At 38.8% G+C, this 144,179-nt stretch overlaps 5 protein-coding genes across 11 annotated transcripts; 3 read left to right on the top strand and 2 right to left on the bottom strand.

Annotated features, from left to right (window-relative positions):
* The first annotated feature begins 4,049 nt into the window (after positions 1–4,049).
* Positions 4,050–6,890, top strand: LOC122662137 (protein FAR1-RELATED SEQUENCE 5-like). Its single transcript, XM_043857703.1, has 3 exons — positions 4,050–4,135; positions 4,363–6,632; positions 6,725–6,890. Exon 2 carries the CDS (start codon positions 4,378–4,380, stop codon positions 6,583–6,585), a length of 2,208 nt encoding a protein of 735 aa, XP_043713638.1. The 5' UTR covers positions 4,050–4,135; positions 4,363–4,377; the 3' UTR covers positions 6,586–6,632; positions 6,725–6,890.
* Positions 6,891–53,848: 46,958 nt separating this feature from the next.
* LOC122661947 (filament-like plant protein 7) lies at positions 53,849–60,810 on the top strand. Of its 2 annotated transcripts, none has more exons than XM_043857465.1 (6): positions 53,849–54,083; positions 55,026–55,141; positions 55,784–55,925; positions 56,075–58,592; positions 58,687–58,747; positions 60,066–60,810. In XM_043857465.1, exons 2-6 carry the CDS (start codon positions 55,043–55,045, stop codon positions 60,576–60,578), a joined length of 3,333 nt encoding a protein of 1,110 aa, XP_043713400.1. In that variant the 5' UTR covers positions 53,849–54,083; positions 55,026–55,042; the 3' UTR covers positions 60,579–60,810. The 2 variants fall into 2 exon arrangements, with proteins under 2 accessions (XP_043713400.1, XP_043713399.1); XM_043857464.1 differs by having other exon boundaries at positions 55,781–55,925.
* A 5,498-nt stretch (positions 60,811–66,308) lies between these two features.
* On the bottom strand, positions 66,309–69,719 carry LOC122662614 (disease resistance RPP13-like protein 4). Of its 2 annotated transcripts, XM_043858295.1 has the most exons (3): positions 69,638–69,719; positions 69,297–69,336; positions 66,309–68,983 (listed from the first exon to the last, which is right to left on the bottom strand). In XM_043858295.1, the coding sequence occupies exon 3, from the start codon at positions 68,972–68,974 to the stop codon at positions 66,443–66,445; it is 2,532 nt and encodes an 843-aa protein (XP_043714230.1). In that variant the 5' UTR covers positions 68,975–68,983; positions 69,297–69,336; positions 69,638–69,719; the 3' UTR covers positions 66,309–66,442. The 2 variants fall into 2 exon arrangements, with proteins under 2 accessions (XP_043714230.1, XP_043714231.1); XM_043858296.1 differs by lacking the exons at positions 69,297–69,336; positions 69,638–69,719 and adding an exon at positions 69,535–69,553.
* A 7,007-nt stretch (positions 69,720–76,726) lies between these two features.
* Positions 76,727–132,426, top strand: LOC122662457 (histone-lysine N-methyltransferase CLF-like). 3 transcript variants are annotated; one of them, XM_043858093.1, is made up of 18 exons: positions 76,727–76,775; positions 77,876–77,977; positions 78,073–78,211; positions 78,302–78,395; positions 79,498–79,659; positions 90,350–90,434; positions 90,661–90,816; positions 90,931–90,978; positions 91,055–91,126; positions 91,240–91,973; positions 104,846–105,002; positions 105,089–105,306; positions 105,705–105,836; positions 129,708–129,798; positions 131,321–131,368; positions 131,453–131,581; positions 131,661–131,738; positions 131,953–132,426. In XM_043858093.1, exons 1-18 carry the CDS (start codon positions 76,737–76,739, stop codon positions 132,142–132,144), a joined length of 2,676 nt encoding a protein of 891 aa, XP_043714028.1. In that variant the 5' UTR covers positions 76,727–76,736; the 3' UTR covers positions 132,145–132,426. The 3 variants fall into 3 exon arrangements, with proteins under 3 accessions (XP_043714028.1, XP_043714027.1, XP_043714026.1); XM_043858092.1 differs by having other exon boundaries at positions 78,073–78,395; positions 104,846–104,981; XM_043858091.1 differs by having other exon boundaries at positions 78,073–78,395.
* A 2,697-nt stretch (positions 132,427–135,123) lies between these two features.
* Positions 135,124–140,340, bottom strand: LOC122662724 (wax ester synthase/diacylglycerol acyltransferase 5-like). 3 transcript variants are annotated; one of them, XM_043858440.1, is made up of 6 exons: positions 139,522–140,340; positions 136,354–136,426; positions 136,197–136,267; positions 135,860–136,078; positions 135,572–135,709; positions 135,124–135,379 (listed from the first exon to the last, which is right to left on the bottom strand). In XM_043858440.1, the coding sequence occupies exons 1-6, from the start codon at positions 140,308–140,310 to the stop codon at positions 135,224–135,226; spliced, it is 1,446 nt and encodes a 481-aa protein (XP_043714375.1). In that variant the 5' UTR covers positions 140,311–140,340; the 3' UTR covers positions 135,124–135,223. The 3 variants fall into 3 exon arrangements, with proteins under 3 accessions (XP_043714375.1, XP_043714377.1, XP_043714378.1); XM_043858442.1 differs by having other exon boundaries at positions 136,197–136,264; XM_043858443.1 differs by having other exon boundaries at positions 135,221–135,379; positions 135,572–135,639.
* Positions 140,341–144,179: the final 3,839 nt, after the last annotated feature.

Below are 144,179 nucleotides of genomic sequence, written 5' to 3'. Positions count from 1 at the left end.
GGAACAGTAGTCACTAACCCCAGATGGCTAGCCACGAGAAGGGCTCATCATAACACAGAGCGTAGCAGAAGCAGAGAGACGTCACAGATAGTGACGAAGCCACAAAAATTAGAATGGAAGCAATGCAGAGAAACCACAGTAACATAAGAGTAAAGGAAAAGGGGAGGGTTTAGAGGAAAGAAGAAAGTGGAAAGGACAAGGAGGGAGAGATAGGAAGTAATTTAAATGGAAGACCACACTGTCACCACCAGCGTACTTCATTGATCGAGGTAAGTGAGGGGAGAGGGTAAGAAACGAGGAGGGAATAGTTGATGAGAGGAAAGGGGAAGGAAGGGGATTGGACCTAAAAGGAAACAGAAAGGACAGAACTTAGGGAAACGAACCGAGCGTTCATCTGACTTCTCTCAAAATGGACTTTTGAGAGAAGGGTATGAATGAAAGGAGAGGAAGTCCCATTGAGTTCTTGGGAGAATAACGTGAGACTGCCATTCTCGGACAGAGTTTTCCCAAGAATCGGTCGACCAGTTGTTCCAAGATGATTGGGGGTCAACCGACACTACGTTCAGATGACCCAATAAGGGGTATTTTTGGGAATTGGTCGATGGAAGTTGTAGGGTTATGCCTAATAGGCTAAGATCGCTCGATAAGAACCCTAATGAATGTGAATTACCCCTATGTAGGAATCCATTTTGATAAGGGACTTTTGAGATATAGAAATTGTATTTCCCGAGAACAATAAGACAAGGTGAGTGTAATTCGATTATATTATCGTTGTTTTTACGGTATTCCACATGGTAGCATGCTTCATGTATTCATGACTTAATTTTTAAATGAAATGCATTTCTAGTATGGTATGATTTTAAAGAACAATACTAACCTCATGAGTATGAAAGAATGATAAGAATGAAAAGAATCTGAATGACCATTAATGTTCACCCCATACAAGGCTTGGGAGGGATATGGGCTGGAAAGTAAAGGAAAATAAGGAATGAAATGTACTTGAAAGTTCATGGATGCCTGCTCTATCAATGGGCTTAGGGTTCCCATTAAAGGGCTTGGAAGGGATGACATGAACCGGAAAAAAAAAGTAAGAAGAGTAAAGAAAATGTATTGTTTCTGGGCTTGTGGACACTTTACTTTATGCTTTCTTAAATATGATTGTTTTCTTTGGAGTTCTATTGTGACTTGTGAGGTAAAGAATATAGGGCTCAATGATGAGTCCTTATCTTAGTGGGGACTTTGAGCTGTGGACTTCCCTCACCAAGAGATTATGCTTTTTATTTGGTGTTTGGAATGGCTTGTGGGTATCCTATTTATTTCATTAGATATTGTAGCTGCTTATAACTTTGGATGCAAACATTTAAGTATAATTCTTCAATTTATGGGTATATATCCATATTTTTAGTTATGTATTTTTCAAATCTAAACATTTAAAATCCATTTTTATTTGTTTCTAAATTGTTGTCGTTCTCGAAATATTTGATTGGATTTTAACAGTCTCATTCAATTTTTTTGTCGTTTTAAGACATCCATACCAAATAGCTTTTTTTTCCAGTACCCATTTTAATTAACTATGTGCAGTGACTTGGATTGACAAAAATCCTTTTTCCATTTGATGAATAGATTTTTTGTAATTTTTATATGGAATTGAGATCCATGTCCAACTGCATAGCATGCGTTAGTGCCTCTCTATGTCTATCTCTCTCCTAATAGACACAAGGAGGTACTAAAGTACACTATGCAACCTGGCAACGTTCTTTTTCTCTTTTTATATTTATGTCTTGAATCTTGATTAACGAAAGGCCAAGGCCCAAGTTAGGTTCATATTCCGAGGTTAAGGAATCCTCTCTATGTTTGTTGTCTTGTTGGTTGTTGCCATGTATCCTACCACTAATGAAGGGCATCTCCATTATTTTATTTTATTTTTCCATATTTTTCTTTATGTTAAAAGAACACAAATTGAAATAGAAAAAGGTTGGACCATAGTTAACAAAAATGGGAGCGACAAAATAAAAATAAAAGAGGAGACTTACAATACATGTTTTAAATGGAGCAAAACGCTGAAAGGTACAGTAAAAAAAATGGTAAAAAAAGCAGAGAACAACAAATGAACGAAAGCGGACAGTATGGGTCTTAAACGCTTAGTTTTAAAAAAATTGGGAAAAAAAACCCGATAGTATACTTATATAAATTGAGAGATTTAATGTTCAAAATAATTATAACAGCCAACATTAATGCTTATATATTCCACAACCCATTATAAATTTCAAGAAAAGAAAAATAATAAGGGATAAGCATGAAATGAAATGGATTGGAGTTTTTGCATAGGGAATTGTTTCAGCATAAGAATTTGATTCGTTATGATTATATTTTAATTAAAACACTGGTCGGATGAAACGGTGAAAGTAGTAGGCTCATGCTCTCTCATGCTCCCTTATCGGTTTATACTCTATACATGTGAACTACTTTAAGAATTTTTTTTGTTCTTCTTGTTAGTTTACTTCTTAAATGAAAAATTTATTAATATAATGTTATTTACAGTTGTAGACCGTTTTTGAATTGGGAACATTACTTAGGATTCCCGGGAACCGATGTTGGCATGGAGTCCGTTGTAAATTGGAAACCTAACCTCACTTCTTAATGAAACAATTTTTGCCCAGCCCATATGTAGGATACATGTGATATTTTTTTAGTTTTACACAAACCTAAACATGTCTAAAACGTGGAAGACAAAAATATGTGTTTCTTTCCATTTGTTTGAGAGGCATATGGCAAAATATATTTAAAACGTAAAAAAAATGAGAAACAAAGTTTTAAATGTGTTTTTCCTTATAGTGAGCTGGACACACTACCTATATATCGTAAGCTAGCACCCACTATGTCTATCTTGTTTCCCCTATTTGAAATGACCTTGTGCCTCCTGGATGATGCCCCGCCCCACATCTCTATTGATGCCATAGTCCATTCTATATGATGCCAGTATTCGTACCTCTATTGGTGCCATTCGGTAACTTATCGCATGTAAGCGGTTTACCTACCCTTCTCCAATTTAAAAAATGGGAAAAAGATCTTTGTCCAGGAGTGTGGCCTACGCCAGTATTTCCGTGAGTCTATTTCTCTCTTGCCAATGTGAGAAGACACCTCTACTCCATATTTTGAAGAGGAGAGAGATAAACACATAGAAGTGCTGCTGGTATAAAAACTGCTTCCCTAAATTGAACTTCTTCTCTCGTAGCTTCAACTATAAATGCCATGAACCATGACCGGTCACAGTCAAGAAAAGGCGATTGTTTTGTGGCTGTGGGCAGCGGGGCCTGGCCGGACGATTTTTTGTTTTTAATTTTTTAATTGTATAAAATAATATTGTTTCTAATATTTTCTATTGGGTTATCTACAAATTATAGTGCAGGTGAGGAGCATGGAATCACTTTGTTAAGGGAAATGAGAAAAACGAAAGAAAATTGAAAAGAAGAAGAGACTGTCGATTTCTTTTCATTGAATCTCCACTATTGCTTCTGAGTAATTACCGAAACCCTACCTCTGTGCCTCTTGTTCCGACGCAACCTCTTGGCCTCGTCTCCCTCCGACGGCAACTTCTCCCTCCGGTGGCACTTTATTTCTGGTAAGTTCTGTTTTATTTTTTTTTCTTTTTCTTCTTCTTCTCCGGTTCTTCCTACTCTTCTTATTCTCCGGTCCCCCCCCCCCACCTTTTTCTTCTGCTGTTTTTTCCCCTCTTTTTGTTTCTACTGCTTCTTCTTTGGTGGTTCGGTTCCTCCTCCTCTTCCTCTTTTTCTACATTTATTATAAAAGCTCAATTTTCGACACTTATTGTAAATTTTCCAATGTCATGTTCAACTAATTACAATGGTGTAGTTGTTACGAAGATTTAGGTCGAATTATGAAATTCTTCTGTATTTTTACTGCTTGACATGTGAAACAGAATTTTTTTTAGAGTTATGAATTCCTTTCTGAGAATTTCCTGCTGTATAGGAACAAACCTAGGCCACAGCCAAAGTGTTTTCAAACTTTATTTGCTGTTTTGCATTCTCTCTAGATGATCTAAGCCATGTCTTGATTCACAGGTCTAGCTTGATCTTCTTTCTGAACTACGTCAATCCTCCTCATACTATTAAAGGTAAGGTCTTTATCTTTTTTCATACTGTATTGGCGACAACCATTCAGAGGTTGCATTTCCTTATCCTCCAAAGTATCCAATTTGTGGGTTTTAAGTCGTGGCATGGCATTGATATTTTGAAAAATTTTAATTAGACTTTTTGAAGAATATATTATTTAAATTGTTAGTATGTTTCGTGTTCTTTTAATTTCATCCACTAATGTATTTTTATATTGCATGCTTTGCAGTGACATTTGATAGTTATGGATATTGCAATGGAGACTAGTAGTGAAAGTAGCTCAACTAGTAAATATTCAGGAGATAAAGAAGGCAATATACCTGATTCTACATCTTTAAATGGGCAAGGACTACTAGTTCCTGAGGTGAGCCTTGAAGAGGCAACAAACATCCAAGAAAGCCTTGAACAAATTGCAAAAAGGAAAGAGAGGATGAATGATGTCAATGATGCAGTTGTTTCAGAAGAAGCTCAAGAGTTAGAATTGGATGTTCCTTCAATTGGCAAGGTGTTTGACTCTGCTGAACAAGCATATGATTTTTATAATTGGTATGCTGGAAAAATTGGTTTTAGGGTTCGAAAAGGCCGTTCAGAAAAAACACGAAAGGGCATTGTACGGCAAAGAACATTTGAATGCTCAAAAGAAGGTCACCGAAAAGTGGATCATCGGACCCGTAATGTGAGGAAGAGTCGTCCAAATACAAGAACTGGTTGTAAAGCTCGAATGGTGGTAAAACTCACAAAGGATGGGATATGGATGGTTACTGAAATTGTGCGTGAGCATAATCATCCCCTTGTTGCAGAATCAAATCCATTTTTGCCTACGCCGCAGAGGGTTGTGAAACCTGTACAGGCTGTTAAAGTTGCAAGAATCGATAATTCATGGATCTCACCTACAGAAAGATGTAACACTTTATGTGAGGAAGTTGGAGGGCATGAAAATCATTTGCGTATCAAGCGTATGAAGGACCTTAAAGATGGAGATATTCAAGTTTTATTGGAGTATTTGGAAAATAAGAAATTAGAAGATCCAATGTTCTTTCACAGTGTGCAAGTTGACCACGAAGATAAAATGACAAATTTTTTTTGGGTGGATGCAAGGTCGGTCCAAAACTACTTTTGCTTTGGTGACGTTGTTTACTTTAATGCAACAAATAATTTACATAAGTATGGTCGGCCATTTGCACCGTTTGTTGGCGTAAATCACCACAGGCAAACTGTCTTTTTTGGTGCTGCATTGCTTTTGGATGAAACAACCGAATCTTTTATTTGGTTGTTTCACACATTTTTAAAAGCTGTGTCTGGGCGAGCACCAAAGACAATTGTTACAGGTCAGCATGCTGCTATTGCTAAAGCTATTGCCATTGTAATGCCAAAGACATGTCATCGCTTTTGTTTGTGGCATATTTATCTTGATGCTGCAAGAAACCTCTCTGTTGCTTATACAGATTGTTTCAGTAAAAGGTTCAAGAATATCGTATATGGTCCTGAAACTGAAGAGGAATTTTTTCCGGCTTGGGATGGGTTGTTAAAGGAGTTCAATCTTGAGGGAGACCAATGGTTAAAATACTTATTTGAAATTCGAGAGAAATGGGCTCTAGTGTATGGAAGAGAATCCTTTTGTGCAGACATGACAACAACTCAACAAAGTGAGAGTACTGATAGTTTCTTAAAGAGGTACTTGAAAAGAAAATACAATCTTTGGCGATTTCTTAAGCGATATGAGAAAGCAATGGAACGGCAACGCTTAGATGAGTTAACTGAAGATTTTAACTCCAATCAAACTGTCCCTAGATTATGGGCTGATGTGGCGATGTTGAAGGAAGCAGCCAAAGAATACACAAAGAGCATGTATTCCATGTTCGAAGAAGAATATAAAAGGTGGATTGCCTGTGATTGTGACATTTTTGAGGAGGTAGGACCTGCTTGCGTGTATAAAGTAACTGAAGAAAGCAAAAGTGGTGAAAGATTGGTCTTATTCGACTCCTCTAACAACACAGTTGTATGCAGTTGTAAAAAATTTGAGTTCATGGGCATTCAATGCAGACATGTGGTAAAAGTACTTAATGAGAGAAAGATCCGTACACTTCCACCCCAATATATATTGAAGAGATGGTCAAAATCTGCTAAGTTTGGGATTGTAAACAACAGTGATGGAGTTGTTGTTAAAGATTATTGTAAGGCAATCCCAGGTTCTCGGTATAGTGATTTGTGCCGCCAAAGTGTTTGCCTTGCAATAAAGGCTGCCAATAGTGAGAAGGCTACCTTAATGGTGATGGAAACTTTGAGAGAGTTACATGAAAAAGTAGAAGAAATTTTGAGAGAAGAAGCAAGACCAAAACCTAAAACAAGTGCCTTATTCCATGGCGATACAATATCTCCAAGAGTAAGTGGAATTCAAGAAAAGGATGATGGTGGGCCAAGTGGCAGAATAGTAAGCTTTTGTGGAGAATGAAAGGTGAAAGATGTCCTAGAGTTCGCATAACACTTGAGCTAAAAGAGGTAAATATACCATAACTTGAATTTGTAAAGTTTATTTTATTTTTTATGATTACAGTTTAATTAATTATTTGCACAACACTACTTGATCACAGGATAAAATAGTCAAAATTTGGAAGGGAGCAAACATGCATCTGTTCATAAACAAGCAACAAGTCAATCCAATTTGATGTCATGCCAATTGCCTTCTAGTGGGCTTATACAATTTGGCATTCCCTCACACCTCTTGGTTCCCATTATGGCACTCATTTTGAATTTAAATGGGTAAGACCTGATATAATTTATGATATTTAGTATATAAGTACTTATTCATGACATTAATCATTACCTGTTTTTCTAAGAATTACTGAGTATTTACTATTTTTTATTATGGTTAGATCACATCTTCAAGTTTCCCATGTCGTACTGTTAAGCAATAATTAGCATCTCTGATATTAAGTATTGCAATGGTAAATTATTCAAATACTATATAGAATGTCTCTCTACCCATATGAGTGGAGATATAGATAACCAGAACCCCAGCCACCTTCTTGTAATGAGAATTACTTCACCAGCTTAGATGTTGATGACAAGATTCACTGGAGAATAACAAAGATCAACAATATCCTATTCCACCAGCTGAGGTGGTTTTTTGTAGGCTATAAGAATTACAGACAAATTGTTCATCTCACGAAAACGATAAGTTGATGCCAAAGTCCTTGAATTTCACTATCACATGAATTGCATTTAAGCTTGCTAATTTGCTTTCCAAACAAAAACCTGTAGTTGGAGATTATTTGTTCAGAAAAGCTGAAACAAAGAATAAATGCTAAACATTACGAGAAGAGATCCAGTAAGATGAAGAAGGAAATCTATTTTTACAGAATAACTCAACTCCACTCAACTCAACTGATTTGAGATAGAGGATCCATGTGATTAGAGAGCAGCAACAAATGTTTGAAGATATATTTACAAACAAAAAGGCTGGTAGATGTTGATTTGATTTGTTCATATCGGCTCATAGATCATCCATGTCCTCTATGATGTGCTTCTATGAGGTGGATCTGCGATCCCCTTTGGATATATCTAAAAATATTCCAGATTCCAGCCCACAGTCAGAATTGGAAAGCTCAAAGTCAGCATACAAACACCACCATGGCTGAGTGAGTCAGTTCCTGTGAGAGGCAGTGTACGGTGAGAGACCGTGGGTGAAAGACCCCAAAATCAGATCACAGATAGACAACTAGTAGTACACTAGTACTTCAATTCCCCAAAACAGTTAAACAATCCAATGGTTGGATCTCATATTATTAACACAACACTAAATTAGAAATTAGCGGCCAGAATTAGAAACAGTGCTATAAAGCTTCATCCAACCATCAGAATAACATGAAATTGTGGATGCAAACAGTACGCCATACTCACTCTTATCATATCCAAAAAGCACACTCATCTATCAACCCATTACCACAGTTCAGCAACTCACAGATTTAGTAACTAGTCGAAGGAACCACTGGTGAAGCCCAAACTAGGTCCAAGGTACTCTTTAACACTTTAAAAGGTCAGCCTCAATGGATGGTTGAATTGAGGGTAATGAACCTTGGTCAAAAATAGAAAGTTAAGCACCGTTTTAGTAGCTTACAGACTTGGGATTTCCAGCCAATGGGTAGGCCTGAAATCACTGTTGAAGGTAGGCTGGAAAATGGGCAACAGAATACCAGAAGATGGCCTGAAATCAATGGCCAGATTGTGAGATATCGTGGCCTGAAGAATAGTGCCACAGTACTCCAAAACCAGTGTGCCACAGGGAGTATTGGAGGCCTTCTAATCACCAGTTTCTTGGAAAAATCGATGGAACAGACTTTAGAGGATTACCAACTCCTCAAATATCACACAGTGATATCTCAGTATCTCTCACAGCAATACAGTTTGCAGGTTTATAAAATAGAAACTGTAGAGAAGAGAAAATAGAGAAGCAGGGGAAGAAAAAGCGAAGAAGAAGAAGGCATAGGAAGGGTCTCTCACCGTACACTGCCTCTCACAGGAACTGACTCACTCAGCCATGGTTCCAAGTCTTTTTCTTTATTCATCAAATCGTGGGGTGTGTAAATACAGCCCCTGTATTAATTGAAAACTGAAACATGGTTACCTCCTTGCAAGGAAAGGAGATCCCCTTTACAATATGGTAATTATCCAGTTTAGAAACGAAATATAAAGTGAATCCAATTGTTTAACAAAATATAAAGTGCCCTAAAATTAGTAACTACCATTACATGAAAGAAATTTATATTATAATAGAAAGTATAACTGAACTTATCACCAACTCAAGTGCTAAGACTACTCCAAGATGCATCACCACACAAGCCCAGGATGGGTCCCACAAATCTGGAAAATCCTTCTGCAGTTCTCTTCCATGCAAGCTGTCTATGGGGCCCTCTAAATCTGAAGAAAATCTCTCCTTTAAATCCTGCTGTTCGATGGCTACAAAATGGGCAGAATCTGGACTAGAATATGGACTTGATATATGGTCTAAATAAATCAATATATGGGCCTGATGCAGGTGCACTGCTTTGGACCAACCCAAACCCATTTGGGTATCCATGTGAAGATGAACTGGGTCCAATTGGGTCGTTGGGTTCAGTAGGATATTTAATTTATTTATTTATTAGGGTTTTTATTAGTTGAGTTTATCATGTAATTTTTTGTTATAGTTTTAATAGTCTATTTAGTGGTAGAGTCTATTTAGGATTTTATTTAAGTTATGAGTATTTGTGTTTAATTTCAGTTTAGATTACAATTAGGAGTCTCTATTTTCTCTTTAAACACAACTTTGTAACTGTCGTTTTACTCTGATTTTGGAATGAAAGTTTGAATGGTTTTGTTACCACAATGGTACGAATCAGGTTGTGAGACCTCTCTCTCTCTCGGTTCTGATCCTCTCTCTAAATCTCTCTCATCTCTCTCTCTCTCTCTCTCTACTTCTCAATCTTCATTATATTCTTCTCTCTCCTCTTCACTTCCCAGCAATCATTCTCTACTCTTCTTTTATTTTTGTTTTTTAAATACCATACCTATACTGTTACTCTGTTTCTGGTGGTAGAATCAGACCCATATTATTGGGTTGAACCCCTTCGTGTGTTGTCTTCTCCCACCTGAACTTTGATTCCCTGATATTTATCCCTGGAGTGATTCTGCAGTTGATCTTTGCTAGTGAATATTTTATTATCTGTATGAATCAAAACCTGCAAACCAGTTTGTTCCCAAACCACCACCAGATCTGATTTCAAGGGGTTGAAGTCCTCTCTTCACGTGCTGATTGGGTTGAACCTTAGTTGCATTCAAGAAGTCTATCTATCATCTACCTCCCCTTAAAATCCTAGGTCAAACTGAGAAGCACTGAAGGAGTGCTATCCTTCAAAAGCCTGCTGGTTTGTCCGCCTCTTGCCTGGCTGGAGGTTGAAGACAACCCCAAACCGAAATCGTGGGTTTTGTTTTTAAGGCCTTATTTCTTAGTTTCCAAAATTACCCCCCTTCTTATTCCTTTAATCCACTTATTCCATATTTTACATACCCTTCCAATTTTGTCCCTAGATAGTAAATAACAATTCCTATCATATCCCTTTCTCTCTACTTACCTAGTTAACCCTTAAAAATTCTGGTTATTTACAATTGTGCCATTGCGACTTAGATTCGAGTTACCTATTATTCGATTGGGCCTACAAGCAATCCGATTCTTGTTTTGGAACCCCGGATCTGCATTAGGGCCCACAAGTACTGGCTAGATGACAGCATATTCTGGACAGTATCGATGGGAGTTCAACCCTCCATTTGAATGAAACAGTGAATGTTAAGAACCCCTACATGCTTAGGTTGGAGAGTTCTCCTCAGTTGGAAAATAAAAAATAAGAAATCACCATCACCCCCCCCCCCCCCAAAAAAAAAGCCTCAACCCCACCATAATTTTACTGGAAAATGCACCATATTTAACACCCTTCCACCCAAAAAAACTTTACTTGCATGATCCATAAAGACCACTGATTCCTCCCATTCAATAAGGTAGAGGCCCAGCCGTTCCAGCCAAACTCACTAGTCTACTATGGTTGGTAGCATTGAAAATGTAAAGCAGAAAGGGAAAAAATGTTTAGGAATTTAGACATATGTACAAAAAAATATGCATGATGGCTTTGTGACCCTCTTGAGGTGGTTAAGGTGTGAAAACTTTCCTTGTTTAAGGGTACTTTTGAAACCCCTCCCCCCCTTCTTAAGCCTTTTCTTTCATATTCCCTCCCTTTTGGTGTCAAGAAAGAGCTTGAAAATGTTTAGGAATATAGACTTTCAGAATAATAAATAAGCGAAATATATGATCTGATTCCATCTCGTTCTAAGGGTAATTTTGAAACCCCTCCTTCCCCTTCTTAAGCCTTTTTTTTTGCATATTCCCTCCCTTTTGCTGTCAAGAAAGAGCTTGAAGAAGCATAGGAATAGACTTTCAGAATAATAAATAAGCGGAATATATTATCTAATTCCATCTCATTCCCGCTCACACGGTGGGAAACGGTTTATTTTTGGCGGAAAGCATCTGTAAAAAAAGGCCCCGCTCCCCTTCAAAATCCTAAAAAAAAGAGTGTCCCAGTGCATGATGAGGCTCCCGCTATTGCAGGGTTTGGGAGGGGCAAATGTACGTAGCCTTACCATTGCTTCGCGGAGAGTCTGTTTCCATGTTTCTGACCCGCAACCTGATGGTTGCAATAGTGCAACTCAGCCGTGTGCCAAGGCTCACCAACTAAGAAAAGAGAATTTAATCCAAAACAAATACAAAAAAAAAAAAGAAAAAGAAATCACAGCATGTTCTTGTGCTTGTGCTTTTGTTATGGTCTCCTCTTCCATGGCAGTGCTGTTGCAGAAATTCATGCATGAAGAAGAAGAGACTGACAACAAAACTCCGATAAGGTGCTTACCCCTCTGTGACGTTTACTTTTGTGGTAGCACTAGTGGATCCTTTAATGTTATGTCAAAAAAGGTGAAAACTCAAAAGATCATCGAAGAACCCCTAGATTCAGCCATTCAGGTAAAAAGAGGTAGTAGTCGCAGAAGCCCCCTTTCATTCATGTCTACACTACAAGGCGAAGTGATGCCGAACCTGACGTTCAGAAACCCTTTTGGGCCCACCCAAGTTTGTGATAGCCAAATATTTAAGAATGATGGTAATTCTGTGACTTCCGTCAAAAACTGAAGTTGCAAAGGGAATATGACAATCTGGTAAATAATCAGATGTGCTACTGCGCTAATTGGTAGATGAGATATAGACGGAATTAGTGTTTAGTTGGCAGGGATAAAATTGGAAACAAAATAAAAGTATAGGCATGAGAGGATTAGAGGTAAAGAGAAGGGCATTATTGAGAACTAAAAGAGTGAAGTAAAGGGCTAATAAAATTGTGGGAAGGGGAAAAATACTGGATCGTCTTCAACCTTAAACCCGAACCAGTCACGATAGAAATAAAATAGAGAATGCTTTCAGCCTGAAAGAACGCAGTCGATATAGCATCAATCGATTAGCAATTTCAAGATTAGGTTGCTAATTCCTTGGACTCTGAGAACTATTAATCACCTAAATGAACAACCAGGATATTAAGATTAATTTACTTAAGTTGTACCTGGTGGTAGACACCATTCCAGTTCTGAAACTGCCTATGGAACTCATATATCAGATCATAGTTGTCATGGCGCTGGAGAGGGCTGCATGGCGACCTACGCCATGGCGACCCTCTTTGATTTCTTCTTCCTGACTCTCTTTCCCTCTTCGATTTCTTCTTCCTGTCTTCGATTTCTTCTTCCCTCTTCGATTTCTTCTTTCCCTCTTCAATTTCTTTCGATTTCTTCTTCGATTTCTTCTTCCTGTCTTCTTTCCCTCTTCGATTTCTTCTTCCTATCTTCTTTCCCTCTTCGATTTCTTTCGATTTCTTCTTTCCCTCTTCGATTTCTTCTTCGATTTCTGAATTTTCTTCTTAAAACTTGAGAAACAATAGAGAAAAAATAAAACATGGCTTGAGTATACATCTATTAACACATTAAAAATAGATGACACCCCTCCACCGACTTGGATCGCCGTGACGCCGTGACAACTATGTATCAGATAGTCTTTCAGTTTCAGATTCAGCAGTCTGAGTCACCCTAGGATTTATGACTACTACACCTAATCTCAAGTCGAAAGATTTAGTTATGAGGGAGATCGAACCAAACTTAAGGACAGCTGCAATTGTCCATGAACAGGGCATAAATGATACTGATATAGAAAGGAATAACAGGGAGAAGAAAGGAGCAGAAGAGAGAGACCCATCTTTCAAATTCAATTCAATCCAAATCTGTCTTTGGATTAAATTGAAAAATAAAAAGAAGCGAAACTCCTATTCAAACTCTAAAACCAAAATAGAATCCAAACCAACTAGCCTATCTCCTACGACTTTGACTCTGGCTCTGGCTCTGGCTCTGGCTCTAACTACTACTCCAATAAAAAGGTATAATCATAAATTACAAAGAATTCCAAAAATGAGGGTGGACCTCGCCGCAGTGGTAAGGTTGCTCCGTTGGTTCGAGTCATGAAACAGCCTCTTCGCGAAGCGGAGGTTAAGGTTGCGTACATTACGATCCTCCCCAGACCCCATAGTGGCGGGAGCCTTGTGCACTGGGTACGCCCTTTTAAAGAATTCTAAAAATAAAAATCCTAAAATATCCTACTGGATCAAAGACCCAACTTTGGATCTGGTTCATCCCCATCTGGGCTCCCCAACGGGTTTGGCTGGTCTAGGGAAGTGTTCCTGCATCACGAAGAGGTTATGATATTGCGCGGATAAGATCTCATTCTTTGATTTTTAGCTGAAATGTGTCAAATCAGAATCAAAGAGCTCTAATGGAATTGACCCAAGTGAAGATTTTGGAGGAAATTAGTTTTAGGGTAGCAAAGTTGATGACGTTGGAGATGGTGATATGGGAAGAACAGAGCTGATGAATTGGATGTTGGGTTCGATTCGGTTAAGACCAAAAGAATAATTAAGAATAGTAAGTGGGCAAGTATGACTGCTAAAATTGGGTGTATAATCGAGTGTTTTTCACAGCCTTGATGTGCCTTGGTCTTGTGAGAGAAGCGATTCTGATGGTACAATTAGACTCAGATTATCTAAGGGTAGGCCCCATGAGCTCTTCTGGTTCATTTCACATAAAGAATGTGTTAAGTTTGCCTGATGTTGGTCTCTGATCTCATACATTTACAGCCCCCGTGTATTTCGGATGCTTGAAGGCTGTATTGACCTAAAGTGATTTAGAAAGATTATTCTTTCTCGATGGTGATCGGTTATGGTATCCATTGTGGAAATAATAATTTCTTAAAATCTTTACACTAGATGGATATATATATATATATATACACACACACATATATATACACATATATATATATATATATGAGAGAGAGAGAGAGTTCCTTGGACCGGCCCAAACCCGTTGGGTAACCCAAATTAATATGGATCGGGTCCAATTGGGTTTTCTAACCCAAATTAATTTGGATCGGGTTCAATTGGGTTTTGTGTTCAGTAGGATATTTAATTTATTTATTAGTAATAGTGTTTGTTTCATAGTTGGAAAACCAGGTTTTGACTGGGGCGAGTCACCCGAGTTAAGTCAAAAAACCATAAAACCTGGTCAAGAGTCGGGAAGACTTGCCCAGGCTTAGAAATGACCGGACTTGGCCCTGGTCAGTCTGGTTTTCATTGGACTTGGGATTTTTGACTGAGTCACTGAACAGCCACCGAGTTGCGTCATTCAAGTTGATCAGCATCAAACACTCTATATACAGAGAGAGAGAGAGGGAAGATGCATGCTCAATTTAATTTGATCTCCATATTGGAGAGCAGTAAACCAGAAACGCAGCAAATGTGAAGTGAAAAACTGATGCTATCACCATGAAACCTGAGATCAAATAGTACTTGAACCATGGCAGAGTAGAATGCCAGAGATCGAAGATTTGAAACTCAAATCCATGGTGAAGATCGAAAAAAACTAAGAACTACTGCAACTCAGATTACATGTTCCATAAAATCCATGCTGGAATCTAAGAGAAGTCTAACCAAGAAGAGGGCTCTGGTTATACCGCTGCTGTTTCCGTCACCAACCAAGAAGAGTGCTGTGGTTCTGATAAGGCGGTGATCATTGCCTTCGTTTTTAGGTGTGTTCCGATAGTCTCGACTCAACTCTCAAGATATTTGATATTTAGGGCATTGTTTCCAAGTAGTAAACAGCTCATTGCCTCTTATCAAAACAAAACAACTCATTACCCACGTTTGAGAAATAATATATTTAATGCTTCTTCACTGACTTTTTTAATGTGTAAAAATTCAAACGTCCTCTTGGACTCTTGGCTTTATTATATTAAATACTAAATTGTTTTACAAATTAAACGAAAAACATGACTCGTTTTCACCAGGTTTGACTTGTTTGAGTCACCAGGTTTTGAGAAAAACGAGCTGAGTCAAAAAACCTGGTTTTTCAACTATGGTTTATTTAGGAGGTTATGAGTTCCATTTGCAGTGAAGTTTAATTTCAGTTTCAGATTATAATTAGGAGTCTTTTATTTTCTTCTTTAAATACTAGTTTGTAACCACGCAAGATTCAGGTTGGAATGAACTCTCTGACCTCTCTTCTTCTTCTCTCCCCTGTTCACTCCCCAGTGACTATTCTGTTTTCTTCTCTCTAAATCTTTCTCGTCTCTCTCTTTATTTCTCCTTTGTTGTTAACTGATTGCTGCCATCAAGGGCATCTCTGTTTTCCCGCCGGCGAATATCTTACCAAAGTTTACTTTGCTGATTGAAATCTGGAGTAGGATTGTTGTTACTGAGATTTAGCAGGCCTGGGTTGTGATTTGAACCCTATAATCTCAGTTCCTAAGGGATTTCCTGCTTTGAACACCGAACTGATGCAGATTCATCACCAAATAGGGATTGTTTGCTTAGGAATAAGTCTAGGGTTAGGTTATATACATGTTGGGCCTTTAATCCCATGGGTTTTCTATGTAATAAGCCACTTTTATGGGCCTAAAATATGGGTAATTAGGTTGCATATGGGATTCCTTAGTTTTATTTTTATGTAATTAGTGGTCATGTGATCACTTAAGTGATCATGTGACTTGGTTAAGTGGTCATGTGACTATTTAAGTTGGCCTGGATTAGGACTCTAAGTGTCCGGCCATGTTTTGATACTACTTCCTTTGTTATTTCACTTTCCTAGTCAGTTTAGGTTACCTAATAGGTTAAGGATTGGGTTAGGCCTTTCCTTTTTAGAGTAGGAGTCTATTTTTGAGTCTTTTATATAAGGTTGTAAGAGGGGCAAGTACTGAACACGAATTTTGATATTAATGAAAAACTTTTGCTCCGTTGAAGATTTTGTCTTGTGTTTGATCAAGGCTGGTGGGATTGGTGTTTGATTCGATTGACACCTTGCGTTGGAAGCCCGGGTGGTTTGTTGGTGGGATTGGTGTTTGATCAATCGACACCTTGCGTTGTGAAGCCTGGGTGGATCTATTGAAGCTTCTTTGAAGTTCTAGTTAAAGATCCAATTTTTATTCTAGTTTCATCCGCAAACAAGCTGTTGCTAAGAGTAATCTTCAACTACAGTAAGTTTGAGGCATCCCCATCCCCATCCTTCTTCTTCTAATCCTTTACAACCCCAACCCTAGTTTTCCCCTTTGTTATTTTCAAATTTCCCAAACCCTTAAACTCCCACAGCCCAAACCAACTGTCTTCAACTACAGTAAGTTTGAGGCATCCCCATCCCCATCCTTCTTCTTCTAATCCTTTACAACCCCAACCCTAGTTTTCCCCTTTGTTATTTTCAAATTTCCCAAACCCTTAAACTCCCACAGCCCAAACCAACTGTCAGAACAGTCTACAAATCTGAGCGATTATCCCTCATACCCTCCTAAGAAAACCATTTAAGTTTGGTTAACTCCTGCCCAGCCAAACCCTAGAAATCCATCTTTTTCTCTTTTCCAAAATTCGAAACCCTAAACCTAAGTTGCTGCCTATTCTAGTTTACACCCCTCCATCCATCAAAATATCTCAGGACCTTCACTGACAGACTCCCCATACATCAACTTGACATAATCCACACATCAAACCCTAACCCTAATTTCACCAAAAACACCTATTTTTGACCTAACCGAACTACCTGTTCAGATGAGATCCTGGTTTACTGGCTTCTAGTTGGTCTCCCACCAATATAGGATTACATTATGAACCCAACTCAGACCTGGATTTGTACTTACCGATAGGGTCAGTAGCAGGCCTAGAATCTCTTTCCTTCATGAGCCGTTGGGTCTATTGGTACCTGATTCAAAGAGGGCACTGTGTTGCAGATCAAACCTGAAGTCTTTCGTCAATTGAAGCTCTCTAGATGGAGATCTCTTTTCCGCAAGAAGATAGGAATCCATCTGGTTTCTGGTTCGTATATGGGCAAGGTTGAAGACAATGTATCTTTCCCTCTCACACAATAGTTTGGGTCTCTTTGGTATGTCCTTTAGTCATCTTTAACTTTCTCTTTCTTGTTGCTTATCTACCCCTATCTTACCTCTTATTCACTTGTATCCTTTAATTAGTTTTGCTTCCAAGTTTATTCTCATACAATAAATCTAATCCCTATTAAGGTACTATCTTCTTTACCTACGAATTTAACCCTTAGAAAATCATGATTATTACAAGATTGTCATTGCCCTTCTATTATTTGGACTTAGTTATTCGGGTGGGCCCATAAGCAATCCAATTAGGGTTTTGGAACCCTGGATCCGCATCACAGAGAGAGAGTTATGGGCATGGGATAAGTTTCATGGTAAGAGAAGTACTATTTTTGTAATTTGCTTTCCTTAAATTAAGGGAGAAAAAAGTAACAAAGAAAAGGAGATAACAGAGAGAAGTTCTCTTTCAATGTTAGAACACATGGCAGCAAGACAGCCTATGTGAAGAGTTGTTATCTCCATGTACAGAGAGAGGATCGTCCCTTAAGAAATGGCAATGAGAGTGGGACGTCTAGGTTGGATTCGGATTTCATTACCTATCTCAATCTGGAAATGGATTGCTCATGCAGTCACGCCAAAGGCTCAAATCAGTGGGCCGTTTACAATGCATACGTTAATCTAGAATGGTTGTGTGTGACTGTTTGACAATGCTCACCCTAGTTGATCTATTGCAACTTTATTTGGTTGGGCCACATTGGCGCCTGTGGATATGATAAGGTCAAAGTGCCATGAGACCATCACTAATTTTGGATTCAAGGGCAACTGAAAGAAGCTCAAGGATCTATCCCTCTCCTCACATGAACTGACCTCACTACTCTCCCATGTACGAAACCGTTCCATTGCACCTCATTGGTGTGCTTCTCTTTGGAGCATGCTCAGTACACCCTCTCCCATAAATTTAAAATTGGATATTTCAGATGGCTATGAGGAGACCGGAATATCTCTATCCTTGCTATGTTAGCTAGGTAATGTGCTATCCATAGTTGTCACGGCGGTTAGGCGACTTAAGGCGTTGGAGAGGGTAAAAAGTAAAGGCGGCACCAAGTAGGCGAACAAGGCGTCCAAGGCGCCCGCCTAGGCGACCAAGGTGCCAAGTCGACCAAAGCGCCTGGACGCTGCCTAGGCGACGCCTTGACAACTATGATATATGATCGACTTCTGCGAGTTCGAGTTCGGTCATACAGCATTCATGCACTTCCCTTTACTCCATAGGGCTCTCTCCAACAAGAAGTGTATGAAAAAGCAAGGACTTTTAGTACGCTTACCGAACAAAAAAGAACTTCAAAAAGAGATTTGGGGTACAGTCAAGTGTCAAGTGCGCTACCGGTTGGTTTGCCGTCAAAAGAACTAAACTTGAAAAACATTTTTGATCAATAGGAAGAGGGGGAGTTAATTCGGACGGAATCGAATGATTACGAGATACAAAATGAGACAAAGCCTACAGGGTAGAGTACTTAGCAGATGGTTTCTTTCGGTAGTATGCTTCTCTTTTTTGCTATTCACTTTACTTCTTGTTTCAGTGGCCGCAGTAAGAGAAGTTCAAGCTAGTCAATCAGTAAGTGTACTTTAAGGGGCTTATCCTGTGGGAGGTGGGCTTCTTCTTCACTTGAAAGAAGAAGTCTCCCTCCCTAGCTTTGTAGCGAGGCTTCGCCGATTGAGAATATAGCCTCCCCAGCGATTGAGGGGGCAGTTTATAGTCCCCGTTAATAGTCCTTCCTCTCTTTAGGACGTGCTTATTGGTCTGGAAGTCTTCCTACGGGTTCTTTCAGGTCTTCTAAGCCAGTGGGGTTAGCAAGGTATGCCAGAGCAGTATGTTGTGAGAGCCCTGCTTTCTTTAGGGGTAGGTAGTGAGGCGAGCGGAGTGAGCGGGTCATGATCTGCTATCCCAATAGATTTTCTATTCTGCTTAATAACTTTATCAGACTTGGAAGTGTTCCAAATAGGTATATATATATATATATATATATATATATATATATATATATATATCTAATCATGTGAAAATCTCCCATGGCCATTGAGATCTGTTGTTCACTGTGATCCTTCACCACTTTCTGCAAGTCAGTCCATATCTGTATGGTATGTGCTCCCATCTACATTGCTTGATGGATTTCTTGTTTGATCCCTACATTCGGCTTCTTGTGCAGACCCTGCATATCCATATTCTGTAAATAATGATATAATAGTTCCATGCTCAAACATAATCGAGGCCCATCCAGTTTTGTTACCACTGAAGCTACCATAAGTAATAATGTTTCGATAATCATATTTAGACATCACTGAATTCAGAGAGAGTAATCTTTCTCGAGGGTGAACATCTGTGTTGAACCAAGTGATCTTCTGGTTTAGGTTTGAAAACCTTTAGGTGGTGAGACCTAAATTTCCTGTAGAACAATTCTTACAGAAAAGGGGGGAATAGAACAGGAAATAAATAAATTTCACTATTTCAGTAACTTCAGGTAAACAGACCAGAATGGCATGAAACTTCAGTTGATGGGTAAGTTATGTTGATAAGATAGGTCTGCAAAAGTATGGTCAGATTCTGATAACAGAATAGAAAGTTACTAATGTGTCCTACTGCTATAAGGATTATTGCTGAGAAGGCTTCATTCAGAAGTGCAGTGAATGAATAGAACCAGAATGTAATCTCAGACAATCAAATTAGTAATTACTGAAGCAATCTATGACTGTAAATTAACAGAATATAGCAGAACTCAAACACAGTAACAGAAAAGTGAGAATTTGCAGAGAACAGAATAATCCATACGGTAAATAGTTGTTAGATTTGAGCTTAATTTCTGATATAAGGATAGACAAAATAATAGATAGAAAGATAGAATGATTACAGGTTAGGAATCCACCTAAATCTCACCCAGAATCCACTAAGTGTACCACTGAATCCTCAGCAGCATAACTCAGAAAATTCTGAACTTGTAAATTACTCTACCCCATTGGGGGACCATTGGGGGACCATAGGCCTTTACATATATTTATAGTGTAGCTAACCCAAGTAGCATAACATAAGAACTGTTTACAAATAACCTTATCCCAAAATAAATAGTAAAAAATTAGCAATAGATAGGATAAGACATCACATTGACCAGCCATTAGAGAAGTCTTGACTCTCTGAAAGATTGACTCTAGAGACAGAGATAACTGGATTTCAATTTTTAACATCAGGCCTAATCCAGAAAAAGATTAAATCAATATAAATAACAGAAGTGGAATAGAAAACAACTTGGTCCTATGATAAATCATGTATTCTTAATTGTTAATTCCTACCCATATTTTAGGCCTATTAAAGTGGGTTATTACAATGAAAACCAATTGGACCAATGGTCCAACATATAAGTAACCCACCCAAGGCTTATCTCCATTCTCCACTAAATAAGCCCACTTCTGTGATGTATTAGTAATGTGGTATTCTAATCATGTCAGGGATTAGGATTAGAAAACCTCATGTAAATCCAGGATGGCAGAGATTAGGCACTAAAATAGAAACCAGAATTTAGTGACTACCAGAAATAGGAACTCCCAAAATTGTAACTCAGATTTAGCAATTGCTTGAATTAGAAACCATATTTGGAAATTTCCAGAAATAGAAAGCGATGGAGTACTGGACATAGAAACTGGAATCAGGAATCAGAAATTAATGAAAAAGGTTCAAAATTAGTAACTCAAAAGTTAAATCAGAATAGAGATTAGGCCCAAAAACAGAAACAGATTTGAAATTAGAAACTGAAACCAGAACATAGTTTAAGATCTCGTCTCGTCTCGCCATTTTGGGCAGGTCGAGATTTCCGAAATATCCGAAATTTTGCCGAAATATGGTATTTTTTCTGCCATATTTCGGCAGTACATCTCGGTGGATTTTTGGCCATATTAAGGTTTGATACTTCATGTACACCCTTATTTAAGCTAAATAAACACATTCAAACGTTCATATTGCAAAAAAATGAACTCAAAGTGGTGTTTTGGGTTTGCACCCTTGATTGGCAGTATATGGTCGGACCCTGATGTATAAATAGTTAAATACACATTGTTTAAGTAATATACCGAAATTTCACAAATATACCGAAATTTCTCGGCAGGGTCGAGATATCCAAAATATACCGAAATATCGCGAGATTTTGAACTAATAACCAGAATAGAAAGTAACAACTGATCAGATTTAAAAACTGAAGTTAGAACCTGCAGTAACAATAGATGGAATTAGAAACTCTGCAGATCTGGAAATAGAAACTTCAGGAATTTAGAAACTGTCATTGAATCCTGTTTAATAACTGCAGTAGTATAACTTCTGCTTTGCAGAACTTCAGAAACAGCACACGCAGTGGTGGAGGGCTGGTGGAGGAGAGGGGATAATCTGAGAATAGGTCCTCTGAATTGCAAGGGGAAAGAAGAAGTAACATAAGAAGATGGGGGGGGGGGGGAGGGGGAGAAGTTCGCACATACAACTAGCCACACAGGATCTTCGCAAACACAAACTCAATTCATTCTCAAATCTGCCCAATGAATTGGGTTACAAGCTTATTTATAAAAACGAAATTAAAGTTTCCTAATTGAAGTCTAAAACTGAAATAGAAATAAAAAATCTCCAAATTATTTAACCCAACCTATATGGAATCAAACTCTAAAATAAAAAACTGAAGGAAACTCTAACCTAAGGTAAATATAAATAAGGAAATAAATAAACTACTACTATCCTACTAGACTAAAGACCCAAATTGGACCCAGTTCATCTCCGTCTAGCTTCCCAAACGGGTTTGGGTCGGTCCAAGGTAGTGCAGTTGCATCACGCAGGCCTCTAGAACCAATGGTTGCTGTTCAGCAAGGATCTCAGAACCAACTGTATGATGTTGAGTTCAAAAACTGATCTTAATAGCTGAAGAAAAATAAAACAAGGGAAGAAAAGAAGAAAGTATATGTTAGGCTTCTCACCAACTGTAGAGAAGAAATCCCACCAACTCCAGCCTTGGCATCCTACAAAGGTTTCCCTACTGCATCCCACAGAGGGCTGCAACAGGGTTGGGTTGGGCCGGGCTGTTCAAAATCCTAACCAAACCCTGGGTCCCCTTAGTTGAGCCCAGGCCTAGCTCAACCCTGACGCAGGGTCTAAAAACCTCAGCCCAAGCCCAACCCTGCGTGGCTCAACCAAGCCCAATCCCGCCCTGATTAGGCCGGCTGGGCCAGGTTGACCCTGACGCTGTTTTGCCATTCCGGGTCGGATTGACCCTGATTGACCCTGACGCTGTTTTGGCATCCAACCCTGATTGACCCTGACCCTGATGCTGACCCTAATTGGCCCTTCCCCCGGCCCTGGCCCTGACCCTGTTTTGCCATTTACCTCATGTAAAACATACTCAACAGCCATTGGCTGTCAGCCAACACCTATTTCTCATTTTCCATTTGGTTTCACTCAAATTTCTTGAAAATGCAGTGCACAAAGGCACTAAAATGTATTGGCTGATCACATCATTGATGAAGCACATCAAAATGGTACAACATATAAAAGTGGAAGTCCAGTTTGGATAGAAACAATGAACATTAAGGGAAAAGGGCTCAAGTCATTCCACTCGACATCTATGAGATGCCAAACAAAGTACCATATCCACCATAAACATTCCAAGCACTTAAAAGTATATAATCATGCCACCCAATTAATATTCCATCAACATCTATCCAAAATCGACAATAAACGTTTCACACAATTCCTGCATGAGGTATATGGTGCAGGAGAATCTTGGACCGGACCGACCCAACTGGTGTACTACCTTGGACCGACCCAAACCCATGTATCCTGATTGAAATGAACAGGATCCAAATATGGTTTTATTCTGGTAGATATTTAAGATTTTGTTATTTATTTTATTGGGATAATTATATAAGGAGATCTTTTAATTTGGGTCAAATTCATAGGATGAGTTTTAGTAAGTTTTAAATTGTCTTTGTTTTTTTGTTAAGAGTCCTAGAATAGTTGTTTCCTTGTTCAAGTCTTTTATTTTCTTATTTATATGCTTGTAACCAACGTATTGAGCAGAGAATAGAATGAACTGAGTTTGTGACTGTGTGCGTGTGCACTCTCCTCGTCTCCCCCCCTCTTCTTCTTCTCACGGTTTCTTCTTATCTGATTTCTTCCAGGATTCCCTTTTCTCCTAACCCCATTATTTGGTATCAGAGCTCAAACCTGGGTGAATCTCTCTTTCTCGAATTCTTCACCTTCTCAGTCTCTCTTCTCTGCTATTTCATCTCTTTTCCCCTGCAACTCTGATTCTTCTTAGTGATCTTTCTCCCCATTCAGCTCTTTTTCCTTCTTTTCCTTTTCACTGTGGTTGTGATCGAACACCAGCAGTAACCCCTTTCCCTTTCCCTATTCTCTATCTCTACCACTGTTCTGCCGATATCAGTAGTGAAAACACAAAAAAAACGATTCTGTTGAACACAGTATTCGACTGAAACCCCAACCCTACCTTTCCCCTCCACATCTACCTTGTAACAGCGGTAAAAAAAAAAAAAAGGGAAACCTCTCACCACTGAAACCTCATCCCATTTCAGCAGAAACCCTCTCCCTCCCATCTCTCGCTGAAACCCAAACCCCAACCCACCGCCCACTGAAACCCAGCCCCATCCCTCCCGATTTTCCTTAGCAGAACCCCTATCGCCTTCCTTTTCCCCTTGTGAACTGATCAAATTTTCCCACCCTTTGGTTCCACTGATTGGAAAAAAAAAATAAGAGAGAGAGCGAGAGAGAGTACAGAAACCAGAAAGAAAAAAAAGGGGGTACATACCTGGTTCAAGACTTCGCCGCAGGTCGACTCCTGACATCGACGGCATCCTTCGAGCTGATCTTCTGGTTCGATTCCATGCTTCTCCTCTTTCGCATCACAGTTTTTCCAGTTGGTTTCGAACACTGCAGCCACAATACCCGCCAGATTCTCCGCTGGTAGAAGCCAAGTGAAACACCCCTCCTCTATCGTTTTTCCTCTGGAGTACATGACTCCAAGCTAGAGACGATAACCCACTCTTTTTGTGTTACTTTATTTTTTTTTCCAAAACTGCCCCTCCAGTTTACCCCTATTCTGTTATTATCGTTTTAATTTTCATTTAGGCCATATCCCCATATTACCCCACATAACTCATTTGGTTCCTTTTAAGTTTTATTCTATCTTATTTTCCAGAATTATCCCTCTTAAGTCATCACACAATCTTTAAACCCAAAACAAAATTGTTTTCCTTTTATACCCCTTTAGTACCTTATTCCCCCCCCCCTTGTCCTTGTTTCCAAGTTTACCTCTCCCTACCCATCGTCACACCACACTTCTTTTCTTCTCTTTACATCCACTACCCGTATGAGTCCTGAACATTGGGCCAGAATACTTCAACAAAATGACGAAACCATAAGATCCCTTAAAGCAAACCATGAATTGTTGAAGGCTGAGTTAAAGCTCCAACAAAATGAAGAAGGCATAAGAGCCCTTCAAGCAAACCATGAATTGCTTAAACCTGACTTAGAGCTCCATGATCAGATTTAGACCCAGGCAGTTGAAGATCATAATGAAATCAACGGTCCAATCGAAGAATTGAAATCCCATGATCAGATTTCAATCCAGGCAATGCTGTTGACCGATGAACATCAAGAAATCGTGACGGATCAAATTTCAATCCAGGCGATGCCGTTGGCTGATTAACATCAAGAAATTGTGGTGGTTGATCGCTTAGTTGATCCATTTGAATATGTGCTTTCCCATGGTTACTTCAATCAAGAATTTCGGCTCCTGGATTTTATACAAGTTGGACGTGGACTGATAATTGAGGTCGATCACACGATTTTGATTCTCTCGTTCTAAAAATTCATGGATGAGTTTTTTCTGAACTCTGGGAGAATTGATGCAAGAGAATCTTGGACTGGGCCGACCCAACTGGTGCACTACATTGGACCGACCCAAACCCAGTTGCGTATCCAGATGGAGATGAACTGGATCCAGATATGATTTTATTTTGGTATATATAAATAATTTAAAATTTTATTAATTATTTTATTGGGATAATTATGTAAGGAAATCTTTTAATTTGGGTAGGATTCATAGGATGAGTTTCAGTAAGTTTTAAATTGTCTTTTTTTGTTAAGAGTCCTAAAATAGTTGTTTCATTGTGAAAGTCTTTTATTTTCTTATTTATATGCTTTTAACCAACGTATTGATCAGAGAATAGAATGAATTGAGTTTGTGGCTGTGCACTCTCCTTGTCCACCCCCTCTTCTTCTCACGGTTTCTTCTCTTTTACAGTTTTACCCCCTCTCCATGCTTATAACCAACGTATTGAGCAGAGAATAGAATGAATTGAGCTTGTGGCTGTGTTCGTGTGCACTCTCCTCGTCTACCCCCTCTTCTTCTTCTCAAGGTTTCTTCTCTTTCTCCCCTGCTAATCTGATTTCTTCCAGGATTCCCTCTTCTAACCGGCCCCGCACTAGTATATCACCATCACCAAAATAAATATTCCATCAACATCTATCCAAAATAGACAATAAACATTCCACAATATTCCTGCATAAGGTATATCACTGTCACCACCAATCCCACTAGCATGGACGAATCTTGAATTCCAAAAATGATCAACCAAAATAAAGAAAAATATCAATCAATAACAAACAAAAGTTAAAGAAAATAATAATTAATAACAAGACAATACAATAGTAGTTAACCATTTGAGGATGTTTGCTCTTGCCTAAAAATGCAAAATAGGAAAGCATAAAATACCATGCTTCAGGTCAAACTTCTAACATCACCATCCTTAGTAATATCTAAAAATATAATTAATGCGATAAAAAAATCAATAAAGATAATCCAATTCATAATGCATGTAATTAGTAATAGTAATGTCATTAGATGATATCCAACAACTTAAAAGTTTGTTACTCGATAAAATCTGCTCAATGTCATCTAAGCTTTCTTCAACATCAATAGGGGTTGGTGCCTGTTGTAGCCAATCTTGTGTACCTTCCAAGGACTTTACCATCTGTGGTGCCAATGAGCTACGAAATTGGTCCAGAATTCGACCACTAGTGCTAAAAGCAGACTTTGAAGCAATGGTTGAGATAGGAATCGGTAAAATATCTTACTAAGAATGACAAATCTTGAGCTATTCACCTTCGACCAATTCAAGATGTTGAAATCATCTCCATCATCCTTTACTACACCTTCCAACAAATAACTATCCATTTCCGTTCCAACAACTAAAAACTCATCTTCCAATTTTTGACGAAATTTCATTGTAATATCTTTAAAGACATCTTTTGTTGCAACATCAATAGATTGGGGAGTTGAAACATTTACCATTGCACTAGGGGATGACTCATGCGTGGTAATACTTTAAGAGGTGGTCCATGACATTCCTAATATTTCCAACCTTTATATCAACCTCTTCAGGATAAAATTCCGAATAACAAAACTTTACATGTCTTATCTTCCAACGGGGATTAAGAACAATATCAATAACTAAGAAAATGTTAACTTTATTTGTACTATCCCAGTTCTTTTTAAAAAATTTCTATCATGGCCAATGCCATATCATGACACATTAGAACTTCACTTTTTGAACATTCCAACAATAGTACTTCAATTCCATAACTTTGCGGAAAGTAAACATGTGATGAAAATGTAAGGAGTAAGGACTCAGTGGGAAGGCCCCCCGTCTATTACCCCTCAATGAGTCGATTGAGTCAAAACTACTGCCATGCAGTTTGATTGAATATGAACATGTTGAATTTAGAATATTCAGTAAATCACACCATTGATCACTAAAGTCCAGGAATTCAAAGACTGCTTTGATGAAACCCCATTCCAATTTATCATAGGCTTTTGACATATCTAGCTTTAAGGCATGTAACCCCCCTCTATTTTTTTTGTTGTATTTACGTAATGGAAAATTTTATAGGCTATAATTATGTTGTTTGTGATGTGCCATCCTTTGACAAAAGCAGCCTAGTAAGGTGAGATAAATGTCTAAATAGTTTTCTAATTTGTTAAGTAATTTTGCGAGAATTTATAAGAGGCATTGCAGAGACTAATTGATTTGTAGTCCTCAACTCTCTCTGGATTGTCTTTTTTTGGGGCTTAGTGCCAGAGTACAGTATTGTGTGATTAATACCAAATGCTAGTGTTTGTGACTCAAAAAATTGACCATAAAAGAAAATAAGGAAAAAACATCTTTTTCGATAGATGCCCTACATCTCTGATAAAAGAAAATTACAAGTCCATCAATTCCTGGTGCTCTAAGGGCACCCTCCCAAAAACCACACCCTTCACTTTCTCCATAGTTGGGGTACTCGTTAAGGCCCCATTTTCAGTGATCATGATTATTGGTGCAAAAAGGCATTCAGTTAACTGTGGTCCAGTGGATTAGAGGTGGTACAAGTATTTCTAATATGATTTGCAAACAACCGGGCTATTATTAGGGTCTCTGAGACTAATTTACCTTCTGTATCTCAAAACCCAACTATTCTGTTTTTCCTAAAATTATTTTTTGTCAGAGGTGTGATAGTACTTGGTAATCGTTCCACCCTCCTGAATGTAGGCTTCTCTGGATTTTTGTACCCAAGAAAGATCCCCAGCCTCAAGCATCCATCTGAGTTGTTGTTCAGCATCCTTTATCTATTTTGAAGAAGTGGGATATGTTTGCTAGGATTTTAAATCACGAAGCTGTTTGGAGGTTTCAGTTTCTTGACCAAGTGAACCAGGATCCTGTGGGCTTGATTTCCTCTAGCGAAAACTGTATTAGTAAAGGTCTCAAGGCATTAGCAGATGAGATGTCTAGCTTTGTCTTCCTTCCCCTAGGTTGCCCTTTTCATCTAGTATTTCTTCGAAATTCCCTATTATTGTGACCCAAGGATCGAGATCTTGGTTTCGGACCTGGTTTCGGTCAGACCTGAAACCGAGACATGCCAGATCTCTTTTTTGAGGTTTCGATATTGGGCTTCCCTGGGTTGAAAGTTGAAACCCAGGGTTTCGTTTTGGCTAGGCCCGAAACTGGGACTACTTGGAGATTTCGGTCTGTTTCGACCAAGATTTAGTTCCGTGATCGTGACTGGCTATGAATGAACTCAAATCCCCAGCAACGACGCCAAAATTTGATCGTGTCGTTAACCGGTCAAAAATAAAACCCTAAATGAATCTAGCAAGGAGCAAGTAAGGGGTCGATCTACGGAGAACTGAAAGGCTAAATTACTAAAATGATAAGTTGGAAGTGATGAAAATTAAATTGCAATAAATCTGATTTTTAAACTAAGAATAAAAGAAACAAATCTGAACCAACAACGATGGAAGTTATGAGCTGGAGGCTATCTTTAGGGTTCGAATCCCCAATGGAATTGTTATTCAATTCGGCTGCATGCTTCGGTTTATTATAACCACAAGCCTAATAATACCACAGAATGTAGGGTTCCTCCTAGGTATGGACTATCTTGACGAGTACTATCGTCCTTCACTTGTAGGGCTTGGCACGCTTAGTTCGTTCATCTATAATCCATCATCGGTACAACCACATAAGAACAAAATACTATTGCTTGAATGAAAAATAATGAATCACAGAAACAAAATTCCTCAACTAAATATATTAATTAAAATCATCCAAATAGGGATGTGGTCTCAACATCAAGCAATTAAGAATGCAAATCAGAATTTTAAATACCAAATACCATTAGTTCATCTACACTTAAAGATAGAAAGAACTTAGCCGAATATGGTGCTAAGAGACAAAGTGTTGATTAAAATCTTCATAGCTTGAACTTGCAGGGGAGGATGAAGGTTGGAGAGCAATGGTGATGGAGATCGAATTGCAGCCAGCCACTTTAAAGTTCTTCAACCCTTGCAAAGCACAACCGATCACTAAGAACAAAGAGAGAGAGAGAGAGCACGGTTAGAGAGGATGTAGAGAATCCCCCTTTTTCGTTTTTTTCAAGGATATATATGGGAGAGGCTAAATTCCTTTTAGAGGGGAAAGAGGCCAAGAGAGTTTTAAAAAAAAAAAGAAAGAAAGAAAGGTAGAGAGAGACTTGGAGAGATTTTAGGAGTAGGGATTAGAGAGGATTGTGTGGAAGAGAGAGTTAGAGATGAGATGGGATTTAAAAATTAGGGAGAGAGAAATAGTAGAAGGTTTTGGGAAAAACAAAATAATAAAAAAGAGAAAAGTGGATGGGAGATGTCTCGTCCCTAAAATAATAACAAAAAAAAAAAAGAATAAAATAAAAAAAGAGATCGTGTAGATAAATTAGAGAGGAGTTAGGAGAGATGTGAGTGGGATGAGAGATGTGGGAAAAAAGGGAGAGAAAATAGGAAGGATTTTGGAAAAAGGGGAGAGAGAAGAAAGAGAAGGAAAAAAATAAAGGAAAGAGAGGAAGAGAAGAGAAGGGAGGAGAATTAACCTAAATTCTAATTTGATCAAAACCATTTTTTTGAAAATATCTCTCCATCCTGACCTCGGATGGACCCAATCCGAGAATTAAAGTTGCTCCAATTAATATTCCAGATGATATGAGCCCAATATCGGATATCTTCTGAATATTTCCCAATTTTCTGAAATTATGGTTATGCTCTTGGGTCTTCAGTGAAACTTCTTCCCATCTCGCCCTTGATCACATGTGAGTCGATCCATGGGTAGACTGGTGCCTAGATTGCATCAAATCCTTCCTTGGTTTTGGGCTCGGGCTTGCATTTCAACTCATTTTTTGGCCCAAAAAGAATAAACACATGTATGGGCTTCAAAACTGATGCGTACTTTTAATGCAACACGTCCATCTTGCTCAAAATTCAGCCCTCTTCACAACCATGAAAAGAAACTGGACCACTTTCCGTGTAAATCTGAAGATACGATGCTTGATAGTCCAGAATAGCATGAAATCGCATAAAATGACCTAAACCTGAAAATAATAGAAAATACTCAAGGTAGCTCCATTCTGAGCAGATAAAAATGCAGAATTAAATGGAATAATTTCACACATAAATGTACTCATCAAATACCCCCACACTTAGATTTTTCTAGTCCTCGAGCAAAAAGAAAATAAAGAAAACAAAAACCCTAACTCACCTTCGTAGGAATCACGGTTGCAATTAGCATGTGCAACAAGCCTTTAAACCCCTAGTAGACGAGTTTTGTCTCGTGAGTGTTTGCAGGGAATATACACACAAAATTAATGATTGCAAGTTTAAATTTTGACAATGGGTAAGAAGCACACACCAAACCCGAAACTAAGATGTTCTACTTAAGATCAAGAAGACAAAGGTACCCCTACACTTAAGCTCTTAATACCCAATATTGATTCTAGCAACAGGTACACATCCTAATTAGGGAATCTCCCCATATCTTCCAAACACCACCTTACTTAAGGTAAGACCACTCATGACGTTAAGGGCACTAAGGACTTTAGGCTTCGGAACATTTTTTACCATACAATTGTATCAAGGCAATGACATTTCTTCCTTCTCTTCTTTTTTGTTTTTTCACAATGAACTCCTGTTTTTTCACAATGAACTCCATTTGTTACTCTACTGCTGTTCCTCAAATGCCATGCAGGGTCACTACAAAAGACACCTGAGCTACTTGGTGGCTTTGCTTCTTACATATATCCACAAGGATAGTGATGTTAGAGTTCTTTTTCAGAATTTTCATCCCAAGGAGTGTCGATCAAGTCATCTCGCTTCCTGAGGCGGAGTGCCCTGTCTAGCTCCAAGGAATTCAACTCTTACTTTTCTTTATTTCATTTTCTTTGTGTCTCTTTCTTTTTTTGAAATTTTTATGTCATGCCAAAACTAAACTTGATCTCAGCTCCTAACCAAAAGCTCAAAGAAACACGAGACAGCCAGGTGGTCTGTCCCTTCAAACAAGATGGGGCTCTTATTGTCTGAGTCAAAACTCACCTTAGGACACATACTAACTACTGTTCTCTCAATAGGGTTTTCATTACTTCAGATTAGGGTTCCTAAGTCTCTCTCTCCCGCGTTTCGCATCAAAGTAACAGAGAGATATGTAAAACTTACCAAAAGCCAAAAAATAAAAATCTGCCTATCGGTCTCACCCCCCCCCCCACACACACTTAAAGTATGCAGTGTCCTCAATGCATGCAGAAGAATAAAAACAGGGATCAGGGAAAGAGTGTACCAGAAATCAGCAATATACGACAGAACAGTGCATCCAACAATCAGTAGCAGCTACCTAAAGTAAAACAAAAACAAAAAAACAAAAAAAAAAAAGTACTAAAGAAAAATAGTGGGCTACCTCCCATAGAGCACTAAGTTTAGAGTCTTCAGCCAGACTCAGACTGACTCACGGAGGGTTAAGGATCAAATCATACCAAGGAGCCGATTTAGAAGAAGGTTGGGGAGATATAACCAAAGGGGGGAGCGGCTCAAACCTAACTGTCCAAGGTGGCCTTTCTAAAGAGGGTGAGGAATCTAGCAAAGTATGCACCTCTTCAATGTATGCCTCAGACTCATCTCCAAGCATCACATAGTGCTGCAAAGGGTCATCAATAAGCACGTGAGAAGTGTGATCAGCCATAACTTCGTCTAATAAATCCAATGCAAAGCACTCTTTTTCCCTAAAGGAACCTAAGGATGCATTGAAGAGGTTGAGTGCTTCTTATTCCCAAAAGAGATGTCCATGGCACCCGATCTACAATATATGCAAGCATTTGCAGTAGTTAAGAACGGGAGCCCTAAAATGATAGGGGGACGCTTGGCTGTGGTGGCTGTATCCATATCCAGGAAAAGGAAATCCAAAGGAAAGTACAATTCTTTCACCTTCACTAAAACATCTTCTAACAACCCACGAGGTGTTTTGATTGAACGATCAGCCAACTAGAGGATAACCTCAGTGGGTTTCAAATCTCCTAAACCAAATCTGTCATAGATTAGGCAAAATATTCACATTAGCCCCTAAATCAAGTAATGCCCTACTTATGGAGAGATCTCCAATGACGCAAGAAATAAGAGGCGCACCTGGGTCCTTAAGCTTAGGGGGTAGGTGGCTAGAAATTACCGAACTAACCTGTTCAGTCAAATGGACGGTCTTAGGGATTTGAGTTCTCAACTTATGCTTTTGGGTGCAGAGGTCTTTCAAAATCTTAGCGTAAGCAGGAATTTGCTTGATAGCATCCAAGAGGGGGAGATTGATGCAAACATATTGGAACAAGTCGATCATCTCTTGCATCTTTTCACCCTGTTTACCCTGAAGGGGGTAAGATGGTGTTCGAAGGGCTTGGGGAAAAGGGACCTTTGGAATGTAAGAATCAGGTGATGGTCCCTCCATAATAGAAATGTGCAACCCCATTCTTGGGAACTGATGAGTGGGTTTCACAGGTGGTGTTTCAGTAATGGAATCATGTTTGTCTACATCACCACCGGATTTCTCTCGGGTTGACTCAGCCTCTCCCTGACCTTGAGAACTAGTGGGCAGCGTCCCATTAGTGGCTAAGGGTGCATCAGGTTTTTCCACCCTTTTACCAGTCCTTAGGACTGTGACTAATTGGACCTGTTCTTTCCCTGGATCCATTTGACTGTTTGGGTTACCTATTGGCAATTGGCCAGCCTCCCTCCTGCTTATAGCATCAGCTAGTTGACCAAATTGGTTCTCTAGCTTATTAATGGACTAAGTATGTAAGTGTAGCAGCTGTGTGTTCTGCTTAAGTCCACTTAATGCTTTAAGCACCTTTTCCTCAAAGGATCGATTCTGTTGTGGTTGAGGATATGGTGGCTGTCCACCCATATAGGCATTGGTTTGAACATTAAATGGTGGCCTATATAGTGGGTTTGGAGGGTTATTATGTACTGAGTTTCTCTATGAAAAGTTTAGGTGGTTTTGCCATCCCGGGTTATAAGTATTGGAAAAGGGATTATTACCCGGTGTAGGGAAACTTTGAGCCATTTGCACCTGTTCATGAACAAACTCAGGGTATTGTGCAGCCAAAGGGCAGTTCGTCACATAGTGACTAGGGCTAGCACATAGGGCACAGGCTTCAGTCTGATTGGGTGGAGGGAAACTCATTGGGAAATGGGACATAGGATGCTGCTCTACAGACATCAGATAGTCCAATTTCTTGGACAGCATATCAACCTTAGCAGTCATCTCTACAGTTGGATTGATCTCATAGAGACCACCCTTCTTTGGTTACCCTGTGTGTGGAATCTCAGTCCGAGAGGCCGAAGCATGATGTTGGGAATTCTCGCTAAAGGTTTCAAAAAGATCCCACGCTTCCGTCTCATTCTTGTGCCTAAATGTTCCACCACAAGAGGAGTCCACCATCTGCCTATATCGGTCACGGAGACCATCATAAAAACACTGGGCTAACTTCCATTTCGGGACAACGTGGTGGGGGCACTTCCGAAGTAATTCCTTAAGTCTTTCCCACTTCATGAAATTGTTGGCCCTCTAATTGGGAGAAACTAGTAATGGCTCGCCTAAGGTTATTTGTCCGACCAATGGGAAAGAATTTTTTCAGAAATTCTTGTTGCATTCCCGCCCATATAGAAATCCTAACAGAATCTAGGGAATGAAGCCAGTGTTTGGCTTTGTCCTTTAAGGAAAATGGGAACAGAAGCAACTTTAAGTTCCAGTCACGATCAGTAATTTAGCCTTCCATCTCGGTTTTTCCTTAAAGGACAAAACCAAAAACTGGCTTCATTCCCTAGGTTCGGTTAGGATTTCTACATGGGCGGGAATGCAGTAGGAATTTCTGAAAAGATTCTTCCTTATTGGCCGGCTAATAGCCTTAGGCGAGCCATTACTAGTTTCCCCCAATTAAAGGGCGAACAATTTCATGAAGCGTGGGAAAGACTTAAGGAATTACTTCGGAAGTGCCCCCACCACGCTGTCCCGAAATGGCAGTTAGCCAAGTGTTTTTATGATGGTCTCCGTGACCGATATAGGCAGATGGTGGACTCCTCTTGTGGTGGAACATTTAGGCACAAGAATGAGACGGAAGCGTGGGATCTTTTTGAAACCCTTAGCGAGAATTCCCAACATCATGCTTCGGCCTCTCAGATTGAGATTACACACACAGGGCAACCAACGAAGGGTGGTCTCTATGAGATCAATCCAACTGTAGAGATGACTGCTAAGGTTGATATGTTGTCCAAGAAATTGGACTATCTGATGTCTGTAGGGCAGCATCCTATGTCCCCTTTCCTAATGAGTTTCCCTCCACCCAATCTGACTGAAGCCTGTGCCCTATGTGCTAGCCCTAGTCACTATGTGACGAACTGCCCTTCGGTTGCACAATACCCTGAGTTTGTTCATGAAGAGGTGCAAATGGCTCAAAGTTTCCCTACACCGGGTAATGATCCCTTTTCCAATACTTATAACCTGAGATGGCAAAATCACCCAAACTTTTCATGGAGAAACTCAGTACCTAATAAACCTCCAAACCAACTATATAGACCACCATTTAATGTTCAAACCAATGCTTATATGGGTGGACAGCCACCATATCCTCAACCCCAACAGAATCGATCCTGAGGAAAAGGTGCTTAAAGCATTAAGTGGACTTAAGCAAAACACACAGCTGCTACACTTACATACTCAGTCCATTAATAAGCTAGAGAACCAACTTGGTCAACTAGCTGATGCTATAAGTAGGAGGGACGCTGGCCAATTGCCAAGTCAGCCAATAGGTAACCCAGACAGTCAAATGGGTCCAGGGAAAGAACAGGTCCAATCGGTCACAGTCCTGAAGAGTTGTAAAAGGGTAGAAAAACCTGATGCACCCTTAGCCACTAATGGGACGCTGCCAACTAGTTCTCAAGGTCAGGGAGAGGCTGAGTCAACCTGAGAGAAATTCGGTAGTGATGTAGACACACATGATTCCATTACTGAAACACCACCTGTGAAACCCACTCATCAGTTCCCAAGAAAGGGGTTGCACATTCCTATTGTGGAAGGACTATCACCTGATTCTTACATTCCAAAGGTCCCTTTTCCCCAAGCCCTTCGGACACCATCTTACCCCCTTCAGGGTGAAAAGATGCAAGAGATGATCGACTTGTTCCAACATATTCGCATCAATCTCCCCCTCTTGGATGCTATCAAGCAAGTTCCTGCTTACGCTAAGATTTTGAAAAACCTCTGCACCCAAAAGCGTCAGTTGAGAACTCAAATCCCTAAGACCGTCTATTTGACTGAATAGGTTAGTTCGGTAATTTCTAGCCACCTACCCCCTAAGCTTAAGGACCCAGGTGCGCCTCTTATTTCTTGCATCATTGGAGATCTCTCCATAAATAGGATACTACTTGATTTAGGGGCTAGTGTGAATATTTTGCCTAGTTCAGTCTATGACAGATTTGGTTTAGGAGATTTGAAACCCACTGAGGTTATCCTCCAGTTGCCTGATTGTTCAATCAAAACACCTTGTGGGTTGTTAGAAGATGTTTTAGTAAAGGTGGAAGAATTGTACTTTCCTTTGGACTTCCTTATCCTGGATATGGATACAGTAACCACAACCAAGCTTCCCCCTATCATTTTAGGGCGCCCCTTCTTAGCTACTGCGAATGCTTGCATAAATTGTAGATCGGGTGCCATGGACATCTCTTTTGGGAATAAGAAGCTTAGGCTCAACATCTTCAATGCATCCTTAGGTTCCTTTAGGGAAGAAGAGTGTTTTGCATTGGATTTATTAGACGAAGTTGTGGCTGATCACACTTCTCACGTGCTTATTGATAACCCTTTGCAGCATTATGTGATGCTTGGAGATGAGTCCGAGGCATACACTGAAGAGGTGCATATTTTGCTAGATTCCTCACCCTCTTTAGAAAGGCCACCTTGGATAGTTAGGTTTGAGCTGCTCCCCCCTTTGGTTATATCTCCCCAACCTTCTTCTAAACCGGCTCCTTGGTATGATTTGATCCTTGACCCTCCGTGAGCCGGTCTGAGTCTGGCTAAAGACTCTAAACTTAACGCTCTATGGGAGGTAGCCCACTATTTTTCTTTAGTACTTTTGTTTTTTGTTTTTTTTTTTGTTTTACTTAAGGTAGCTGCTACTGATTGTTGGATGCACTGTGTTGTCGTATATTGCTGATTTCTGGTACACTCCTTCCCTGATCCCTGTTTTTATTCTTCTGCATGCATTGAGGACACTGCATACTTTAAGTGTGGGGGGGGTGTGAGACCGATAGGCAGATTTTTATTTTTTGGCTTTTGGTAAGTTTTACATATCTCTCTGTTACTTTGATGCGAAACGCGGGACAAAGAGACTTAGGAACCCTAATCTGAAGTAATGAAAACCCTATTGAGAGGACAGTAGCTAGTATGTGGCCTAAGGTGAGTTTTGACTCAGACAATAAGAGCCCCATCTTGTTTGAAGGGACAGATCACCTGGCTGTCTTGTGTTTCTTTGAGCTTTTGGTTGGGTGCTGAGACCAAGTTTAGTTTTGGCATGACATAAAAAAAAAATAAAAATAATAAGAGACAAAGAAAATGAAATAAATAAAAGTAAGAGTTGAATTCCTTGGAGCTAGACAGGGCACTCCGCCTCAGGAAGCGAGATGACTTGATTGACACTCCTTGGAGTGAAAATTCCAAAAAGAACTCTAGCATCACTATCCTTGTGGATATATGTAAGAAGCAAAGCTACCAAGTAGCTCAGGTGTCTTTTGTAGTGATCCTGCATGGCATTTGAAGAACAGTAGTGGAGTAACAAATGGAGTTCATTGTGAAAAAAAAAAAGAAAAAAAAAAAAAGAAGAGAACGAAGAAATGTCATTGCCCTTGTGCCCAGAACCAAGGAAAGATTTGATGCAATCTAGCACCAGTCTACCCATGGATCGACTCACATGTGATCAAGGGCGAGATGGGAAGAAGTTTCACTGAAGACCCAAGAGCATAACTGTAATTTCAGAAAATTGGGAAATATTAAGAAGATATCCGATATTGGGCTCATATCGTCCGGAATATTAATTGGAGCAACTTTAATTCTTGGATTGGGTCCATCCGAGGTCTGGATGGAGAGATATTTTCAAAAAGATGGTTTTGATCAAATTAGAATTTAGGTTAATTCTCCTCTCTTCTCTTCTCTCCCTCTCTTTCCTTTATTTTTTTCCTTCTCTTTCTTCTCTCTCCCCTTTTTCCAAAATCCTTCCTATTTTCTCTCCCTTTTCTCCCAAATCTCTCATCCCACTCACATCTCTCCTAACTCCTCTCTAATTTATCTCCACGATCTCTTTTTTTTATTTTATTATTATTTTAGGGATGAGACATCTCCCATCCACTTTTCTTTTTTTTATTATTTTGTTTTTCCCAAAACCTTCCACTGTTTCTCTCTCCCCAATTTTTAAATCCCATCTCATCCCTAACTCTCTCTTCCACACGATCCTCTCTAATCCCAACTCCTAAAATCTCTCCAAGTCTTTCTCTACCTTTCTTTCTTTTTTTTTTTTTTTTTTTAAAACTCTCTCGGCCTCTTTCCCCTCTAAAAGGAATTTAGCCTCTCCCATATATATCTTTGTAAAAAATGAAAAAGGGGGATTCTCTACATCCTCTCTAACCGTGCTCCCTCTCTCTCTCTTTGGTCTTAGTGATCGGTTGTGCTTTGCAAGGGTTGAAGAACTTTAAAGTGGCTGGCTGCAGTTCGATCTCCATCACCATTGCTCTCCAACCTTCATCCTCACCTACGAGTTCAAGCTATGAAGATTTTAATCAGCACTTTATCTCTTAGCACCATGTTCGGCTAAGTTCTTTCTATCTTTAGGTGTAGATGAACTGATGGTATTTGTTATTTAAAATTCTGGTTTGCATTCTTAATTGCTTGATGTTGAGACCACATCCTTATTTGGATGATTTTAATTGATATATTTAGTTGAGGAATTTTGTTTATGTGATTCATTATTTTTCATTCAAGCAATAGTATTTTGTTCTTATGTGGTTGTACCGATGATGGATTATAGCTGAATGAACTAAGCGTGCCAAGCCCTACAAGTGAAGGACGATAGTACTCGTCAAGATAGTCCATACCTAGGAGGAATCCTACATTCTGTGGTATTATTAGGCCTGTGGTTATAATAAACCGAAGCATGCAACCGAATTGAATAACAATTCCATCGGGGATTTGAACCCTAAAGATAGCCTCCATCTCATAACTTCACATCGTTGTTAGTTCAGATTTGTTTCTTTTGTTCTTAGTTTAAAAATCAGATTTATTGTAATTTAATTTTCATCACTACTAACTTATCATTTTAGTAATTTAGCCTTAGTCCCCGTAGATCGACCCCTTGCTTGTTACTTGTTAGATTAATTTAGGGTTCTATTTTTGACCGGTTAGCGACACGATCAAATTTTGGCCTGAAACCGAGACATGCCAGATCTCTTTTTTGAGGTTTCGATATTGGGCCTCCCTGGGTTGAAAATTGAAACCCAGGGTTGAAAGTTGAAACCCAGGGTTTCGTTTTGGCCAGGGCCGAAACTGGGACAACTTGGAGATTTCGGTCTGTTTTGACCGAGATTTAGTTCCATGATCGTGACTGGCTATGAATGAACTCAAATCCTGCCTAAACTGTACGCTCGGTTTTGTTAGGTGGTGCATAAATGCAAAAATTAGAAGCCATTGACAATCTAAAATAGAATCACCCAAATAGGTAGCAATGAACCTATTCCCCTTGACAACACCCTTCATAGGCTGCTTAGTACACTCCAAAAGCCATAATCCTCACCCCCAAACCTTTCTCTCCATATTCATCAATGAAGACGAAGGATTTCATTTTTCTGAGTGACCATGGCTGACTCTCAATGTTGGGAGATTTGCATTTTATTTCTCATAGAAACAAGATGTCAGGTGAAAAAGAGCTCACGCGAGACTTTAGGGCTTATTTGGCGCTTTTATAATTTCTTCGCAAATTCCAGCTTAGGCTTTTCATGTCTAGGCTGGATTTTCTTCTCTATATCTATGTATTTGTTACCACTTAGCAAGGGAAATTAATTGATAGTACATAGCTAAAAATACAGTAAGAAAAACAAGGAAATTTTTTTGAATGGAAGGTACCTGAGTTGAGAGGCCAGTAGGCTTCCACTGCTCCATGCCCATGCAATTGCCTTTATACACGAACAGCACGTCACTGTAGTGAAGAGCAATGGAGTTCTTGCTCCGTCTGCATCTTGCACACCCAGAACTTTTATGCAGTGCTAATCTGGAACCAATGAAACTCAGTGGGAGATCAGCTTATGACATGATTGTAGGAAAAAGGTCAACACCAGATTTAAAAAGAAAACTAATTACAGAATAACAGGTCTGATTTGGCTAATAATCAAGTCGAATGGTCTGATTTTAGTGTAGAATAGTTCTGCAAAGTGTAAGAGTTCAAAATCTAATGGATAGAATACACTTATTGAGCAGTCCTAGTTGGGGAATTACAGCTCAACAACAGCAGAATCGATGGTGTTTTTTCTTTGGTACTTTACTTTTTCACCAAGTACCAATGGTGTTTTGGTCTGTGATAATATCCTTGAGCCTACACAGCACCTCGATCTATAGTGGCTCTTCCCCCATCCTCTTCTTCCCCTCCCTTTTGCTTGACTGAGGCCCTTGGTTTTGTGGGATATCATTTAATGTATTCTATCATTCTATCTATAGAATGGTTAATGGTTCGTGAATGACGAATCAGTGGGTGTCAGCGAATGTGTATTGCTGGCATATTGGCCAGCCTTTTGTCATCCTTGTTTCCTCTAAATCTACCTTTCCGATCATCATGGCCGCTCCTTATTTCTCGGAATGCCAAACCCTCAACATAGAGTTTTCTTCTGTGCTTGTTGAACCATAATGGTTATGGATGGGTACTGTTTTTGGGCAATATATATAGATCCCCAGTTGGTCCTTGAAGGTCAGTACATTTGTCTAGGTCAGCTGGTTTTTCTTTTTGGTCATTTGCTGGTTCAGTCTGAGCTTGTAGGGGGTCAATATTTCTGAATTTTTATCTCTGATGGTATGGTTTGGATACTGTTCATGGGATCAGTTCAGGAAACAAATGGTTCTGGGTGTAGTAGCAACAGTATTTTCTCTTGTTCTTCAGAGGGTATTATCGGCAGGAAGATGGTGACTCTGTCAAGTGTCATCGGGTGGCAACAGCATATTGGTCTGCTGTCCTTCCTCATCCGGTTGTGGTAGCTGGATCAAAGGTTCCAGATGCAGTAGCATCAAGTTTAGCTCCTGATCTTCCTTGTAACTATTATCCTTTGTCACGATGATTTGTTGGTGTTACTTACCTTCTTCCTTGTAATTATTTTATTTTAATTTTATTGGGCCAGAGGAACCCTTGGCATCCCTTGAAAGGTGTTGGTACTCTGCGTATGCTCACTCAGTGGGTGTGTGAGGATCCCCTCATTTTCTGCATAGTGGTTTATTTGACATAATCTTGCACCCTAAAATCGTCTGTTGTTTTCGGGTGTTTTCTTGCCGCCTGCTGTCCACACATTTCTCAACCCAGTGAAGGATCTTGTCAACCTTGTACATACAAAATGTAAATCATAATTGATTAGCAAAGTGAAGCCTCTCCTTCATTGTTTTTTATTTATTTTTGTAATTGGAGTGATGGGCTTTTGTCTTGGATGCAGGATTTTAACTCTGGCTGAGTTTGATGGGAGCCCTCTCCAGGTCGAGCTCAATCTTCATGGGTTTACCTATTGTATATGCCGCCCTCCAAATACTTTCTTCCTTGTGACATTCCTCTGGAATTGTATGGAATTGAATCCAGTATAGTATGGTTTCAGCTTCTTTGATTTGGTGGTTGTAACCAAGGGGGCTGGTGAGAAGGTGTAAGATTTGGTCTTGGAACCACCATGGTGAATCATTCAATGTGGCATCTCTCTCACTTTCACTGTACAAATATATTGTGAAGTTTCCACCAGCAAGGATGGTGATTTGGCATGATCCTAGGGTCTCCATTGTTATGCCAGATTCTCTTATGTGCCTCTTATTTGCTCTTGAATTGCCAATCGCGTAGCCATGGATTTTGGCATTTTTGGTCTACTTAACACACTTGATCTCTTGCTTATCTTCTTCAGGAGCGTGCTATTTTTTCAATTCTTGATGCCCCTGCTGCATATTGTTTGGACTTGTGCACATTCTTGCTGTTCATACCACTGATGCCTTGTAATTTTTTGGTTGCCAAACTCTGCTTCGCAACCGCTGCTGGTAGTGCCCCATCGAAGTTCTTGTTCAGTCAGTACATTGTTGAAACTGTCTGTGGAGGATTTTGAGTCTAAGTCGGCAGAGATGAGGTATGTATCTAGAGTAGACTGGATACTTCTGTTCTTTATGATCTCTGCTTTCATTGAATGGAAGGCTGTTGACTGTGTTCTTAGTTCATTTATATACTAGGACTGAGTTTTCCTTCAGCCACGGTGGATGCAAATCTATTCATGGCCTTTAGATTGGCACTGGAGAGTATTCTGGGGAATATACCAATATCCTATAGGGGTTTGTGAATCCTAGGCTGGTGTGGTGAAAGAAAATTTTGTCATATTTACCAAACCTTCCTTGTCTGATGGAAGGGAGACTAAAGTTCCTATCCATGGGTATGGCCTATGTATCCAAGTAGGGAGCAGGAGGGGGTTCTCAGTTTGTCTATAGATTTGGCGCTATTTTCTCACAACCAAGAGTGTGCTTCTCTTTTAACCCCCCCCGGCTCCCACCCCGAATCGTTATCCCCTCCAATTCGTTGCCCCCTCCAATTCATCACATGGGGCCAGAAATGACCACCCTACCCCTTACATGAAAACACTGTTCAAGGTGGGGTCCACTCCCCCTATTAGAGGAATTGGAGAAATTGGAGGTGTCCGTAAATTGGAGGTGATAATTATTCTCCCACCCCACCCCCAAAAAAAAAGTGTGCGCTTCCCGGAAGGATTAAGTCCTGGGGATGAGATTGAGAGGAGCTAGGGCATGGGTCAGCAGAGCCTTTACTGTGTCTCTCAACTCATATAGGGTGGGAACAAGGTTTGATAAAAGAAATGAATGATTCTTCTCATTGGTTTCATGTTCTTGGATCTCAAGGTTTTAAGTTCTCACTTGTTTTCCCTGCTAGTTTATTTCAACTTTTTTTCACACCAAAAAAGTCAAAATTCCTAACGAATCAGGGTTCTACTCTGCCGATGGTTGCCGTCGATACAATACAGACCTGATAGGATCAGGTGAAAATTAAGTGTGTTTTTTGTAGGTGTGTCAACTAGTCAGGTTTTGGGCTATCGGTCCGGTTCTCTAGTGGTTCCGACTCTAAGGTGTCAAGATCAGATCCGGACCAATAAGCTCACCGGTTCCAAATTTGAGATCCAGGACCATTAACTAATGGGTGGTCTGGTTCCGGTTCCTAATCGGATCCAAACATGCCCTTGTTGAGTAGCCACATGTAAAGCATTTTTCCCATTGGAACTAGAAATCTCAAGCAAGCTAGAATCTTTCAAAAGCAATTCATTAACTATGGGTGTATGTCCTCTATGTGCAATAGATATGAGAGGGCTAGAATACTAGAATTTGATGGGGCCAAGTGTCTTGCTTAGTCTTGGATCATGTTCTAATAGCAACTGGACAAGAAGTATAATAAAAGTCATTTTAACTGTATATTAAAATAGCAAAGATCATCTTTTAATATTTTAAAACAGAAAAAATGGTGCAAGACAAGTTCAAGTGTATTCATTTCTTCCGGTTCCAACGGTTCCTTAACAGTTTCAAGGGCCAGACCAGATCCGGACTAATAACCTATCACTAAGATTAGATCCAGACCAATAAACTATTGGGTGGGTTGGATTTGGTTCCTAGCAGGACGGTTTCGGTCTGGTTATTGGTTCCGGTCCAAAATTGACACCCCTAGTTTTTTTATCGATAAAGATCAAGGTTTGTAATTCAGGTATCGGACTCGGGATCGGTCAAAATTGGTTTGGATCGGTCTAAAATATGATTAAAACAAAACCCAAAAATCAGTCAAAATCTCCAAAATATCAATCAAAATATTTTTTAAAATACTAGTATTGAATTGGCTCCGCCTATCAAAGATTGATTCAGTAATACCTTGCCAGATCGTTCTAATTTTGGGATCGACCGATCCTGATCTGATCCGAGATTACAAACAATGCCCCTACAGAATTACAGATACCCAAAACCGTAGACCAAATCCATCAGTGATTTGGAAACTTTGGAATTTACAACAAATTTATTGGCACATTAGCACCCTTGGAAGATGATAGAAAATCCAAAGAAACCGCTAAATCTGGTTTGGGGGGGGGGGAGTGTTGTGTTGTTGAACGACTTACATCAGAACAAAGGAAAAGGAAGAATACGAAGCAAACCCTATCTATGGGCCACAGCCTGCAAAGTGAAACATATGAAACCTCCACAGGACCTAATTAGGTGTGTGGCACCCTAGACGCGGGGCAGGCACTCTTGGCAAAGGCAAGAAGGGATCCTTCATTTTTTCTCTTCATATCGGTGAGTCCTCTCTCGTCACAACTATAAGTAAACTAAGGCAGTGTTTGGTATGCATTCTAGGTCAATTTCACATTCTTGAATGATAAATAGTCGTTTTCATTGTTCAAGAATGTGAAATCAACCTATAATGCATTCCAAAAATGCATACCAAAAATGCATACTAGACATAGCCTAAGTTAACTTTCCCTTAGCTCTCTTATCAAACCTAGTAGCCAGTAGGAATCTCCTTCCTACTGGTGGAATGACCAGCAGCGATGCTGGTGTAGACATTATTATATTCCCTCTTTCTCCACTGGTGGATTCCACCTGAGCAATGTGTTTGGGCAGGGGTAGGGTGATCATTTTCACCCCCTCTATTAGAGGAACTTGGGAAAATGGACCTGCCCAGAAAAAGAAGCAGATAAAGGTCATATTGGGGCCCTACATGGGAAAATAGCTTCTTCCTTCCCTCTTTTTCCATTGTCTGTTTCCAATTTGAATTGGTTCAGTGGTTCCATAAACCCTTGTTTGGGGATTATGCAAGTAACAGTAACATGATTTTTTATTCTACAAAGCTTAGATTTTCTATTATATCCACATCCAACCAAAAAAAAACGGAGACGAACCACAGAGTTTTTTTTATTCTATTTAATAATACTTATTTCGCTGCACTTGAATCCCAGTTTTTCTTCACAACTCTAGCTATACTCCACAGAGTTTTAGTGAGGAGAAGAAATTAACCCCAGAACAAAATAATTAAGACTAAGTTTACCTCCACCACCTAGTAAATGGATTCCTACCATCCTAGGGTTGGCAAACCCCTCCTAGCTTTAGTATTTCTTCAAAATACCTTCCGATACCTTTTGCGCGCATCTGAACCCACCTCGATGAATGGATTCCCATTCACCATGCCCGAAGGGAAACTCGGTCCTAATTAGGACTAAGTTTACCTTCACCATCCGGTAAATGGATTCCCACCATCCTAGGGTTGGCAAACCCCTCCTAGGTTTAGTATGGTTGTTAGAAAGTCAAATTTTCTACAAATGCAATTGAAGTAGATATGATAAAGTTTTTACGATAATTTGACATATACTATTGGGAAAAGGCTGGCAACACCCCAGGTTGCCCAACATGTGTAATCCTCTCCTCTTCCTTTGGAAAAAACCCCTTGCCCTACTGTGTCCAACCATGTGATTGGTGTATGCTGCTAGTTTACCGAAAAATGGTGATATACCCAACCCTCTCCCTTAACTATTATCAAAAGAGAAATATCTTTACATAGACTATCAATTTAATGGGTCGGTGTATACCACTAGTTTACCGAAAAGTGATGATATACCCAACCCTCTCCCTTAACTATTATCAAAAGAGAAATATCTTTACATAGACTATCAATTTAATGGGTCATTTGGCTAGGCTTATTTTAAGAATCAATGCGTATTGAATAAGAATTTATTTAAATCATTAATTTTTAGCCTTTATTTAGATTGAAATACATTGTTCGAAAACATGTCAAAATAAGCGTTTTTTTTCCATTTGCAATATAATTTTTAAGTTCCATTTAAAGAACATGACTTGTTAAAAGATAAATTGAAATTTAGTTTATTGTTTAAGAAAATAAGTACCTATTCATTGAGCCAAACAACTCAAATAAGTGGTTTTCCTCATTTTATAGCTATAAGCACAATACGCTGATCTGGCTCCTCTGCAAGGAGGTCAGCGCCTAGGGCACGCCCAGGGGATCTAAGGGTGGGGTTATGCTGCACACATCTTGGTACACGTTTAAGGATGTGTGCGGCACATCCCAACGATTGGATGCTCCCTAGGCGTGCTGGGCTCCTTGGAGACGAGCTCAATTGACAATACGCACTTGTCTTAAGCCCTACCACTAAGCTTATCTACATGGTCCACTATTTTTAAGTCATGTGAAGGGTTGTTTGGTATTACACCCAATGGATTGGCCATGTAGCAAATCTTGTCCCATTTAAAAAATAAGAGCCACCATGTATTCAATTTTTACTTTTGTAATTTCATTATTTGAATCAAAGTTACCAAAGTTGAATTTTCATTTAGCAAAAGGTTTTGTGCACAACCATACATAGTGCACCATCACACACAATGCCTTTGGATGGGAATAATGAAGGTTGAATGTATTAGAATATTTTTAGGATCAATATGATGGATCAAAGAACACAAGTAACGATATAACCATAATACGATAATCAAATCAGAACCATACTCGGATTCATATCGTTTGATGAAGAACTCTTTGAATGCTTTTCTCTCTTTCTTGTTAGTCTTATCTACTCCTTTTTCTATGTAGTTTGTCAATGATTGCAATTAATGGGTATTGCTACCTTTATATAGACGGGAGCTAGAACTAACCTTAAAACATAGTACAATTCGGATTCTCCTATAATAAGACTCAATTGTAAATAGGTCAACTCTACATTTTACACTTTAAGGTGATTAACTGATTAACTGATGAAACTCATCAACCCATTATGGAGATCACTCCCAATAGAGTTTCATCCAACCAACTCTGCCAATCAACACCCATCTACTAATCCTATCCTTACAATGATTGGATGCTAGCCCATATATGACGAAAACATTAAAAATAATGACCAAACCTCCCTATTTTATGAATCATCGTGTGTCATTTTATACGGTTGTGTACGAAAACATCCCCCTTCTTCTTTTTATTAGAACTTTTTTCAACTAATTTTCTAAAACCTGCATTTGGATTGGAACCTGCTAGATGGAAAGAAGATGACATTTATGTAGAAAAAAATGTAAGTGCAAAATAAGCTACGACATGGAAGATATTTAGAGTTGTCTAAACAACCTTCTATTGATCATTGCAAGGAAATACTCACCTAATTGAGAAATACTGAATTCTTAGAATTTGAGTAAATGTTAGGTGGGTTTAAGCATAGAGTCATGTTAGCATAGAGTGAAAACAATCCTATTTTGATTGAATTGGTCTGTTCTGAGATGGAGCTCTTTTAGTATCTAAATCAAAAGAAAAAAAGAACAATGTCTAGTCGTGTGTGCCTACACCAGTGCAGGGCCAATGAAGAGATGTGCCGAGGCATCTACCACGGGATCGAGGTTTTTCATTTTGTATGGGTGCATGATGGTCATTTGGGGGTATAATGTTTGGGCACAGGCTGCACACGACCAGGCAGTTTTTTTTTCTTCTTCTGCTTCTTCTTCTTCTTCTTCTTCTAATAATAATAATAAGGGTAAATTACACAGCACCCCCTAGTTTTCAAACGAAACTCAGATTACCCCTTGATTTTTGAAAAAAAACTCAAAGCATCCCTTCTACAGTAACAGTGTTAGTCTGCTGTTAGTTAATGGTGTGAAAGAACTATTTTACCCTTATATTAAAACATTAGAATTAAATTTATAATACTACCCTTCCTTCATCTTCGACATTGGTCAAGGGCAATTTAGGGATTTAAATTTATTTAATTGGCTGACATCATCAGTTAACAACACAAAATTAACGATAGGGACTAATTTGTCATATTGGGGTCTAAACTGGGGGTGATTTGAGTTTTTTAAAAAACCAAGGGGTGATCTGAGTTTCGTTTGAAAACCAAGGGATGATGTGTAATTTATCCTAATAATAATAATAATAATAATACTAATAAGGGCGGAAGTTCTCTATGCAGCAGCGCATGCTGCACCTAGACATATGGGTTGTCCATTCAGGGGGGATAGGATAATAATAATAATACTAATAAGGGCGGAAGTTCTCTAGACATATGGGTTGTCCATTCAGGGGGGATAGGGTGGTCATTTCGCCCACCCTCATGTGTCTGGGTGCACACATAGAACATTTGGCCTAATAATAATATACACATATAAATCATTAATGCGCTAGGCCTTCATAAAACCTATGTTACCCCTCAACCTAGAGGACATAGGACAATGTAAGTCATAAATGCACTAGACCTTCATAAAACCATGTTTCCTCACAACATGAAGGACATAGGACATTGTAACTTGTAAGGCCATTCCGAATTCAAGAACAAGGGTAAAGCAGGGTGAATTACTCATTAACCTCATTAAACCTTGCATGCAGAGCTTATGCCGTAGAGGACATTTCTGGACCAGCATTAGTTAATTTTGAGGACAGGTAAACAGTAAAGTACTTATTTCCTCTTGGGGTCACCTGCATTAAAATGACTCTATGATTCTCATGGATCTTGGTGTTTCTTGATTTATATGGGTTACACTTTATTTATTGCTTCAATTCAAATTGATGATTTTTAATATAAAACCAAAATCGAATTGAACCGAATGAAATTTCATTATCAAAACCAATTAAAATCGAATTGAGCTTTTTCAGTTTGATTAAATATTTACACGTCTGATTTCAATTTCTATTTTTAAGTTTTGTGAAGGGTTATTTTCTCCAATTTGGATCCTCTACTACCGCTTGGTCGTCCTGTCTGTGTGCTTCCTCACACAGGCAAGGGAGCGCAATGATCTCTTTTAGTATCTTATTCAGAACGAAAGAAGTAATATTTTACAAAAATTAAATAATAATCATAATAATAATATATATTCTATACAAATAAATCATAAATGCACTAGGCCTTCAAAAAAACCATGCTTCTTCACCACAACCTGAAGGACATTGTAAGTCATAAATGCACTAGGCCTTCATAAAAACCATGTTCCCCACAAAGTGAAGGATAGGACATTTTAAGGCCATTCCAAATTCAAAACTTTAAGGGTGGGGTAAGGTGGGTTATTCATTTAACATTTTCTTATTAAACCTTGCTTGCTCTAAATTTAGAGGACAGGTAAACAATAAAATACTTTTTCATCTGTCAAGTTTGAGAATGTATAAAATTGACTAAAATGCAAAGCAGTAAAGCGTTGAAACTCCATTTGGATCTATCCAAACATGTTGCAAGTGTATACCATCCAAATACAAAAAAGTAGTAGGACCCCATTGTAAAGTAATATCAATGGTTGGTGTTAGGGTTGGTTGATTCTAGGGTTTGTGAAAATTAAACCCCAGATATCAGAAACCCCAAGAGTTAATGAAGGAGTACTTGGATAGGTGTATGGCCAACCGGCTATACCCTGCTTAGGGTTTCTCTATATTAAATACTTTTTGAACAAAAGATTTGCACGTCGTCTATGTGAGGATTTTTTTGCATGTCCTCTCACAAAAAGTGAGGGCTTCACACCTTCCTCAAAAACACCCTATTTACTATTCGTTATGAGGGGCTCTAGGCTCCTTTGTAGCGCGACATACAGTGTAGTGCACATCCAACAGCTTGTAGTGCTTGGGCACATAGCCCAACACCCCAACTGTGTGTTGAGCTGCATGCCCAAGCACTACAGGCCGTTGGATGGTGCGCTACATTTCCTGTTGCGCTACAGAGGACTCAAATTCGGGGCTCCCATACCCTAAATTAATACTCAGCGTTGTGCAAAACCCTCTCTCATACTTTTTAGGATCGTATTTCTCTCCACCCTTGGTGAATGCATTGAATGAGATCCTATTCACCGAGGGGCAGGACAATAATGGATATCGGGAGGGTATTTTGGAACATATAAAAATTGTAGGAGGGATGTGTGAACCTTAGGATGGTGGGCGAACCATCCTCTATGGGTGGAGGAAAATTTTTGTCCTACTTTCTATATAAACTTCTTTTAAAAATCTTTTTCATTCCCAAGCGACTTGGTTAAAATATCCTGATTTTTGTTTTCTTTTTACAAAACGAAATATTAATGGTTGATGGTTGAGGAATGAGAGACGAATTAATGGTTTTTTTTTTTTTTTTTTGGATGAGAACAAAAAGAGAAAAACAAACTAACAAGAGGAAAATACAATAGAGTTAGAGTTCAGGGCTTTTATGGCCAGATTAGAAGCAATTGCATAACAGAAAGGGTTCCCTAACTTTTTAAACTTTAAGTCCAAGTCCTGGTCTACAGAGCTGATATACAGAAGGTCCTGAAGAAGATGCCACAGCCAAGGATTAGTAGTTGGTGATGGAAGAAAATCAGGGATCTGTTGACTCGCACACCATACTTCTTTCATCGTCAGTCCTAAACTGGAAGCATGATCGAGCCCGTGCGAATGCCAAAAAGCTCGGGTTCCAACTGGTGAGTAGAATTGATCGAACCTGCAGAAAAGAATTAATGGTTGATATTAGCGGAATAAAGAAAAGAAGAGGTGCTCGATTCATCACCACCAGGGATTTATAGTTCAAGGTTTTGCCAATATTGATACGGATGGGCCGTATCAGGCTGGGTAAGACAATTTGGACCCAAAGATTTCGATAGCTTTTTTTTTCAATACTATACTCTTAATATCTTTTGGGTAAAAGGAACACTAATCGGTAGTGCAGTGTTGTGTGTACCCGTGCCCAGATACAATCGTGGACTAAGTGATCGGCGCACCCCCTGAAAAGGTGAAAAGGACCAGGGGTGTACCGATCATTTCGCGTGCGGCTGTTTCTGGGTTCAGGTACACGCCGTGTTGTGCGACCAGTTAGCGTTCTTTATCTCCCCTATCTTTTGTAAATCAATCTGGTATCGGCTATAGCTTATCTGATGTTGATTGCTAAATTGTCTAAAAAAATATTGGGAAAAGGAATGCTAACCAATCGCATAGTGCGGCTTGTACTTGCGCCCAGACACAGCCACATGCAAAATGACCGGCGTACCCCTGGTCCTTTCCACTTTTTCGGGAGGTGCGTCGGTCATTTGCTTGTGGCTATGTCTGGGTGCAGGTATACGCCATGCTACATGACAGGTTAGCGTTCTTTATCCCAAAATTATTTTAGGGAAAGAGAACGCCACCCGGTTGCGCAACGCACGCCACCCCTGCGCCCTAACACAGGGGCATGCAAAATGACTGCCACACTCCCTGGAGCCCCAGAAATGACCAAGGGTGCGACAGTCATTTTGCGTGCACCTGTGTCAAGGTGCAAGGGTGGCGTGTCTAGCGAGACTGGCTAGCATTCTTTCTCTCATTATTTTACTACTTACTCCAAAGTGTGGTACAGTGGACAAGACCATGCCTAAGAAAGAAAAGGTCATAATTTCAAGGCTGTGTTTGGTATGGATTCTTACAATGCATTCTAGGTCGATTTTGCATTCTCGGACAATAAAAACAACTAGTTTTACTATCCAATAATGCAAAATCAACTTAGAATGCATTCCAAGAATACATGCTAAATACAGCACAACTCTCCTACACCCCTTGGTGTCATTCACATTAAAACAGTTTTATGGTTTTCATGGGCCTCAATCTTTCATGAAAAAAGAATGCTGTCTGGTTGCATGGCTTTGCACCCAGACACTGGAGCACACCAAAATTCTTACCTTGTACCCGTAAAATTAAAAATTCCATCCATGTTGATGCTCTGTGTTGGTGCAGAGGCCACGCGACTAGACAACGATCTCTTGCCCTAAAAAAATACTATATTATTATGTAAAGTAGGGATAATATTGATTGATCCAAGATTATATTATCCAAGATTTTGGCTCATGATATCAATGTTGGTGTCCGTTGTTGGGAAAAAAAAATTCTCCGCAATGCCCTAATATTGTGGTGCACTAGAGTGTGGGTTTGAGAGCTCAACACGTGGAAGTTGAGACATCCAATGGTGCCAAGCCCGAGAATAAAAAAAAAAAGAACTTTCTTACAAGTTTGCACCGTTGAATGAAGCGTCTTCCATGTATCGAGCTCTTATGCCCGCACTGGAGAGCACTCCAATATGCCTGCACTGCAGAGAATATAGATACCTAAATCCATGGATTGGTCACATCAAAGGAACTAAGGAAGGGGGAAAAAAGAGGCAAAAGACGAAAGCTTAAAAGAAAGGGCGTCTCTTTAGTTGGCAGCGAACCCAAGGGACGATTAAAAGAAACAATTAAAAGAAACATAAGAAGGGAACATCAGTCAACCTCATCATATCCCATCATTCCACAATCCCCACATTCTTCTGATATGTTTTCTTACTTGAAAAAGTGGGGAAAGAGACATGAAATGGAAGAGAAAAGTACACCTTACTCTATTATCCAACTTAGAGTTTAAGTAGATAACATCCAGAAAGTATAAGTGAACAATTTTTTTTTATTATAAAGAACATACGGCCAAAAAAAAAAAAAAAAAAAAAAAAAAATTTATAAAACATACAAAAAACTAACATTCCAACACTACCCCGCATGTTTCAATTATTTTGATGGGAGAGTATTCTCTCTAGGGGAGTGCAGGGGCCACACGTGCATTACATTTTGGGTTAAATTTCTGCTTTTATGAGAGACGGGACGGTCACTTTGCCCTCACTGTTGTATGGGCGTGGCCTTCCCTCACATAAATTTTTTTTCTTATTTTGATATAAATAAACACAAGATAAGATTCCAACCAATTAAAAAATAATAATAATAATAATTCAAAATTTTTGAATTTGAAGAGAATAAATTAATCATTGCATTATAATAATTTTTCTCTCATTATATGTTTTTTTTCTTTTCTTTTTTCCTTTTCTTAGCATCCAACATCGTCTTAGATTTCTTACCATTCGTTTGAGAAGCTTCCAAGCGGGTCAAATTCAAATCGGAACAAGTATTGGAAATAGAAAAAATAAGTTCATAAGTCATAACTGATGCAATCACAACATATTGGTATAACTAATTTTTTCTTTTCTTTTTTACCCTTGCTTATATTTTGAAACTTTGGCCTTTCTAGTAGGGTTTTTTTCTTTTTTGGTAATTTCCCCCTATCTTTGTTTTTTCTCCATCTCTGTCTCTGACTCCCTTCCTCCTGCCCTTTGCATCTCACTGTCAGCACCTGCCCCTGCAACTCCTACTAGTAGAAAAGGAAACATATATTGGTGTCCAACAAGTCTATATCTTCACAAATTAAAGAAAGCCTAGGCCCAGGCCCAAGCCCAAGCCACGTCATTATTACTAAACTTGTGATAGCATTTAAAAATCCGAGAATTAAACGAGAGAGGTGATTTACAAGGCAAGCGGTGGATAGTCAGGCTCCAAGTAGACAATAACCTTTGTCTATATATGCTCTAACAGTCTCACTGTGCCTGTGACACTGGCCGGTGGGCCTTATTGTGTTCACTCCTGAATTAAATATCCCAAAAGGGTAACACAGAGGAAGGGGAAGTAAAATTTTATTTTATTTTTTAATTTGAGAAAATTGAACAGTGAACCTTCTTATCAATGATTAACATAAGGGAAGCTCTTCTCTACCCGGTAGCGCATCTCTGCTGTGCCCAGACACATGGGGCAAGACAGGGTCAGGATTTTGATCATTCATGGGGGTGGACCTGTCAATTTTGCCCACCCTCATGTGTCTAGGCATATCTTGCACCCCCAGTGCAGATAACATTTCCTCTTAACATAATTAAGGGCATACCCACTACACAAGGCTCCCGCCACTAGTGGGGGGGGGGGGAATCGAGATCCTCTGTTGCTGCCTGCCCATGCGGCCGACGTGCATCCTCACACAAGCAAGGCATGGACCCCACTGGAGCAAGGTGCTCGGGTAGTTGGTGGGGCAGTTATTTTGCCCTTGCCTATGGTGAGGCCGCATCTGGGGGTTCTAGGGAGTGTCATAATGTACACAGCCTTACCCTTGCTTTCGTAAAAAAGTTGTTTTCAGATTTAAACCCGTGACCACTTAATCACAATGGAGCAACCTTACGGTGAACCTTCTAATCAATGATTAACATGTCTTATTATTATGGAATCTTTGCTTAGAAATTAACTTTTTTTTTTTTTTAAACCAACCATTTTGGATTTAAAATTACGGTAGCCATTCCTTTAATTTAACGAGAAGAACAGAAAATCCAAATCTGATAGTTATTGAAAGGAAATCGACAAGACCATTATAGCCTTAATTTTCTCTAATCTACAATTTTGCATGATAACGACAACGAGGCTACTCTTCTTCTTCTTCAAAAGCTTCCTTTAATAAAAATTCTCAAAAGCAACACCTCAACCCACTGAAAATCTCACTCCCACCTACGCACTTACGCTTCCCTCGTGTCATCTGTCTCTCTCTCTCTGTACTGAGTTCATACTTCACATTTGCAGAATCATCACTCAGGAGTATGTGATCAACTTCTTATTTCTTCCATTAAAGAACCCTTAAGTTTATGCTTTCATTATAGTCCAGTTTGTAAGAAATTGAAAGTGTTCCTACAAAATGGGTCAAACCAAGCTTTACCAACTTTATCATTTTCTCTCTGAATTCCCTATTGAGGTGGGTTGTCGGTGGTGTTCATGCTTTTTGCTTCTAAATATTTCTATAATACTATTATGCTTGTCTCTTGCACTTTTTTCTACCTTAGTTTCTGATTCTGCTTTACTTTTTCTGGAGAATTTAATCGGATCTTTGGATTACCAGAGCTTGCATTTCTTCCTTTCTCAGGTTTCATGTCATTTGTGGTAGTCGATGATCGATGAACAGTGAATAACATACAGTCCTGGTAAGAGCTGTAACACCTTCAAACCCTCTTTTCTCTGATGCATGTCTTTAATTTCATTTCTTCTTGTGTGCTCTGTTTTCGTTCTTTACTGATGTTCTGAGTTGCTTCTCTTCCCCCCACGTTTTATTTTCTCATCACAATCTGGCTTGTTTGTTATCATGCATTCATTTTCCCGTCTCTCTATGCCACCCCCTTCGTATCTCCATTAGATTAATCTGGGCTAACAATGACTAAAAGTTGAAGATCTTCCATAGAAAACAGAAGATGAACATCTCTCTCTTGAACATCACTTACTGCTCTGTTTTATTATCTTCAACTAAACTTTCTGCCCCTTCTTTCATGAGATCAAGTTGCTATAGGTGCAATTGCAGTCACTGGTAGTAAATCAAAACATGTGCAACGGCTGCATCCCATCATGTAAAAATTGATCTTAGGAATCAATAAAACCTCATCTTCTGGACATTTTTGAACTTGTAATTTTAAATTTTCTTACATTTTCTAGTCAACTTTGATGCTGGATTTAGTGACAACAGTAACAATTTTCTTTTTCATTGGTAACCCGATTACCTGAAAAATATGAATTGTCACAAGTGGAAGAGGTGTTTGTTTCTGAAGTTTAGTTTGCAGAAGTCTAACACTGCTATTAGATGCATAAAAAGCTTCCCCCTGCACATCATGATTCAGTTGAATGTACCAGAGGTCCAGAACAGGAAATGCAGTATCTCTATGATCTTTCTATTAGTATCGATTTTTTGTTAAATTTTATCCATTTATTTTCTTTGAAAGGCAGTAGTTTGAATTTCAGTTTAATTTATGACAGAATGTATGATTCTCTTCCATGAACTGACATATGTAAACCATTACAACACTGAGTTAGAATCCAAAATGAAGCTTTCTCATATTGATCTTGTTTCAGAAAATTTTGCTATTTTGTTTGGATAGCTATACTCAGTGACGTCATGGACCAAAAGACATGGCTTTGGAGGAAAAAGCCCACGGAGAAGACAATCGTTGTAAGTGATAAAGCCAACCTCTTGTTGAAAGAAAATGGAGAAGAGGTAACTGAACTTTTCTCATCTTCAGAATTCATTCATTGAAGAATCAACTTCTATTTTCATTTATTTTATGTTGCTGCAATTCAAGATCTTTCTCTTTTGGTTAGCAGTAAACGATTATCATACACTTAAGTTAGGTTTTCTACCTCTTTATACGATCATTACTAAAAGCTCATTATGTGCCTGAGCAAGTATCTAAAATTAGGCTCACATTCTCCATCCTTCATTTCAAAGCTTAAGATTAACATGTCAATCACACAGCTTCTACTTTGAGCTTGACCCGATCATTGCAGAAAATTCCTTCAGGCAAGAAATCAACAAGTGGTTATGAAGTCTCTGGTCAGAGGACTATCTGGCTTCTTTATTCTCATGATCAGGAGAACTCTATCTCCCACATCGTGATGAGTGCAGTCCAGAAACCTTTGAATCTAGTTTTCTCAGGAACTCACAATCCAAAAACCTTCTTTTTTGGTTGTATAGAATGTGTCTTCAAGTGAAGAGAATATGATGTGCGTTATGATACTGGATATTTTCAAATATGAACTTCATATTTACTGTGGCGATTTGTGTTTTTTAATTAACTGAATCTACTTTGAGTACATTGCTGAGTTTCTTTTTATTATTATTAATTTTATTTTCTAGAAGAAACTTGCAACGGACAAATCAGTAGAATTGGAGAAATCAATGAAAAATCTGAATGAGAAGCTATCCTCGGCCCTCTCTGAGTGTGATGCAAAAGATGATCTTGTGACCGAACATGCTAAGGTGGCTGAAGAAGCAATTGCAGGTTCTTATACTACCCTCTGTTTTTCCTTCATACCTTCTTAGCATGAATTTCTTGTTTGAATGTGTGCACGGATGCAATGAACATATCTGTTGATAGTTTCTTTATGGCCTGATATCTAGCTGATCTTGTTTATAAATGATTTTATGTAGGTTGGGAGAAAGCAGAAGCAGAGGCATTGTCTCTCAGGCAGGAATTAGATGAAGCTTTACAGCAAAGAGTGGCTGCAGAAGAAAGGATATCTCACTTGGATGCGGCTTTAAAGGAATGCATGCAGCAGTTACGTTTTGTGAGGGAAGATCAGGAGCAGAGAATACATGATGCGGTTTTGAAGGCATCAAAAGAATTTGATAGAGCACGAATTGTTTTTGAAGAGAAGCTAGCAGAAGGAAGCAAGACGCTTAGCAAGTTGGGCATCGAGAACACTCATCTGACCAAGGCCCTTCAGGTGAAGGACAATTTGATTGATGACTTAAGTCAATACCAGTCCCAGGCAGAAGCTGATTTTAAAGCATTGACGGCTAGATTAGACTCTTTGGAGAAGGAAAATGCTTCTTTGAAATATGAAGTTTGCATGCTTGAGAAGGAGCTTGAGATTCGGAATGAGGAGAGAGATTTCAACCGTCAATCAGCTGATGCATTACACAAGCAACACTTGGAAAGTGTGAAGAAGATTGCAAAGTTAGAAGCAGAATGTCAGAGATTACGTCTACTGGTTCGAAAACGGTTGCCAGGTCCAGCTGCTTTGGCAAAAATGAAGAGTGAAGTTGAAATGCTGGGAAAATTTCCTGCTGCTGATATGAGGAGAAAGAAGTCGAATCCTCCAATGGCAGGTTTGATGGTGAAGGACTTTGATGCAGATAACTCTCCAGAAAGTCCCAGTAGGAGGATCAATTTTTTAACTGAGCAATTATTTGCTATGGAGGAAGAAAATAAAATTCTCAAGGAAGCCCTATCCAAGAAAAACAATGAACTGCAATCTTCAAGGACAATGTGTGCCCACATAGCTTCCAAATTGTCACAGTTTCAGACTCAGCTTGGAGTACTAACAAAAGATCAAACAAATATGGAACTGATAAGGAGTTTTCCCTCGTCACACGAACTTTCCCTTGATTCAATATCTGGCGTCGGAAATGAAGATGATGCCAGCTCTATATCGTGGGCTTCTGCTTTAATATCAGAACTGGAGCATTTCCGAAATGGGAAACCGAGGGGGCAATCAGGCAGTACTGTTGGAATTCCAGACATAAGTCTAATGGATGACTTTGTTGAGATGGAAAAATTAGCCATAGTGTCTGTTGACAAACCTTTTGGAAGTTCCTATTATTCAGATGAAAGCAATTCATTTATGGTCTCCAAAGCTGAGTCAGGTGTCAATCCCACAAATGCAACTGGAAGGGAAATAGTTCCTGTCACAGATCGTCACTCTGGCTCTGTTCACAAAAATCAAGAAATACAATCAAAAGATGGATCAATTGGGAAATATCCTAGTTGGATTCAAGATATTTTGAGGATAATTTTGGAGCAAAATCGTGTAACACAAAAAAATCCTGAAGAAATTCTTGAGGAGATTAGAACCGCATTGGTATATATGAACCCTGGTAAATTTTCCAATTACAAGGAAGTCTCGAGGCATTCTGAAGCATCAGAACACACACATATTAGCGGCTATATCTCATGGAGACCTCCAAATACATCTCCATTTGCAGATTCATTTGATGGAGCATCGGAAATTAACATCTCATCCAAGGAAATGGGCAACCAGCAGCGCCAGTCAGATCTCAACAAATCAATCTGTAAAATAATTGAGCTTATTGAAGGTATTAACCAACCATCTGTAACGGAGTATAATACGCCAGAAATCCTGTCAGAAGAAAATGGGACTTCTTTACCATATAAAAATCCAGCAAAACCTTCAGGATACACAGTTCATGTTTTCCGATGGAAAAGTTCTGAACTCAGTGCAGTTCTACTGCAATTTGTCCAAACATGTAATGATCTGTTGAGTGGGAAAGCTGACCTTGAAAATTTTGCTAGAGAATTAACTTCAGCTTTGGACTGGATTGTAAACCACTGTTTTCCCATTCAAGATGTTTCGAGCATGAGGGATGTGATCAAGAAGAATTTTGATTGGGATGATTCACGAAGTGAAAGTGAAATTGAAATAGGGATGAACATTCCACTTCCAGAAAGAGAGAAAGTACATGTATCCAGAGAACAGTTATGTTTTTCCTTAACTGCAGCTCCAGGTGAACACAGTAATTTATCCCATACGAAGGAATTTCTGTCTATTCTTAAGGAAGAAAATAGGAGATTAAAGGATGAATTGACAATCATGCAATCTTCAAAGAAAGATTTGGAAGGCAGGCTCCAGTCAGCAACTCATAAGAGCGAAAGCTTGATGATTCAACTTCAGGAATCAGAACAAAACATAGCGAATTTACAGACAGAACTTGAAAAATTAAAAGAATCAAAGGGGATTATTGAAGATCAAATTGAAAACCACATATTGCTCAATGAAGATCTTGATACCCACCTTACGGCCACCATGGTTGAATTAAATGAGGCTCGCCAAAAGTTCTCATCACTTGAAGCAGAACTGGAGGAAAGAAGCAACTGCTGTGAAGAACTAGAGGCGGCATGTCTTGAACTACAGCTCCAGCTAGAGAGGTACAAAACAATTTGTTCCTTTAATTTTCATGAAATAAAAGTAATTTTCTTTGTTTCTGAGATATCTAAACTTGCTGCAATATTTGACCTGCAGTTTGACCAAGAATGAAATTCCAAAGTACAATCCGAATCAAGAAGAAAAACAACTCCGAACTGTAAGATATCTCTTTACTTTCCAAAAATAAATTTCTTTCCTAGACTCCTAGTATTGCTGAACCATTTAACCTTTAACTGAGTGCACTACTGTATTGACTCCGATGAGCAGTAAACTAGAAGCTTATTATCATGTTCCTCAAAGTTGTCCATAAGTATTTATAAATAGGAAAAGGTTTCCTTCAACCTTACCTGCTATCTACTTCTGCCATTTGGCCTTTGGAGGGGCTAATTCAGTCATTCTGAGCATTAGATGGATAGTGTATCCTTTTGCTCGGCCAAATGTCGATTTCAGTGGCCCATCTGCACTGTATGGCCTACCATAGACGAGAGTTTCCCTAGTACTTTTGGGGGTTTAAAAAAAATGTTGTTCTATTATCACTATCTAAACATTTATTGATTTATTCTGACATGAAGCAAAGTTTGGTTGGGCTTGACATATAAGTTGAAGGTGACATGGATGACGTGTTTGCAAAGTTGAGTGCCAACCAAGCTCCCACATGGTAGATATGGTAGCATTGTAGGAATGATTTTCTACAGGAAAAATGAATTAAACCAAATGCAATCATGTCCTAAAAGCTTACAATTGTATTCTATGGATCTGTATTTTATGATACTAAAATATGCAACTATGCAATTTTTTGAACTTTGTTGAATATTTTGTAGATTGGGAACACATTAACAGCTTACTGTTATCTCTGGACATTTCAGGTTTTTATTTATGTAATTGGTATGACCAAACTGGTAACGTTGTTCCATTGCGACCAAGTGGTCGCGGGTTCAAGTCAGGAAACAGCCTCTCCGTGAAGCGGGGGTAAGGCTGTGTACATTTATGACCCTTCCTAGACCCTGCAGTGGCGGGAGCCTCGTGCACTGGGTACATCCTAATTTATGTAAATGGTATTAAATCAACAAGTTAAGGAATCAGATTTGGGATTTAGATCAGACGTACTCTTGAATTAAGAAATGTATTTCCCTCCAATGAAAGAATCGCACCATCAAATAGGTACATGATGATGGATAAATTACCTCGTCCCCATGGTATCTGGACCTCATGATTTTCCCTTTACTTGAGGGAGGTTCAGCTGGAGTTCCAGTTTGTCAGTAAAATAACCATTAGAGAACATATCAGAGGCAAAGTAAGGAGAACAAAATGTCAAGGAAATGCCCGTTGAGTCTTTTCATTTTACAGGAGAAGTTCTGGGTGACCATGGAACTCAGAGTACAGAATTCTCAGATCGATTCTTTGTAAAGTACTCTAATTACAAATTATTCACTTAACCTCAATAGACTCAGAAGAGTTTTGAATCAACTTTGCAGGACTGGGAGATCACAGCAGCATCAAAAAAGTTGGCAGAGTGCCAGGAAACCATCCTAAACCTGGGGAAACAGTTAAAGGCATTGGCTTCTCCAAGGGAAGATTCTTTTGTTGATAAAATTATCCCCAAAACCCCTGCCACCACCGCAAATAACAAAACCAAGAACATAAAGCATCGATCCTCCCTACTTGATCAGATGCTAGCAGAGGATGGTGCTGAGGGTGAGGATCTCAACTCTCCAAAGACAAAAGAAATTATATGCAGTGTTGAACCTCAAAAGCTTCTCACCCTTCCAGCTAATGGTTCCAACTCCCTCTGTGGTCCTCTTGTTCCGGTAGAGACAGTAGAGGCTCTCAGTTCAAATCAGAAAAAGGACAAAACTAAGATCACTACAGCTGATTCTCTTGCTATTGTTCCTGTTAAGAAACGTGGTGGAGGTGCAGGTTTGCTGAAGAAGCTACTATCAAGGAAGAGAGGGAAAAGCAAGAAGGCTTCTCTCCTCACTGTTGCATAATACTTGGAATGAAGTGGTAACAATAAGGGCAGTGTTCTTGATTTGGTTTTGACTACTGTTTTATATTGCACCATAGAATGGGAAATAATGGAGGCTAGTCTTTGTTCGTTTATAAAGCACTGGATGTAGAGAGGATTAGAAAGAGATGTTGGTTTGGTCTTGTGACACTTTTATGTATTGTTGCCCTGCTTGTGTATATTTTTTTGGGCTGAAAAAATAACTTACTATGGTCACTAATAGTATAGAATTCCAGCAGACTATAAATACTGGTGAACTGAGATCCAGTATTGTTCTATCTGATTAGGTACAGAACCCGAAAACTATAAGCTCTAAAATTAACCTGCTATATCATCAACTTGTTATATGCATGCATATTCATCATAATAGGGAGAAAGAAAAAAGAAAAAAAAAGGCTGCCAGGCTGCATGGCACCTGCACGTATTCTCATTGGCCCTGTGCTGGTGCAGGGGCCATGCAGCCTGGTAGCGGATCCTGATTCCTCTCCCTATTATCATTCACCTCAAGCTGGTAACTAGATCTGCCTACAAGCAACAGTTACTGCCGTGGGGTCATCTCGATTTCAATTTCTCGTGTTTAACCGGTATTCTTTCTTGCTTAAGATTATTAAGAGGTTGTTTTCATGTTTCGAACCTACAACCTGATGGTTGCAATGTACAACTTAACCGTTGCACTAAAGCTCATCCACTAAGCATCATTACTAAATATTGTAAGAAATTTAAGTAGTTTCTATAATCATGTTGGATAAGATTCTGAAAGTTCCTTTTTTAAGGTTTGAAAATTCTCACTTTCCATCCCTTTAATTTCCCTCACAACCAAACGGAGCCTTTTTATGATTTAACTCCAAATTTCGCAAAACAGAATAGCTGCATACAGTTCCCTATAGCCAAGAGGGCAATCTAGCATAGCCTTGCAAGGTCTGAAATTGATTTTTTTTGGAGGGGTGTAACTTATATTTGCTTATCTCCTTCATTTGATCCATGGCAAAAAGAAAATTTACTAAAACAAAAGGAATGCTAGCACTATGAACGGGTCCGTCGATGCCTGTACAAACCAACCTGTACACCTTCAAATGGACTTTGAAAGTGTGAACTGAAAAGAAATTTTAGAACCATGTGTGCAAACAAAGGTGAGTTCATAGAGTTTCATAAGAAACCAATTATTTCTAATTCTAATTCTCATTGATATGCCAAAGACCAAAAGCTGAAATCAAGTGCAGAACAGGGCCAAAAGGAAGTTCGCTAAAACAGTCCAACCAATGTCAACAGCAATTGACAAATCGATCCAAAAATTATAAATAAAAACAGGTTGATTCTGATTCAACATATTCAAACTGATTTGACAGACCAAACACTGGTTGATGATTGAAAGGTCACTTGACTATATGATTGAATTTTGATAGACTGAATATCGGCTTTATGGATAGAGACCTCATGGTTGCGTGTTTGAATCATGGAAACAGCCTCTCTGCGAAGGTGGGGAAGGCTATGTACATCTGCCCCTCCCCAGACCCTGCAGTAGCAGGAGCCTTGTGCACTGGGTATGCCCCTTTTTGAGTATAGAATTGGTGGATGGAATGAAGAACTTGGATGTGAAAGCAAAATAATACTAAGGAGTTCTATAGACACTGTTTAATTTTGATCCATTGATTTGGGGGGTTTTTTATTAGAAGAGTAGAATCAACCATTAGATGAGTGAGCCAAAAAGCTCTCATGGCTGAAGAGAGAACAGATAGACTGCTGCTATAATGGAAGTGCCTCCAACTAATCCATTTTGAATCAGACATTCCAATTCAATAAGGCTGTCTGGTTGGAATGCAAAATGATGAGAATTAATATAAAATATTTAAGAATAAAAAATAGCAAAATAGAAAAAATAACTACATTTATATAAAAGAAGTACAATTTTTCTAAACTGTCATGCTTTTGTACTAAAATCTAAGTAACTCGGTTGAGAAGTAACTCTCCAGAAGAGATGATTCTTTCACCTCTTACCATCCAGATAGACCATGACAAAACTGAGCTGTAGACTAGTGTAGAGAAGAAAAGTTCTTGCCAAACAAGACAGACAGTGGGGAGGAAAAGAAAAACAAAGAATAGATTTTACTTTTTCAAGACACACACAAATCATGAACTTTATATTATTTGACAGATGAGATTCTTCTATGCTAACTGAAAATGACATAAGGTTCTATGTGTTCATGTGTTCCTATAAGCTACTTATGAACTTGATATTATTTGACAGATGAGATTCTTCTATGAAAATTGAAAAAGACATTAAGGTTCTATGTGTTCATGCGTTCCTATCAAGGTTCTAAATCTCGGTGCTGAGGCCAGTTTTGACCAGCCAGGTAACCGAGATTTCCCAGGTTTCGACCGAAACTAGGTTGAAACCTGTTATTTTCTGAGCAAAACTCGACATGTCATGTGCTGTTAAAACTGGTCGAAACTTGTTGAAACTACCGAAACTAGTTGAAACTAGGCTGGTCAAAATTGGTCGAAACTTGGTATTTTTAGATCGAAACTACCGAACTGTGCGAAATATGGTTGAAACCTGACTTGTACCAAGTTTCGTCTCGGTTTCTTGGGAAAGCGAGATTTCTCGGTCAAAACCTTCTTGAACCATGGTTCCTATAAGCTACTTTCATGATAGATCTGTTAGGATCTCACATTGGTTGAAGTGGGATTTCCGTGTTTTCATATACCTGTGAATCCCTCCACCTAATGGACTAGTCTTTTGGATTGGAATCTGACAAGGTATAAGAGCAGATTTCTGCTTCTGCTGCAGGTTCTGATCTTGCCTTCGTGATCCTTCCACGTGCCTGATCCGTCTACGTCTACACGTGAAGGGGAGGCTTTTGGGTTGGAATCTGACAAGATCAACCTATGTAACAAAGGCTTAAGATTTTATTAGACATCAGAAAGTAAATATGCTGAAATAATGCAACATAAGGAAGCAACAAGCAAATACACCATGAACTTTGAATATTCTAGCAATACATGGCAGAACCATCAATAACCAACGCCACACTGGTACAATAGGTTGTGCAACATCTACCTCTTGTTAAAGCACTTTCAATAAATAATGCAGATGCTCAGGAGGTTGAATTGCAGCTATATCTGATGAATGATACAATGACATATGGTCAGCATATCGTTCAGAGTTTGTTAAAAGTAAACCATACATTATAAACCAGGTTTCATAACAGATTCAGCTATGCTCAGAAAATAATCCAATTCCAGTGGCATTAACACGCCCACAAAAAAATAAATAAATAAAAAATATCGGTTAAATCCAAGCATAGATTGAACAAAAATCACAATGGGATTCAGTAAAGTGATAATTCAAAGTGATTATACTGGAAAAAAAAAGTTTCACTTACGATTTCATGGATCATGGTGAAAAACAAGTGGCTATAACCTGTAAATACACTAGAATCTGTCCTTGCAGGTAAATTTTATGATCCTTCAAGAAACAAAACATTTATCTTCCGAATATATAAGTATAGAACTGATCCAGGTTTTGGTATCAGGGAAGATACTGAAATCTCAACCATCATCAGAAACTAAAGCAAAAAGATCAGTGGATCTATGAGCATAAGAACTCTTTGTTATGTATATATAGACCAAAAAAAAAGGAGGAATAAGTCTTCTAAAACATGAGATAATGTGTACCTTAGGGACTTGGAACTGGAGCATTTGACAACTTCCATAGCCAGAGGGAAGTCTGAGAAGCATAGTTAAAATAATTTACTATCTGAAAACTTCTAAGGAACAAAATTGGTAGAGATATTTTTCCCTCTTTTCAAGCCATATCATTCAGCCCAGGAAATTTGAAGAAGGAAAATACAAATTAGATATAACAATATTATTTTTAACCATGTTCATCAACGTAAAATATCTAATTTATGAAAATTTCCAAACTAGAAATTCATCGAAAAGATTTTTTCAAATTTATCTTTTATCTTTTATTTTTTTAATGTCACAAAAAAGATGAATTTCAAAACAGTGAAGATATATCTGATTCATGATGGAAATAGGGAGGTTCAGGCAACATTGCAACAAGGCAGACATGGCATGGTAGTAAAAATCTGGGCCATTTCTCAGGCAACTAACGTGTAACAGTAGGACGATCCACAGGACTACATGATGGGCTGTTAAATGGAGAGCAGCGACCAGAAATGTTCTCTAGGATGTAGCCATCTGATGCAACTGAGAAAATCCTTTTAGCCTTTGCATTTTAATGCAGGAATGATCAGCTGCATTCATTCAACTCATGCAGGGCTGCATATACTACAACAGACAAGTGAAATGACCTCTCATCACATGTTTACTGGACCATGTAGCTATAGGCATGGGAGAATGCCTCAATTCATCAGTGCACCAACATCTGAGGCTGCACGCGTGTGATTTAATATGAAAAAAGTGTTTGACATATTTTAGAGTGGTTGCTCTTAGATGTCAGCATCTAAAGGGACAGTGCAGATTGAAATACGAACAAAGTTGGCTGTCAAATTTTTCTCCATGAGAAAATCAAGTTCCATTAGACCATGTCAATAGTAATGCTACATATATGAAGACTTGGTTACAACACCAGGTATGCTTTTGACTGGTCAGAAAAGTAGAACCTTGGTTATACTGTAGTTAGTTTGGAACAGAAAGATTTGAGACTTGGTTGAGCTCTTTTGAGTAGATTTTCTACCTCAATAATGCGAGGGAGTTGAAATAATTTTTGTTCACAGATTCCCTCAAGATAACCCAATACAGAACTGAGAACCGTGCCTAAAAGAGTAAGTACAAGGCTTCTATTCTCTAATTCTGTCGAGGTAATGAGACATGTTCGTGTTATCCATTAAAACTTGAGAAGAAGATAAAGAGTCTGAATACATGAGCTCTGATCATGTCAAGCCACATGGGACCAGTTGAAGTTCCATTCATCTGAATAGCGTGTTAATCACAACATCTACTACATGAGATGTTCTACTGTTAATCCAATCGCATGTCTACCACACTTCTCTAGACTTTCCTCTTCATAGTATTTACATGCAATTTAATTTCTTGTTTGTTTTCGGGTAGCTTAACTCAAGTTAGTACAAGTGCATGATCATGTAATACCTAATACCAGAGCTACTCACAGCATACTTTACTTTATGAAGTTAAAAGGTAACTTGTACTACTTTTTAGCCAGCTGTGTTGGGAGAATAGTTCCACATCAGTTACCCCTAAGCCTCCGGTCTCCTCATATAACTCGTACTATTTATTACCCAGTTTAACCTCCTATTGAAAAAAGAAACTTCTCATGAGCTCTGTTCCTATGAGTTGGTTCCCCAGACATTTCATTAGGTAATCAATGTTAACCCTGTCTCTGAGCTAGGAGAGCAGTTTCCTGTATTTCTTTTCTTATTGCGGAAGACAAAAATCCTCCATTAGTCTACCTTCAAGTTTTTTTCCTTCTGAAAATAAATTCCAAAAAGGAGCTCTAGGATTACACCATATGAAGTTGTGGATCAAGAAAATATAAATTGCAAATTTTAAAAAAAAATGCAAATTACACAGTATTTATCACAAGATCCTTAGGTAAGGTGGCATTGACTTTTTGACATTTTTTTTATAATTTGTCATGGAGTACTTCTTCCCCCATTTGTTCTCCACACCCAAATAATCACACCAGAAACATCTTAAGATTGCATGGGAAAGACAGCATTCATATTGCTCTCCTAGTTTTGGAAGCTTTCAGTCCAAATTCTGAAATAGATTAAACATATAAATTATGAATAACAATAACACTACAATGCAAAGAAAAATGATAAATTGCAATGACACTTTCAACCCTAAACCATGTATTTTCTATATCCTCTGTTCTTCCTTCTTCCACACCCCTCCTCTAAATACAACATCTTCAATTGGGAAAGATTCCAACTTCGGACACCAAGAAACGGTCACAATTCTAAGGGAAGGCATCGCTTGATGAACTGCTGACCACTTCCCTTCTAAATCTGATAAGGACTCTAACATTAAGCCCTCTATCTTCCAGACAGAAGCTGCTGTACCCCAAAATCTCTGATTCATTTTTGCCATATTTCCTGAACAGATAGAGAGATACCGTAGCATTGGAAGTGAAATAGGGTTGAGCCAAGTCGGACTCATCTCCCCTGGAAAGAACTTGAGACGAAGCTCATGAAGTTGTTGAGGAGGAGAGAGTTTATCCATCTTTGCCACAAGATCACAACCATGACTGTCAAAACAACTTATGGTTAGAAATTGCAATTGTTGAAGATGTAACAGAACATTCACCTCATCATCTCCAATCTCATCGCCCCTTGTTAATCGTAATTCTAGCTTTCTGAGTCGGATCAAGCTCTTCAACTCTGCAAGACAACACCCTTCTAATTGGTTTGATCTGGCAGGTCTAAACCCCAGCAACTCTTGAAGATTTGAAAGCCTTCCCAACCCTTTGGGCAAGTATTCAAGTGACCCACAATAACTTACATCTAAGATGGTGAGCTTCTCCAAAGTTGTGATGAATGATGGAAGTATTTTCAGATTATGGCAATAACTTACATCCAGTATTTCAAGGTTACTGAGCTTCTCCAGAGAATGAGGAAGTTGAACCAATGGGTGGGTGTTGCTTAAACTGAGGTAAGTTAAATGTTGAAGCAACCCAATTTGATCCAGTAGACTTGGTAGATGTGTTTCAAAGATTGATTTTGAAAGATCCAATACCCTTAAGTATCGGCACTCAGAGAACTTCTTTGCCACAGCTGAAGTGAACTTGTTGACTTCACCAGTCTTAGTTGTGGACAGCAATGCCCGCAGCTTCGAATTGGTATAAAGGCGCCCACTTCGAAGACCCAAATGATGGCTACTAGCTCCATTTGACTCATCATCCTTCATCATTTTGATCAATAAATCACGAACCATATCATGAATCTTGCATGTGTATGCAATCCCATTGTAAGTCTTATCAACTACTTCTACCAAACATCGATTTGTAAGCCCTGAAAAACAATCTTCTGCTGCCACTGTTGTTAATCGACCATTCCTCACAAGAACAAAACCCTCACCAATCCACCAATGGACTAGCTGTTCTTTGGTAATGACACAATCCTCAGGATAGAGAGAAAAACAGAGGAAGCACGATTTTAGATAAGAGGGGAGCTCATCATAGCTTAATTGCAATGAAGCCATAACCGAGTCATCGTTCTCTGCCAACTCTTCACGGAAATTTTCCGCAATTCTCCTCCATTCATCATAGTAAGGCAACTTACAGAGCATGATTCCTCCCACTGCCTTGATGGCTAGAGGAAGTCCCTTGCATTTCTCCACAATCTCCTTACCGACACTCTCCAATTCAGGGTAACCACACTCACCCCCACTTGCTGCAAAGGCTACCTTACGAAACAACAACCAACTATCATTTTCACTCAGAAATTTCGGACAATGGATTCTCGCTTCTGTCACTCCCATCTTTCGAGCAACTTTCTCTATTCTAGTAGTGATAATGACACTGCCACCATTTCCCTTTGGCAACCCATGACAAATTCGTTGCCACCAGTCACTATCTTCTCTCCAGACATCATCCATCACAATCAAATACCTCTGGCCTTGAAGATACTGGTTTATTTTCCTCAACAGTTCGCCTCGATCATCTCCAACACTAGCATCTCCCAAGTGCTTTAGCATACTTCTCAATATTTGTTCTTCAGTGAATGTCTGAGAGACAGAAACCCACATCCTCCTGTCAAAGTGGTTTTCCACTTCCCTGTCGTTGAAAACCTTCTGAGCCGTAGTGGTTTTACCCAATCCACCCATGCCAACAATCCCGATGGCAAGAAGGCCACTATTTGCTTCAAATAGCCACTCTTTTAGCTTCTGTGTGTCAGCTTCCAATCCCACCACCTGGGTATGGTCGTAGACAGGAGAGCTCCATCTAGACATTTCATGGCTATACGCTTCCGCACTACCTGTTGGAGGTAAGATGGTTACGCCAAGGTAAGAAGAGATGTTCTGTTTGATAACAGTTATTTCCTCATTGATTTCCCTGAGGCGCTTTCCGGTTTGGTAATGGAAAGGCAGATCCAAAGGGGAGAAGCACTTCAAACACGTAGTGGAAACTTCTTCGTCTTCATTGGATCTCACCCGGCAATCTGCAAGTATGTCTTCAGCTTCATAAACCAACTCTCGCAGACGAACTGTAATCGTGCGGACACTCTGATGTTTTCTCTTCAGCCTGTCTACATCTCTGAGGAAGCTTTGCATGAGCTGCAGCTCACCCTTGAGCCTATCAAACTGGTCTCTAAATTCAGTAACAATGCGGCTATGCTCCTGAAGAGCAATAAATAGTTTATCCAAGAAGACAGAAACGACTGCATCCACCATCCCTTTTCTCTGCAAAAGCAAAGGGAAATGTATAAACAGAACAAAAATTCAACATTGTCTACAACATCAATAGCCATAAGCCTTCAAAGCCAGTCATGCTTCTAAACCCATACCCTACAGGCCTAAATCAGGGAAAACAAAACAAAAGGCAAGAATTCATAATCTTCAAGAATTTTAAACTCCAAACATTAAAAGGGAGAAACCATAAGAGATCAGCTAGTGTTACTACTACATCACATGGCAAAAGTTACAAAGCTTTCAAATGGGAGCTTATAATAAAGGATAATCAAACAAAAGGCAAAAAATTAAGTTTCGGACTTACACTTGGTTGTTAACTCTCAAGGGTTTCGATCTGTCGTGAAGGTGTAGCAGGAGATTTAAACTACAAGAAAAACTAATCATATCAGAAGAGTTCAATCAGTAACAAAGAGAAACCATTAGAGAGGTCAATAATTAATACCACCAAGTAACATGACAGAAGAAACTACCATTTCCAATTTAGAGCTTCAAAAGATAACGTATAATTAAAGAGAAGGGGAAAATGGAAGTTTAGCACTTACACTTGATTGTAAACTCTCAAGGGTCATGCTCTGCCATGACAGTGTATCAGAGAATTTACACAATAAAAGAGAAGCTAAAATTAAAAAAGTAAAGCGGCGTGAATTGAACACAAGAGAAATGGAAACTGGAAATCCTGGAAAATTATCAATAAATTAACGATTCAGAGTTGCAGACGAATTATTCGTTAAAAATAATTGGTTAAAAGAAGAAAGCTTCGACTTTGAAAGAAAGAAGAACAGTGGAATGGAGAAGAATCAAGGAGGAAAGCTTTGACTTTGAATTCTACCATTTACTACAACAGTAAAGTAAAGCCTTCCCAGAGAGATTCCAGAAACTTAATTACTTCAAAAGTCAATGAGTTCCATACGCGTGGATCAATCTACCATTCCATACCAGATTTTGCTAAAATCTAAATTGAGGAAAATGGGCTACGCGGTAAGACAAACGTCTTTGTTTCTTCCCGGCAGGTGCAGAAAATCCATCTAATTTCCTGCTAAGTCCTTGTGAACTTCTGTTTTCTTTTCCGTTAAGGTGAAGCTGTCTGGTTTAGGTGCATTCTCTTGATGTTGCATTATTGGTGTAAAAATACTATTTTACCCTTGTACTAAATCATTAGAATTAAATTTACAATACTGCCCTTTCCTTCATCTTCAACCTAAGATACCCCACCCCTTCCCTGCAACTCCGCTAGCAGCATCGCCACCACCACTGCCGCCGCTGCTTCTCTTTATTTAGGGTTTCAATAACCCCGCGACTTAGGGTTTCAATAACCCCGGGGAAGAGAAGCTGAAAAGAAACCTTCAATTGGCTAACCTCATACTTTTTCTTCTTTCTTTTGATGTTCTAATATTTTTTTTTTCTTTCAACACAGATCTCCTCTTCTTCCTCTCTACGTTTCTTCTTCTTCTAGGGCTAAAAGACAGGAAAGGTAAAGGGTAGGAGAGTCACTGTTCATCTCCACCCCAAGTCGCTTGGTTAGATTTTTTCAGGAATTTGGGTGACAGAGAGAGCAAAGGAGGGAGAGAGACAAGTAAGCACTCACCCACCTCTTCCTTGTACGAGCGCCTTGTCCACTGCATCTTCTTCGATGTCACTAAGAACCTAAGACGAGCCCTAACGTTGGTCTGCAAGTGCAAGCACAGTGGCCTCCTTCGCTGCATCATCACAATCACCAAGCCCTTCAACCTGCGTTGTCCTTGGAATTTTGGCAGAACCCATTTGATTTTGGAGTTCATTTCTTCGTTCTTTTTTATTGAACAAATCAAACACCAACATGCACTTGTGCTTGGAAAGATGAACAATAAAGCCTGGTTTTTCTACTTTCGTTTTTGTACTTCAAGATTCCATATTATGAGTAATCTAGAATGGGTTTTGTTGGTTCGATTGTTTTTTCACTTTTGGATTCTTTGACTGGCAATTAAATTCATGGCTCTTGTTCCTATTGCAAACTCTGTATGCATCTCATCGTTATGGTTTCCATCAATTATGAAAATGATTTTGTGGGTTATTTTTACATTTATCAGAGAAACTAGTGGTAATTAGGTTTCAGTTTCAGATGGGTTTGAGGGATTTCGTTTCTGCTTCGCCACAGATTTACAATGCACATGGGATGCACAGGGATGGGATAGAGCTGGGCTTGTTGCGGTGGTGTACAGCGGTGAGATGTTTGGCGGTGGGTGATTGAGGTGGATGATGGCGGGACTGTGGTGATGTACAGTAGCTGGGGTGAGGGGTTGGATGGCAAATCAAAAAAAGCTCTTATGTTGCTGCTGCGAAGAGGGTTTAATTGGTGGCAGCCATGGCAGTGGAAGAGGATCGACGGCTGCAGTGGTGGCGATGATGGTGGTGTTGGCGGAAGAAGAAGAAGAAGAAAAGCAAATAGGAAGAAGAGGAAATTCATTGTCTTTCTTCAGTCCGACGAAGTTCACTTTTGGAGTTGCAGGTTTTTTGGGAAGAGAGTGAAGAACAAAGAAGATAACATTAGACTTTGGGGGGTTTTTCTCAGTAAGGGTAATATTGTAACTTTACATTGCACAAAGGTAGTTTAGGGTTTTAAAAATTATTTAAATGGTTGACTTCATCGTTTAACAGTGGACCACTAACGTTAGGGTTGAATCTGAGTATTGGGCTCTATTCCAGGGGGTGATCTGAGTATTTTCAAATTTCAGGGGGTGATCCGAGTTTCGACCCATTTTCAGGGGGTGTTTCATAAATTTCCCAAAAGTTTACTATTGCACAACCATATGTCCCTAATATGAATTGTTTTTTGCCGTGAATTCTCCCAGCCTTTCCACAACCCAAAAAGCTTCGCTTCCATATCATCCTATGTAGTCACCCAACCTGCATCTGTTAGGACACTCTCACCATTTATCAAAATATAATAAGCCCACCTTGCTAAATTAAGATCTGGTTCATAAATTCCTGCAACCAACAAACCAGACATATTTAAATTAAACTTATTCATGGAAATGGGAGATATAACTAAAGGGGGAGATTCGGGGTTATTCAAATGCCGATTAGGGGGGGTGATGTCCATATCCGCTAACTACCGAGATACATTGTTGAGAACCGTAATAGGGTCAGCCGGAGTATTACACATAATAACTTTGTTTCTTACAAAGCATATAAAATAAAATGTGAGAATAAAAACAGAAAAAAACCAGGTTAATGAAGTCTTGTCCAAGAGTGGGGAACCACTCAAAGAGATAACGAGATCAATGAGAGATGGAGCAGATAAATACTCGGTTCTCAATCCAAGAGGACCAGAAGCCCACACATGCTTAGTCCAATCACAAGACAAAAAGAGGTGCCAGATGGACTCAACACTAGAGCCACAGAGAGCACATTGAGGCTCGACAACCATCCATTTGGAAATGGTGCCTCGTATAGGGATCCTTGCATGTAAAACACGCCAAAAAAAGATTTTAAACCGTGGGTGAATTCGTAACCAACAAAATTTCCGCCATTGGGATAATGAACGATTGGGGGGAGTGGAGGTGTTGATGAATAGAGCAGCTTTCTTGGTTGAGAAGCTTCCATTCTTAGATAGAGTGCACCTCCACGAGTCTTCAGATTGTGAAATATTAATTCTATGAATTGCATGCAGAGATGGGGGTTGAAAACAAGCAATCAACTTAGAATTATCCTAGACATCATTATAAATGGAATCACTTACATATCCAAAGTTAGGGGAGGGAAGAATTACCTGGGGTGTGGACTTACCTGCCCCAAATGGAATCCATGGATCATGCCAGCAGGAGGTAGCCTTTCTGTTTCCAATCTAACGGAAAGAAATGGTCTTCAAGTCCAGCAATATCTTAGCAATACTGTTCCAGGTCCAGGACCATCTCTTGCAGCCAGTTTTAGGATAAAAAATGGAAGAGTTGGGGAAATGCTTAGCCTTGAGGACTCTGGCCCAGACAGACGAAGGTTCAGTTAACAGTCTCCACCCCAGTTTGAGAATAGGGTTTTGTTGTGGACCCTAGATTTGCGCAGGCCTAGTCCTCCTAGGGCAGTGGGCCTACAAATTGTGTCCCAACCAATTAAGTGGCTACGATTCCTATCTCCTTGGTCATTATTCCAAAACCGGAGGTAGATTCTATCCAACTCCTAGCATGCCCTTTGAGGTAGAAGGAAGTGGGACATGTAATATGCCGGAGTAGAGGCCAAAACAGATTGAATCAAAACCCTTCTCCCAACGTAGGAGAGAAGATTCGCCTTCCAAGTAGAGAGCTTAGAGCGCACTCTGTCTACCAAGGGTATAAGGTCTTTATGCTTAGATCTAGAATGGCATAGCTTAGTTCCTAAGTAGATAGATTTTGTGGTCATTTCCTTCATCCCAAGTAAATAGCATAGCTGTTTTTTTTGGTCCAAATCTACACCCTTACTAAAGAAGATATCACTTTTATTGAAGTTAATTTCTTGCCTTGTAATATCCGAAAAGAGACCAAGGACCGATTTAATTGTTAAGAAATCATCCTCAGAAGCTTGACAAAGAGAGACTGTTGTAGTTGTAGATCTATTATGTGTGTCGCGAATTCTTGTAACCGTTTCGAAGATTGACCTGCTCGCGATGGGAATGAGTTTTTTTTTTCTAAGATTTGTGATGGTAGCGGAGGGATTGTGGGACAACCCGACGTGGTGGATCAACCTGCTTGAAAGAATATTTATGTTTTTGGTGTTCTATTGTATAAGCAAGTGAAACAAGTGAGATTTGAGATTTTTGAGTTGGGGTTTCTGGGTGAGAGTTCTTACTGCCGTTTTGGTGTTCTTGAGAGATCTCCACTAAAATCTTCTTTCATTACAGAGTGACTCATCTTTAGCTTCGCCCGTAGATGCAACACATCACATTGATGTGTGAACCACGTTAACTCTCTTTGTCGTCTTTGCTCTGTTTTATTTTTTGTTTGTTTTTCTTTGGTGTTTGTTTTTAACAAGATCTTTCGGGTGTGGTAGCATGTGCTTTTCCGATGACTTCCCAAGAAGAATCTTGCCAGGATTTGGTAAGTACACCCTGAGGACTTGTAGAGAGAGGCCAAACTCGACTGCTGACGAGACTCTGTATATAAAGGAGAGGGTCAAATCTTGCAGCATTTGCCAAATTTTAGTCAAATGTAAACAAGAAATGTTGTTCTAACCCTGATTCAAAGTTTTGGTAAAATTAAGATTGTAGCTACATTGAAGAAGGTTGTGCTTTTATCTCCTCCTGTTATTTTGAAGCCAAGAATCCTTCTCAACTCCAAAACATTTCAAATGTAATTTCTAAATTAGGATTCAGAATTTATAATCATATACATATTATTTTTTTTTAAAGTTTTCTTCTCGTCACTATGCCTAGTGAAGTATAACCACATGGCAGTACACGGGTTACTTGATCCATGTCATAGAAGATCAGACAAGCATATCATTTGATACAATTTCAGATTAAAATGAGTAGAGAAAATACTTAAAGATAAAAAAAGATACCATTTTATATTTTATATTCTATCTCATGATGGAATTTTGATCATTGTTCGAACAACCTTTTTCTGTTTTTTTTTATTTCCAACATTTGTGGGTGAATGCCTGGCTTTAAGCCTTGGCTAGAAGTATTTATGCAAGAGAAGCTAGTATTAGAAAGGTAGATCTTCATTTGAACTGTCAAGACCTCATTCCTGGCTCTTCAAGGTGTAAAGTTACCGCCAAAGGATGCGCTTACAGCGATGATTTGGGGTGTAAAGGTATTGGGGCGGTATTTTGAATCTTGTGTTTATTCTTGGGGTGCTGTTCTCTGTGCCGTAGCGTAGCCTACGCCCAGGCATATGGGGGTGGGCGCAATGACCACCCTGCCCCCCTACACAGGCTACCCATATGCCTAGGCGTAGGCTGCGCTGCGGCACAAAGAACATTCTCCCTTATTTCTATTGTGTATAGATATGAGAATTGATGTGCTCACAGTATTGCTAAGTGTGCGCTTTCTTATCCCCTACAGAGTTTTTGGGTCTCTTTCTTTCTGGATGACCTTTTAGTCATTGTATCTTATTTTTTCCTTCCATTTCAGTAATGGTTCTTGCCCTAGATATTTGCATTAAAAAAAAACACACAAGTTAAATTTACGGATCCTTCTAGGCGTTACTGTGCCTAGTGAAGTATAATGCTTCATTATTTGCCACTTGACAGTACATGAGTTAGTCCACGTGATAGAGAAATAGTTAAGTAAGGCTTCCCTTCATTGCACTAGTACTACTTGCCACTTGACAGTACATGGGTTGTAAAAGAACTCTATTGAAAGACGCAATGGTGAGAGGAGTATTGAGAGAATGATGCCCCAATTGTCCAAAGGTCCAAATGATCATTTGAAGCCTCTGGTTCATGGTCATGCATCTCCTCCTATTGTTCCTATTCCTTGACAACAGAAGGAAAGACGTGGTGTGACAAAGTTGTTGTGTAGGATCGAAGAAAAGCTAGGCAAGGACGACAGACAAGGATTCGCTGGAGAACCAGAGGAGCCACATTGAGAAGCAAAATTTTTCTATAAAGTTAAGACAGATGTTGACAAATCAACTTTTAACAATTTGATATTTAATTGCTTAAGGGGAAAAAAAAAAGGGGAATCGATGGAGAACCAGAGGAGCCACATTGAGAAGCAAAATTTTTCTATGAAGTTGAGACAGATGTTGACAAATCAACTTTTAACAATTTGATATTTAATTGCTTTAGAAAAAGAAGAAAAAAAAAGTTGAGTGATGATGATGGCAGGCGTAGATATTTCAGGAGCTTTGTATTTATTGGTCAGATGGATAAGTCTACGCCACCACGTCTCATCTCTTATTAAAAAAAAAGGAACGCTACTTGAACGCATGGATGTGCCCCAAAATATAGGAGCACACAAAATTATCATCTCCTCGATGAAATAAAAAACCCTCAGCCATATTATGCCCTTTCACATGCTATCATTGGCCTAGGTTCGTATAGGGACCATGCGATCAGACAACGATCTCTTGTTCAAGAATATTTTGAAAGAAAATAGTTTAGCGAGGAAATGATTTCTATGAGTGTGTTGGTAGAAAATTATCCTCTCCAATTTCTTAGTGTGATAGTGCAACAGTGTTAGGTGGAGATGTTGTTGATACTTGGTAGTTGTCGCATCCAATTATCTATATCAATGAGTTAATTGTTGGATGCGACAGCTGTCAGGTGTCAACATTTTCACTTAGCATTATCGCATTACCACACTATAAGGAATTGAAGAGGATAATAATCCGTGCAAGAAATGACTACCCCGCCCGCCCCAATGAAAAGGCAGAAGCGCTCGCCTTCTTGATGCTTCCTCGCGCGCAAGACTTTTTTCTTTGGTGGAATTTGCGCGCAAGGCCACACTCCCCACAGATAACTTTTCACATGGTCATATGAGTGAAAAGTTGTCACAGCCAGTCCAGGGAATAATCTACATAAATATTTCAAAACAAGAGTACTTGTCACTCTTTCCCCCCAAATTTTATCAGATCAGATTCAGGCCGCATTCCATATACGGATGCGTTCTTACCAATAAATTTTTATTTTTGGGACGGCGGAGCTCGCCTTGGTGCGTCTGCTCTGTCCGTTTCCCTTCCCCAATCTCCTCGACATCCCTCCAAGTCCAATTTTAGGTTAGGGTTTTTTTGACCTTTTTCAAGGTCGACCTGCCAAATCCTTATCCCCATTAAGCCTCGCCTCGGATTCAATGGCGTCTAGGGACTCTGATCCATCCAAGGATCTTCAGGTATTGCGCATTTTCCTACTCTCTCGGTCTAATCTGTATCTATTCCAGGTAAACTAGATCTGCATGCTACTTCTTCTGTCGTCTTTTTTGTCCTGCATTGTTATATGCAAAATTCCAACTTCCCCAATTTTTTTAGCTGAAAAAAGTTAAGCCGCAGTGTAGATGATGGATGGAAAAGGAATATTTTTTCCTTGTTTTAAAAGTTAAATAAAAAAAAGTCTGGAGATTACTAAATGGACGTTGTTAATGATAGCCATTTCAAATTACCCCATTAATTAAAATAATTGAGGTTGTATTTGATCCAATTTATTCCTTGCAAAATTGCAATTATTTCATTCATATGTGAATTTTCACTCTAATAATTGAAGTCGTATTTACCAAACAAAAAAAATTACCTGGGTGGCATTGAATTTTTTTTTTTTTATGGGGAGCGGAGGGGGGGGGGGTGTTCATATGTTTTGTCCATTTCTTTCTGCAGGTAATGCATCACCATATACTATACTTGGACGCTCCTATGTAAGAACTTTTACTTAGATAAAGAGGCCAAGAAACAATAATTATGAAGGACAAATAAAATTAAGAATATTCAGCAAGAAGTAGATTTAAAAGAAGATGCTCAATAGAAGGGAAAGACAAAAGAATCATCTTGGATTTCAACTAGAATGTTGAATTTATAGTAGAAAAGGTTCCTAGACATGTCTGAACCTAGTTCTGCAATCAAAATTTAGAGCTTTGATTATATTGGCTAGGTAAAGTAGGCCTTCATATTACTATGACACAGTTTTGAGGTTTGCACATGCCAACCTTCAAGTTAATGGCTCATGCATACAGCTGCATAGTAGTGATTTAAAGTTGACATGCGGAAAGCAAGTGTGGACTTCTTTTAACTGGAGCCTTCAGCTGATGCCGGAGGACTTTTTTTAAGTTTTAACTGGAGGTTACTATTTTTGTTGTGCATGATCAATGTCCCAAATTATACCAAACTATCACGTTTTAGGTTCTAATACATTTGTTCTCCTCTCCTTATTGATTTCATGTTCTATATCGTAGTCGCTGTTATTGTTGGGTTGGTCACTTGGTCTATTTTTGGCTTGCTGTAGATGGTGGAAGTGCAAGATGGAAGTCAAAGTTCTAGGGATATTATCTCTGTTATTGATTCCTCAAAGAAACAAGTTGCGGCTCATCGATGCGTTTCTATAAAGGTGCATTCTTATGGTAACTGGCTTTATCATTCTTCAGCTTATATCTTTGTGGATTTGGCCCTTAAACGTATATCTATTCACTTTATCTTTCTCAGAAAAGAATGGAAGAAAACAGGCAAAAGCTGATTGGTATCACAAACCATTTTTATAATTTGTCAAAGGCAAGGAGAAACAATTTGATGACTGATACTGATAATATAGATTTATTGACAAAAAGGCAAGCTGATGCACTTGGTATGTTAAATGGTCTTGATGTAAATAATGGTGAAAAGGATAACGATTGCTTCCAAGAAGATAGCCCTGCCTCATCTTCAGTTCTTTTAGGGACTGTTTTGGTATTAAAGAGTGCTCTTCGTCCTATCAAACTCCCGGAAGTCAAGAAATTGCCTCCTTATACTACATGGATTTTTTTGGATAGGTATGCCAATTGCCAAGAGTATCATGTCTTTTGTTCATATGGTGTTTATCCATTATTTCTTTTCCCTCATAGTTGTTTATCCATTGTTTGTTGGTGGATTTTGTTATACATATTCAATTTAAATTAGCATATGTAGCTTATAATTGTTGTAACTTTTTGTTTGCTTGATTTTATAGTTTAGTTGTCTTGAAAGTTCATCAATTGAATGCTATTTATGTGCATGGTTATATTTTCAATTATTCCATTTACAGTGAGTGCAGTGAGTTCAGGCTTTGTCAGCGTTTCACTCTCAAAATTTATTATCATTATCTTTCCAAAGAATTAGACATGGACTTATCAATTTCTCATAGGTCTTCAATATATTAGTTGAGCCCATTGCTAGTGCTCTCTGGGCATGGACAAGGATACAAGCATCCCAAATCAGGATAGAGCTTGTCACTTGCTGACCAATTTATTGGTCCTGGTTAAAATTATATAATTTACAATAGTTGGAACTGCGCTCAAAATATTTTTGTATTTGGCTAGTGAAAGAAGCACAGTTCTTTCATTGCCTAATAGGTGTTGCTCTTGCCTGGGTTATGAAGTTCGGCTGGATGTCACCATTAACATTGTCCTATCTATCCCTACTGGTGAACCAGTACTTAGTTGCAATCTTCTCTCTATGATGCAATGATCCACAACTAGTCAGCTACCCTTGTAAGATATGATTCTTTTGTTGAGTCTGTTAAATAATAGAAGAAATTTTCCCATAAATTATTGTAGAAGTAATGCGGGATTTGGGAAAAATTGTTGCTAGAAGATTATCCTTTTGAAGGGACTGCCATCTTAAAGTGTTATTCTTTCAAGTGTTCAAAATGAAGCATGACACTTCTTGTGAATTGCCAGGATCACAATGTTGCCAGATTTGTTCTTTTTTGTTATTGATAAGTTCATATATCTGTTTATGTTTGCATTTGTTATTAACATTTCCAATCTTTAATGGCGTGTAAGAATCCTGCCCCCAACTTGTATTGATATTGTGTCTTTATATTACTCATAAAATTTGTTTTGAACTTTTAAGCTTTTGCTAGATATTAGTGGGTGTGTATTATATTTAATGCAGAAACCAGAGAATGACAGAAGATCAATCGGTGCTTGGCCGAAGGAGAATTTACTATGATCAAAGTGGTGGAGAAGCTCTAATCTGCAGCGACAGTGAGGAGGAGTTAGTCGAGGAGGAAGAAGAAAAGAAAGAATTTGGGGATGGAGAAGACTATATCCTTCGGTTGGTATACCCAGAAAACCTTTTGAGTTTGACAAATTTGTGCTTTTGTTTCTTTCTTTGCTCTTTGACTCATCCTTGAAGACTTCTATTTTACAATCTTTGTGGCAGCCCATTATTGTCTCTACAACATCTGCAGAATTAATTTTGCTACTTGTTATTTCCTGTTGAGGTTATTATTTCTCGTATAAAATGACAATCTGACATGGTTCCTTTAGCTTTTCCCTGTTATGTTACTTAAAATTATGGTGTCCTTTCGTTATAATGGTTCAGAGAATTTATATTGCAAACTGTTCAGTGTATGCATGTCCCACTTTAGGACTTGACAATTCACTCTGATTTGGTTTATGAGGTGATGCAGATCCTAGCCTCCTCGAATTGAAGAAGCCACCCTAAACCTAGGGTTTCAGTAGGAGCCTTAGTTTAGTTTAGTTTATTTCCATACTTAGTTTTTATTTTGTGTTTTTAATTGAACTGGGTTAAATTGGTTGCATCCAATTGGTTCAATTGGTCTAATTTAAGTGAAGTGATCCTATTGGCTAAGAGGTTCTTATATCCTATTGGCTACTAGGGAATCTTCTTTATTTTAAGTAGTTTAAGTTGTTTTAAGTCATTAGGGGTAGATGAGTCTTTTCTTTTAAGTTTTTAAATTGTTTTAAAATTGGTCCACCTCTCCACGATTTAAGTGAGAGAGTTGATTTGTAATAGACTTAGGAATAGGCCTTTGGCCTCCTTATTTAATAGAATCGTGGGAGAGGCTCCACCCACAAGTTTTATGATTTTAAAATTTCGTTCCTGCTGTTAGCTTTTGGCTGCTGCTGCTGTTCTTCTCAGAGAACTGCCTTGTGTGTAATATCGAGGCTGCCTTGTGAGTAATATCAAGGTGAGGGCTGGTGGACTCCGGCGACTCCTTGCATCTTGTAGATCGGGAGGTCCCTTTTCTTCTACAAGCTGTTTCAACTTGCTGTTTTCAGATCCCCTGCAAAACAAGTAAGTTATATAAATTTCCTGCAATTACCTTGCTGTTTCTTACCTTCTAACCTAGACCTACACTCTCCCAATCGATTCCCATAAACCCTAACTTCCATAAGCCTGTTCAGCCCTCATCCTCCATCAGTTTTCATCGAAAATCTGTTCACAGATCCATCACAGCAGACCCTCCACTCGACTGCCATCTCAGCCCCAACTTACAACTCTAAACCCTAACTCCCTCATCCCTCTAAAACCCCAAAACCCTAGGATTCCCAGATCAACCACTTCTGCCCATCAATTCCCCTCCATATTCTGATAGAGTGTTCTTCCCCCTCATTGGAACACTCGACCAGAAACCTGAGTCCATTCTCCCATTAAAAACCCTAGATCTTTATCATCCATTAATTCATTAAAACCCTAAATTCCAGAACCTTTACTTTTAGCCCTCCAATACTCATCAAACCTTGGCCGAATCCTCTCCTCTACCATTGGAAACCTCGACCTTAAGATCCTGCCCAAATTCCAGCCCTAAACCCTAAATCTCATATTCCCCTTCATTCCCAAAACCCGAAACCCTAAACCTAAATTTCTGAAATTCTAAAAACTTCTTCAAACCTAACTAAACCTAGTTTATTAAGACCCTTAAAACCTGCATATTAATACCCTATAAACACTACTACCATTAGTTAACCCTAACCTTAATTTCTGCCCTATTCAATCTAAGCTGTCCCAAACCAGCAGCCATGTTAGGTGAATCATTCTCCTGGCTCCTAGTAGGACTTCTCCTACCTAGGACTACATTATGAGGAGGAATCTGAAAGGGGACAGATCGACCAGGTAGGCTTGTGCGGAGAAAGCTCAAAAGCTACTAAATGGGGACTTAAAATCATTGGGTTTGAACTGTGATTCCTGTATGGGAATTGGTGGTGTTGACCCAGTCTTGGTAACACCTAGGCATGGCCTAGAGAATCAGGCGGTCTGTTAGAAGAGGGCTAGGTTTCATATGGCATATGCCCAGGGAAGGTCTGTGCATGCCTAGGTACCTTGACATGTTCCCGGGCAGCCAAATTGGCTGGGTTACTGCCTGGTCATTTAGGATTATCCTTTTATTTATTCAACCGTAAACTATTTTTGACGTGGATTACATCCTACATTTTTAATTCGTAGTGTGAGAAAGAGGAAATCAGTACCTATAAATATGTTTCACTCGTTTTATTTGTACTGTATACATGTGTGAGCTATGTCAAATATTTTAAACGAATCAAAGTTTTTATAACCCCGTTTTGCCTGTTAACCTGGGAGACCTCAGTTTGAGTACCCCAAAACAAAAGCTATATGGGTAATGCCTGATGACTGCTACTATTCATTGGTGTTTTGACATCATTTCCTGTCAACTGAACCACTAATGCATCCATTATCGTATTTATGCTCTAGAGAAATGCTCTAAGTCCTGACTGATACTCATCATGGTTCAAGAAGTAGACCGAATTATTTATGGTTTCGACCGAAATCTTGTTGAAATCATGCAGGAGTCGGTGGTTGGTTTTGTTTGACCATTTCAGTTGTCAAATGGCCATATCTTGTGCTGGAACTTGGCAATGCTAATTAAGCATCCTTAAACACAATGGAACCTTTAGATTGGTGAAAAACACACTCAAATTCTTAGTTTGGTTTCGTACCCTAGGTTGGCAGTGTACACCGTACCTTGCCTGTATATTTCTCAAAGATAGCTTATGTTACACATGATTTAGTACTATAACATACAAAATATAATGAAACCAATTATAATATGCAATTGCAAGTGATAAATGGAGAAAAATCATTTAATTTATTAAATATCAAAATATCACATCATAAGTGTACAATCACTGACTTTACATCAACTATGCAAATAAACACAAGTTCCCTGCCCTTCCTTCTAGTCTCTTACTCTATGTCAGTACCACATAAAGTTCCGGGCGGGCTCGAAAGATGAGGAAGACTGCTGCTGCTGATGATAGTTGCATTGAGATTCCTTCTTGTCACTCCCAATAGGTATACCACTTGTAATCATGGTACTAAATCTCGTTTCGTTTCGGTGTTTTGGTCTGACCGAAATTTCTGAGATACCGAAATTTCGTCAAAATATGGTATTTTTCTGTGGGTGTAAAATGCCAAAATGACCGAGATTTCCGAAATTTTCGAAACGAGATTACCGAAATTACCGAGATTTCCGAAACGAGATGACTGAAATTTCCGAAATATTCGAAATATTGCACGTGACTTTTTCAATATCTCGCAATATATCGTGAGTCCACGATATTTCGTCGATATCTCATGAGATATCGTCGAAATATGGTATTTTTCCAATTCGGATTGGTATCGTATCTCGGACAGCTCGAGATATACGAAATTTGGCGAAATATCGCGAGATTTTGAACTATGCTTGTAATACCCTGAAGTTTTAGAAAACCCTAGTGGTTCAGATGTAGGCATGGTTTTAGTGCATGGTATCGGAATCGATACGGTATTAGCACGGATCGGCCATATTGGACACCTTTACCCCTGATTTTCCTTAAAAAATGAGTTTTTTTTAAATATTATACCCCTTCTCCGTACCATTCCACCAATACGGTATCGGTCAGGTATCAGTATCGGGCGATCTGATACCAATACCTCAAACTGTGGATGTGGGGGGTCATGAACCAGCAAGTTTGTTGAATGGCTCAGGTTAGATGGACCTAGTCAATTTTGATTTAAGTATAATGGGTGGATTGTGGCCTTTTAAGTTGGACCATGTGAAGATTTGGTCAGTAGTTAGAAGATGACTAATGTAGAAGGGGTTCAACTAAGAACAACTCTACAGTAGGATCGATGATAGGTTGGAGCAGAACATCAAAATAGAAACAAAACCAGAATTAGTAACTTAGGAGGTAGAGATCAAACCAGCCAGCAGGTTGGGATCAAACTTGGAAGTTGGATTGAGTGGAGTAGGGGCTGGGTAGGTCTTGTGCTCCAAATTTCAGCCTGTTGTGATGGCTGGTTGCTGAGATTTGGACTGGAGTTAAAATTAGAAGGTTATGACAGATCTTCCAAACCAGTGGATTTTAGGACACCAAACCAGGGATTGAGTGGGCCTCTTGTAGGTCTGATTCGGTCCTCCAAACCTCAACTAATTCCAGTGGTTGATGGTGAAGTTATTCAAGCCTGAAATCTGCAGCAACCCTGGGCAGAACTGGAATCGCAGGGATTCTTAATGTCTCCTTTGTGTGCAGCAGCAACAGCAAAACTTGTAGATGTTTGGAATGATTTCTGAGCCTCACAGAAGTAGCAGCAGCAATAGTTTGCAGTCTCACAGCAATAACAGCAACAGTACAAAGGGGAGATTGAGTAGATAGGAGAAGAGGATATAAGAAGAAGATAAAGGGAATAGGGGCATTCGGCTCTCTCAGCCCTTCATCCTCACAATAGGATAATAAAACTTTGCACAAAAGCAATTCTCAACTTCATTAAATCATGGGGTGCCTCTATGGGCAAATTACAATATATAAGCCCAAGTATTGAGCCCAAAAATAGAAACAATAAAATAGCAAGTCCCTTATAAGGCTGAGATTTGGATTACAAGCAAGAAACTAAAATAGAAACTCTAAGTTTGCAAGGTATCTAAAATAGAAACTCAAAAATAGAAACAAGCAACTTAGGCTCTCTTTGGTATAGTTTTTATTTTTGATTTTTACCTATTTAACTAAAATCATTTGTGAAAACCATTTTTGGTCAAAACATAAAAATCGTTTGGTAACCATTAGACATAATAGATTGTGTACTCAAAAATAGGTTTGGTATACCTATGTGCATAATAGTTTTTTGAAGTGGGTGGGTGGCGAGATGCCACCTTTACCCATCTTCTTCCCAAAGTATAAACTCAGAACCGAGTTGTTGGGTATCAATCTCTTTGGATTTTCCTTATTTCATTTTGGGATTTTGGGTTTAGATCACCCATCCATATGCGATTTAATCCCCTAAGATCCAGATCCGAATTTTTTTTGTCTGAGAATCTCCCTTTACTTTCACTGATCCGCGAAGAACAGATAAAGAAGAATTGTGTGAAAGGATTTGTCTTGAGCCTGCCATCCCAACTGCCAACTGCTTGGATTTGGTTGATCTATATTTGTGTGATATCCCATCATCAATTATATCGTTCAGATTGCTCTCATAACGACAAGGACTGGACGTCGGTTCCGGAAACGAAAATTCTCATAACTGTTTCTCCACGCCTTCCCTACTAGATGAGGGAGTCAAATTGTTATCCTCATTCAACAACTCACGGGACTGATAAGCCATACGAGGCCCATGCTCAATAAGATGACCATTGGCAAGAGGGGAACTTCTACTGGGAGCATTATTTACAGTGGAACTCCTTGAGCAAATCCCTCCCATGGCGTTGATGACTACAAAAAAATAGCTCACTTCTTCAAGCTTCCCATACAAGAGAACAAATAGGATTAGTAATAGTAACTAAAAAAAGACCCCTAGCAGCTTGCACTGAGTGATTAGCAGCAAATGAAAGCCTAGCCTTCCTCCAGTCTCGCACAAGGCTGTGCCACTACAGACTCTAGGTGTCTAATAATACCCATCCAGTTCCACAAGTCTGCCCGATCTACACCAAAAAGTTGCACAACTTTTATTCCGTTCACTGTCCAGACTCTAGTTCATCAAAATTAAACTGTAAAATCACAGGAACACGATCAGGAGCTCGTGGATGAGGCTGGAAGAAGAAGATGAGGGGGCGGGTGGAGTTGCAGGAAAAATTAAGGAGGAGGGGTGGGGGGCTTGATTTTCTAAAACCCAAAGGAAATGACTATTTTACCCTTCCATTTTGGGACTAATTAGCATGTGTTCATTAAAGTGTCGCACAAATAGCGAAAAACAATTTTAAACGAAAAATCATAAATGACTTTCAACCCCTTTTTGGTTTTTGTATTTTTTCAATCCTTTTTAAATAGAAATATACTCCATAAATGATACCAAACGCAACCAAAAACATTTTTTGGCCAAAAATAAAAAATAAAAACTATACCAAAGACGCCCTTAATAAAAATAGAAACTAAGCCTATGACAAAAATAGAAACTAATTAAACTTCTATATCCCCGCTTATAGTCAAAAGTCTCAAAATTTAGTCTTCTAATAAGTCTTCATGCAATCTGGTCTTGGGCCCCACAAGATCTTCTAGTAATATTCTCACCAAGGCAAATATGGGGTTTTGACACTGTTCACGCGAACAGTAACGCGAACAGTGTTTTAGTATTTTCTTCATATTTTGACCTACATCAATGACGTGGTTAGAAATCTAAGAAGACTTGGATGAGGGTTCGGATGGTGAGTCAGCATTTTAAAAAAAAAATATGGTTTGGCCTGCTAAGATGATGATTCAGCAGCTGAGTTGAAGTTTCAGCCAACCTTGAAAAATTATCTCAGCATTAGAGTGGGATAAGAATTTAACCAGTGTGGTTAGATATGCAGCTCTTTATTTAATTTTTTTTTTAGAATTGTGAATCTCCCCAAGAAGTCAATCGTGTGAGTAAAAATAGGGGATTCCTCATATACGTAGGAAAACTCAAGGAAGTGACTCCAAGTCTAGAAAGTTTCAATTACATTGTTTATTAAATCTTAGATGGATTGGGTTTCTTGAGAAATTTGATCTCTAATCTTCTACATAAGATAAATCTATCCTTGGAATCAAGTTTTAAAAAGAGATAAAGGGGGAGATTGTGTAACCTCTCTTGTAAAGCTGGTTTGGTGAGACAAAATAGGAGGTGAGAGAGATGAATCCGATTTGAATTGTCCCTTAAAAAAGAAGGAATCTAGATGAGGGGGAAACCCCATATGCGTGTAAGCTTGGTGGATAAGTAATAAAAAAATTAGTTAATTAGAGAGCTAAACCCCTCAATTGGGTTAAGGATAAGAGATAAAAAAAAAAAAAGAGAGTAAAAATAGGAGAAGAGAAAAAGAGAAGGGGCTGGACTGTTAGGAAAAGTAGGAAGGAGAGAGAGAGAGCTTGGCTGTTTCATTATCACATGCATGAATGGGTACTGACTGAGATTTAATGAGAGTCCAAGAAGTATTCCAGATTGATAGGACTCTCCATCTCTTGCATGAACAACCAATGGTTAAAGTATATGAAGAATCTGAGATAAAAGAAGTGAGAGAGTCAGCATGCGATCAAAGGAATAGAATCAACCTTGCGGAAATAAAAGGAAAAGATTAAGAAGTATTCCAGATTGATAGGACTCTCCATCTCTTGCATGAACAGCCAATGGTTGAAGTATATGAAGAATCTGAGATAAAAGAAGTGAGAAAGTCAGCATGCGCTTGCATGAACAGCCAATGGTTAAAGTATATGAAGAATCTGAGATAAAAGAAGTGAGAGAGTCAGCATGCGATCAAAGGAATAGAATCAACCTTGTTTATTTCACTCATGATATATATGAAAAAAAAGAGAATATATAAAAAGGATGCCCCACGTTTGATGCTGTCCTAATTGAAGAGAACAAAGGGAAAATAACGATTAGGAAATGTCCAAAGGAAAGAAGAGGAAGAGAGAGAAAAATATAAGAGGGGAGACCTTGGTGCCTTGGCTTCTTCTCTTGAATATACTCACTGTGCTTCATTAATGATCTGAAGAAGAAGGAAAGATTTCTGCTGCTACATTGATTTTAAAAGTTCTTCTTGGCGAAATTATAGAAAAGAGAAAGAGTTCAGCATATCGGGTTGGATATTTTCAGATTTGATTTCTGGCTGATCAATTGCGGGTTTCATATCTGCCTAGCTTTCTCTTGTTGATCGTGAAAGAAAGAGTATGCCAGTTAAACAGATTCAAACAAATTAAATCAGAGAAGTTGCTGTTGCAAGGATTTGACTTCTAAATTTCTGGGTTTAGTTCAAAGTCTTCCTTATTTGAGATTCGATTTCCAGAAGCCAAGGAGAAATTGATTGGTGTTGATGTTGACAAGATTGTTCTAAGCAACATTGAGGTGAGTGGAATTTGGCATATCCCGATTATGTATATTTGACCATTTTGCATGATTTCAATGATGTTTCTTTAAAGGTTGATTACGTATGCTATGTACTATTTTGATGAATAGTACTGTTAAAGATTTTCCAGCATGTTTTGACGGATGATTTATGATGAGGATTTATACAGTTTGATCGTAGACTCTGATGAGTATAAAACTATGGATTTTGCTATGCATCTGCTTATGAGATGATTTTATTTTTTGACTCGACTGTAACCCTTTCCATCAGGGGGTTAGGTGTTGGATGAGGTATATGTTTTCCCCATTTGATGACGGGATGAGTTGTTTAATGATGATGTATGTTTTACCCGCTTAGCTAACGAAAACTTCGTTTGATGACGGAGGACTCCATTTGATGATGGGGCTACGTCGTCGGCATAGTTGTCAAGGCGTCGCCTAGGCATCAAGTCGCCTTTCTCTCGCCTTGATTTTTGGTATCGCCTTGGTTTGCTTAGGCGCCTTGACAACTATGGTCGTCGGTAGGCTACAGTTGACAGGATACCTCACTCACTTATGTGCACAGTAAGAGTCAGTCTACCTTGTTAAAGCAAGGGATTTCACATGTTTTCAGTGACGTTTTATGCTATGTGGATTTGCATGTGTTTTGGTTGATGCCAGATGTTTCACTTACGTTTTAAATGAATGATACTATATATTTACCTATCTAGTGTGGTCGTGCCTTGTTCCTATCTCACTGGGCTTTGTTGCTCACTCTACTATTTGTCACAGATCGGTAAACAAAGAATTGGTAGAAGTTGAGATGAATTTGAGGAGAAGATAAATCTCATGTTCTGTTTGAAGTTTTGTTTTATTCCATTTCAGTAGATGGTTTTGAGACGGTTGTAATAGAGTCAATTAGAATTTATTTGTAGCCACCAGATATGATTTGGACCAATGACAAACATACTTTGGACATTTAATGGATTATGGACTTTGATTTAGATTTCCCATTTTGAAAGTTTTTATCTGTGTTTCGTTAATTTGGGGATTGTACGGAATTTATTTTCATGGAAATTGGTGAGATATTGGTTTAGGGTATGAGATCACTAATCTTCCCTTATGGGTTTGGGTTGTGTTACCTCACCTCCATGCTATGTCAGCCCCATCTCCTCCCTGAGAAGCCATGATGTGCTCTTCTTACAACTATTGCAACAAAAAGTGTCACATCATTAAATTTTCTACATCAATTAAAAATCCTATGACAATGAGAAAGCTATTTCCTAATTTCTACCAAAGTCTTATATTTTTTCCTTGCTTGATTTTTTTTTTAAATAATAGAACTTAATTAACCAATATGTAAGTATGAAACAATACATAAAACATCATTTTGAGTTTGACAAGACAACCACAATATTTTAAAAATTTGTCACTATTTTTCAAACAAAAGCAGAATATTTTCCCATATATATTTTTTGAAATTTAAAGATATTTTTCTAGTTTTAAAAAAATTTAAATATTTTTAGTAGAAAAAAGGAGACACCGTGATGCCGTAGATCGGCTAACAGTGACTAACATATAAAATTGAACTTCAACCACTAAGCATTAACCCTATTATAAAAAAAAAAAATTTGCAAGAAAATCAAAATTTAAACCACAAAAGTTAAAAAATAAAAACATAAAATTAAATCTGACTCTGTGAAGTCGTAGATTGGCTAATATTATCTAACATATAAAGAATTGAAGCCTCGCTACTACCATACTTGTCAAGGCATCGCCTGCTCGCCTAGGCGTCCAGGCTCCTTTTGTTGGAAGGGTGGGCGCCTTGGTTTTTGTCCTCCACAATTGTCTTGGATCGCCTTGTTGCCGTGACAACTTTGACCACTACATATTTACCTTATTTTTTTGCCAAAAAATTACTTTCGTAAAAAAAGGTATTACCTCAAATTGGTGAATCTTCAAGCAATCTCCCTCAAATCCACCAAATGTTAGCTATGTATGACTTGTTCAAGCTTCTAACAACTTGTTCCACCAAGAGTTGGAAATTGAATGACCAAAATCAAGGTAATAATGAATTTTTGTAGGCTAACAACAGGTTTCGGTCAAGACCACAAGTTGAAATTGAAACAGTACCCATTTCGATGACTTAGTGTTTTTATCTTAGGTGGTTGTATCGTTCTGGCAAAATGAAACGGCACGATCCAAACTTAATAAAAAGATTTCAAGTTTCGGTTGAAACTTGGAATGCCTAGTATTTTGCACATGGTTTCGTCTCGGGCCAGGTTGAAACCAAAATTTTGCAGTAAATTTTGATCAATTCCACCGACTTCTTGAACCATGATACTTGTCCAGATTGGACAATCCAATCATAAGATGGGCAGATCCATTGAGCAAAAGCTTAAAAAGAGTGCTGGATCAGCCAATCCATTGGTTATGTATTGATGGATTGGATTGTTCTATCCAACACTGCTATTGTCAGGTGATCTGATTGATCCAATTCCAATCTTTAAAAACATTGTATTTGGTCTGCACTTTTTCCCTGCTGATAACAACATAATTTGAAACCATTGTAGGTTCTCTGCTTCTCATTCTGAAATTTCTAGGGTCTCTCTCTTTTAACTATATTTGATTTATCTAGAAATTGTTATGGTGTTATCTGAAACATTTGCATTCATATCCTTTGTCCAAGATATAACATTATGAGGTCTTTTTTCATTTTTTTTAATGCCAGAACGACAATCCAAGAAGTTGGTTTATCTGATGCTGTGCTGGATTCACTGTCTGAATGCCTTTCTAGAAAGCCTAGTGATATCAGGGTATGATTCTTACAATGGGATCCATGATACTAGTTTGCAAAGTGTTGTGATAAGTCACGGTCATGAAGGACATTGTCTTTGTTCTTCTTTATTTCTATTTGATTTTACTTTCTCTACTATCTGTCTAATAAGAACTGGTCAAAGTGTGAACTCTGGTCCAGCTGTTTCCCAATCATTTTGTGCTGGCTTTACAGAGGTATGAAACAACATCGCACATCTTATACAGGCAAGATATGAAATTCTTTTGAAGAGAGAAAAAGATGTGCAGTGTTCTAAGGAGAGGGACTGTGAAGATCATCCAAACACAGATGATTCTTTTCTCAATAAAGATCTAGATGCAGCTTTGGATTCTTTTGACAACCTATTTTGTCGACGATGTCTCGTAAGAACTTTTCTCATTGTTCTTTTTGTTGCATGTTCCTTTATCAATGTGGTGTGTACCTATGTTATTTTAGTAGTAACTTTCTGAATGCACTCCATAAATGAACTCTGGCAGGTGTTCGATTGTAGATTACATGGATGTTCTCAGGATCTTGTTTTCCCCGTAAGTTGATCTTCTATAGAGCATTGGTGTCTTAATGTTTCCAATACTTACGTGTTTTGTTTGTTCCCATTATTAGGCTGAAAAGCAACCTGCATGGAGCTGTTCAGATGAGGAAAATGTTCCATGTGGCATTAATTGTTATCGACTAGTATGTATATAAATATGCTGGTCCTGATAGCTCCAGTTTACCTTTTATTTTACTGCTCCTAAAAGGTTTCCTTTAAACATGAATTCTTATTTCATTTCGAATTGATGTCTCAGGCCTTGAAGCATCCAAATACTGCTCCTGCTAGCTCTCCTATCCATAATGGTTTTGAAGAAAAACCTATTGATTCTTCTGTTAGTGCTGAGACTTGTATATCACCAAGGAAGAAAATCTGTGGTTCATCTGTTGGTAAGAGGCAGAAGTCTGACCAGAGTGAAAGTGCTTCATCCAATGGAAGAAATATGTTGGAAAGCAGTGAGTCAGAGATAATACCTAGGGGGGACAACCCTTCTGTCAACCACTCTCCAACACCCCCTAAGATAAAGCTTGTGGGGAAATGTGGAGTTCGTAAGAGGAATAGCAAGAGAGTTGCTGAGCGTGTTCTTATTTGCATGCGCAAGAGGCAGAAGAAAATGGTTGCTTCTCATTCTGATTCTGATGTGGTGGCATGTCTTAGGGCAAGAGACATGAAACTTAGATCTAATTCTTGTAAAGAAAATGAAGATGCTAGTTCTTTTTCACAACAAAAAGTAAACTCTCTAGTTACAAGAAAGTCTAGAAGGAAGGGATCACCAGTAAAGGCCAGTCAAGAGTTATCGTCAGCTAAAGCTCATGATGGACCATCCAAAGATAGTAAGGATTCACTTATGATTATTAGTGAGGATGTCTTGAGGAAAGGGGAGTTTGTTGATAAAAACATCTATAAACAAGAACTAGTGAGTGATAAATCTTGGAAAACTATTGAGAAAAGCCTCTTTGCGAAAGGTGTAGAGATATTCGGAAGGAATAGGTAAGTGCATTTCATCCATGTTTTAGTTGGGTTAGAAATATTTTTGTGATGCATTTTAGTTTTGATCCTTTTATATTCAGATTGATGTTATTCCCCATAATGTGATTGGCTGAAATGAAAACATGTTTAATCTTCAAGACTTCTCAAATGTGCTGATGAGAGGAGGAGAGGTGTCTGATACTTTATGTTCTGTATGTTAATCTGTCCTATTCCTGATAGTATATTTATTATGTGTCCATTGTCATAGCTAATCTATCAGCATCAAGTTCATGCTGATGCTGGTCCTTGCAGAATTCAGATTGGTTATTATTCTTTGTTACTTCTTCTATTGATGATAATTTTTTAATGCTAGGAACAGATAAAGTGATGGAATACATTGGTTGTTGACTTTTATTGTTTCCATGATATCAAAAGTTTGGTGAAAGAGCAGAGAATAGAAAGGATTCATGATATATGTAGCTAAGTTGTTTTTTCCCCTGTCAAAATGCGCAATAAATGTCAAGACATTGACTGGGCTGGATCCCAAAGCAGCAAGAGTATTTCGTAGTATTCACTGGAAACACTAGTCTCAATTTATGTATTCAGGAAGTTCTAGAAAGTCTATGTTTTCATCTTAAATAAATTGGACCTTTTAGAATAGGAGAATAAGGTGAATAATTTTGATGAAAAATAATTTGTGTGCTTAGCAATAGCATAGTTATCAAGGCAGGAAGGCGACCATGACGTTGGAGAGGGTCTAAAATCAAGGCGACACCTTGATAACTATGGTGCTTAGCTTTTCAATTGCAGAGGCCTGGGATTGCAGTCAACTTAAGAGCACATTATTTTACATCCTACATCTGTGCATGTACTATATGGCACATGCCCATGCAAAATGTGCAAACTGACAGTACTCCCTTAAAACCTGTAAACAAGTACCTCAAAACCAGAGTCTTTCTGCAAGTTGTATAATGAATTTCAAAAGCTAGAACAATGTTTTTTGTAGCTATTTCAAAAGCTAGCATTGGGTGTAGCAATCAAAAGGGGTCCAAGACAAAACTGCTTCTCTGGATGGGCGTATTTAACTTAATTGTTCAATTTTGCTGTTTTTTAATTAATTAAAGATCTTTGCCGAGTGAAAATGACTTGGTGGGAGTTTAAGGAGTCACTGAAGTAAAACACTTGGCTTGAATGAGTCATCCACTACATGGATTCATCACCATGACTCAGATTCCCGAATATTGGGATTGTAAGTCAATGTGTGAGCTTGCTGGCAATGCAAGGAATTGGGTTTGATTACAATGGCAAAGTAGTTGGTTATGGTAGAATTGTGCCTTGTGGTAAGAGATTGCAGAAGAGACAATATATGATTATAAGAAAGGAAACAAGGGAAAAACCATTGCCCCTGCTGTTGTTTTTATATTTGTAACGGAGGGACCATCTTGTTTTGAAATGTAGATGCAATTATTTGTAGCATCTATCTATGCTGAATGTAGGTGATTGGTTCAAGCATGTGTCTTTATGCATTTAATGCTGCTAAGCATTTGTATGTATGAATGTTAGATGCTTTGTGTTAAATACGATACATTAGATTCATCACTGCCAAATATTCTTATATTTTCTTAATAGATCCTTGGACTTTGGATTGATGACCTAGGGGTGTAAGTTTGGCCCTGTCAGCCCGAGTCCATCCTGGCCCGCCCTGAGCCCGAACAGGAACTGGGCTGGATTTTTCAACCCTGAGGGCAGGTTAGGGTTGAAATTTCTAGGCCTTGGGTAAGGGTTGGGCCAGGCCGGGGTTGAGGTCTCCAAGGTTCGAGAACTCGCAAGATCTCGCCGAGTTTCTCGGTTTTGGGCAATACCGAGTCGAGTTACTAATCGGTTCCTAAAAGTGCAATTTCTCGGCCGAGATCTCGGCGATATCTCGGTGATATCTTGAAGGTTAAAATCAAGATATTTTCAATACAAAAAAAACAATATCTCGGCGATAGCTCGGTTGGGCCCAAAGGTGCTATTTACTTGTATTCAGCCCAATTTTCACCCAAAAACCCATTTCCAACATAAGAGAGAGCAGGAACAGAACTCGATAGGCTCAAAACCAAGGGGAAAAACACCTCTCCTTCAAATTTCTTCTTCTTTCTTTCGATTGTTGGATGGAATGCACTGTTTGGAGTTAGATTGAAGTGCCAAAGTGAAGATTCAAGTGCCAATTTAGAGCATCATCACCTATTTGCAAGATTTCAAAGGTGTTTTCTATTTCTTCCCCAAATCTATTTTTTCCAAAATTTTTTTTTGTAATCCTTGTTAGATTCATGTGGTTTTAATATATGTTGAACATCTTTGCCCGATCTATCACTTCATGGAGTTGGATTTTTTTTTCAGTTAATAAATTATTTATTATAATTTCTGAAAAAATAAATGATTTATTTGAAAAAAGAAAATGAAAAAAAGGGATGAATAGTGATTGTTTGAAAATGATTTTGATATATGTTAAACTACTTGGGATGCTCTACAACCCCATGGCTTAATTTTTTATTTTCACCCATTAAAAAAATTATTTTATTTTTCAGATTTAATAAATATCTTATAAAAATTAAAAATATATATATAATATTAAGGAAAAATACTTATTGCTTATGGAAAATTATGTACAACATATGTACATAATATTCAACTTCAGATGGTGTCAAATTCATCATTACATTATATTTTTCTTATACTTTAAGGAATAAATAGTTTTAAAAAAAATTCAAAATATTATTTTTAATTAACAAATAAATACTAGGGTTAGGGGATAAATAAGAGATAGTTATTTCATAGTTCTAGTAACTTGACATTACGTTTAAGAGTTATGAATTGCATACTTTAAGTCTTGAATACCTTACTTTAAGTGATCCATGGTTATTAATACATGCTTTTTTATGTAACAGTGTAAAACATAAGACATTTTGTATACAATGTTTGATATAGCATGGCAACATGGGGTTCCCATGTCCGCAGACAAAAAGAAGTCCAAATGCAATTATTGTGGGAAGTTGCTAGCTGGAGGAGCCACTAGGTTAAAGCAACACTTGTCTGGTACAGGCAAGGATGTTTCATCATGCCCAAATGTTCCTATCCAAGTGAAAGTGGCAATGACACAACATTTGAAAGGAGGAAGATTAAAAAAATATGAGAGGGAAAGAATGCAACAAGAGTTTAATGAGGCAATACTAGAGAGGGCTGGTGCAGAGGTCCGTGGCGGAGATGATACTGACATTGGGCCTCCACCTGGTGAGTTTCAATCAAAGGCTGAATGGAGAATTTACCAGCAGACTTTGGTGAGAGTAGACAAAGTTTTCATTTTGATAATATAAGAGCATATGAGCAAGCAAGAGGAGCTGGTGGATCTGCTCATTGCACTGATGCAAGAAGATAAGAGGAGGAGAAGCACTGGGACAAGAAATATACCACGACCCCAAACCCGACCACGAGTACAAGGTCTAGAACCCATTTTTGAGTAGGATCCCACCACTTTTAGGCAACAAGATGCCTACCAGCCAACCATCCCACAAGTATTTGGTGGTAAACAAGAGAAAGCACGAAAAGCCTTCAGAAGTTCATGCTTTACCATGGCATTCCAGCCAATGTAGCACAAGGAACATACTATAATGCATTCCTTGATGTGCAGAGAGGGCATGCAGATGGAAGGACCTTCACCATTTGAATTATACAATGTATATTTGCCTTAGGAGGTAGAGGAGCTAAAAGAATACATTGATGGTTTGAAGCCAATGTGGGAGACATATGGGGTTACTCTTATGGTGATGGTTGGACTGGACCTACTAGGCTGTCCATCATAAATTTCATGGTGAGTTGCAATGGAATGACTATATTCTTGAAGTCTATCGATGCATCAAAGCATATAAAGGATGCATCATACTTGTATAAGGAGTTGAAGCAAGTGGGGAGGAGGTAGGACCAAGGAACGTTATCCAAATTGTGACGGATAACGGTTCCAACTATAAAAAGGCCGGAGAGAAGTTGATGAATAAGAAGAGTAAGAGGATCCGGCTCTTTTGGACCCCATGTGCAGCCCATTCTATTGATTTAATGTTGAAGGACATGGGGAAAAAGACTTTGGTGGCGGGTGTGGTAAATAGGGCAAGACAAGTGACAACTTTTGTGTACAACCATTCTTATGCTTTAGCCTTGATGAGGGAGAAATGCAATGGAGATTTAGTGAGGCCTGGTGTCGCTCGATTTGCCACCAATTACATTGCATTGAAGAGCTTTCGAGTAAGGCGATAGGCCAAGGTGTATGTTTGCAAGTCGCGAATGGTTTGGTTGGCAGGTTCTAAGTCGGAAGAAGCAAAGGTAGACAAATGCAGACCATTGCAAATGATGGATTTTGGAAGGACTTGGGAAAGTGGTTGGCATATTAGAGCCGGTGGTGGCGATGATCGAGGATGGTTGATACAGAGAAGAAGCCTACTTTGGGCCACATTTATCCGCCATCCAAAAATGAAGGAAATGGTTAGAGTCGCTATACCTCGAAGTGCAAAGTCCTACACTAACATCATTGATGAGCGGTGGAGAAGCACTTGAGTCATCCATCGCATAAGGTCAGGTGAGTTCAACATACTTTATACTTTAAATGTTATAACTTTTTTACATTTACATATTCAAAACCCTAAAGGCATTAAAGCGATTAAGTCACTAACAAATCATATTTGTGGTGTTTACTTTACCAAAGATACTATTTGAATCCAAAGTATCACTACTCCAATGATCTTAGGCTAGACATAGAATTGTTAGAGGCGCTCAAGTCGTTACTCGTAAGTTGGAGCCCCATCCAAAGACACAAGCCTTGAATGATGAGGTGAGAGTATGGGACTTTGGCACTATGGTAGTTAGTTTATGAATGTAATTACTAAATAGGAAATACTAATGCCTCAAATTGAAAATAGATCAAATACTTCAGAGAGGCCTCAACAAGTTTCGGTCGACTAGCTGCAGTGGAGGGTAGACAAAAGTCAGACCCTGGTAAGTGGCATGATATTACGTTTTATGAATTATAATTTTATCTCTTTAGAATGTACATATTCTTACTATTCTATATTTGTAATGCAAGTGTGGTGGCTTTATGGTACAAGTTCACCCAACCTGAGGAAGGTAGCAGTGAGAGTGTTCTCACAAACTTGTTCATCCTCCGGATGTGAGCGCAACTGGAGTACATTCTCATTGATACATTCAAAGAGGCGGAACAAGTTGGGTAGCGAACGACTAGAGCAGCTTGTGTATGTGCACTACAATATGAGATTAAGGATGAGGCACATACGTGAAGGAATTGAGGCCAATGATAAAGAACCCATTGAACTGTCCAACATTTTTCAAGAGGACTCGATGGATGAGGATCCCTTATTCCAGGTGGGTGAGGGATCGTGGTACACCTGATATGGATCAATCTGGGGTAGGCCTGACCCCACCATTGCGTCCTGAACCGTGCGATGTTGATGAATATATGTCGATGCAAGAGGGGCGTGCACATGCGAGTCACCGAAACCTTTTGAGCTCTTGTAGGAAGTCCTGGCGATGATGATGATGGTGGTGGTGGTGATGACACCGATGATGCTAGTGATGGTGATGTTGATGGTGATCTTGGTGGTGGTGGTGGTGGTAAGGCTGCTGCGCTAGTGGCATGCGGAGGTGGCGGTTATTATGATGATCGTCATGAGGGGATGCGCGAGCGATCGAGCAAGAAGTTGGAACGCAGGAGGACCCTTGCGTTTCACCGGTGAGTCTCGGTTACGCATGCCACTCAAGATCAAGACCATGGTGGCCACCCTAAAACATACAACGAAAAGAAGGGTCGCAAACACTCACATCGACCTATGCTCGAGGAGGAGAACAACGGCATATGAACACCATGCTTACAAGTTTCGAAGCATGAGTATAGATACTACTAGTGAGCATCGATCATGGCAATCATCTCAAGATCATCATGGCTATGACTATGGCCAGCAGAGCACCGGTTCGATTATAGTGCCTATGGTCGAGATGGGCGATCGAGTCGAGTATGACACAAAGCTCGGGTCGGTGTTGGGTATACATTCCTAGTCCCAAACCAGTTATACATGCCTCAAACTCAATATGACAAGAGCAGGATCTTACACCTCATACCAATAGCCTCCCATGTACCCTAAGATAGGGAGATTGGTATATGTTGATCGAAGACTTATATGGAAGTCGTGTCACACTATCTCGCAACACTATAGCAATTCCATGACATGGGAATTCTATGTGGATCGATATAGGGATGAATTTCTTGTTCAATCTCATTTTATGTAACAAATTAAGTGAACATTGATGTAATGTACATTTTATTTGAATGTTTTGATTGATGTGTGCTAATTAGAATGTTTTGATTGCTAATTTGCTATGTTTTACTAAATTATATATAGATTATGTTGTTTTAGTACGACTCGTCGCCTACCAACCTATGGTCCAAAGTGAAACTCATATTTGGACTTGTTTTTTGGCAAATCTGGGCATGCCATTGTGTTTAAATGGCCTGAAATAGGCTGGATACCAAGTTTCAGACCCAAAATATGTGTACAACCCACCGAGTTGGGGGTCCGAGTCCAAAAAAAAAAAAAATGCAGCAACTCGCCGAGATCTCGGCGAGATCTCGGCTCGACTCGGTTTCTGGCCTGGCCGAGATGCCACCGAGACCCGAATTTTCGAACCTTGGAGGCCTCAGATTGAGCCCAGTCCGGCCCGATCCTATGTTAGATTATGCTTTACCTTAATTATTTTTGTTTAGATTGTAATTTGAATGAAAGTTTGACAAAAGTGTTTAACATCTCACCAGAGGCTTTCATTTTTTGTAGAATTGTGACGCAAATCTGTATGTGTTCAAGATGTGATGCCAATCATGTGTCTCTCTTTTTTTAATGCATAGAATTAGGGTCAATCAAGGCCAACTTGGTCCTGACAAAAATCAGGGTCAATCAGGGCCGACCTGGCCCGATCAGGGTCAATTAGGGTCTGGCTGGGTTGGGCTGGGCTGAGCCCGGTAGGGTTGGGCCTGGGCTGAGATATCTCAGCCCGACCTCAGTGCTGGGTTGGGGTTTGGGTTGGACTGAGCTAAGAGGACTTAGGGTTGGGTTGGGGTTTTAAAAAACCCTCCCCAACCCGGCCCTGTTTCACCCTTAAATTGATGTTGATTGGGAATAGCACCACTGGGATTAGTATGGAAGAGAGGAAATATTCTATTACTTGTTAATACTTTTGGTCTTGTGGCAAAGTTTTCCTTCACATTTTTTAGGAATGTCATTCTAGAGTTTTTGGATCCTGTGATGGAGAAATTTGCCAAACGGCTACAGCTTTGGAAGTAGAAATATATATTGTTACTTTTTTTTTTTTGGGGGGGGGGGGGGGTCAGTCTTGTCGGATCGTCCTTTTCCTATCATGATATGTACTACACCTCAGTTCTCAAAGCCACTTGATGTGTTCTAAGGTAGGAAAGATAAGGTTAATAGAACACAAACCCACAAGGACAGAATCACAATGATCCAAAGCAAAGACCATCTGGCAGAATATGGAAATTATTAAAACAGAATCTAACGGTTAGATGGATCTGAAATTTGTTGATAACCCTGTACCAAGGTGTTCAGTCCCTCCGAAATTCAAACAGATCCAAGGGTGGGATCTGCTGTAATGGCACTCAACAGAATTAGAAAGTAATTAAAGAAACTGGCATGACTTCCTTATCTGATGGATATCAAATTTTAAGCACTATTAAGTGCTAACATTGAAGAACAACATACTAGAAGATGGTGTCCATCCAAGGGCTGGATTACTCAAATTACCAAGTTACTTGTTACAGCTAGAATTTGAAAGTAGCAGAATACAGTCAACAGAACTGCAACACAGTGAATACTATTACTTGGAATCTACACCAACACTACCACTCCCATCTTCAGCTCACACCCTTCATTCTGATAGCGCATTGACAAAGCTTCATCACTGGCACCACTGTTTGGGACACCCTTCTTTTCATATTTTATGTTCTGTGTTTCCGGACTTAGTTAAAATTTGTGGTTTGGAACAACTTCATTGTGATGTGTGTGAATTTGCTAGACAAACTAGAAATTCTTATCCTATTAGTGATGATAAAAATGATGTTCCCTTTTCTATTATTCACTTTGGTATATGGGGTCCCTCTCGGAATGTTGATCGTATTGGTTTTCGTTGGTTCATTACATTTATTGACAATTGCACACGTCTCTGTTAGAGTTTATATTAATAGGGGTACTTTAGTCACTAGTTTATTGTATTGTCAGCTTAAGTTGTAATTGTTCTCTTTTTTACCTTTTTTATCTTTTACCTCCCTAGGGAGGTGTATGTAATTCTTAAGGAGTATGTTAGTAATGTATATAGGGGAGAAAATTCAATTCTCTCTTCCAGGGTTGCACATCTTTTCCTTTTTTGCTTCTTTCTCTTCTCTTCTCAGCCCTTACTTTCTTGTTTGTTCACTTAAATCGATCCTTGCTTGATTTCCAACTTGGTATCAGAGCAGTTCTTTGGTTTGAGAGATGTCCTACTGGTACTCCGCTTCCATTTTTTCTCTTTGGAACCCTAGGTTACAAAGTGGTTCAGAAGGAAGAGACCATTATGTGAAAAACTCAAAGGAACCATGAGATAAGCTTGGAAGAGGGTCATAGGAACATTAAAAGGAGGTATGTGAAGAAATAGGAGCCCAAAATACTGTTCATGACACTGTTCACATGAACAGTGATTTCGGTGTTGGAATCTCTCTCTCTCTCTCTCTCTCACACACACATCTGGCTGTTGATGAAGCTGGGGTAGGGCTCATTTGAATCGGCCTAGGCCCCTCTGTCACTTCCACAAGCCCTCGGTTCTTAAAGAGAAGGGCTGTGGAGTCACAACTCAGTTCTCTACTGTTGTAAAGGTACCGCCAGCTTTCTGGTTCTTTTTTTTTTGCTTTCGAATTTCAAAAGGTTGTTTATGATGGGTCTCAGCTGCCTTGTGTTGTGAACTCTATTTTTTTGTACCTCTTGAGTTACCATGAGATGTTGCACCTTGAAGAGTGCATTTGAGCTGGATTTTTTGTGATGTGTGTTCGACACACTTGCTGCATTTGTTTTTTGGGTAGAGTGTACTCCCTGTTTGATTAAGTAGCACACTGATTCACCAATGTCTGTGCTGAAGTCAGTGGACCTGTGGAAGTTTTGACTAGTGGTTTGGGTGGTACCAACCCTAGTATGACTGTCTTTAAGAACCCCAATACCCAGATATCCATTGTGAAGTTGGTCAACACCAACTATTTGGACTGAGCTCATTCTGTGAAGTTGTCTCTGCGAAGTCGAGGGAAACCGGGGTACATTACTGGTTCCATTAAGGCTCCTGAGTCAACAGATCCTACGTACCTAAACTGAGAGACTGAGAACTCAACCGTTATGACTTGGTTGATTTTCTCTATGAAACTTGAGAGTGGTAGAAGGTTTATAAGGAAGGAGACTGCTAAGGATATTTGGGCCAGTGTCTCCAAGACATTTGACCGAGTGGGTGACTCGGCAAAGGTTTATCAACTCCTTCAAAAAGTCATCACAATGAAGCAAGGTGATAGGAATATTTATGAGTACTACAACATTGTTATTGGTCTCTGGGAGGAGTATGATCATTATAGGGACCTCTAGCTGTCCAACCCCGAGGATGAGGCAAAGGTTTATAAAATACTTGAGAAGGAATGTGTTCTTATTTTACTTGGTGGGTTGAATCTAGAATATGAGCTAATTCGGCTGCAGATTTTAGGAAGGACACCACTTCCATTCTTTAGATGAGGTATGTAGCTACTTACAGAGTAAGGAGACTAGAAGAGTTGCCATGGACATTGCCCCAACCCTGGAGAGATCTGCAGTTGCCTCTAGCTCCCACAGAGACTGGCGAGGTGGGAGGAGAGGCGTAGGGCCACCTTGTAGAGATGACAAAGATAAACCAAAATGTGATCATTGTGGAAAATCTAGGCACACTGGAGAGAGGTGTTGGGTACTTCATGACCGTCTCCCTGGCATGCATGGTGGATCCACTAGTATGCGTGGTGGCAGGAGAGGGGGAGCTAGAGCCCACACTGTTACGACTAAGACTGAGCCTATGGGGTACTCATCTGAATTTCAAGCAGATCGTGATTTCCTTACTAGAGAGGATATTACAGCATTCCGCAGGATGATGTCCCAACCGTAGATTAAAAACTCTCGAGATCTCAATGAATATCTCGCTATTTTGAGAGCTCGAGACGAGATCTCAGGCGATACCCAATATTACCCCATCTCGGTGAGATCTCGGGTCGAGTCGAGAACTCGACTCGAGATCTCAACCCAACCCTAAATCAAGCATAGTTAAATATCTCGTGATATATCGGTATCTCGGGCCTACCGAGATATCTGAAATATCCGAAATATACCGAAATTTCGCCGAAATATGGTATTTTTTCTGCCATATTTCGGCACTCCATCTCGATGGGTTTTTGGCCATATTAAGGCCTGATACTTCATGTACACCCTTATTTAAGCTAAATAAACACATTTAAACCTTCATATTGCAAAAAAAATGAACTCAAAGTGGTGTTTTGGGTTTGCACCCTTGATTGACTGTATACGGTCGGACCCTGATGTATAAAATAGTTAAATACATATTGTTTAAGTACTAAAAGACATAATAAGAAATTTAAACAAAGTAATGAAACAAAAATAAAGTCAAATGTAGCCTTTAGTTTAAACTTTAAAATTTAAACTCATAAAGTCATAAGTGCATAAGTCATAACTCATAAACTTCATAATGGTCAATAGTTCAATACTCAATACACAAAGTATTTCTACGAAATTTACTGAAATATACCGAAATGTACCAAAATTGACCGAAATATATTGCTCAATACACAGTATTTTTACGAAATATACCGAAATATACCGAAATTTCTACGAAATTTGAACTTTTTTCATTTCGGAAGCCCATCTCGTCTCGGTTGTGTCGAAATTACCGAAATTTCGGCGACATATCGCGAAATTTTGTACCATGAAATCAAGCATATTAGTTCCAGAGTCTGGCGAGATCTTGTGGTTTTGGTCATCTCGGTGGGAAATCTTGGTATATAGACACCTATTTATGCAAACCTTGGTATACATACATTTATTTATACTTATTTATGCCTAACATTAAAGTAAATGATTTGTATTTGTATTTCATTTACTTAAGATATTATTCATAAATAATCAAATGCCCCAATATTTGAATCCAATAAAAATAGTTAAAAAAATCAAATTCCAAAAGGATAAAAAGTCAACCCCCTAGTTCAAGAACAAAAATTGGATTTTCGGCGGTAGGTGCAATTTGCAACTTTTTAATGTTGGGGTTTTTCTCAAATCTAAAAATTTCATAAATCTTAATATGGTAAAATATTGATAAAAACCAAAAGTGTGGTAAAATATTCATTTGTTTTGATGCCAAAAAAATATTTCATTCGGAGCGATTTTGACAGCATTCTCGCAAACCAAATTAAGTTTAACATCTGCTCAGTTTTTGGGTCCAGTTCATGTTCCATGTGCAAACCTGGGGCAGTAGTAGGTATTCTGAATACCAACTTTGTTAAGGCTGTGAGCTTTGTGTCTGACATCGTGACTCCAATCACCTTCAACTAAACATTTTGATGTAAAGAGCTTCTCCTTTGGCTCCTCCATATTGTTCTAAATATGCTGCTAAGGACATATTGCTATTGTTTTGTTGAGTTTTTTAGTGAAATTATCTGTCAGATAACATTTACCTTTTTCAAGGCAGACAAGTTTCTGTCTGATACCTCCTTCAAGTGTTCTTTTTGCACTGGAATATCATTTTGTGACTCCTAATATGATGAATCTACAGCCCATGAAATGTGATTTTCTTGCAAGTGCTCTTTTCTGTTATTTTGCTTTCTGCATAGTCTTCAAACCATAGTTCGAAAACTCGGGTTTTGGTCTCGCCGAAACAGTGCATTTTTTGCTAGTGAGTTTTGGTTGGCCCTTTTGAGGGGGGAGGGGGTTGGTAAACGGCCATATTAAGCTCCGATACTTCAGGGAAAATATATTGCTAGAAAAGTCACACAACTTTCGGGTATTTATCATATTGTGTGCAAAAATTCAATTTTGGGAAGAAATTCATACCTTGAACTGTTGAATGTGGCCAAATTTTCATCAATATGCAACAAGTGATGTTGTTGGAGCGATGTGGCAACCTCCAACACTGTATTTCAGCAGTGTTTAGAGGTGAGGTGGCAAAAATCAGTCCAAAATGTGGGTTTTCCATCTTCCCACAGAGAAAAGGGGCTAAACAGGCGAAATAGCTCGAGTTTGGTCGAAATGTCGACCAGCACATTCGAAATGGGTATTTATAATACCCTGTTGAACCATATAGCAGAAACGACACGATATACGGTCGAAATTTCAGCGAAACATCAAAATTTCAACTGAGATATTGTCAATTCTCTAATTTGTATGGTATTTCGACTTGCCCTCTTCCAAATCTCCGAAATTTTTGAAATTTTGGCGAGATTTTGCCGAATTTTCAAACTATTGTTCAAACCTATTGCTGTAGCCCCAAATAAATGCAAATTTGTCAACTAGTGCCTTTTCTACTTGGTTTTCTGTGCAACTTTTGAATACTTTAGATTGCTCTAGTTCTATGAAATATCAATGTTCTAAGGTTTACTATTCATGTACGTTTTACATCTTTATATCTCTCTTAACTTACAGAATATTTATTTTTTCAGCTGCCGTATACATATGTATCCGGGAAATAGTGTAATTCATTCGTTGATACAGTACTTTTAACAATGGCTCTTTTATTATTCTGTACAGCTGCTTAATTGCTAGGAACCTTTTGAATGGAATGAAGACATGTGCTGAGGTTTTTCAGTATATGAGTTTCACTGAAAATAAACTATTTTCTGGATCTGGTGATGGTAAAAATTCTCTGGTTGAAGGCCATTCAAAGGTTGACTATACTGATTCTATGGTTAGTATTCTTTGTATGCTTGTGTGCATCTAGCATTGGGCGCCTCTTTCTCAAACAAGGGAATGCTCTTCTGAAATGCTTTTCAGGATGCTAAACCACGAAGATCAAGGTTCTTGCGCAGGAGGGGGAGGGTTCGTCGCTTAAAGTATACTTGGAAGTCTGTTGGTTACCATTCAATCAGGAAGAGGATTAGTGAGAGGAAGGATCAACCATGCCGGCAGTTTAACCCATGTAGCTGCCAATCAGCTTGCGGAAAGGAGTGCACTTGCCTTTTAAATGGAACCTGCTGCGAAAAGTATTGTGGGTAGGACTTCCTTCTCCCTTCTGAATTATGTGCTCGAGGTCACTGGAATCTCTGTTTTTTTCCCTCCTCCCAAATTGGTGCAGATGGTTATGATTTACAGGACAGGATGTGAGTTAAATTCTTAGGGATGGGTCATAAGCTTCAAAATGCAATCCTGGTTTTAAACTGATAAATGCAATAAGCCATCTTTTGCAATGTGTGACCAATGAACCTTCAATGTTTCTTATCATCACCCTGGAGTGAGTTGTGGAAAAAGCTGATGTTTGGATATTGTTTACAGTTGTCACATCTTTTACTACTTTGAGCAGTTTTATTTTTTGAAGTTCTGTGTTACTCTCACTACTGGCTTGAATGGGTTGAGCAAGTCAACCATTACTGATTCTTACTTCTCTTTCTAGATGTCCTAAAAGTTGCAAGAATCGTTTTAGAGGCTGCCATTGTGCCAAAAGTCAATGTCGAAGTCGTCAGTGCCCATGCTTTGCTGCCAATAGGGAATGCGATCCAGATGTTTGTAGAAATTGCTGGGTTGGGTGAGTTTTTAAGTTGCTGATTCCCCTCCAAAAAAAAGTTGGACTGGTAATCTCATGATTATTGCAGTTTTCAAATTCTTGCGTCATTTGAGTAGTTTAATTTGGATATCTTATAGAAGTCCTAGAATTTATGTCATTGATGATTATTTTTCCTGTCTTTCTATCAATTTACATATGATAGTTGACTAAAATCTGGTACTTTATTCTTTTGGCAAGTGAGTAAAATCTAGTTGAGTGTGTGTATGTGGTGCAGGACTGGTTTGGGAAATCTAATGCAAGTTTAAGGATTAAGTGAATTTGGGTTTGGAAAGATCTGCTAACACAAAACTCACAACGTACATGCAGAAAATCAGATCTAACAGTAGCCATAAATGATGAAAATTCCCAAATACAAGTGCCGAAAATTCATTCTTGGATTCATGGAAATTTAATTAAGGATACATGATAGGTACCTTCCTTTGCTGTCCCACATGTTGGAGTGTTGTGATCAAGTGCTAAGTCTCTACCAAACTCCAAAGAATGTGTCCTCAGCATGGTACAAAATTTCGCGATATATCGCCGAAATTTCGGTAAATTTCGGTAATTTCGGCACAACCGAAACGAGATGGGCTTCCGAAATGAAAAAAGTTCAAATTTCGTAGAAATTTCGGTATATTTCGGTATATTTTGTAGAAATACTGTGTATTGAGCAGTATATTTCGGTCAATTTTGGTACATTTCGGTATATTTCAGTAAATTTCGTAGAAATACTTTGTGTATTGAGTATTGAACTATTGACTATTATGAAGTTTATGAGTTATGACTTATGTATTTATGACTTTATGAGTTTAAATTTTAAAGTTTAAACTAAAGGCTACATTTGACTTTATTTTTGTTTCATTACTTTGTTTAAATTTCTTATTATGTCTTTTAGTACTTAAACAATATGTATTTAACTATTTTATACATCAGGGTCCGACCATATACAGTCAATCAAGGGTGCAAACCCAAAACACCACTTTGAGTTCATTTTTTTTGCAATATGAAGGTTTAAATGTGTTTATTTAGCTTAAATAAGGGTGTACATGAAGTATCGGGCCTTAATATGGCCAAAAACCCATCGAGATAGAGTGCCGAAATATGGCAGAAAAAATACCATATTTCGGCGAAATTTCGGATATCTCGGTAGGCCCGAGATACCGATATATCGCGAGATATTGAACTATGGTCCTCAGTGCTTCCTTGCTATTAATTGATGAATGCCCATAATGTTTGAGGCTATAATTTAAGCCAAAAGTGGGACAACTGGGACTGGAAGAAAAGGAATGGGGTAGAGGGAAAGGGTGGTAGCCTATGAGAGAAGAATTAGGGAAGAGAAAGGGGGCTTGGCTTCATTCCAAGGTTTGCAGGAATCACTCATGCTGTAGAGAATGGGAGAAATCTCACAAATTCTAACATTTTTCATTGTCTTCCATCCCAAAATACAATCTTTTAAAACCCAAAAGAGAAAAAAGAGAAATAGCATAGTAATAACTACTTTTCTAGCAAATACTACTCCCTAATAACTACTTCTCCTGCCATAACTTCCTAATAACTACTCCACTTAGCATTACACATGAGTACATAGCAAGTTTGATACCAAATAAAATAAAACAAACAAATTACACATAAGTAAACAGAAATATGCATCCACACAAGTTATAAGGGAAATCTAGCCACAATGAAGTGATGTGTGGGTGTGTACGTCTGTGTCTCCTCTGATATATCCTAAATCCCTAAGTGATGTCCTCATCAGTATGACTATAATGTGGATCTAGGTCACCTTATGGATAGGTTTCAGAAAACCAGAATCGCGGATTAGGAGAAATTTCCAGATTCAAGAGCAATCCAATAACACAAAATCAACAAAGCAGATAGAGTTTAAATTCTGGTTGAAGGCTTTTTTAATAAGAAGGAACAGAATTGGAAAACTTCAGATTAATCCAATGGTCAGATTCTGAGAAGATGGTAGAGTACTCGAGAACAAATTCAGAACCAGTATTCGATATCAGAAAAAATTTGATCGTAAAACAGAAATCAGAATATAATTTATAAACAGTAATGATCAGTAATCAAAGCAGAATATGAAACTGAAATCAGAATGCAGAAATGAAAGCAGGAACGGAGATTTAAAGCAAATAGACTTGAGATAGGAATCTTCTAGTTCGATGGAAAGGTTTGATTTTGAAACTAGAATTGTAATCCAATTTTAGACCTAGTAATCAGAAATTCAGAATAGAAATAGAAGAACATAATCGTTATGACTGAACAACAATGGATTTAGGAAAGAACCAGAGACTAGAAGAGAAAAGTGGTGCGCTGGAATTAGAAAGTTCAGAACTCACGTGGTTCTTCAAGTAGAATAATAAGAAGGAAGAAGAGACTAGAATGAATCAGGAATCACCACCTGATCCTAGACTGGTATCACCACCAGCACTACTATTGAATCACCACAGCAGCTCAATTTTGTATCACCAGGCAAACGACCAATTTCTTTAAACTAAAAATCGTGGGGAGGTTACAGCCTTACATCACTATATATATTTTAACTAGATTGAGACATACTGGCCTAAGGCAAAGCTAACAGCCAATAGGATTCAAACCTACACATGACATGAAAGAAAAAGACAAAACTAAGGCCTGATTTGGTATGATTTCTATTTCAATTTCAGGGGGTGATTTCTATTTCTGAAATTGTTTGGTTTGATTTCTGCACCTTATTTCAGTGAAATAGAAATTCTGAAATAGCTAAGGAGCTGTTTCAGAATTTCTATTTCATTTTATTTAGCACTCTTGCTCTTGAATGAACACATGGTTAATTTCATGGGCAAAATAGTAATTTCGTGTTAAAAATAAAACACCACCCTTCTTCTCTTAATGGTCTCACCATCACCACCCCACTCCCATCATTGCCACCGCCACCACCACCACCACCACTACAACCACTGCTACCCCGCTACCACCACCACCACCACTACCCTGCCATCACCACCACTGCCACTGCTACCGCCGCCACCACCACCACCCCCACTACTTCCACGTCACCACTACCCTGCCACCACCGTCACCACCACCACTACCCCGCCGCCACCACCACCATCCTTCCCAAAGAAATATAGAGAATCTATTCTTAGAATTTGAACTATCAAATGGATCTTTTTATTCTTGAAATATTTCACATTGATACAACCAAAACAATTTCAATTTTTTGACCAAAAATCTGTTTGTTGACTATTTCAAGAAATCAATCCCAAATTGAAATAGAAATCATACCAAATCAGGCCTAAATAGGACAAACTCCTATACTCAAGCTATAGGAGAAATCATATCCTGACTAGGAGTCGAGGACTTTTTAAAATAGACATATAACATGTCTGGAATTAATAAGTGAAATTCTAAGCTTCACAAGGAAACTATAAAGCAATAATTAATAAAGGACAAGTCCTAAATAGACCCCATGACCTGGTTCTTTGGGTGAACCAGAAACCTGAACCATAAGCCTGTTAAAACTGGCCCAAAGTGGTCCAAATCAGAACTGCAAGCTATGGTTCTGGTCTGATCTTTCTCCAGTGATGGTACTTCAGAGAGTATATCAGAATTTCTTGGTTTTGACCATCATCTCTTATAATCGATTATTGTCAGGGTTTCTGATAAAATCAATTTTTGTCAGGGTTTATGATGAAATCAATTTTTGCCAAGGATTTTGGAGGTTCGATTTTTCCAGAATTTTTTATTCCTTCACTTCATCAATTCGGTAGTAAATTATGGGTGATGGTTCCAGGTTTGTGATGACTGAAGTTTTCTCTTCTTCCTCTAATCGAATCACTGAAAAGAAATTGGAGGGAATCACCAACTTTCAACAATGGAAGAAAATTGCTAAGTTGGTATTGACGGGACGTGATCAGCAGGATCACCTATTTAAGCTCAAGCCTGATGATGACCCATTGTGGGATACAGTTGATGCTCGAATCTTGGGACAAATGCTGAATTCTATGGAGCACCAAATTGTTGATTTGGTAATACATATTGATACGGTTAAGGAGCTTTGGGAGTATCTCAATGTTTTGTACTCTGGATAAGACAACCTTTCTCGCATTTATGAATTGTCCCAGGAGTTCTATAGAATTGATCAAAAGGGTCGTCCTTTGACCCAATACTTTGCTGATTTTAAAAGGATGTATAAGGAGCTTAATTCACTTCTTCCCATTACTTCTAATGTGGAAGCAATGCAAAGTCAGCAGGAGCAGCTTGCTGTTATGGGATTTTTGGGAGGACTTGGGAAGGAGTTCGATTCAGTCCATTCCCAAATTCTTGGTGGTGACAAGGTAGCCACATTGTCTGAGACTTTTTCTAGGGTTCTACGTGTCTCCCGTGAGACTACTACTACTGTTGATAATTCGGCCTTGGCTTCTTTTCCCCAGAACCGTGGCCCCAATGGTGGGGCTGGTACTGGTGGTAATGGTAATAGTGGTGCTGGTCGTGGTCGTGGTGGTGGGGCTGGTTCTAGTAAACCAACTACCTTGGGTACTCAGAGTGTTCCTGATGGTTCGGGGCAAGTGATGACTTATCATCATTGTGGTCGTCCAGGACATATCCAACGCTTTTGTTGGAAACATCATGGCAAACCACCTCAGCAACAGTTTGCCAATTCAGCTACCACTACTGAGTCTACAGTTTCTGCATCTCCACAGCCTGAGGGTAAGACCGTAAAGATGTCTGATAAAGAATATGCCCGTTTTACACAATTTCAGATTTCTCAGTCAACCCAGTCTCCAACAGCCACTTTTGTTCAGACAGGTAATGCTACTGCCTGTATGTCAACTGCTACTCCTCGTCCCTAGATCATTAATTCAGGGGCATCGGATCACATGACTGGTGTTTCAGTTATTCTTTCTTCCTTCAAAAAATCTTCGTCTAGTGTTACTTTAGCTAATGGTTCCTTAGCTAACGTAATTGGTACTGGTACTGCACATGTTACACCTTCTTTGTCCTTATCTTCTGTTCTCTACTTGCCTGATTTCCCATTCAACTTTTTCTATGTTAATCGTTTTACTAAATCTCATAACTGTTCTGTAACATTTTTCTCGGATTCTTATGTATTTCAGGATCTTATGACGAAGAAGATGATTGGTAGAAGTCCTGAGTCGGGGGGACTTTACACACTTGAGGACACTTCATCTATGGCGTGTACCGGTGTGGCGTCACTCCACCAGATTCATTGTCGTTTGGGTCATCCTTCGTTGGAGAGTTTAAAGCTTCTGGATAGTTGGTTTCGGTCTCTTCCTAGTTTGAATTGTGAGTCCTGTCAGTTTGGGAAACTTCATCGTGTGAGTTACCCTCCTAGAGTCAATTAACGGTCTGACCAACCTTTTTCTTTAGTTCATTTAGATGTATGGGGTCCATGTCTTCTCGTGTCTACTTTGGGTTATCGTTACTTTGTAACCTTTGTTGATGACTATTCCAGGGTTACCTGGCTTTATTTAATGAAATGTCGTTTTGAATTATTCTCAACTTTTTGTGCATTTGTGAATGAAGTCAATAATCAATTTCAGACTCCTTTGCGTATTCTTCGTAGTGATAAGTGATAACGCTAAGGAATATTTTTCTGCCCCCTTTTTTGAATTTATGGTTCAACGTGGCATTATTCATCAGTTCTCTTGTGCTTACACCCCACAACAAATGGTGTAGCTGAGAGGAAGAATAGACATTTAATGGAAGTTACTTGTTCTCTATTATTTGAGATGAAAGTACCTAAATCTTTTTGGGTAGATGCTATTTTGACTTCCTGTTATCTCATTAATCGCATGCCTTCTTCTGTTTTGCATGGTGGTATTTCCTTTTCTTTGTTGTTTCCTTCTATGCCATTATTTGTTTTACCACCACGAGTATTTGGAAGTGTTTGTTTTGTTCGTGATCATCGTCCAAGTGTCTCCAAGTTGGATCCTAAATCTCTCAAGTGTATGTTTGTTGGTTATTCTCGCACTCAAATGGGTTATCGTTGTTATTCTTTTGAGTTGCGGAAATATTTTGTTACTGTTGATTTTTCTTTCTTTGAGTCTACTCCCTATGATAGTTCATCTTTTACTGTGTCTGACTTGGATGATGATCTTCTCGTTTCCATTGTTCAGTCTATTGTTCACTCTGTTCCGCAGGCTGCCTCATCACCGTCACCTCCACCTATTGTGTTTAAACGTCATCAATGGAAAGTATGTACTTGGACCCCCGCTCCTGTGAGTTTGGCCACATCTACTTCTTCGCCGGCAGATCCTGAGACAGGTACTCCTCCTCCTTTGGAACCTCCTTCTGATCTTGATATTCCTATTGCTCATAGTAAGGGTGTTCAAGCTTGTACTTAACACCCCATTTCTAACGTTGTTTCCTATGCTGGTTTGTCTTCCACCTTTCAATCTTGTTTACAAACTGTTGGAAATCATCTTGTTCCTAAGTCTGTTGTAGAGGCATTGTCTAGTCCTGGTTGGAAGGTTGTTATGAATGAGGAATTGTTGGCATTGGAAGAGAATCAGACTTAGGATTTTGTGCCCTTACCCTCAGGTAAATCTGCTATTGGTTGTTGGTGGGTGTATGTGGTGAAGGTGAATCTTGATGGATCCTTGGCTCGTTTGAAGGCCCATCTTGTTGCGAAGGGCTATGCCCAAGTATATGGTTTTGATTACTTGGATACTCTCTCTCCTGTAGCGAAGCTTACTTCTATTTGCATTTTGATTTCTCTTGCTGCTACTTACCATTGGCCTTTGTATCAGTTAGATGTCAAGAATGCTTTTTTACATGGGGATTTGTTTGAGGAAGTTTATATAGAGCAACCTCTTGGGTTTGTTGCTCAGGGGGAGTCTGGCTTAGTGTGTAAGTTGATGAAGTCTCTGTATGGGTTGAAACAGTCTCCTAGGGCCTGGTTTTGCAGGTTTACTGAGGTTATGTTAGAGTTTGGGCTGGCACGCTGTGGTAGTGATCATTCTGTGTTCTTCCGCCGCTCTGGTGCAGGGAAAATATTTCTTGTGGTTTATGTAGATGATATAGTCATTACAGGAGATGATGTTTCTGGTATTGAAGATTTGAAGGTACACTTGCAGCAAAACTTTCAGACCAAGGATCTGGGTAAATTGAAATATTTTTTGGGTGTGGAAGTTGCTCAGTCAAAGAAAGGAATTTCGCTCTCACAACGAAAATATGTACTTGATCTTCTTTCAGAGACAAGAATGTTGGGTGCTAAATCTCTAGATACTCCTATGGATCCCAATTTGAAACTTACTGCTGATGATGGTGATATTTTGCCTGATCCTGAGAAGTATCGGAGGCTAGTTGGGAAGTTAAATTACCTAACAGTAACTAGGTCGGATGTAGCCTTTCCTGTTAGTGTGGTGAGTCAGTTTTTGTCTGCCCCACGGATATCTCATTGGGAGGCAATTGTGCATATCTTACGCTATCTTAAAAAGGCTCCTGGACGTGGTCTTCTATACAGTGATCATGGACATAGACGGATAGAGGGTTTTTCAGATGTTGATTGGGCAGGGTCTCCCGTTGACAGGTCTACTACAGGCTATTGTATGTTTGTTGGAGGTAATTTGGTGTCCTGGAAGAGCAAGAAACAGACAGTAGTTACTCGGTCTAGTACAAAGTCAGAGTATAGGGCTATGGCACTTACTACCTGTAAATTGATGTGGATAAAACAGTTGTTGGCTGAGCTTGGGCTAGTTGATGATTCTCCTATGCAGCTGTGGTGTGATAACCAAGCTGTTGTCCATATCATGGTACTAAATCTCGTTTCGTTTCGGTGTTTCGGTCTGACCGAAATTTCTGAGATATCGAAATTTCCGAGATATCGAAATTTCGTCGAAATATGGTATTTTTTTGTGGGTGTAAAATGCCAAAATGACCGACATTTTCGAAATTTTCGAAACGAGATGACCGAAATATTCGTAATATTGCATGTGACACTTTTAGTGATTTTTTCAATATCTCGCGATATATCGTGAGTCCACGATATTTCGTCGATATCTCACGAGATATCGTCGAAATATGGTATTTTTTCATTTCGGATTGGTATCGTATCTCGGACAGCTCGAGATATATGAAATTTGAAGAAATATCACCGAAATTTCACGAGATTTTGAACTATGGTCCATATTGCTTCAAATCCTGTGTTTCATGAAAAGACGAAACACATTGAAGTTGACTGCCATTTTGTTCGAGAAAAGCTGCAACAAGGGCTGATTTCTTCTTGTCATGTTCGTACTGGAGAACAACTTGCAGATGTCTTTACGAAGTTTTTGGGGAGTGCAAGAGTGGATTATATTTGTAACAAGCTGGGCATGATTAACATCTATGCTCCAGCTTGAGGGGGAGTGTTATCGAGATTATGTAATCTTGGTATTAGTGCCTGCTAATACCGAGAATAGTTAGAGGGTAGTTTAGGGAGTTTTGGTATTAGTTATGTTTTGTGCTCTTTTACTGTTATGCCCTTAAGGGCTTATTTAATTGAGTTTTGTGGGAGATCACACATTACGTGTGACTCCCAAGTTGCATTCTTCTTTCTCCTCTTCTTCTCTCGTTTCTCCTCCTTCTTCTTCCTTTTCTCTTATTGTTGACATGAACAATACTAGAATAATATTATAATAATTCAACATAGAAATCATGCTTAATAAACAATTCAAATAACACTATAATATTAATTTAAGGGCTATTATATTTACCTAAGAATCTGAACAATACCCAATAGTGTTGGTATTCCTACAAAATCATGTACTGTACTTACCAGTACCATATTAGGTTAATATTAAGTAATGTTATCGTTATGCGGGGCATTACAAAATAAACCCAACATTTCTTCTCCGACGCATGGCTCTGGCGGAGATTGAGTTGCAGTTCATGTGAGGAAGAGGATCGATTTTGGGGTTTTTAGATCCAAGGGTAAAAAAGTAACTCTACAATGGTCAAGGGTAGTTTAGGGATTAAAAAAAAATTAACTGCTGACTTCATCACTTAACCGTATAATCAATAAATGAAATGCCTAAGGATTTTCTTTTCAGCTCTTTGAGAATTATCCAACTTGAGTTATGAGTACGTATGATTTTTCTTTTTCGGGAAGGAAGAATAAAAAAAGGACTCAAATCATATTGACACTAAAATACATAAATTGAATCATTCTTTCTCGAGCTGTAAGGGGAGAAAACCTCCTATACGGTTCTAGGGGGGGGCATTGTTCATCTATATCTATCCCAATGAACCATCTATCGAATCGTTGCAATGGATGTTTGATCCCAAAGAGAAGGAAAAAACTAATGGTGAGGACTAACTTGTAATGTCCTCTAATAGAGGGAGACTGATGTGTATTTTCAAATAAGAGGGGGTGAGTTGAATATGGGTAAACTTACAGGGGGTGTCATGTAATTTAACCTAAAATAAATGATTGAATCCTATGCAAGGTGCTAGCCCCCTTTGGACCAAAAAACTGGGGTTGGTCTGGTTGTGTCCCGGCTTGGGTCTCCAAAGTGGGTCCTTCCGGTTCAATTAGTCTAATGCAACTGCATCAAAGTACTTCTGATCTGCATCAGATTAAGTAGGACATGGTCAGAAGCTTAATATATTCCAATGAGAGAGAAATGATTACTTGGAGGCATGAGTCTTAGTGTATAGGTCTGAGGCATAAGCCGTTTCTGTTTACAATTGAAAACATGAATAGATGAAAAGAAGTTGAACTTTGTAAGTCATATATTCCATTGGTCATAGTTAAGTTCTAATAGTGTTTTGATGATCTACATTATATCGTGGGTCCTTCTGAATAGGTCCCTTATCTCTTTCTATTTCTATAATTTTTAACAAGTTCTCTTTGATAGATCTTTAAATTTCTACAAATTTGTTTATAGTTCTAGTTGGTGTTAGTGTTGGTGACTCTCGGTTGGGGGGAATGTCCCATCGTGAGTGTGTGTTAGTAAGTTAGTGGTTAGTAGAATTAGTAATTTAGTAGGATTAGTGATTTATAGTTAAGAGTCCTATTCCTATTTTATTTTCCTTATTGTTTCCTATTGTAGTTGAGATTGCTTATTGGATTATAAATTGTTGTAATATGGGTATAAGGGTATTTATGTCATTAGGGTTTCTAGTGTGTTGCCCTAGGGGCATTAATGTACTTGTACCTTCTATCTTTTCTTATAAATAAAGGTAGTTGGTGTCTAAGAGACACAAGTCAGATTTCCCTCAACTCTCAACCATAGTTCGAAAACTCGTTTCGTTTCGATGTTTCGGGCTGACCGAAATATCCGCAATATCCGAAATTTTGGATATTTTGGTCGAAATTTTGCATTTTTCTGGTATGTTTCGGTGGGTTTTAGGCCAAGTTAAGGCCTTAAACTTCATGGAAACCCTATTTTAGGCTATATAAACACATTTAAATGTTCAAATTGCAAAAATAGTCACCCAAAGTGGTGTTTTGGACCATTGATTGGTAATGTACGGTCGAACCTTAATGTGTAACATAGTTAATTACACATACACATTGTTTAAAACTTTAAGTACTAAAGGACATAATAAATTAATGATTAATAAGCAATTTAAACACGTAAATTGACTTGGAAGTTGGAAACATAAAGTGAATGACTCATAAGTCATAACTTAAGTCATAATATTTAGTACATTAAGTCAATAACAAGTTAACAACTTAAGAAGTTTGAATCTTGTGTTCTCCAAGTGGTTCCGGCATAGATTCGAAGGTCGGTACACAAATCAGCAAAGAGAGTTTGAAGAATGAAGAACACAGAAGAAACAAACCACAAACGAGCAGCCTTGTTAGTCTTGGTCGAAATTTCGACCGAGACTAATGAGTTTCTGCCTTTTGTACTAGATGTTTTGAAAAGATAATCTCGATATCTCGCAAGATATGTACCAATATCTCGAGATATCACGAGATAATCGAAATCTCGACCGAGATTTGGTATTTTTTTTATTCGAGGTACCATTTCGTTTCGCCCTGGTCGAGATTTTCGAAATATTCGAAATCTCGACCGAGATTTCGCGAGATTTAGTACTATGCTCTCAACATAAATAAAACAATCCTCAGCGATAGAAACTGCACTGAACCTATCGCTGGTTCTTCTTCTTCTTCTTCCTCCTAATATCTTTCCTCTTTCTTCACTCTTCTCTCAATCTTCTGTGTGTCTGGTAGTTTGGGTTATACTTTGCTACATGGTATCAGAGTGTGATTAGTCATCAAGTTATCTAATCGATCTCTGGTTTGAGAGTCTACACTTGGTTCGATTTTTTTAAGGTTCTGCAGCAACCTATGCTGCAATATTTGAAGGCTGGACCTTAGTTATGATGATGAATAACAACTAGAGTTCCCTCTTTGTTAGCTGATTGCATTCATGTCTTTCTGAAGCTTTACAAAGGGCTCTCCTTCCTCCTCAAGCTGGCAGTACCCTGTTTTCATGGAATTTTCCAGAAATTTTGAATCTGTAATTATTTCTTTCTGACCCTACTGATCAGACTACAAGTTTGGGAAATTATTCCTGGGGGCTCATCAGATCAGCAGCAATATCTTAATTGGAATTCTCAAATTCAGGCTGGCGGTAACCTACAACAACAACAACAACAACAAACTCAGCCTTATCCCAACCTAATGGGGTCGGCTACATGGATCCAAAAAAAAAAACAAACAAAAAACAAAAAAAACAAAATATGAAAAACATAGATTTAACCAAAAAAAAAATAAAAATAGATAAAAAGATGGGAAAAGAGAGATGAAAAAGGAAAAGGATAGTAATAGGAGGAAAGAGGCATAGTCCAACTCTTCAGGAAAATCTCAGCTAAATGAGGTCTGCGACGTGGATCCTTGACCTCCAGTAGGCTCTGTCCGAGGTCATACTTGTAGCAAGCCCTAACCTATACATGTCCTTCTTCACCACTTCTCCTATGGTCAATTTAGGTTTGCCCCTAGCTCTTTTAGCTCCTTCAATCGGGATCATATCACTCCTCACTGGGGCGTTACTAGGTCTCCTTTGAATATGACCATACCACCTTAAATGTGTTTTTTCACACATCCATCTTAACATTCTCATCTCTGCTACACATAGGCTAGCAGTAACCTGATCTTGGTATTTTTTTTCAGTTGCCACCTTCTATAATTCTGGTTGAGTTAATTCATAACTTAGGTCATTGATTGATTGGATTTCATTTGTGTGGATTGATTGGTACTCTCTCAGCTTTCCTCATCTGCTATTCTTGAGTTGGTTATATGATGGCTGATTCGAAGCCACATTCTGACAATGTGAATTTTCAAATCACAACTATTAAACTTAATGGAGTAGGTAATTGCCTTTTCTGGGCTCAGGCTGTCAAGGTCTACATTAATGCCAAGGGCAAATTGAAGTATCTCATATCTGATCCTCCCACTGCTGATTTTAAGGACCCATCTGACATTCAGGCTTATGAGGACTAGATGCGGGAGAATGATACAATACTTATTTGGTCATGAAACAACTTGGATCAATCCATTGCTGCCAATGTCATGTTTCATCCAATTGCTAAAGGCGTTTGAGAAGATTTGAAGTGCACCTTCTCCCATGAGAAGAACATTTCTCGCCTCTATGATCTCTATGACAAATTATTTTCTTTCAAGCAAGGAGATAAATCTTTGAACAAGTATTTTAATACTTTTATGGGCATTCGCTAAGAATTCAACATCCATCAGCCTCGAAGTTCAAAATTGGAACCACTTCAACTTTAGAAGGAGGAATTTTTTGTGGCTAAGTTTATGGCAGGCCTGAACCTTGATTATCACTCAGTCAAAAGCCAACTTCTTGCTGGTGATATGGTACCATCTCTTAATGAATCCTTTGCTCGCCTTCAACATATTACTACTACTTCACAGATAGACACCCCTGTTGGGAAAAGCGATAACCTTTTCCTACCCCTGTGTAAAGAAAAAGGGCAATATTTGACAATATCACTGTGAATAGTGTCACATGAATAGTGACTGTATGGGACCCACTTGAGCACAAACTGATAACACACAAAATGATAAAAACTCACAGACACAAGTATTTACATGGTTCGGCTATGCCTACATCCACGGGCGTAATTGGTACTTCTTCATTATGAGAGAATGAAGAGAATAACAGTAAAAGTAATTACACTTGGATTTGAACCCAAACCCAACCCTGTATCCAAAATCGGATACCCCTTGTACACCTCTTTCTACTTACACTCTCAATCCCTGAAGAGATATTCCAAACACAATATTCTACACAACTCTCACACACTCACACTTTTACTTTGAACTTGTATTGTACCATGATCTTAGAACTCCTCTCCTCCACCTATTTATAGATGTTCAAATGGGAGGGGATTTAAAGGCACACCAAACCCTTGAACTGCAAGTGTTGAAAAATGGACGAGCAGGTACAACCCCCTGCCCATTTTTCTTCTTCCTATTTAATGGTTGAAGTCCATTTTGAACAGTTCATTATTCTCTCCCTTACTATCTTCTCTTCTCTTTCTTTTCTTTGTTTTTTATTGACTTTTTATACAATACTTCACCGCCATCCTTGTTTGTCAAGGCCGGTATTGGCCCTCTTTAATGAGGAGGATCTCAACAAACTCACCCTCCGACTCATAAGGAGGGACCTGTCATGCTAGCTATGCTTGTGCAAAAATTGTGCTTTACTTTGGGTAAAGCTTTTGTCATCATATCTGCTTCGTTCTTGTCAGTATGAATCTTTACTTTGGGTAAAGAACACATGGTCTTCTCAAAGGGAGATGAAAGAGATGGATTAGGATTCTATAAATCAACAACAAATGGGTGTTCAGGCTGAAGAGCCAAGAGAACAACTCACAACCAAGGTACTAGGCACGGCTGGTTGTGAAGGGATTTGGGCAAAAAAAAGGTATTGACTTTGATGAAATTTTTTCACCCGTAGCGAAAATGTCGTCCATGTGGGTTATGTTAAGTCTGGCTGCAAATTTGAACTTGGAAGTTCATCAACTTGATGTAAAGACAACCTTTCTCTATGGTGATCTGGAGGAAGAGATTTGCATGGAGCAACCAAAAGGTTTCCAAGTCAAAGGTAAAGAACATATGGTCTGCAGATTAAGAAAGAGCTTTTATGGCTTGAAACAAGCACTAAGACAGTGGTACAAGAAATTTGATTCATTCATAATGGATCATGGGTATACGGGAACAACATCAGACCATTATGTATTTGTTAAGAATTTTTCAGAGAATGATTTTCTTATTCTTTTGGTCTATATTGATGACATGTTGATTGTTGGCCAGGATGTCATTAAAATTGACATGTTAAAGCGAGAATTGAGAAAGTCCTTTGCCATGAAGGACTTGGGGCCTACACGACAAATCTTAGGTATGAAGATTTCTCGTGATCGAAAAACCAGAAAATTATGGTTATCATAGGAGAGGTACACACAAAAGGTATTTGAAAGGTTCAATATGGACAAATCAAAGCCAATAAGTTCCCCACTTGCATGTCATTTCAAGTTGAGTAGTGAGCATAACCCCTCAACTGAGGAAGGAAGAACTGAAATGAAGAATATTCTATATTCATCAGCAATGGGAAGTTTGATTTATGTCATGGTATGTACAAGACCTGGCATTGCACATGCAGTTGGAGTTGTAAGTAGATTTCTTGCTAACCCAGGCAAAGAGCATTGGGAAGCAGTGAAATGGATTATGAGGTATCTTACAGGTACAACTAATTCTTGTTTGTGCTTTGGAGGTGGTAAACCTGTGTTGTAGGGCTATATAGATGCTGATATGGCAGGTGGCGTCGACTCTGGGAAGTCCACATTAGGATACCTATTTAATTTTGAATGGGAGCAGACTCATGGCAATCCAAGTTGCAAAAATTTGTAGCCTTATACCACAAAAGTTGAGTACATAGTTGCTGTAGAAGCTTGTAAAGAGATGTTATGGATGAAGCAGTTCACTCAAGAACTCGGTCTGAAGCAAGACGAGTACGTTGTTCATTGCGATGGTTAAAGTGCCATCCACATGAGTAAGAATCCAAGTTTTCATTACAAAACCAAGCACATTAATGTAAGGTATCACTGGATACGAGATGTACTAGAGTAGAAACTTTTGCAGCTTGAGAAAATTCATACTGATAAGAACGGAGCAGATATGATGACAAAAGCTTTACCCAAAGTAAAGCACAACTTTTACAAAAGCATGGCAAACATGATTGGTCACTCCTTACGAGTCGGAGGGGGAGTTTGTTGAGGTTCTCCTCATTAAAGAGGGCCAACACCGACCTTGACAAACAAGGATGGTGGTGAAGTGTTGCACAGAAAGTTAATAAAAAACAAAGAAAAGAAAGAAAGAGAGGAGAGTAAGGGAGAGAATAATGAACAACTATCCAAAATGGACTTCAACCATTAAATTGGAAGAAGAAAAATGGGCAGGGGGTTGTACTTGCTCGTCCATTTTTCAACACTTGCAATTCAAGGGTTTGGTGTGCATTTAAATCCCCTCCTCCTTGAACATCTATAAATAGGTGGAGGGGAAGAGTTCTAAGATCATCGAACAATACAAGTTCAAAGTAGAAGTGTGAGAGTTGTATGGAGTATTGGGTTGGAATCTCTTCAAGGATTGAGAGTGTGAGTAAAGAGAGAGTATACAATGGGTATCCAGTTTTGGTTACATGGTTAGGTTTGGGTTCAAATCCAAGTGTTATTACTTGTACTGTTATTCTCTTCATTCTCTCATAGTGAAGAATTCCCAATTACGCCCGAGGATGTTGGCATAGCCGAACCATGTAAATACTTGTGTCTATGAGTTTTTATCATTTTGTGCGTTATCACTTTGTGCTCACGTGGGTCTCACACATGGTTACTATTCACTTGATACTATTCATAGCAATACTATCAAGTACTGCCGTTTTTCTTTACACAGGTAGGAAAAGGTTATCGCTTTTCCCAACACTCAATGAATCCTCTGCTCGCCTGCAATTTATTACTATTACTTCACAGATAGACAACCCTTCTCCTAAGGAGAACTCAACCTTTATTACTGGCCATGGCTCTAGAAGGGCCGAAGGGGACATGGTTCAAGGGGTGGTCGTGGTTGTGGTGGTAAAGTATAGGTGGTAAGCAGAATGATCGTCCTCTCAGACATTGTACTTACTGTGGAAAATCCAATCACACTATTGAAACATGTTGTGATGCAGATTCATCACCAAATAGGGCTTGTTTACTTAGGAATAAGTCTAGGGTTGGGTTATATGCATGTTAGGCCTTTGATCCCATGGGCTTTCAATGTAATAGGTCACTTTTATGGACCTAAAATATGGGTAATTAGTTGCATACGGGATTCCTTAGTTTTATTTTTATGTAATTAGTGGGCATGTGACCAGATAAGTGATCATATGACTTGGTTAAGTGGTCATGTGACTATTTAAGTTGGGTTGGATTAGGACTCTATAAGTCCAGCCATGTTTGAATCTATTTCCTTTGTTATTTCACTTTCCTAGTCAGTTTAGATTACCTAATAGGTTAAGGATTGGGTTAGGCCTTTCCTTTTTAGTGTAGGAGTCTATTTTTAGTCTTTTATATAAGGTTGTAAGGGGGGCAAGTATGGTACACGAATTTTGATTAATGAAAAGATTTTGCTGCTCTTCTTCATCATTGAAGGTTTGTCTTGTGTTTGATCATGGTTGGTGGGATTGGTGTTTGATCCAATCGCCACCTTGCGGTGTGAAGCCCGAGTGGTTCTTTTGGAAGCTCTCCTTTAAGTTCTAGTTAAAGATTCAATTTTTATTCAAGTTTCTCAATCAAACAAGCTGCTGCCAAGGGAATTTTGCAACAACAATGAGTTTGAACATTGTTCCCATAACCCAAATCCTTCCCAGATCAAATCAGCCATCAAAAGACCACCATATTTGGATCGAATTTCCCTCACCCTAAGGAGAACTCGATCCAAACCCTTGCCCTAATTTCCCATCCTAAACCCTAGATTCCACCATTATTCCCTTTTCAAAAACCTAAAACCCTAACCCTAAATTGTTGCGATTCCATTCTAGCTCACTTCCAACCTTTAAAACTTAACAAGACCTTCACTGATAGACTGCCCTACATCAACTTAACCTAAACCTACCATCAAACCCTAGCTCTAATTTCACAATTTACATCTATTTTGACCTAGCCGAATTACCCAGTTCATAGCAGATCCTGGTTATTGGCTTCTAGTTGGACTCCTACCAATCTAGAACTACATTATGTTGGGCCAAGAATGTTCGTCCATATTGGACTCAAAATTCAGCCAATTTTGTTGTCACAGATGATACCCCTGCTAAAGCATCTAGTGATGAAACCATTAGGTCTTCATCTGGAGGTTCCTCATCAGGGTTTGCATCTCAGGATAATTATAATCACCTCTTGAAGCTCGTATAGAATCTCCAGCCATCCATTTCAGCTACTTCATTCAATACATCTTTGGCCCACACAAGTACTTCAGCATTCCTTACATCCACCTTTACCTACTCTGTGGATTATCGACTCTGGTGCATCAATTCATATGACTAGTAAGTCAGAGTTATTTTCTTCCTTCTCCATGACATCTCATTCTTCTCTTGTTATTTTAGCTAATGGATCCTCTACCACTGTGGTAGGTCATGGTACAGTTTCCCCAACTGCATCTATGATAATCTTTTGTTCTTCGTGTACCACAGTTACCATTAAGTTTACTTTTTGTTTGTCAACTTACTGAATTTGTTAATTGCTTTGCACCTTTTTTCCTTCCTATTGTATGGGGAGGTTGAACAGAAAAACAGACACCTATTAGAGATTGCTCGATCTCTAATGATTCACATGAATGTCCCCAAGCATTTTTGGTGTGACTCTGTCCTCATGGCCGGTTCTCTGATTAATCGGATCCCCTCCTCTATTTTAGATAACCATTCACCCTTTACCATTTTTCCCAACTTATTCTTATTTTCTTTTCCACCGCGTTCGTTTGGTTGTGTTTGTTTTGCTCATGTTCTCCATACTCAGGTCGACAAATTGTTTTCCCTGGTGGTACAATGTGTTTTTCTTGGGTATTCCCGCACGCAGAAATGGTATCGATGTTATGTCCCGATCACTCAACGTTACTTTGTTAGTGTTGATGTTACCTTTTTCGAAACCACTCTATATTTTGCCCCTCTGGTGCCTCGTTCCCTCCACCATATGATAATACTTGCCCCCTACCTTACTGTTTTTGTTCCTTTTGATAGTCCTCCCTTGTAGGTATATTAACGGTATTCAAAACCAGTGCCTGCCATTCTTGCTCTGCCTACCACTATGTCTATCCCTCAGAGTGAAGCGCCTACCCCCGATCCTTCCGACTTACCAATTGCTATTCGTAAAGGTACTTGCTCCTGTACTCAAAAGTCCTTGGTTGCCTACCCTATTGACCGATATGTTTCTATTTCTTATTTTCCCCCTCCTTTGCATAATCTTGCTTTGTCTAACCCTATTCCTCAAAATCATCATGAAGCTCTTTCTCATTCTGCGTGAATGGAAAGTGGCAATGGAAACAGAAATGGATGCCTTAATCTCCCGCCAGACATGGACCCTAGGTCCCTTATCTCTTGGTAAGGATCTTGTTCGTTGGATGCCTTAATCTCCCGTCAGACATGGACCCTAGTTCCCTTACCTTGTGGTAAGGATCTTGTTCGTTGTCGTTGGATATACATAACCTATTATCATCCCGATATTTCTATTGAATGTTTGAAAGCTCGTTTGGTTGCCAAGGGCTTCACTCAAAATTATGGGGTCGATTACTTTGAGACGTTTTCCGCTGTTGCTCGTCTCAACTCAATTTTTGTTATCATCTCTTTGGTATTGAACTTGGATTGGCCACTCTACCAATTGGATATCAAAAATGCTTTCTTTTATGATGATTTATAGGAGGTCTATATGGAGCAACCTCCCGGTTATGTTGCTTAGGGGGAGTAATTCCCACAAGGTTTGTAAGTTGCACAAATCCACCTATGATTGAAACAATCTCCTCGAGCATGGTTTGAGATGTTTAGCTCCATAGTTACTCAATGTGGGTTTTCCCAGTGTTACTCTGATCACTCCATTTTTTTTCGTTGTCGTGGTTCGAAGATGGTGGTCCTAGTTTTTCATGTTGATGATATTATTGCATCTGACAATGATATATCTGGTATTGCAAAAGTAAATGCTCTTCTCCATAAGCATTTTCAAATGAAAGATTTTGGGTTCTCAGCTATTTTCTTAGCATTGAAGTTCTTCGTAGTAAGAAAGGAGTTAGTCTATCTCAATGCAAGTATGTGTTGGGTCTTTTGACAAAGAGTGGTATGCTTTGATTTAAACCTTTGGATACTCCTATGGTTCTGCATAAAATGTTTGGTACAAATGAGGGTGAATTGTTTGAGGATCCTTATCGATACCGTTGACTTGTTGGAAAGCTAATATATTTAACTGTTACCCATCCTGACTTTTCCTTTGCAGTGGGTGTTGTCAGCCAGTTTATGTAAGCCCCCCCTAAGCAAATCCACTGGGAAGCAGCTTGTCGTATTCTGCGGTATCTCAATGGTGCTCCAGGAATGGGGCTGAATTATAGACCTCATTAGAATGTTGATATTGTTGGGTTTTCTGATGCGGATTGGGCTGGTGCTGATGGGGATGGGAGATCTACCACTGGTTACTGTACCTTTGTGTGTGGTAACCTTGTTTCTTGGCGCAGCATAAAGCAAACTGCTGTTGCTTGTTCTAGTGCTGAAGCGGAATAGCATGCTATGGCTCATACTGCCGCTGAATTGATGTGGTTACGATCTCTTCAAGTACTAGGCTTTCTTGGTTCTAAACCCATTAAGATGTTATGTGATAATCAAGCTACGATATACATCACTAGTAATCCTGTTTTTCATGGATGGACAAAACATATTGAGGTTGATTGCCATTTTGTGTGAGATGCTGTTTTAAAGAAGCTAATTGTTACTTCATTCGTATCTTCGATTGCTCAGTTAGCTGATCTTTTCACCAAGGCTCTTTTTCATCCTGCCTTTTAGAAGTGTTGTTCCAAGTTGGGCATAGGTGACTTATATGCTCCAGCTTCAGAGGGGGGGGGAGTTTTAAAGTGTTGATGACTCTTGGTTGGGGGGAATGTCCCACCGTGAATATGTGTTAGTAAGTTAGTGGTTAGTAAAATTAGTAATTTAGTAGGATTAGTGATTTAGAGTTAAGAGTCCTATTCCTATTTTATTTTCCTTATTGTTTCCTACCGTAATTGTGATTGCTTATTGGATTATAAATAAATACAATCCCCAGCTATAGAAACTGCACTGAACCTATCGCTGGTTCTTCTTCTTCTTCTTCCTCCTATTATCTTTCTTCTCTCCTTCTCTCCTTCTCTCCTTCTCTCCTCTCTCTTCTCTCCTCTCTTCTCTCGATCTTCTCTGTGACTGGTAGTTAGGGTTATACTTCGCTACAGTTGGAAACAACCTCTCTGCGAAAGCAGGGGTAAGGCTGCATATATTATGACCCTCCCCAGACCCCACAGTGGTGGGGGCCTTGTGCACCGGGTATGTCCTTTTATTTTTGGACTTGTTTCCAGTATGCCCTCGGTTTGTCTTGTATCATATGGTCTCCCATAATCATATTCTTCTAAGAAATTGATGGCCACAAAAACTATGTAATTTGTCTTGCACCATAATGTAGAGCTTCTAAGAAATTGGTGGCCACAAACATGTGAATGGCGTGAGCTTGGAGCCTTTGGGGTGCGTGTGTGAGTGCTCAGTGAGTCAGCAGTTCCCTCCATTGGGTCAGCATCTATTCTATTGCCAAGTGTTCAGGCCCAACTGTGATGGGATTTGAAACTGCTTATGTGAATTGTAGAGCAAATTGTTGATGCTCTTATCTGCCATCTAATTGGGGGGATATTAGTTCCTGATCTGGTGCTGGTGACTGCTATTGGGGGTGATCCTCAAGTTGGAAATGAGAGTTGACAATTTCAGTTTTGAACAGGAGATCCTTCTTGGTAAATAGGCATGGAAATCCTTGATTTCATTCCAGGGACAGATCTCAACCAGCTCCAACTCCAATTCCTGACACAGCTTTTGGAAAGGTTTGCACAACCCGAGGCGGATGAAATGGGCTTGAGGGGCTGGGAGGTCTCTGATGCTTTTTGATATAACCTGATTATCGGTTTCAGATGCTAACTACAGGTTAGGATCACAGTGATGAGAAGACCATGGAAATAAGGATAGGCAGGGCAGAATACAACTAAGGCAAAGAACTTAATATCCAGCACATGGATGTGGCTGGAATTCAAGGCGTTTAATCTGTTGATTATGTACACCAAAGACAGGATTGACCTAATGGACAGAACTGCCAAAAACTCACAGTGAGAATTAGAAAGTGAGACAACAGAAAGTAAAGTTGAACTGAGAAAACTTCGGATCTGGAGGTCAGATGATCTCCAAATCCTGGTCAAAGGGAGGCCTAATAGGGGTGAGGAAACAGTCAAAAGATGGGGTTCATCCAATGGCTGGATTGCCCTAAAACAATGACTGAAGTTTGAGACCAAAATTGAAAGCTTGCTAGAATTGCAGACCACTGTAACTGAGAACGGACTTGAACAGAATAAAAGTGAGTAATAACTGAGATTGCAGCAATAATAAAGAGAGAAATAATTCAGAATTAACCACCAAACTGAATTTTAAATCACCTTCAATGGTCATCCATGCAAGGATTGTTGTTGTTGGAAGGGCAGAAGAAAACAGAATTGAAAAGAAGATATTACAAATAGGCTTCACAACCTGTGTGAAAGGTTTCACCACCAGTCTCAAACCAAGGATTCACCACCTTGGGTTGCACTTGCTTCCCAACAAGAGCTACTCTCAGCATCACACCGAAGAGAAACATTCAGTTGAACAATAGCCAAAAATCTGTGGGCAGCATGCCCCTCCCCCTCCTTTATCTATTGTAGCTGATAGCTACATCATATTAATAGGAAACTCTTCTAAATAGATCCTTTACAATATGGCAACTCTCAAAAATGAGGTAAGTCTAAGAAAAAGGAAACAACTAAGTAGAAATACTTACTTAGCCTAGACGTAACTACCATTGCAACTTTGAAATTATTATATAATAGAAATTAACTACTTAATCCCGTATAGGCCTTAAATCCCTAATAGTTGGGCTTTAGAATGGTCCCGGGACCATTGAAAACTCAAAATTACTTGGCCCATAACCTATTGGGGATTTAAATTTGGGCATACCTTATTGAACCATGGGTTCAATTTGACCCAAAAAAATTGAACCAAACCCAAATTTGAAAATTCTTCTTCCATGGGATATGATCTGGATCAGTCTCTTGCCTAATCATGACAATTTTTTAAGGCTACATCTGAGGCAAGACAAACCTGATGTAAAATAAACTTGCATCTATGTAACCCAGATTGTGTGCCCTGCCGATTTTCATGTTCTTACTGGATGTTGATTTGCTCCATGTTGGGACAATTTGTCCTCTCCATGCTGAATCTTGTGTCCATCAGCGCAGAAGCATACCTTCTTATGCCCTCCATATCGATAGAACGCCAAACCTGCACCTTTCTCTCTTTTCACTAATACAGGGGATGATACAATAGACCCATTCCGGAGCCAAAATTATGTTTCTTGATTGAAAAACCCTTTTTCATATAGAAATTAAAATTACGTTTTGTGCTTAGCTGCTTTTATATCTCATTTGATCTATCTAATAGCACTTAGTAAAATAATTTTGTGATATAAAATAAATAATAATAAATTAGTAAAGAAAAATTGTGTGTGTGTATATATATCACTGAGTCCTGAACTGTTTTCTTGGGGTTTGTGTGAGTTTGACACCTTGATGTTTGACTTTGGCACCCTCATCTGCATCCAGTATCATAATTTTGCATTTATTGACTCGTTGTGGGTGAAATTTCATACTTAGATTTGTATGCTGCAACTTAAAGTTTTGTTATAATGAGTGGAGAGGAATTTTGGAGCTAGTTGGTTTTGGTAGGCAAGTTCTTGGTTTGAATCATGGTAGGGTTGGAGTCAAGGAATGTGGAGGAAAACAATCATGGCAGGGACACACACACACACATATACATGAAGGTGTCCAAATTCTGTCAGTGCAGAATTGCAGGAATTTTTTTAACTCTTGCTCTTGCTCTCTCCCTCCCCACCCCTTTTTGGTACTTTCGGGTGCCATACATTTGTTGTCATATTATCATATTGATGTTTTTAGGAAGGGAATGTCTAAATGACACCTCTATCTGTGTATTTAGAACTTGACACCTTTTCTTAATTGACCCTTGTCTTATTCCCAAAAGTTCTTTAAGATAGGGGTATAAAAGAGTTTTCAAAAATAATTTGAATGTGACATCATTATGTCATTATCAAAAGGTGTCATTGTCATGCACATTTTTCGAGTATACATGGGAAATGATGCTATTACCCTCATTAGAAAAAAATAGTGTATCATACTAAAAGGGCAAAAAAAATAAGGTTACAAGTTATTAGACACATTGAGAGGTGTCAATAAGAAAATCCGTTTTAAGAAAATGTTGGTGGTGTTAGACTCAGAAAATGTCTCTGTGTACATTATATACTTGGGGGGAATGCTAGGAACACAGGTATTAAATGATCAACAACACAAATGGTGGGGATCTTGCCTGTATATATTAGGCTCTACATCCATACGTGGGTGGGTCCAGTCTAATTTCGGTTCCCAGCTGCTTCGAGGACTCATGTTGCTCACTTGTGTTCTTGCCATTTCCCATACTTTAGAGGTCTTATGGCTAGTATTTTCTTCTATCCCCTAATTGTCTTTTGCCTGTGCTGTTTGAACTTTCACAGTTGTGGTGATGGTACTCTCGGTGTCCCTTCCCAAAGAGGTGACAATTATGAATGCCGTAATATGAAGCTCCTTCTCAAACAACAACAAAGGGTAATATCGATTCACCATTTTGTGTATGTGCACTTGCAATAAAATTTCTGATGGTGTTTTTTTTTTCTTTTGTGATATTTATTATAGCTGCAATAGTATATATTAGCAGAAGTAATTTGCTGAGCTTGGAAATACGTATTTCGAAGAACAAAGCAAAGAAGATTCCAAAGAATGCTTTCTTATTTCTTAGTTCCAATATATGGCATATCATTGCAAAATTAGGTATCTTCTCTATTCTCTCAAGGAGAAAAGGAAAGTACTTTTTTCATGAGTTCTCCATACGCTTCTTCGTACTTAATAACTCAAAGTTGACTGAGTTTCATCAAGTGGTGGCACACATAAGATGACAAAATGTGCAGGGGATGGTTTAATACACTACTACCTAAACATTAGGATATTACGTAAATATAAAGATGTTGTGGTCTCTGCAGGGAAGGACTCAATGTAGTGGTGTTGACAGTATGTAGTGGTATGGCTTGCCAAATTGGATATCTTTAGTATTGGCCTTGTGATCTAAGTGGTGTATTACTGTTTACATTTAAGGGCAAGGGTTTCCTCCGACACCCATGTGCAATTTGGGTTAAATAGGAGAGGAGGATTTTGAACCGTCAAATAGGGGGGTTTAATAGAGGAGAGAGAGTGTGGGGCCCCAGTTGTTTGGGAGGTGGCATATAAAGGAATCCGCATGATGGCATCATGCAGTTCCTTTTCCCTACATTTAGTTTCTGGTATAACTGTTGGATCAATTATTTTGGCTCAAATTTCTTTCTCCAGTCAAATTTTTTTAATAGATATTTTGGTCCACAATTAAATGAGAAATTTCAACATAAAATTTAGCAAGATTTGCCTAAATTTCATTCCATGGATCTGATTCTGGGGAGAAGGGAAAAGCATGAAAGTTTTTCTGTAAATTGCAATAGTTTCTGCTTATTTTCATAGGCAAAAGTTTCCTGGTTGGGTGAACCACCTGATGTCAGATGAGTAGCACACCTAATTGTGCCCCAGAGAAGGATGATGTGGGAATTTGGATCATTGAAAATGTCTAGAGAATCGTCTGGATTGGTCACTTGTTCTGACTCAAATTCAATAATGTACCCCCCTCCCCCCCCCCATATTGTCATCCCTTTCCGTGTATGTCCTTGCATTCTCCCTGTGGTGCTAATATGTGGCACCCATGTAACATTACCTTGGCAGTCCAACCAGATAACACACTCCATTGTATATTATGGGCAGATCTGTTGACGGAAATTTTTAATTCTAGCCTTAGCAAGCCATTCGATTTATTATTTTAATATTAACTTCCCCTAAATTTTTGTGAAATTCTCACTTTCACTTTAGACTATTATTTTGACAATTTGTTATAAGGCTAATTTATTGATTTTACCTGCAAAGAAATGAGTGCAAAAGAAAAGCCAGATGGGCTACTCGAGATTTAAGAATCATAAGATCCAAGTTGGATCCATAGCTCTCTTATATTTTTAATTAGGATTCATGCTCGGTTCCTGGTCCACATCATGAACAGGTCTTGCTTGGAGGGTCTGATGTATCTGGCTGGGGAGCATTCCTGAAGGTGAGTTTAACTTTTTGTGCTTCTTGCCCTTGAAATTTTATTTTTTTTTTTCTGTTGTGAAGTAAGTCTTGAATGACTCTCCAGAATAGCGTTGGCAAACATGAGTACCTGGGGGAGTACACTGGAGAATTGATATCACACCGAGAAGCTGATAAGCGTGGAAAGATTTATGACCGTGAAAATTCATCGTTTCTTTTCAATCTGAATGATCAGGCATGACTGAGTTGCACCTTTTGCTTCAATGATCCCTCATTTTTGTGTTACTCTCATTAGAAGGTTTTTCTTTTGGCAGTTTGTTCTTGATGCTTATCGGAAGGGAGACAAATTGAAATTCGCCAACCATTCTCCTGATCCAAATTGCTACGCCAAGGTGGTCTCTCTATCTCTCTCTCTCTCTCACTCTCTCTCACACACACACACACACACATGTAGATGCACACACACACTAGCATATCCAATGCCTGGTTGTGACTTCACTATTTCAGGTCAAGTTTTGAATGTTATGTGCCTATAAATTTATGACTAGAAATACCATAGTGCATTTTGGCATCATTTGTACTCTGCAATTAATATTGCTGTGGCAGGTCATCATGGTAGCTGGGGATCATAGGGTGGGTATATTTGCAAAGGAACGGATAAACGCAGGAGAGGAACTCTTTTACGACTATCGCTATGAGCCAGATCGAGCTCCTCCCTGGGCAAGGAAGCCTGAAGCTGCAGGGTTGAAAAAAGAGGAATCAGTTCCTTCGAGTGGCCGTGCAAAGAAGCTTGCTTGATTTAAATCCTTTCCTCAAATGCTTATCCATTTTTTTCATTCCCTTTATATCTTTTCATCTCATTCTTTAACATTTGAAGTATCATAGCCATTGATGTCGATGAAAGGTATACCCTCGTTGACCCTGTTTTAGATCTGCAATTTCATCTTTATAAAAGATTTCATTAATTTTTTAAAAGGCTTGGTGAAATTGATTCCATTACAAAACTCTAAGCAACTTTTTCTGTTCTTTTTTCCGAGGACAATTCAAGCCTTCCTGATATGATAGAAAGGACATTTGATGGCACTGTTTTTTGAGGCTGGCAAGAGAATGCAAACCGGTTGTGTAGCTTCTGCATCAGCGTTGTAACCCTTGAAAGTGTGCACCAAGTCTTTGGTTTGGATGTGATTTTCAGTTTCATTTTAAGTTATCAGAATTTGGATCGGGATTGGTCTCCGCCAATATCAATCCGGATCGCCCTGAATTGGTCCAGATTGGATTGAATTGCCCCTGTTTTTTTAATAAAAATTGGCTTCTATTACTTTTTTTGTAATCCTTGGGTCATACCAGTGGATCGGTATCGGATCGGTCAATATTTGGAATTGGTCTTGGCCGAAACCAATCCAATCCCAAGATTGCGAACAATGATTGGTATATCGTCCAATTCATTCTGGTTATCTAGGTTTGGAAATTTATAAAACAATCTAGTCTGGTTTGGATGGGAAGGGTAGTTTGCTACTTAGTTGTGGTCTCATCAAATTCTCCTCTGATTAGAAGAGTAATTTGAATTGACTTGCTTGGTAGTACTCGTTAGTCGTTACTTCCCTGGCTACACCTTGTAAGGGTCAATTGCCGTATTAGACTATCCAATTCGATAGTCAATCTTTGACCCATTCTACTTTCGGAATGTGGTAGAGTCGTCTGTAAGGTTGATCAATTTGGCGTGGAAAAACAAATGAGATCCTGAAAGAGTGTTTAGTAGCTTGTTATGGTGGCCATACAGAAATATGATGCTAGTCAAATGAGGTGGCTGTCGATGTGTGACACTGAAATGGACCCCAATTGATAAGTCGAAACCTGAAATGACCTATCTCATATTTTTTCTTGATACATAATCATATGCTATGAGAGGTTGGACCTTGGTGCAACGGTTAGGTTGTTCCATTATGACCAAGTGGTCATGGGTTTGTTTGAGTCTCTGGAAATAGCCTCTCTACAAAGCAGGGGTAAGGACTGTGTGCCATAGAATTTAGTCTTATATCGGTTGTGTTTAGGTTATGGAATGTCTATATAAATGACGATCAACCTTTATATATTATTTTTACCAAAAAAAAAACCTTCACATTTTAAAGTCATGCGGTGAACATTAGCCAAAGCCGATAGTATCGTGGCATGTGGAGCCAGTTGTGGATTGTGACATTTTATTGGTATCAGAGCCAGGGTGTGGAGGAATGTTGTTGGTATGATTCTGCAGTGAAAGTGTGGATGTTGTATCACAGAATTTAGTCTTACATCGACTGTACTTAGGCTATGGAATATCCCCGTAGAATTTAGTCCCACATCGGTTGTGCTACGATCAATCTTCACATAATATGACATGCTTTAAAGCCATGTGGCAAACCTTAGCCAAAGCGGACAGTATTGTGGCATGTAGGATCTACCGTGGACTGTAACACTTCAAAGCTACGTAAATTATAACTCTCACGATGCTTTACGATCAATAGCTCACTTGCATATGGTGCGAAAGATCACAACAGGCGATGGAACATCATTATCATTGAGGAAGATAATCTTATTTCGGAAAAGCTGGCTATAATACATAGTTAGTGTAGAAACAAATAGGAACCTAATTTTTTCAACATGAGATAGGGAGGTGGATTTAAGAACAGATTCAAAGAAATTAATAATAGAGGATGAGCAGAAGTACTCTGTGCAAATTCCAATTGGGCCAACCACCAAATCTGCTTCAAAACATTACAAGACAGAAAAAGGTGCCAAACAGACTCATTAACAAGTTCACAAAGAGGGCAAAGAGGATCAATTGAGGGGAATTTAATCAATTCATCTTTAGTAGTAATTCCTCTATTTACAACTTTCCAAAAAAAAAAAAAACAAACAGAGTTTAAATCTAGGATTACCATGACATTCAATTTTAAGAAGAAAATTAACAATAACCCGAGTATTTAGGTTTCCATTCCAAGCTAAAGGACAATACCAACCATCATTAAAAGGTAAAGTGGTAGAGATTAGGGTTTTAACAATGGCCCTCACTCTTACCAAAAAAAACAAAACCAATGGCCCTTACAATGAATGGTAGAAATAGGTGACATAATACTTCAGAGTTCCAACAATCACCAATCACCAAATCATTAACAGAGACAGTATTAACACAGTAAATAGAAGGTACCAATGCAAACTCTCCTACAAACAATTTGTTAAGCAATGGAATAACTTGAGCTAGGGTATCCCAAAACTAAGGATCCTTTCCTACTAATGATAGATGGATCAATAAGAGAAGAATTTGGAAAGCATCTACCTTTAATAACCAAGGTTTGATTCTATTGAACTCTAAAAAACTGTTAACCTATTGACATTCTACTGTGAAACATTCCTTTTCTACTAGATGAGCTGGATTTGTTTGTTCCATGGTGAAATGTGGTGTTATTGAGTGTCCCAACAAAAAAGAAATTTTTAAAAAAGTGAAATTTTCAGGTGGTAGTAACATATTTTAGCCGGATCACTGATCAGGTATCAGACCCTACTGATCACATCCATTAACAACACTAGTAGAATAACAGAGGTAGCTTTGGTATATGCTTCCAGTTTGTGATGGGGCTGTAAGCTAGCCATTAAATTTTCAGAAATGGAAACCTCACACAAAAGGTAATAATCATATTTATCTTTTTTCTAATCCCCAATTTTACAAGATTTCCATTGTACATTATCCCATGTGGGTTTGGAATCCTCAGATTGGGGGAGTGGGGTGAGCTAACTTTGGTTAATTAATAACCAGATCATTTTGAACTTTTCTATAACAATTAGAACAGGTAATTGAAGATCTTCCCCTCCTCAGTTTATGGTAAATAATTCAAGAGACCTCTTAGACTTTGGTGGAGTTGACAGCAGCATCCTTCATTTCAAGCAATGCATCTTCAAAACATTTGGCCAGAAGCTTAGGATCAGGAATGATGTCTTTTGCCACAAGGATTTGCATCTCTGCCTTTCCTGCATAACTCACCATGTGCATTGTAATTGCCTGCAGCATTGATATGATAGTAATCTCAGCTTCCCCTTCAAAATACTCTCTCTCTCTCTCTCTCTCTCTCTCTCTCTCTCTCTCTCTATGTGTGTGTGTGTGTGTGTGTGTGTCGCGGGGGAGGGGGGATGTCTATATAAATTTGTAAAACAGAAAGAATGTAAAGAAGAGCAAACATGTCGGAAGCTTTACATGAGCCAAGGCAGCCGTATTCACCCGAATGTAAGTGATAGGATTCCCAGCCACCATAATCTCCTCTTGTGGCCCAAGAACATTCGACATTGTGAATGTAGTATTACAGATAATCCTGTAGTTGAGATACACCGCTACCTACCAGAAATAGCAACCAGAGAAAGTAAAATAAAACTGAACAAAATTGGAAGTTTATGGTGTTTCTTTCATCTTGTGATTTGGGTCTATGAGTCTTAACAATGCAGGTTTGGTCTTCTGATGTTGATTAGAAATTAGAAAGATGTTTACCTTTGGGCCCAAAAGGGACAATGCTAATGCTCCAAGCCTGTATGAGAAGTGTGCTTCCAAAGAAAGCTTCTTCTTGTCAATCATAGCTTTAGCTCTCTTTACATACTGAAGAGGATCATTGACTTCTCTATGATAATAAACAGGAAGAATCATATACCCAAATTGGTTACCCCACCTTGATCCTCCTGACTTACTACTCTTCACCAGCTTTGACAGTTCCTGATCAGTATTTTCATATTGATTCAGTTCATTGGATATGTTAGATATACTAATTATATATTAAAGATACTGAAATCTTGAAGGAAAAAATTGAAAGAACAAATGCTTGAATTGAAACCTGCAATCCTGGCTGTTTTCTTATGTTAACCATTGATAAACCTGAGATTTGAGTCCCTTCGCGTGGTTCTGCTGGAAGAAATTGAATCATATGAAGTCAGGATATAATACTATATCAAACTTAATTCCAAAATAGTAGTTCTGGGAAAGACTTAAACTCTTTGAAGTCTTCAAATCCAAGTATCTTGATAGTCCGGATGATATCACACCAAAAAGAACATCATTGATGGTCTGCATAGGACTTGTATTGTTAATTCAACTAATCATCAAAAGAATGTCATCTAACTTGTAAACCCAAATAGAATTAACTACAAAACTGACTATAAGAGTCACAGTGAGTTAGCAATAAAGATTACTGACATGAAAGCTACTCTTGACTTGTATTGTTTAAATTTAGCCAAATGATGGTAAACTGTTAGGTACTTGATCAATATCCCAAAATCTCCAAAGTTGATGGAACACGTTAAATCAAGCACTTTAATTTATACCTTACTAGGCTAGCCCGTGACGTGGTACTTGACCAATACGCCAAAAGCTCCAGATCTGATGAAGCACGTTAAATCAAACCCTTTAACCTATCCCATAACTAGGATGGCCCAATCTAGTGCCCATACACTAAATTGATTGAAAAACAATTAGTAATCTGCAAATATTGGTAAGATCATTGAAAGTCAATTTCAGTATGAACTATTAATGTTTCTTTCATCCAAGCCACTACATATCGTTTATAATTGATTGATAAAGACTGATTTATTGAATATTATCTCCCTGTATTCAGTGTCTGCATGACAATGGCTTTATCTGCAACCATCCTAACCTTGATTACCAAGAAATGGAGTTCTCTGTCTCCAGCAGTTGTTGCTCTGTCCACTCCAAACACATTGAAAGAAGTCCTCAGCATAAGGGTGTCAGTCAATTAGGACGGATCCCAGAATTTGGAATGGGTCCGAATCGGTACTAGCACCAAGGATGCCAATCCCAATACTGTCCCATTCAGCAATGTGAACCAAACCTTGGTCCTAATCCAGATGGGACAGTACCGTTTCCATTATAAAGTGTTGTGGATCTTTTCACTATTATGAGATCTAAGGTATTCCTTACTTAAGAAAGCAACTCGAATATCAAGACATGGTGAATTTCATTGTTTTACTTCTTTAAACTACCTGAGATCACATGTAAGCTTCTCAAAACGACGATTAAGAATTAATTAGGATAAAATAAACAAGTCCATATATGGTTTTAGTGCCATCACTAAACAATTTTATAAGAGTAGAAATAAACACGCATTAGCTGAAACCTCCAAAAGAAAAAATACCACCTAAATATATCAAAAACTATAGCCATAAAGCTAATCCACAAGTACATGAAATATACTCTTTTTTCTTAAAGGGTACTGATAGCTCTGGTTCCATCTGCTACCTAACCAGTGTTTTGATTCCTGTCTCATTTATTATTTGATACCAAAATCAGATCCCAATGGTTTAAAAGATCGATTCCAAAGTCTGGTCCCAAATTGACACCCTTACCTCAGCATATAAAAGCAAAAAGGTGGTAACAATTAACAATCAAAACCTCACTTTTATTTTTCTGTTATCTACTCCTTGGTTGTCTAACTCTTACCAAAATTTAATGGCCAGAATGGTACAAGCTTCACTCCTTTTGGTTCTTTTTGTTTGTGGGGGTGGGTGTTTGAAAACCTCACATTTATATGTGGAAGCGGTTAGATCATTTCCCTTTAAGGTGCGTGAATAGGACAGTTACCCGGCTTCTTTGTCTTTTCCCTCTTCTTTAAGATTTGAGCCTCTATCATCTTCCACGTGGAAAATTATTATTTAATTATATTAAATAAAAACAAACAATTAAATAGTAAAATTAATGAAAATAGAGAAATGACAAGAAAAAAACTGACCAGAAAAGGTTTCGTGCACGGCTATGTAAGATCCATAGTTACATACAATATCTTTGGATTGCACTAATGGGGTCGAAATGACCAAAACCCCTCTTATTTTTTGGATCGTCGTGGGTTAACTTTATAAGGCAGTGTACGAAAACCTCCCTAGTTTTTCAAAGAACCCACAAAATATATTTAATGAGGAAAGAGAAGAGAGGGACTCGGATCCTTTCCAGTGCGCCAGCCATCCAATGTGGATCCAATGGTTGGAAGCACCTGAGCACGCACCCCGAGTTCCTCCAACCGTTGGATCCACATTGGAGGGGCTGGCGCACTGGAGAGGATTTATTTCCAGGAGAGAGACCGTTTCAATAATCGGAGTTGAATCAGTCAAGTAGGCTGTGATTGATCTCAATTCCATCCAATTCGACACTGTCGAGGCAAATTTGAGGGCTAATTCTAGGGTTATTTTAGAACCGATCCAATCCCCAATTTATGTTTTGAATCCTTGAAAGAGACGGACAAATATCACCTCAATTTGTCTGCCCGTTAATTTTCTCAGTTCCCTCTAATAAAGTGAGGTGGACCCCACTCCGGGGGTGCGTTCGGGCAAGGGATAAGATGGTCATTTCTATCCTCCTATTAGATGGAATTGAGGAAATTGAGGGGATAAAGATCCGAAAGAGACAGTGAGAGTGAGAGGGAAGTACTTTCCCATTTTTTGAAGATCCCACGGTCCACCATTTAGCTCAAGGTCTTAGGTATTGTTGGTATTGGTACTCATATTGGTCTTGAACAATACCAATACCTAATGATACTAATACTAACACATATCGGCTATATGGAATCAGATTGGACCCTTTTGCCCTTTAAAGTACTTAAAGTCTAATACCTTGATTTTTTGGACCATTTTATCCTCTCTTATAATGATACATTAATACCACCGTTATGATTTTATTTTTTTTTTGGTAAAATACCACCGCTTTGATGATATCATATCAATATCGGGTACCAACGATACCTATATGTATCAGCCAATATAACCAATACGATACCAATAACTTGATACGATACCAATAACTTGAACTATGCTTTGGTTAACTACAATTTTTATGCACCCCACCCCAGAGTAGAGCTTTTTTATTTTTTTTATTTTTTTTATTTTTTTATTTTTTTATTTTTTTATTTTTTTATTTTTTTATTTTTTGAAGTAGAGTTTTCTGGGCCCCATAAAACGAACATGGGGCCCAGAATAAGTAACCCAATAATTGGGGAGTTATGGTGGCTATTTTCCATTTAAACTCGATTTCACAAAAATAACCCCAATATTTAGTGGAATTATTTTTCTGGCCCTTTTAAAATTCATGAATTTCATAACGAAGGCATGAACCAAAATCGAAAGAGAGAGAGAGAGTATGAAAGAAGAAGTTCTTACCGCGTCAACGAGAGCTTTCTTGACGGCTTTCATGTCGTCGATACTGAACTTAGCGGTAGCGATCTTCCTTGGCCACAGCTCCACTCCTTCACCTCCGGTAATGGCCGTCTTCTCATCTTTCACCCAAAGACTTCTAAGCATGAACTCCGTCGCATAAACCAAAGTAAACCAAGCAACCATCACCAATCTCAACAACATCTTCCATATCCACTTCAATCTCCCACCAATTCCAATCTCTTCACTTCTCCTCGAAATCGAATTTGCTGAAGAAGAAGGATTATTAGGGATTGTAGCCATCTGATCAGGTTGATCGACTTTCCGACAACAAGCAATGAACAGAGACATCAACGAAATTCCATCCCCCAAAGCGTGATGGATTCTCAATACACAACACTTTCGTTCCCTTACCACATGAAACTCCCAAAGCGGCTTCTCCGTACTCAGCGGCGATGATACAGCCAGATCTGCCAAGTAATCGTTCACCACAGTCTCATCGTCATCGTTTTCTTCGCTACCGATTTCTCGGAGGAAAACATGCTTGTCTAGGTCAAGCTTAGTTCTTCTCCAGTGCTCTCTCCCTTGCCTGTCTCTCACCAAGACACTATTAAACCTTGGGTGTTGAAGCATGAGTGAATCCTTGATTGCGTCTTTCAGGGCTTCCAGATCGATTGAATTCTTCATCCCAACCACACAACTGATCACTTGATTCATTTCTGGTTGAAGGAAGAATCTTCCCACAGGTGTTAGAGGTTCGTCGTCTTCTCTGCGAGCTCCAACTTCTTTCTCCATTGCAAATTTCTCTGCTTCAACTCTCCAATACAGACTATTCCAGATTCGGTACTTGGGAGAAGCTTTTATTTATCAGAAAAGAAAAAAAAAAATTCTGGGTTTTATTGCATCCATGTGAAAATCGTTAGATTTGTCGCTATTAAATTAGAATTGATTGTTTCCATAGATTTCAAATTCACGAAAGTCTCCTCCATCTCCGTCAATTGTATTAATCCACAAGCTTCCCTATCCCCATTTAATTAATTTGAACTTTTTTACTATAAATTTCTGGGTATCCAATGCGTGATGTTAGAAGATTCTTATTTAAAACTTGTTTGATCGGTGAAACCCTACAAACATGTGAAGTGGATGTTTTAATTCAATTAAAAAAAATGATTTCTGCAATAAGAAGATTAATTTATTTAACCATGAAAAATAAAAGATCTTTTTAAAGTTATTTTGAAATAAATTCAGAATAAAGATCTGTATATCCAATAAAAAAGGTTTATGTAAGGAGATAAAATTTATTTCTGAAACAATTTTGTCGGAATTATTTCGACCAAACCTCTTTGCCTCTTTTAAGTTTTAACTCACCATCATACCTCAAGGGGAGAGAATATGACCATGAGTAGGAATCTCTTCACGTCATTTTAAATTTGGAATCGGGGTCAAATTGGACGTTGTGGTTTTTGATAAGGATGTAAACGGATTGTCGGATAGTGGCGTTATCATATTTGTATGGAATTATATTCGGACGGATTTGAATAATATCCTATTAGTTTTTGGACGGATTTGGATAATATCTTGTCTATTTTGTTGATGAGGGTTAGGATTGAGAATTGAGAGTTTAGCAACTACTCTTTCTTCTACTCTTCTTAGCCTCTGATTTTCTTGTGTTTTTTACTTTTTATTTTATTTTATATTTATTTTATATTTATTTTAATAGATATGTGATTCTATGTATCCCTTTGCGTAAAACAATATATATAAACCAATAGAAAATCTAAAAAAAGAATTACATTATCTTAACTTATAAAACTATAAAAATAAGAAAACAAAATTCAATAAGGTAACTTAATCGGATAGACGGGCACATATATATTTCAGACATTTTATCATTGTCGGATTGCTAAACAAATCGGATAATAATCGATCAGATAGGAAGATTATCATATTCGTATCCGATTTGTTTTTTGAATGGATTCAGATTCTCCTAAATGGATACGAACATTGATCAAATATGAATTTCAAATATCCATTGACATCCTTAGATTTATTTTATTTTATTTTTTTGGGTAAAAGAGTTTTATTTACTCTCTTTTTTTAGGGGGGGGGGGATATACCAGAGAGTTGATCTTATGACCTCTTACTTTTGAGGTGTTGGTCTTTGCCAATTGAACAACCCCCTTGGGTTGACTCGATCACAGATTGAAATCAGTCCCAAAAATCATAAAATCGACCCCTTAGATCCAAGGTTCATAAACTCAGTATCAAGGTTGAATTGACTCCTATTGATTCCAATTTCCGAATTGGAATTAATAGGAATCAATTCCAAAAGCCCTAGAATCAATCCTTTCTATTTGTAAACCCAACTATTTGATCCCAAAACCCTAGAATCAGTGACTCAGGAGATCAATCATCATCGATTGAGATCTGAATCAACCGATTCAACAGATCCCATTCCGATTTTTAAAAAGTAATTAAAACTTTCACCGTGGTTCATAATCTCGGATCTCATCGATTTAGTATCGGTCTAGGACGACGATACCGAATAATGACCAATCATGCTCGGTATTAGTGGATCGTTCCCTGGATTGGTTAACACAGTTGGATTACCCGTATCTTGGTATCGGAACGGTCGGTATTAGTCATTACAATTCCAAAGTGGTTCATAATCTCATGATCAGATCGATCGATTTGGCTGGATCGGACTGGTATCGATCGTGATTTTACAATTTACTTTTACTTTTCATAATTTTTTTAATATTTTTTTACCAATACTAGCCGATATAGGTACCGATCCAACAAAATCCATTTTTTTAGGGTACCCCCTATTTTTTGAAAATACTCAGCTCTTGGCCAAGGTATTGCGTGTGCAACATCGTACACAATGAGGCGTGAAAAGATCACCTCACCCATACTCGAGCGCCTTGCCCGAGCAGGGGTGAAGCAATCTTTTCACGCCTCACCAAGTCCGGTGCTGCACATGCAGCCCGGGCAGGGTGCCGGACAGAATCCAATTTGCATCCAACATGGGATTCTGTGCTTTCTCACCTATAATCCCAGTGTAATTTAAATTTAAACCCATTACAAATAAATAAATAAATCTATAATAACTGTTCAGACTAAATAAAATAATTCTCTCAACTCTCTCTGTCACTATTTCCATCAAATGTGGGGCCCATTTGAAGCCCCTTCCCACGAGGGAGCAATACTTAAAAAAGCATAATTTAAACCCTTAATCCTTAAAAGGTTAACCAAATAAGTACTTGGATGAGAGCACTATTTTGATCAAGGATTACCAAAACTACTGTACTTTGACCATGGATTTTAAACTCCAAATCAGGGATCGGTCCCTCCATCCCAATCTGAATTAAATCAAAATCAACCAAAATCGGTCTCACAAACCCTAAAATCAGCCCCTCAAATACAAATACTCAGTGATCTAATCCCACTTTAGAATGTCCAAAATCGGGATCGGTCACTACCGGTACCGATTTAACCGATTCCAATTCAATCGATCCAATTCTGACTTTTGAAACAATGTACTCAACAGCTCACCTGGATTAAAGAAGAAGAAGAAGAAAAAAACAAAACAAAAATCCCTCCACCATGACATTTACACCACTATGACTTGATTTCCTTTATTTTATTTTTAACTCGTCAGTCATGGGCTCACTAATCTTTGTCCCCAATAGTTCCCTGTATGGCCCAGTGCCCCAATGCCACTAATAGGGGGGAGGGGCAATGGCCACCCTACCCCTGTCCGGTTAGGGTCCAACCCCCCCCCCCTCCCCTTATTACGGGCACTGAGAGAATTGGAGGTGATAATTTTCCCTCATTTATGCTTTGCATCATTGACATGCATAGTAGAATATAAGGGCTACCACAAAAAATCCAAATGAGTTCCAAGGGTAAAGGTAAGAGCAAGGAGACTTTGGGGGTCACTAGTAATCTCGCCCCTAAAACTCCTCATCTTGATGTTTAGAATAGCAGTGTGGAATATCAGGGGTAATCCTTAAAACTGACCAGCTTATCCATTGCTCTATCTTGCTCAAACTAGAGGTAATCCTTAATTTTTTGAGGATAACATTGGAGGAAAACCTTTTGCACCCTTATGACATAAGGGATCTTTGTAACATGGTGGAAAGCGCGGGCTCGGTTGATGTTCACCATAGAGTGTGTAGATTTACTTGGACAAACAAAGGGTAAGGTCTCAAGAGATTAATAATGTGTAAACTTGATAGAGTGATGGTCAACCACAATTGGAGCTATCATTTCCCAGCTTTTGAGGTCATATTTTTGCCTCATAGAGAATCTGATCATTCCCTGATAGTAATTGTTATTCAAGCGAGATCTCATACTAAAAAGCCTAAACTTTTCAGATTCCAAAACCATTGGCCATAAAAAGAAGGGGTTTATGGATGAGATTATAAAAAAAATCTTGGAGCATTACTATGACTGGTTATCCTATGTTAAGTGTCACGCCCCTATTCCAGACAAGGAATATAATATCATATAAAGGGTGACTAGGACGACGCGTGTCATCCTCCTAAACCGCCCGGATCACTGACACAGTGTCCCAACGCACAGTCATAACCAATATTAACACAATATAATATTAGAATGCAGAAAAGAGGAATATTACATTCCAAGGATCGTAGTATTGC

The sequence above is a fragment of the Telopea speciosissima genome, chromosome 5 (assembly GCF_018873765.1).
Source record: "Telopea speciosissima isolate NSW1024214 ecotype Mountain lineage chromosome 5, Tspe_v1, whole genome shotgun sequence".
NCBI classification, from domain to species: Eukaryota; Viridiplantae; Streptophyta; class Magnoliopsida; order Proteales; family Proteaceae; genus Telopea; species Telopea speciosissima.
This window is presented reverse-complemented; position numbering and strand designations above follow the sequence as displayed.

Excerpts from the sequence above, each read along its gene's own strand:
- LOC122662724 (XM_043858440.1), bottom strand. The coding sequence starts at position 140,310 with ATGGAGAAAGAAGTTGGAGCTCGCAGAGAAGACGACGAACCTCTAACA. Across the intron at positions 136,079-136,196 it reads GAAAACAGCCAGGATTGCAG|GAACTGTCAAAGCTGGTGAA; the intron begins GTTTCAATTCAA and ends AATACTGATCAG. Across the intron at positions 135,710-135,859 it reads TGTCCCTTTTGGGCCCAAAG|GTAGCGGTGTATCTCAACTA; the intron begins GTAAACATCTTT and ends TATTTCTGGTAG.
- LOC122661947 (XM_043857464.1), top strand. The coding sequence starts at position 55,043 with ATGGACCAAAAGACATGGCTTTGGAGGAAAAAGCCCACGGAGAAGACA. Across the intron at positions 58,593-58,686 it reads CTACAGCTCCAGCTAGAGAG|TTTGACCAAGAATGAAATTC; the intron begins GTACAAAACAAT and ends TTTGACCTGCAG. Across the intron at positions 58,748-60,065 it reads AAGAAAAACAACTCCGAACT|GACTGGGAGATCACAGCAGC; the intron begins GTAAGATATCTC and ends TCAACTTTGCAG.
- LOC122662137 (XM_043857703.1), top strand. The coding sequence starts at position 4,378 with ATGGATATTGCAATGGAGACTAGTAGTGAAAGTAGCTCAACTAGTAAA.
- LOC122662457 (XM_043858091.1), top strand. The coding sequence starts at position 76,737 with ATGGCGTCTAGGGACTCTGATCCATCCAAGGATCTTCAG. Across the intron at positions 90,435-90,660 it reads GAAAGCCTAGTGATATCAGG|GCAAGATATGAAATTCTTTT; the intron begins GTATGATTCTTA and ends CATCTTATACAG. Across the intron at positions 90,817-90,930 it reads TATTTTGTCGACGATGTCTC|GTGTTCGATTGTAGATTACA; the intron begins GTAAGAACTTTT and ends GAACTCTGGCAG.
- LOC122662614 (XM_043858295.1), bottom strand. The coding sequence starts at position 68,974 with ATGGTGGATGCAGTCGTTTCTGTCTTCTTGGATAAACTATTTATTGCT.